The following is a 144,179-nucleotide window of genomic DNA, read 5'->3' on the forward strand; positions in this document are numbered from 1 at the left end:
ATTGTAGTATGATCTATTTTCTTTGCTCATTGATATCCCAAGTACTTGTAGGTTTCATATTCATCCATCAGTTACATTGTATCCTGTTGCTCTGTTTTATATTTTACTAGCTCTATTGTACCTTTCTTTATGTTTTATGTTTGATTATTATCTATTGCTTATTTATTTTTAGACCACAAGACCATAAGGTATAGGGGCAGAAGTAGATCATTCAACCCATCGAGCCTGCTCCACCATTCAATCATGGGCTGATCCAATTCTTCCAGTCATCCCTGCTCCCCTGCCTTCTCCCGATACCCTTTGATGCCCTGGCTAATCAAGAACCTATCTATCTCTGCCTTAAATACACCCAATTTCTTGGCCTCCACAGCCGCTCGTGGCAGCAAATTCCGCAGGTTTACCACCCTCTAACTAAAATAATTTCTCTGCATCTCATTTTGTATTTGCATAGTTTGTCTGTCTTGTTTGGACCATGATATAGGCACCAGGCCAGATTGAAAAGGTCAGGGTGTTGGGGTCCAAGGCGAGGGATGGGCCAGTTCAGCTTGCTGCTCTACTCTGCACTGAACTAAAGGTCTGTGGAGAGACTCTCTTTGTGTACTTCAGTTCAGAACACTATTTGCTTGTGTTCATTGTTTGCATGACTTGTTTCTTTCCTTTCTGCACATAGGTTTTTGACGATTTTCTTTTTTAAAAATCGGTTCTTTTGGGATTCTTTGATTTGTGACTGCCTGTAAGGAGACAAGCCTCAAGGCTGTATTATGTATACACACTTTGATAATAGATGTCCTTTGGAACTTTGAATCACCTGTAGATGCACAGTGGAGAGTATCCTGACTGGTTGCATGATGGCCTTGTCTGGAAACACCAACGCCCAGGAATGAAAACGATTACAGAAGGTGATGGTTACACCCGAGTCCATCGTGGGTAAAGCACTCTCCACCATTCAGTACATCTACACGGAGCACTGTCACAAGAAAGGAGCATCCATCATGAGGGACACCCACCGTCCAGACCATGCTCTCTTTCACTGCTGACATTAGGAAGGAGGCACAGGAGCCTTAGGTCCCACCCCACCAGGACAGGAGTAATTATTACCCTTCAACAATCAGGCTCCTGAACCAACATGGATAACTTCACTCACTTCAAAACTGAACTGATTCCACAACCTATGGACTCACTTTCAAGAACTCTACACCTCATGTTCTCAGTATTATTTATTTACTTATTATTGTTATTACACAGTTTGTCTTCTTTAGTGCATTGTCAGTTTTTGTGTGTAGATTTTCATTGATTCTATTGTATTTCTTTGTTCTCTTATGAATGCCTGCAAGTAAATGAATCCCAGTAGTATAAGGTGAGATATATTTACTTTGATAATGAAGTTACTTTGAACATCAAACTTTCAACTCATGTCTTTAGCTTTGGATAACTAGGGCAGGTTTTGCTGTATGAACCCATTAATATGAGCACTATTGCAACACTAATCCACTGAGCATGAATAGAGAATTTGTGCCTGTGTATGTGTGTGTGTATATATATACATACATACACACACGCATTTAACTTTATAATGTATTATAAGTAGTGCAAAATCTGCACTACTTGATGCTGGAGAGGCTAGTGCCCATGATGGAGCTGGCTGAGCTTTAAATATATAGAAATGAATCAGTGAACATGACCATGAAACTGTTGGATCATCATGAAAAATCCATATGGTGCCTATAGAGAATGTAAAATGTGGCTCTTATCCACTATAGATTATGAGTGGCTTCTCATATCAAATATAGTTGACACATACCTTCCTTCTGAACAAGTTGCATAGTTATAATTGTGACACAAAATTCAAGACAAAAGCCCGTCAACACCTTCTCAAGGTAAGTTAAATTAAAATTGCAAGCCAGGGATTGGTGAGGGGTGGTTCATATAGACCAAGTGAATAATGCCTGTGGATTGTAGCAAATCAGGGTTCATACAGAGACCTTGATTAAATTATATAGGGTCTCAATATCCTTTCTGAATTAAAGGTAGTGTCACGATGTACACAGACAATGTCAAAACCCAAGAGCAGAGGAAAGATAACCTCTGATGTAGAGGCAGATGACCAGAGTTTATTCATAAGAATTCCAACAGAACATTGGTGGCTCAGCCAATCGACACCGTGAGGTGTAACATTCCCAAAACTAGGACCCCAGAAATAGCACTAATCTGGCGTCTGCTTAAACAATACAGTAACACAGAATCCCTGATCCCATCAAAATAAACTTTACAAGTTCAAACAGAAAGCACAAGGAGACTACATTACAAAGAGCAAGTTGTTCGAGAAAAAGCATAAGCAACTCAAAACAATTAACGACTGGAGTTAAAAAACAACTAACCAATTCAGGTGCTCTAAAAATCTTGAAGCCCAATGCTGCCTGTCTCCCTGCAGAAGCCTGAAGATGTCATTAGAAGTAGTCACTTAGAATTTCTTTTATATTGTGTAATTGAGGTTTGGTTCATCAGTCTGATCGGGATGGAGCTTCTGAAGTGAATGGTTTTATTTTTGTTCCATGCCTTCTTGATTCATTTGCTTTTTCAGTTGTTAAATCCAGACATTCTGACCTCGTTTATCGTGTTCTGACAATGGCAGAGTCATTTCAAGTAGAGATGTCCTCAGAGGCATAACTAAAATGTCATCATGTACTTCTGACAAAAGATCTAATCAGAAAAAAGGCTTAAAGAGACAAAGAGGCCAACAGTTAAGAAGTATTTATTAATAACTCTATTTCTCATTGAATTCCCCACAGCTAATTATTTTTTTGTATTATCCAGAAAGCATTAAAATTTTGTATGGAGTATTATTTTAATGGTGGAATGGGGCTAACTCAGGCAGATTTTCGTAAAATGCAACAATCTTTAATCACTGGTTAGATTTATACATACTACTTATGTGCTCCAATAATTATTCACACTGCTAAATATAAACTGTTTTGCCGTATTCTGTGACTAATACCAAGCCTGCTAATTTTTTGTGTTAGGTAAGTTAATGCGTGTTCATGTGATTATAGAGGCACAGAACATCTCCCTTGAACCCACCCGCTCACCTTCAATGCATGCCCTCTGGTATTAGATATTTCAACTCCGGGAAACAGATATTCCCTGTCTACTCTGACTATGGCTCTCATAACCTTACAAACGTCTATCAGATCACCCCGTGGTTTTTGCCATTGCAGAGAAAACTACTGAAGTTTATCCAACCCCTCTAAACCAGGCAGCATCCTAGTAAACCTCTTCTGCATCCTCTCCAAAGTCTCAATACCCTTCTTATAATGGGGTGACCAGAACTGTACACAATGCTCCAGATGTGGCCAAATGAGAGTTTTATAAAGTTGCAACATAACCCCTTGACTTTTAAACTCATTGCCTTGACTAATAAGAGCAAGCCTTCCATAAGCCTTCTTGACCGCCTTATCAACCTGTGTAGCCACTTTCAAGGAGCTATGAACTTGATCCCAAGATCTCTCTGCTCAGCAACACTATTAAGGAAGTTGCCCTACAGGGTACTGCCTCCTTACGGTTGCCCTGCCAAGGTGCAACACCTCACATTTATCTGGGTTAAACAAAGGATAAAAGCACACCCAAAGGAAGTTTTGATGTCTTTCCTGTTTGGTGCCCGATTTCATTAATTGAACATGTTTAACAAAGTGAGGGACAAACTCAATTCAAGGGAATTTTGTAATTATTTTCTGTATATAAGGGTTTAATAGCAGAGGCATATTAAAACAATGTAGTTGGGAAGATGAATGAAATTTGAGGAGCATGTTTGTGAAATTCACAAGGTATTAAAGACAAATACCTGCATTCTCCAAAACAAATGAAGAGTGCTTCAGTATGTGCAGAGTGCAACTGATCTATATTGTGCTGTATTCTTTGCCAGTCTTTGACGCTATCCACAAGTCCATCAATCTTGTTATCATTCACAAACTTGCTAACCACCCATCTACATTATCATCCAAGTCATTCATATACATCACAAACAGCAGAGGTCCCAGCACTGATCCCTGAGGAACTCCACTAATTACAGACCTCCAGCTTGAATAAGTCCCTTCAACCACTACCCTCTATTTCTGAAGTTCTGAATCCAAATAGCCAATTTGCCATAGATCCCATGAATCTTAATCTTCTGGATTAGACTCCCGTGAGTGAAATACCTTACTAAAATCCATGTACACAACATCAACTGCTCTACCCTCATCAATCTCTCTCATCACCTTGTCAAAAAACTCAGTCAAGTTGATAAGACACAACTTGCCCCTCACAAAGCCATGTTGATTCTCCTTAATTAGGCCAGAGGTTTCCAAATGCTTATAAATGCTACCTGTAAGAATTTTCTCCAGCAATTTCCCTACAATTGACATGAAACTCCCCAGTCTATAGTTCCCAGGATTTTCCCTTGTTCCCCTCTTAAATAGAGGAACAACATTAGCCACTCGTCAGTCCTCCGGGACCTCCCCTGTGGCTAGGGAGGACACAAAGATAGTGTCAGGTTAACTGCTATGCACGCACCCATTTGTCTGATGTAAAGGAGACTAACTTCATAATTCATCCCATTTTAAGAGCTAGTTATTAAACAACTGCTCCAGCAGCCTTATCCACAGAAAAAAATGATCTCTAAGCAACAAGGATGAAGAGAAATCTTGAACGTTTTCCACTCCGTGATATAGTCATTTAGATTTATTAAATAATTTGAGTATTTTCAGACAAAATGTTTTTGTAACTAATTCAAAATGAACATTATACTCTTTTAACATCTTCCATGTCTAATTTCTGCGTTTTAAATCATCTATTATAGTATAATTTGTAAAAATATTAACCACAGTTGTTACAACAAGCCTAGTTTTATTTGCAGTTTTATTACTTGGATCTCTTGCATTTAGAGAACAAATCATCCATATTATAAAGTGCAGCATGTCTTTCTTTCCAGTGCTTCTGTCTGTAATAACAACCTGGGCCTTAATAATGCTTCTACTTTGCTGGTGACTTATTGTTCTTCCACGCTTCTCTGTCACTGAGAGGCACTCAACACCTCTCTCAAATGGGGCAAGAAATAATCCACAAGAGGAGCTCAGTGCATCAAGCAAACTCTGTTGGAGGAAAGGCATTGTCAATGTTCCAGGTGGAGATTTATTTATTCAGAGGTACAGCATGGAACAGGCCTTTCCAGCCCACCAAGCCATGTTGCCCAGCAACCCACCAGTTTAACAACACACACAAAATTACAGGAGGAACTCAGCAGGTCAGGCAGCATCTATGGAAATGAATGAACAGTCGGGCCGAGTCCCTTCTTCAGGACTGGAAAGGAAGGGGAGAAGATGCTTGAATAAAAAGGCGGGTTGGGGGGAGCAAAGAGGCTAGCTAGAAGGTGATAGGTGATAGCAGAGGAAGAGTTGGGGAGCATTACTGCGGAAGGCTTGGAACATGGACTGTTCTACATAGCCAATGAAGACGCAGGCATAGCTGAGGCCCATGCAGGTGCCCATGGCAACCCCTTGAGTCAGGAGAAAGTGTGAGGAGCTGAAGGAGAAATAGTTGAGGGTGAGGACCAGTTCTGGAAGATGGAGGAGGGTAACTTGTTGGTTCTTTTATTGAGGAAAATATGGAGAGCTTCAAAGGTTCAGTGGGGCAGGAACAGGCAGAGACAATGGACCTACCTGGACAGTCAGGTTTGTGGATCTTGGGTCGGAGGTAGGAGTGAGCAGTGCAGGGTAAGGGAACGATGGCAGTGTTTGGGATTTCTTCAGATTTGATGAGATCAGTGATGATGTTGGAGCTAGGTGGAGTGGGCTCCTCTTCGAGGCATAGGTATGAGAAGGTGCCTGAGAGATGCCGCCTGGCCTCAGTAAGGTAGAGGTCAGTCTTCCCACAGCAACAGCACCTCCTTTGTCTGTGGGTTTGATGGTAAGGTTGGGAATGATGCAGAGAAATTAGAGGGCACTGCATTCAGAGGGAGTGAGGTTCAAGGAGGAGGGAAGAGTGCTGAAATTGAGCCAGTTTATGTCTCACCAGCAATTAGAGATGAAAAGACTCAGGGCAGGCAGAGAATCAGTGCAGGGTGTCCAAGGAGAGGAGGAGGGTCATCGGTACGGGATGGGGAATTCTTGCCAAGGAAATGGGCTCAAAGATGGAGGCAATGGTAAAAGAGCTCAACATCGTAGCAGGCAGAGAACTCACTGAGGTGTGAGTGAAAGGGGACAAAGGTAAGAAGGCCCTTGCTGAGGACAGGACCTTCCACCTCAGAGAGGAGAAGGTTCATGGGAATGGTTAAGACATGGCAGGGATTAGAGCTGGGATCGGAGGGAGGAGGAGTGCTGGTGGCACCAGAGGAGAGCGGAGGGTTGGGGTGTTCAGGGAAGGTGGGGTGGGAGGAAGACGGAGGCTCTGAGGGCCCTAGAGTTGACGGTGGATCCTGAGAGATACAGGGTTGGAGAGTGGTGGTGGGGGAAGGGGATCCTGCGGGGCCCAGAGGCAGCGAGGAAAGTCTCGGCCTGAAGGTGCTGCCAGGCTGGATCTGGAGCTAGGGGCTGCACAACTTTCAGTCTGAAGGTGCCTGGAGTCATAGGAACCAGTGGAACCTGGTTTCTGGTTCTGCTCGGGGTTGTTGGAAACGTGCTTGGCGACAGTTGTATCACCAGTTTTGCAGTGTCCAGGGCTATTAGAACTTGGCTTGGTGTTGGTGAGATCCATAGTCTGGGGGCATGGGATTGAATTGAGGTCCAAGTGGGAAGCAGCAGTATGGGGGTTTCCAGGGCCATTGGAACCAGAGTTGGAGGTGGCAGGAGTCACCAATTTAACCCTAGCATAATCACAGAACAGTTTACAATGACTAATTAACCTACTAACTGGTACCTATTTGGACTGTGGGAGGAAACTGGAGCACCTGGAGGAAACCCAAGCAGTCACGGGGAGAACGTACAAACTTTTCTACAGAGGATGCCAGAATTGAGCTCCGAATTCCACCGTCCTGAGCTGTAATAGTGTTGCACTAACCGCTATGCTATCGTCAGATCCCACAGTCCTGATGCGGGGTTTTGACCTGAAGCTCTGACAGTTCCTTTCCTCTCACAAATAAGACAATAAGACTTGCCTTTGCAGATGAGCTTCAAAAATGCTGCTTGACCAGTTGAGTTCCTCTGCCAGATTCATGGAGATTCATGATAAAATGGTTCTCCGTTCAAGGCATTTTAAACAAAGGTCAAAGCTTGTTTTCATGCAGCAAACAACTCAATATAAATTAATGGGTGTAACTTTCTCGGTCATCAGACTTGAGTGCCTCTGATCTGGCCCTCAGCAGATTGAGGATCTCATGGTTCATCCAGGGCTTCTGACTGGGGAAGATTCTGAATGGTTTTGTGGAGACACGCTCATCTACAATTGTTTTTATAAAGTCCACGACAGCCATGATGTATACAGAGGTTATAATGACCACCAAGTTCAATATACTCCAGAATAAAGCAATCTGCTTGAATGGCCACCTGACTTTCAACGTAAATATTCACTTTCCACCACTCTGCCATTATTGATTAAGTGGACTCTGACAATTTACACTCATTCCTCAATCACACTTTACTTGCGTATGCACAAGGAGAACACACTGTTCCGAAGTTTGAACAAAGAAATGCATTTTTAATGCAGAATTGAATCAGAGTTACAGATAATGACCATCTCGGAATCTGAGTATTTGCAAAATCAATTGTCACTTATAATACAGGTGTTAAAAGTCAATAGAAACTGCAAGCTAGCAACCGATGATACATACTTTGAAGTTGGTAAGGTTACTCTCCCCTAGCTGGTGTGTGCCTTGCATCCTTTGATTACATCCTTATCTTGTCTCTGTAAACCCGGTATAGAAACATCAATGCCCTTGAATGGAAAATCCTACAAAAAGTAATGGATATGGCCCAGTACATCATGGGTAAAATCCTTCCCTACGCCTACACAGAGCGCTGTCGCAGGAAAGCAACATCCATCATCAAGGACCCCCACCACTCAGAACATGCTCCTTCTCACTGGTACCATCAAGAGGAAATTACGGGGGTCTTGCGACTCACATCACCAGGTTCAGGAAAAGTTACTACTCCTCAACCATCAGGCTTCTGAACCAAAGGGGTTAACCTCACTCAGCTTCACTTGCCCCATCATTAAAATGTTCCCACAGCCTATGGGCTCACTTTCAAGTTCTCTTCATCTCTTATTCTCATTATTCATTTATTTATTTTTCTTTTGTATTTGCAGTTTGGTGTCTTTTACACATTGGTTGTTTTTCTGCCCTGTTGAGTGCAGTCTCTTATTGATTCTGTTATGGTTCTTGGACTTACTGAGTATGCCTACAAAAAAACAAATCTCAGGGTTGTAGATGGTGACATATGTACTTGGATAATAAATTTATTTTGAGTTTTGTACTTTGAACTTTGAAATGGCTCCGCTCTCCTGCTGTGCAAAGGGATGCTATGATCTTCAAGGTCCTTTCTTGCCTGAGCTGACTGCACACTATCCTTGCCTGGACATTGTCCTAAACTTCACCTTGCTGCAACTTTTATAACTGTAGCTGCAATGTGTACCATTCACAAAATGAACTGTAATATCTTCTCAACTTTTCAGCAACACCTCCCAGAACTGTAACAACTACCACCTGCAACAACATAGGAATACCATTACTCACAAGCTCCTCTCCAGATCACACACCATCCTGGCCTGGAAGCATGCTGCCGCTGGCTGTAAATAGTGGAATCACTACACCTTCACCTTCACCAGCAATATTGGGGAGCGCTATCATCTCTTCAAATGTAGTTAAGAATGCCAGCATTGTGCACATCTCACAAATGATTGAAAGCAAAATAATGCTTGCATAAATCTCTGATATCATCAGATAATTATGACTGTAAGGCATTGTTTAAGAAATGCTCTAAAAGTAAACCAGGAAATTATAGGCTGGTGAGCCTGACATCAGTACGGAAAAACTATTGGAAGGTCTTGTGATGGACAGAATACACAGTATGTATTTGGATAGAGTGTGGCTTTGTGCATGGTAGGTCATGTTTAACTAATCTTATGGAGCTTTTTGAGGAAGTTACCAGGAAAGTTGATGAAAGCAAGACAGTGGATGTTGTCTACATGGACTTTAAGGTATTTGACAAGGTCCCGCATGGGAGGTTGGTCAGGAGGGTTGAGTTGCTTGACATTCAATATGAGGTTGTAAACTGGATTAGACATTGGCTCAGTGGGAGAAGCCAGAGAGTGGTAGTAGATGGTTGCCTCTCTGACTGGAGGCCTGTGACTAGTGGAGTGTCACAGGGATCGGTGCTGGGTCCATTGTTGTTTGTCATCTGTATCAATTATCTGGATGATCATGTGGTTAACTGGATCAGCAAATGTGCAAATGACACCAAGATTGTGGGGTGCAGTAGACAGCAAGGAAGGCAGTGAACTTGCAGTGGGATCTGGACCAGCTGGAAAAATGGCAGATGGAATTTAACGCAGGCAAGTGCAAGGTGTTGAACTTCAGTAGGACCAATCAGGTTAGGTCTCACACAATGAATGGTAAGGCTAAGGAGTCATGTTGAACAAAGGGATCTGAGAATACAAGTCCATAAGTCATTTAAAGTGGTGTCACAGCTAGATAGGGTCATAAAGTTTTTGACGCATTGGCCTTCATAAATCAAAAGTACTGAGTACAGGAGATGTGATGTTATGTTGAAGTTATATAAGACATTAGTGAGGCCTGATTTGGAGTATTGCGTGAAGTTTTGGTCACCTACCTACAGGCAAGATATAAACAAGGTTGAAAGAGTACAGAGAAAATTTACAAGTATGTTGCTGGGTCCGGAGGACCTGAGTTATAAGGAAAGATAGAATAGGTTAGGACTTTGTTCCTTGAAGAGTAGAAGATTGGGGGGAGATTTGATATAGGTATACAAAATTGAGGGCTATAGATAGAATAAATGCGAGCAGGCTTTTTCCACTGAGGTTGGGTGGGACTACGACCAGAGGTCATGGGTTAAGGTGAAAAGTTTAAGGGGAGTATGAGGGGAAACTTCTTCATACAGAGGGTTGTGAGAGTGTGGAATGAGCTGGCAACATAAGTGGTGTATCTGAGCACAATTTCAATGTTTAAGAGAAGTTTGGATAGGTACATGGATGGTAAGGATAAGGTCCAGATGCAGGTCGATAGGACTAGGCAGTTTAAAAGGTTCAACATGAACTAGATGGGCCGAAGTGCCTGTTTTTGTGCTGTACTTTCTATGACTCTATGGGTCATTTTAAATTATACTTGATTAGGCTGGGGTTAAATAGGTGGGTTGCTGGCTGGTGCAGCTCATCGGGCCGAGGGGTCTGTTCTACATTGTGTCTCTAAGTATAAATAAATAAATATTGATGGTGAGTCAAGCTTTTACTGACCACTTCGAAATCTGCCAGGCATTAACGCATCATCAATGTATCTTGTTGAAGTGATCGTCAGAAATTGACACAGTAAACTACTGTCCATGGAGGAGGTGAATTTCTGTTCCATCTGAGGGAGGTGTGTTGTAATTATATTAATGCTGCTTGAAGTCGAAGGACAACAAGCAGCAAAACAAACCAGAGCAGCCAATACTCTGAAGGTTTTGAATCTACACATGAAATTGGATTTTAAACATTTAAGGTTGAATAAATCTAATACACGAGTCAATTCATTGCATGCATTTTAGTTGTGTATTTTCAAACTAAGTTGTCCTTCAAGTAAATAAAATAAATTTTCTGTTGCCATGCCATACCTACATCATAGAGTCCTACATCATATTTCTAATAATTTGCTGTGATTCGTTTTACCAAACTTTTTTTTTCTTTGGCATTGTACAAGGTACCAGCTGTCAAACCCTGGGAGGATCTGCCATACGAAAGATCCTCCAAGGAACGTTCTGGATTGTGTCACCACAGCAACAGGGCTTCAGACAATCTACAAATCCAGGAACAAAGTACACCACTGCATAATATCTTGCAGCCTAAATCTGGTCACACACCATGGATAGGTTGAAGAAATAGCTGATTCTGGACTAGTAATGGGAGATATTTTTTCAATACCTTTATCATTTAAATCTCTACAGGTCTGAGGAACAACCAATCACTGGCTAGGCACCTTCCTACTATTCTATAATCCACAATATTTAGCTGGAAGGTGGTTAATCTGTGGAATTCTTTGCCACAGGCAGCCGTGGAGGTCAAGTCTTTATGTATGTTTAAGGCAGAAGTTGATATATTCTTGATTATTAGTCAGGGCATGAAAGGATATAGGGAGAAGGGAGGAGATTGGTGCTGAGAGGAAAACTGCACCAGCCATGATGAAAAGTTGGAGCAACACACATCAAAGTTGCTGGTGAACGCAGCAGGCCAGGCAGCATCTGTAGGAAGAGGTACAGTTGACGTTTCAGGCCGAGACCCTTCGTCAGGACTAACTGAAGGAAGAGTGAGTAAGGGATTTGAAAGTTGGAGGGGGATGGGGAGATCCAAAATGATAGGAGAAGACAGGAGGGGAAGGGATGGAGCCAAGAGCTGGACAGGTGATTGGCAAAAGGGATATGAGAGGATCATGGGACAGGAGGACCGGGAAGAAAGACAAGGGGGGGGGGGGGACCCAGAGGATGGGCAAGAGGTATATTCAGAGGGACAGAGAGAGAAAAAGGAGAGTGAGAGAAAGAATGTGTGTATAAAAATAAATAATGGATGGGGTACGAGGGGGAGGTGGGGCATTAGCAGAAGTTAGAGAAGTCAATGTTCATGCCATCGGGTTGGAGGCTACCCAGATGGAATATAAGGTGTTGTTCCTCCAACCTGAATATAACACCTTATATTCCGTCACACTCAGGTTGGAGGAACAACACCTTATATTCCGTCTGGGTAGCCTCCAACCTGATGGCATGATCATCGACTTCTCTAACTTCCGCTAATGCCCCACCTCCCCCTCGTACCTCATCTGTTACTTATTTTTATACACATATTCTTTCTCTCACTCTCCTTTTTCTCCCTCTGTCCCTCTGAATATACCCCTTGCCCATCCTCTGGGTTCCCCCCATCCCTTGTCTTTCTCCCTGGGCCTCCTGTCCCATGATCCTCTTGTATCCCTTTTGCCAATCACCTGTCCAGCTCTTGGCTCCATCCCTCCCCCTCCTGTCTTCTCCTACCATTTCAGATCTACCCCTCCCTCTCCCACTTTCAAATCTCTTACTAACTCTTCTTTCAGTTAGTCCTGATGAAGGGTCTCGGCCTGAAACTTTGACTGTACCTCTTCCTAGAGATGCTGCCTGGCCTGCTGCGTTCACCAGCAACTTTGATGTGAGTTGCTTGAATTTCCAGCATCTGCAGAATTCCTGTTGTTTGCGTATGAAAAGTTAGAGCAGACTTGAATGGCCATATGGTCTAATTCTGCTCCTATATCTTATGGTCTTGTAGTCTTGTGTTCTATGCCATGGTATTACCTGGTGTGGGGTTGGTCCCTGTATTAGTTCTCCCCCGATGAGAGGGTTCATCTCTATGTGACATATAATAATTTCAATAGCTTGGCAAACGCCTCGGTGTTGAGCTCAGTAAATCTACAAACGAAAACCTGCCTTCTCTGTGTAGATGCACAATTTTCAATTAATTCCTTCACTTTGTAGCTACAGAGAAAAGGAGCTAATATCAATGGCGATCAGCTTCAGGGCAATTTATCAAATTAATCCAAAGGAGAGGGACATATTCATACAGCATATTTTTATGACATAGCAAATATATTAACATATAATAATATCTTGATTAGATTTTTACCAAACAGTTAAACAATTTAAATACATCTCTAACCAAGTCATTGGGATTTGTGGGAAAATGTTATCCTTCCTATTTATACCTATGAAATGTTTGCCATTCATGAAGCTTGGCTAACTAGTTCTGTTTTCATTCTTTTTGCTGCTTCATGATAATGTTTCTGTTTTAGTCAGCTTTTATCTGAACTTGTGATTCAGCAGTTCTTGCAGGGTTATCATTCACAGGCCATCTTAATTTTCTTTGATGAATTGTGAAAAGATATCTTCTTGAACTTTAGTCTATGAAGTGAATGTTATTCTACAATACTGTTAAGGAGTTATCCTATGAAAGATAAAGTAATGGCAATATATTTTTGAGTTAGGATGGTGTTCTTGCTCACCATCTGTCATTCAATATGTTTGAGTTTGTGTGTGTGTGTGTGGGAGATGTCAAAGGAGCCTTGGCAAATTAATCACGGCATCTTGTAAATGGTGCAAATTTAGTCACAGTGGCAAATTAAAAATCTAGGCAGGGGTTTCCAACCTTTTTTATGCCATGAACCAATACCATTAAACAAGGGGTCTGTGGACCTCAGTTTGTGAACACCTGATTTAGGTAGGGTGATGGAGGGACCACAGATCAATCACGCACATTTGCCCGAAATGGTGATGGGATTTTGGAGTGCTGCAGATGCCAAAACATTCCATCATACTCCGGATGAGGTTTGGAGTTGGTGGAAAGTACTGGTTTATTGAAATATGCTCACAATGACATAATAAAATATTATTCTATATATTCATTGCAATGCATGTAATGATTGGATGTGATCCATTGTCATTTTCTAACGCTGGTCTCATCTATTGGGGAGATGGACATTAATTTCAATATTGCTCAGATTGAGGAAATCAGCGCCTTTTAGTGATCAGGTGCAACTGGAGACTTACAAAATTCAAACAGGATAAATCAGCGAGAACTATGGGGACAAGTAAAAGTGAATTGCAAGGATTTGGTAGCTGATTCTAGGTCTATTGTTGGCACTTCTCTAAATAATGTGTCCTAGTAGCTAAAGGTCTGCAAATGAACTGTTTCATCAGGATCACAGCCAGGTGAAACTCTTATCACATAGGTGATCTTGATGACTGGGCCCTTACTTTTAAAGTCATAATACAAGCATTGAAATATTTTAAAGCTGAGGTGAGTGAAAGAATGTCAGATCATGGGTGGTGCCAGTGATATATCTCCATCACCTGGGATGATTTACAAGAAATAAAGACAAAAATTCTTGCAACCAATGCAGATTTCATTAATGCCCTTTTACTCAATCAGAAAACATCATTGTCCTTTTCTGGAACTGCATCAAGCATTTAGAAAGTGCCACACACCATCAAAAATGTCTAAAGTACAATATTATATCTTACAGTGCAGTGAAATGATGTAGCTTACATAGAGTATAATTCTAGGGATATGAGTCAGAATATCAGTGAATCTCTTGGTACTAATGTTCTTCCAAAATTGCTCAACCTTCGGTATCAGTATTTTCATTTATCTCTATGAATATTCTTTCCTCATCCCCTATCCTTTAGCATCTCCTCTGCAATGAATCTTTTCCAGGTATGATGTTTGCTACTGATTCATCAACGTTTCTTACCCAAGAATTTTTAACATTAGCTGTCATCATGTGAACTTCACCTTGAGAAGTTGGTGGGGAGTCACCTTCTTGAATCACTGTAGCCAATGTGGTTAAGTTATTTGAATTACACATTGAGTGTCCACAAGCTATCTGATTTTAGAGAGCATCATGGCCTTCTCCCCTAGCTTTCCAGAAAGAAATCTCACATCAGGAACCAGAATTACATTTTCCTTGCTAGAATGAGGACATCAAAGAAAAGGATTGATCAACTACCAACATCAAACTATTGCTTTGCATAACATTCCAGTTTTTCAATATCCCATAGGTGTGAAAAGGGGTAGGGTGAGACAAACACATTTTACCTAATGTAGCTGGAATTTGATCTCAGCATCATTTGACCTTGCCCAATATGGTCTGCGCATCTTAAGAAGAGCCTTGTGATTTTCCTATCTTTAGTATGCCTATTCTACATTAGGTATAAGCAAATACTGACTAGTCTTACAACCTTTGCGATTGATCTAAGGCAACTAATACTACAGAAGATTCCCTTTGGCATCCTGGTGCACTGTAGTGTTGGATCACCATATCTTGTTGTCATACTATTGAACAGTTTCTTGTTGTTCCAAGCTTGTATTCAGAAGTAGGTGAGTAGAAGATGTCCTTCAACATTTGTCCTTTACTAATGAGAATCCATTTGCTTTTTAGTTACCATTACATAATTCCACTGACTCACCTAATACAGAGTTCAAAGACCACTGACCAACTTTGCATGGTCATGGGGTAATAATTACACGTAAATTTTGGCCATGCAATTGGACTTTTCACATTACAATGTTGACTATCGATGTTGAAAGGTCAGATCACATCACGCACAAAACCCCATCTCGTCCTTGATGAATAAGTTCCTCTTTCATCCTTTGTCCATTCATTTCTTAATCCATAACGACACACAAGACAGATTCGGTTTATGTGTAAAGAAGTGTGTCCAGTGTGTCATTGACAAGCAAAAGCATCATTGTACACTTTCAAGGTAGAGCTTATAAAAAGGGAGTGTGATACATTATATCCTTTGGGTAAGTTCTTTAGCAGTGGAGGATTTTGATGAAAGCTTTTCTGAACTCTATATTGAAAGTGGTGTAAATAATTGGGTTCACAGCACTATTGACGTAACCCAGCCAGGTGAAGGCACTGTACAAGGCTTGAGGGATGTTGCATTTTTTACAGTGCTTGTTAAGAATATGGGTAATGAAGAATGGCAGCCAACATATAATGAAGACCCCTAGAAACAAGAAAAGCAGAGATTAATATCCAGCATTCGAAGTACACCTGAAATCTGATAAGGAAGTTGGTTGGATTCCTACCTTTTCCTGCCCACCTTCCCTTCTGCCTCTCTGAAAAATCTCTTCAAAGTGAGTGGGAAGTGGAATGATTGAGAAGATTTTAAAATCCAACCAAAGCCAACTAAAAAAGCCATAATGCAAACACGCGGAAATCTGCAGATGCTGGAAGTTCAAGCAACACACACAAAATGCTGGTGGAATGCAGCAGGCCAGGCAGCATCCATAGGAAGAAGCACAGTCGACATTTCCGGCCGAGACCCTTCGTCAGGACTCCATCAGCAACCTTATCAGCTCTGGGGATCTCCCATCCACTGAGTCTCGACGAAGGGTCTCAGCCCGAAACGTCAACTGTGCTTCTTCCTATATGCCTGCTGCATTCCACCAGCATTTTGTGTAAAAAAAAAGCTATAAGATGGGAAAAGATGAAATATGAGGGCAAACTAGCCAATAATATAAAGCAGGATACCAAAAGTTTTTTTTTCCAGTTATATAAAGAGTAAAAGGGAAGTGAGAGTTGATATTGGACCACTGGAAAATGGTGCTGATGAGATAGCAATGGGGGGAAAAGAAATGTTGAAGGGTGTGAGGAAAGAGAAGTGAGTGCAGTTACTATTACAAAGGGAAAAGTGCTCAAAAAGCTGAAAAACATAAAGGGTACATAAGTCATCCGGACCAGATGAACTGCACCGGGGGGGGGGGGGGGGGGGAGGGTCTGAAAAAGGTAGCGAGAGATTGTAGCAGCATTCCACTATCTCTATCTGCGAATTAAATTTGCTGACGACCTTACATTGATTGGCCTAATCTCAAATAATGATGAGGCAGCCTACAGAGAAGAAGTCACCACCCTGACACAATGGTGTCAAGAAAACAACCTCTCCCCCAATGTCGCAAAAACAAAGGACTACAGGAGGAATGGAGACAGGCTAACTCCTGTTGACATCAATAGATCTGGAGTTGAGAGGGTGAACAGCTTTAAGTTCATTGGCATTCACATCAGCGAGGGTCTCATGGGGTCTGTACATACTGGGTGTGTGGTGAAGAAAGCACAACAGCACTTCTTTCAGCTCAGATGGTTGAAGAAATTTGGCATGAGTCCCCCAATCCTAAGGACTTTCTACAGGGGCATAACTGAGAGCATCCTGACTGGCTGCACCACTGCCTGGTATGGGAAATGTACTTCCCTCAGTTGCAGGACTCTGCAGAGAGTGGTGCGGACAGGCCAGCGCATCTGTAGTTATGAACTTCCTGCTGTTCAGGACATTTACAGAGACAGGTGCATAAAAAAGGGCCTGAAGGATCATTGGGGACCTGAGTCACCCCAACCACAAAATGTTCCAGCTGCTACCATCCGGGAAATGGTACAGCTGCATTAAAGCCAGGACCAACAGGCTCCAGGACAGCTTCTTTCATCAGGCCATCAGACTGATTAATTCATGCTGATACAATTGTATTTCTATGTTATATTGACTGTCCTGTCCTGTTGTACATACTATTTATTACAAATTACTATAAATTGCACATTTAGACAGAGACGTAACAAAGATTTTTGGTCCTTATGTATGTGAAGGATGTAAGAAATAAAGTCAATTCAATTCAATTAGAGATGATCTTTCAAAAATCATTGGACTCTGGCATGGTTCCAGAGGACTGGAAAATTGCAAATGTCACTCCACTCTTTAAGAAAGGAGGAAGGCAGCAGAAAGGAAATTATAGACCAGCTAGCCTGACCTCCATGGTTGGGAAGATGTTAGAGTGAATTGTTAAGGATGAGCTTGTGGAGTACCTGGAGACACAGGACAAGATAGTACAAAAAACAGCATGGTTTCTTTAAGGGAAAGTCTTCCCTGACAAGCCTGTTGGAATTCTTTGAGGATATTACACGTAGGATAGGTAAAGGGGATGTAGTGGATGTTGTATATTTGGACTTTCAGAAGGCTTTTGACAAGGTGTCACACATGAGGCTGCTAACTAAGTTAAGAGCCCATGGTATTTTTAGGAAAGTTACTGGCATGGTTAGAGCATTAGCTGATTGGTAGGAGGTAGTGAGTGGGAATAAAAAGATTCTTTTCTGGTTGGCTGCCGGTGACTAGTAGTGTTCAGCAGGGGTCGGTGTTGGGACCACTTCTTTTTATGCTGTATATCAATGATTTAGATGATGGAATAGATTGCTTTGTTGCCAAGTCTGCAGATGATACAAAGAGTGGTAGTGTTGAGGAAACAGGTAGGCTGCAAAAGAACTTAGACAGATTAGGAGAATGGGCAAGAGAGTGGCAAAAGAAAAACAATGTTGGAAAATGCATAGTCATACACTTTGGTAGTTGAAATAAATATTCAGACTATTTTCTAAAAGGAGAGAAAATCCAAACATCTGAGATGCAAAGGGACTTTGGAATCCTTGTGCAGAACAACCTAAAGGTTAACTTGCAGGTAGAGTCAGTGGTGAGGAAGACAAATGCAATGCTGGCATTCATTTCAAGGGGTCTAGAATACAAGAGCAGGGATGTGATGCTGAGGCTTTATAAGGCACTGGTGAGGCTTCACCTTGAGTATTGTGAACAGGTTTGGGCTCCTCATCTAAGAAAAGATGTGCTGGCATTAGAGTGGGTTCAGAGGAGGTTCACAAAGAATGATTCCTGGAATGAAAGGGTTATCATACAAGGAACATTTGATAACTCTGGGTCTGTACTCGCTGGAATTCAAAAGGATGAGGAGGGATCTCATTGAAACCTTTCGAATGTTGAAAGGATGAGACGGAGTAGATGTGGAAAGGATGTTTCCCATGGTGGGGGAGTCTAGGTCAAGAGGGCACAGCCTCGGGATAGCAGGGCGTCCATTTAAAACTGAGATGCAGAGAAATTACTTTAGCCAGAAGGTAGTGAATTTGTGGAACTTATTACCACAGGCAACTGTAGAGGTGAAGTCGTTGGGTATATTTACTGCAGAGCTTGATAGGTTCTTGATTGGACATGGCATCAAAGGTTACACGGAGAAGGCTGGGGAGTGGGGCTGAGGAGGTGAAAAGAGGATCAGCCATGATTGAATGGCCTAATTCTGCTCCTATGTCTTATGGTCTTATCAAGTAAGTCAAAGTCAGCATGGTTTCTGTAAAGGAAAACCTTGCCTGACAAATCTGATGGAGTTCTTCAAGGAAGTAATAAGCAGGTTGACAAAGGAGAGGTAGTGGTTGTCATTTACGTGGATTTTAAGAAGGCACTTGATAAGGTGCCACACACGAATGTGCTTAACAAGATAAAATCCTATGGCTTCACAGGAAAGATACTGACATTGATAGAAGAATGGCTGACGGGCAGAATGCAATGAGTGGGAATAAAAGGGGCATTTTCTGGTTCGCTGCCAGTGACTAGTGGTGTTCCTCGGGTCAGTATTGGGACCACTTCTTTTCAGTTTGTCAGTGATTTGGATAATGGAATTGATGACTTTGTGGCAAAGTTTGCTGATGATACAAAGATAGGTGGAGGGATAGGTAGTGCTGAGGAAGCAATGCGATTTCAGCAGAACTTAGACAAATTGGAAGAATGGGCAAAAAGTGGCAGATGGAATACAGTGTTGGGAAATGTACGATAATGCATTTTGGTAGAAGGAACAATAGTGCAGACTATTATCTAAATGGGGAGAAGGTTCAAACATCAGAGGTGCAGAGGGACTTAGGAGTCCTCGTGTGAGACTCCCAGAAGGTTAATTTACAGGTTGAGTCTGTGGTAAAGAAAGCAAATGCAATGCTGTCATTTATTTCAAAGGAATAGAATATAAAAGCAAGGAGATAATGCTGAGGCTTTATAAGACACTGGTCAGGCCGCACTTAGGGTATTGACAATGGTTTTGGATCCCATGTCTCAGAAAGGATGTATTGTCATTGGAGAGAGCCCAGAGGTGGTTCATGAGGATGTTCCCGGGAATGAGGAGTATTTGGCAGCTTTGGGCCTGTACTCATTGGAATTTAGAAGAACGTGGGGGAATCTCATTGAAACTTACCAAATGTTGAAAGAACTAGATAGCGTGAATATGAAGAGGATGTTTCCTGTGGTGGGGGTATTCAGAACTAAAGAGCACAGCCTCAGAATTGAGGGGTGACCTTTTAGAACAGAGGTAAAGAAGAATTTTTTTAGCCAGAGTAGTGAATCTGTGGAATGCTCTGCCACAGACTGCGGTGGAGGCCAAGTCCATCGGTATATTTAAGGCAGAAGTTGATAGTTTCCTGATTGGTCAGGTCACCAAAGGATATGGTGAGAAGGCAGGTGTATGGGGTTGAGTGGGATCCGGGATCAGCCATGATGGAACAGCAGAGCAGGCTTGATGGGCTGAATGACCTAGTTCTGCTCCTATGCCTTATGGTTTTAAAACTCTGCCTACTCTAATGTTACATACACCATATCCCTTTCACCCATCAGTCCTGAGTCATTGCATAACATCTTTCAAGTTTCTTCTGAATCTGAGGTGAGGCAATATGTCCAAATTGAAATATACTGTCAAGGCTGAAGTCTGCATCCTAGAGGTGCAATGCTTAAGCTTCACAACAGTGATGGGTAGGACCTGGAGTGGGGATCTAGTGGTGATGGTCAGACAGAACACCAGGTATAAACAGAAGTGATTCTACAGATGCTGGAAATCCAGAGTACTTATCTCCCTTGCTGGATGAACTCAGAAGGTCAGGCATCACCTATGGAGAGGAATAAATAGCTGATGTTTTGTGCCAAGATCCTTCATCAGGACTGGAAAGGAAGGGGAAGGAGGAAGGGTATCAGAGGGAGGTGATAAGCAGATGAGGAGAAGAGAGAGGGTTAAGAGAAATTACTGGAAGTTTGAGAAATCACTGTTCATTCTATCAGGTGGAGGCTACCCACACAGAATACAATGTGTTGCTTCTCCAACCTAAGAGTGACCTTACTGTGACCTCATTTTGGGCTCTTAATGAGTTTGGAACTCATAGCCACACAGCTTCAAGATCAATGACAACAAAAGTGTGATATGTACTGAGACATCCAAGGCCAGCGAGTACCAGTCAACCTGTTCACTAATACAAGCCTTATCTGAGGTGTTAAGGCATTAGTTAAGGGGCATCTGCCTTAGCTTGACTTTAGCTAGGGTATTGATCTTGAACTGGTATTTAGCTTGGTGATTCGTCTCACACTCCCCACCCTATCTGCTGATACTGCTTGAGCCCTCTATAGCATTTAGCCACTCCCCTGGATCTCAATCTCTGCCTTTTGCTTGCCATGTCTTCCCCCACCCAAACCCTTGATCATACCTTTGACCTCAGTCCCTTTTCCACAGCTATCCTTTTCTTTTAATCTTCAGATTAGATTAGCTTTATTTGTCAAACATACATCGAAATATACAGTGAAATGCATCATTTTGCATCAAGAATGTGCTGGGGACAGTCCACAAGTGTTTTACGCTTCCAGTGCCAACATAGCATGCCCACAACTTACTAACCCTAACTCGTAGATCTTTGGAATGTGAGATGAAAGCGGAGCACCAGGAGAAAATCCACGCAGTCACAAGGAAAATGAACCAACTCCTTATAGACGGTGGCAGGAATTGAACCTTGATCCTACAGCTGGCACTGTGAAGCATTACACTAACTGCTATGCTACGTGCCTTCATGGTCTAGGCCCAATCCTTCTTATGCCATCTCATGATGAATCCTCAGAGGAATGGCCTTTGTGTGTGATGGTGCTTAATATGCTTATTCTGTCATGCACGGTTCCTTGGGCCTTGGATGTGATAGAATATTGCTTCTGGAGGCTTCTTGCACAAAGCTGATAAGACCATCCCCACCACACCCCTCCTTCCAAATCCCATGACCTGCCATCCAGTTTGACACTGATCTAAGCACTGCCACACTTCTAGGCAACTATAGAAATTCCTCAAGAAGCATTAATAGTGTTGATACAGAAATATTAATCTATACAAACAAAGCACTCATCAAATAAGCAGGAAGAATATCAGAGGTTAGTCTAAAAAACTATAATGACATTGGGGTGGGAAGGACAGTTTGTGCCAAATATTTCTTTTTATGCCATTATGTCTTTCAATTTCTTAGCAAATACAAGATACTTATGTGACTTGGTTTGAACTTTAAGGGTGGTCACCCCTTATTTTAGATTTCTCACCTCACTTTCCAATTTCCTTGCAAATTCTCTTCTTTCTTTACCAATCAATCTCCAGAAAAAAAAAAGACATCCTCCACCAATAGCAAGGGAATCATCAAAGATTAGAGTTGAAACATATGCTGGATCAGTTTTAGTAGGCCCATGTTATCACTCGAGGGAAAATTCTTCAGCCATACATAAACATGATCCCTTTTTGCTTCAGTCCTAGGATCTTGTTAATTAGCAAGTTTATTTACAAATAAGCTAGTTGCAATAGTAACTAGTCAATAAAGATCCCTCAACTTCAACTTTCCACGAGAAAATGCAAGTCCCCATGACTCTCCTGCAGAGGTTAATTTTATCCCTTTCTTGTAATGGTCAAGATTGCAATGCTTCCCTTTGAGGTCTCCAATGAGGACCAAGTTTTAGGAAGCTTCCATATATTCTGCAACTATCAGCAATTAGTTGAAACTTTCCAACCTCATTTCTTGTCAGATTCAATCAATAATGAGGGACAGGTGACTGTGACCATAAGATATAGGAGCAGAATTAGGCTATTTGGCCCATCATGTCTATCCACCATTCCATCATGGCTGATTTATTATCTTTCTCAACCCCAGTCTCAAGCCTTCTCCCTGTAACCTCTGATGCTCTTATTAAACAGTAACCTACAGTGTCAACCTCCACTTTGAATATATCCAATGACTTGTCCTCCACAGCTGTCTGTGGCAATGAATTACACAGATTCACACCTTCTGGCTAAATAAATTCCTCTTCATCTCTGTTCTAAATGGATGCCCATCTATTCTGAGGCTGTGCGCTCTGGACCTAAACTTTCCCAGTACAGGAAACATTCTCTTCGCATCCACTCTATCTAGATCTTTCAATATCTAATAGGTTTTCAATGAAATTCCCCCTCCTCCTTCCACACTCCAGTGAGTATAGGCCCAGAGCTATCAGACACTCTACTTACATTAACCCTTTCATTCCTGGGATGATTCTCATGAACCTTCTCTGGGCCCTCTCCAATGCTAGCCCAATCTTTCTTAGATAAAGAGCCAAAAAATTCCAAGTGTGGTCTGACCAATGCCTTATAAAGCCTTCATATTACATCCTTGCTTTTATATTCCAGTCTTCTCAAAATGAATGCTAACATTGCATTTGTTTTCCTTACCACTGACTCAACCTGCAAGTTATATTTGAAGGAATCCAGCACTTGTAGTCCCAAGTCCCTATTCATTTCTGATTTTTGAATGTTCTCCCCTTTATTTCTTAAGTGCATGACCATAGACTTCACCACACTATATTCCATCTGTTACTTCTTTACACATTCACCCTAATGACAGGATGTTGATTACTCTCCGCATTGTGCCTCCACAACCAACATATGCTTCCTAGGGTTATTAGATTCCTTCTTCCCATGGTTAGCCATTCCAATTCAAAGATATTTGATTTGCAACTAGCTAGAATCAGAAATGAGAAAATGAACAAAGTCAAGGCAGTACTAACCGAGGACAATGGCCAGCATCTGAGTGGCCTTTTTCTCCTTTTGCTGGGAAAGCTTCCGCTTGCTTATGCTCTTGAGCGATGTTCCTGTTTTACCATTTGGCATTGACTGGATCTCAAAAGCTTTGGCCGCTTTGCTTATGTTTTTGGTGTGCCCATTCTTCTCCCCTTTCACCGGGCTGCCCACAGGGGTTGCTAGGCTAGAACTAGCACCCTGGTTGGAGGGAGTAGGCACAGCCAGCTGGTGGTTGGCGGCTGCCGTTTTGAGCTTGGGCTTCTCTAGTGGTGGGCTGGCAGAAGACATCATCTCCATCTCCAAGTCATCTTGGTGGTTGACAGCCTCCTGCACCAAGATCAAATGTCCCAAAACAAAACGAAATAAATACCCAAAGTGCATGCCAGGCCAGTGTAAACCAATAACTATTGAAATGTGCCCTGTAAGGGTACGAGTAATTTTGTCACCAGTTCCAGGAATATTACGACAGGAAGAGGCCATTCAGCCCCAGAGTTTGTTCTGTCATTAAATCCAATACCTCAGCTTTATTAACTGCTCTAGAATATCCCTTGATAACTTTGTCTATCGATTGACTACTTTCTGGTGGAACCAATTGTTTCAATGACCACAGCTAATAAGAAGAATATTCTGGATATACTTTGTTGAAGGTATCACATTTGATCTCCTTAAATGTCCAAGTTCCAATTTTAAGATTATATTCCATTGTTCTTGATCTCACCATTAAAGCATGTTGTTTAACCAGTCCATCAAATCATTTTAGCATTTATAATTCCACAATTAAGTCTCCAATTAAGTCTATACAAACTTAGTTTGTGCGCTCTGTTCTGACTATTTAACCATTAAATTGTTTAGAGCATTGGTTCCAATTTGATCAACCTGCCTTGTGTCTCCACAACTAACATATACTTCCTAGGGTTATTAGCATCATCTCTCACTGGTTGTCCAGAAGCCTTCTGTGAAATTGTTGCCCTACACTTCTGTTTGTCTTGGAGGAGAAAGGGAAAGCAGAGTGCTAAGACATATCTTTCCTCTAATCATTTTCTAGTTCCCCCAATATAGCACGTCATGATCCTAAACTGTTCTAATAAAAGATGAACAACATGAAACATTAAATTGGTTTCTGCCTTACTAAGTGTTTCCAGTATTTTCCATTTTTAATTCATATTTCCAGCAATTTTTTTCTTTTGTTTTCAATTGAAATGTTATATTTGAGTCATTCTCAAATAAGTAAATCTGTTTAACTTTCAATTCCACCAGCATCTTTAGAGTTGCTGTCCTCTTAAAGGAAATCAAATTTATTCTACTTAGCAAAATGTTCAGCACAAAATCCTCACGTTCCAGAATATGGCAGATAGAGCATAGAACAGCACAGCACTTCGCAGGCCCTTTGTTGTCCCAACCCTTTAATCCACTCCAAGATCAACCTAACCTTTCCCTCCCACATAGTCCTCAATGTTTCTTTCATCTATGTGCGTATCTAAGAGACTCTTAAATGTCCCTAATGTATCTGCCTGTAACAACACCCTGGACAGCATGTTCCACACACTTGCCACTCTCGGATTTTAAAAATATTCCTCTGACTTTCCCTCTATACTTTCTATACGTAAAGTTACGTCCCCCTGTATTAGTCATTTCAGCCTTGGGGAAAAATGTGTCTGACTGTCCACTTGATCTATGCTTCTTGTTATCTTGTACACCACTATATAGTCATCTCTCATCCTTCTCTCTCCAAAGAGGAAAGCCCTAGCTAGTTCATCCTATCTTCATAAGACATTCTTTTTATTCCAGGTATCATCCTGGTAAATCTCCTCTGCATCTTCTCTAAAGCTATACTTCCTATAATGAGGTTACCAGAACAGAACACAATATCTCAAGTGAGGTCTAACCAGAGTTTTATAGAGCTGCAACATTAGCTCATGACTCTTGAACAAATTCCCCGCCTGATGAAGGCCGATACACAATATACCTTCTTAACCACTGTATCAACTAGTGCTGCAACTTTTAGGGATCTATGGATGTGAAGCCCAATTTCCCTCTGTTCACCCACAATTTCTCAGGGAGGGACAGGATAGGATGAATTTGCTTCTCCTTAGAGAAGAGAGGGTAGAGAAAAGATTATGTGTTTAGCATAATGAGGACTTTTGCTGAGCTAACATTTTTCCATTGACATTAACCAGAAAATATGTTTAATAGTTTTTAGAGATGCTAGCAGTGAGAGAGAGACTTTTTTTTAATCCAACATACTATTTTGATCTGATTAGATGGCTAAAGGACAGCAGAAGTTGATCCAACATTCTATTGTAAAGGGAATTGGATTTCCCATTAAAATGGCAAATTTTGCAGGGCCTCAAACAAGAAGCAAGGTGGTAGGACTAAATAGATGGGTTCTTCTGAGGCACCACAGAACAATGGGAAAAATGGACTCCAAAAGCATCTGATTCTATGCACGTTTAACGAGGGAATCAACTGTAATATCAATGAGATGATCTGACAAGGCAACAGCACAATAGAAATAGGACATTTTCCCAAAGTAAGTTCGTTTGACAGGAAGGAGAATACTGGTTCAGATCATGTTTACCTCAGATTAACTCTTAGCCATAGTGGAGCAGGAATGCTAAAATGAGCAGATAGTCCCAGGAGTTGGTCTCTAGTTCTCAATATCGCAACACAAGTAGCAATATAGTTTCCAGCTGTTAACTGCTCAGGCGGCTTGGCATAACTATACTAAGTCATTAAGATGATTATATTATAGATACTCACCACTTTCTTTTTATTGGTGGGGAAGCTCCCATTTGATTTCACAATCACTGTACACAGCTTCACATCTTCTGGGTGGGTACATTTATCCTAAGCGCAAAAATGAAATGTTTATTCCACTTGGAAAGCCTCCCCATTTTGAATAATTTTCCAAATTGCCCATTATTTAAGCTGTAAGCCTAGTGGAGGTAATAAGGTATTAAAATAGAAAATTATTGCCCAAGAGATAGGAAGTTATATATATTTATTATTTTGGACTATAAGCCATCAAAATAAGTTATTTAGAGCATAACTTGGTCGTAGCAACGGATCAGAAGTTATTTTTGTGAAAATGTCTTAAAAATAGAATTAAAGTGAATCTCCAGATGATGCATTTTTATAAACTGTGGTTGTGGGAAGAATCCTGCCTGAGATATCTGAGGAATTCTCTCCTCTTCCAATTATTCAACAGGATTGATTTATTTGCAAATATATAATTGGAATATGAAGATGTCCTCTGTCTAAAATATGTTATCTCCAGCAGTGTAGCACTTCCTCAACATATTGTGTACAATTACATGGAGCAATGGTGCAGCTGGTGGATATGGAACCCCACAGCTCCATTGACTGGCTTTAATCTTGATCTGCATTGCTATCCATGTGGAGTTTGCATGTTCTCCCTGTGATCAGGTGGACTTCCTCTGGGTGCTTTGATTTCCTCCTACATCCCAAAAATGCATGGGATGGTCAAAGGACATGTATGAAGGGAGTTGAGAAAGCAGCAAGAATAAAATAGTTTAGGGAATGATGAGTGTAAAAACGGTGGTTGATGGTCAGCATTGATCTTGTGGGTTGAAGGGTCTGCTTCCTATAATTCCATAAGTCTCATACCTCCAAGCGGACCATAACTTTGTCATAGGGTTTGGAGGCTTGTGTGCCTCAATGACCTGGAGAGCTATGTTGGCTGGAGTCAGGGACCTTGTGCTTTGATCCTTGGTAGGGTCACCCATGCCACACAATTCAAAGGGTAGAGGCCAGATTAGGAGTGGTCCACTGGTTCTCCAGGCTCGGAGGTTCAGCTAACAATCCTGACTGGTCAAAAAACAATTGTTATAGAAACAGCAATTAAGAATCTTTCTATACAGTGTGACGGGGTCCTGAAATACCCCTGTGAACTGTGTTTTTGAAAAGAGAGAGAGAGGTGCCCAACACAAACACCTTGTTAAAAAGAGAGAGTTATTTAACTCTGACATCTTGTTTTTAAGAGAGAGAGAGAGACAGAGAGAGAGACAGACGGAGACAGACGGAGACTGCTCACAGTTTGTTTATACTTTCTCCAAAGACATCGCCTGCTTGTACATTCTTCCACAGACAGAGAAGGGAGGAGTTATTTGAGAGACAGTCGGTACTCAGTACGGTGAGATAAACAGAAGGTCAGATGATAGACCTGAGACACATGATTTTGGACACTGAATGAGCTTTGTTGTGCCCACCGAAAAAGTGGGTTTTGGAGGATCGATCAGTGGCTCTTGCAGTGTGAACAGGGCGTGACCAGTGGGGAGTTGTTTGTGTGTCCAACCCTCGCCTGGGTTGATAGCTCCACCACAGAAGAACGGTCCTGGTCACAGACGGTGACTTCTAAAGGATTTCGGAGAACAACGGGAAGATCGGTGGTGTCAGCTCACCTGAAGACTCAAATCTCTCCCTCTCTCTCTCTCCATCACTACTCAACTCAATACCATGAACTGAACTGAACTTTACTCATCATCGTAAGACTGTATCTGTTTACCCCTCGACTTGAAGAAGCTTGGTTTTCATATATTTCCACACTTACTGATATACTTATATATAATCATTGTTAACCTGTTTGATTTATCTGCATTTATTTTACTGTATTGCATAGTTACTAATAAATATTGTTAGTTAATAGCAATACCGGACTCCAAAGTGTTTTCATTTCTGCTGGATCTTTAACCCGTCACGGGGTATGTGACAACAGACAGAGATGGGGGACCTTCATTGCTGCACCAAACCCCAGTGGCATAACAGGCAGTAAATTTAAGTCTCATTACAAGACTTGAAATCGAAACTGTCACACTTGTAGCTCATATGCAAAAAATAATTGTATAAATGTGCAAAGGATGCCTTGCTTCCAACAGCTTACCTTCAACGGTGCCTGGATCTCTGACTCAAACCGACTGCTTCTCTTGGTGTTCACTCGCTTCCTCCGTTTCCGTAGCACTATGTAAATCTGCACATACACCAGCAGTGTGACGATGAAGGGAATGAAGAACGAGAAAATGGACGAGTAGACCACAAATTCAGGGTGGTGGATAAGGCAGGTGGCATCATTCATGGTGTCTGCAATTTAGACAGGTTTCAAGGATTATTCCACATTCACTGTCTCAATCTAGACCAATCAGACATAGTTCACAATGTGGAATCTAATAGGATTCTTAACTTAAGAAGAACATCTTTTCGTGGCTGGGCGTTCCATTGGCCTTGAAAAATAAATAATCTTTTTCTCTTTATTTTCCTGAGTTGGCCTGTTTTCAAAGTTTATGTATTTTCATTTAACTCATCCATAAGTTAGGTACCATCTATTCCTCCTTGCCTATCTCTATTTGTTATAGTAGTCATATGCTCTTTATATACGTCACTGCTGTGATGTAGGAAGGCCATCACTGAATTGTACAGAGCAAGCTCCCATAAAATAATTATTAGTGAACAAGTAATTGATTTTGTTTTTCTTGAGGGGTGAGTATTGACCAGGGCACCAGGCCCGTTCTTCCTGGAAACAAAAACATGTCTTATGAGGATAGGTTGAGCAAGCTTAGGCTTTTCTCAGCGGAGAAAAGGAGGATGAAAAATGACTTGATAGATTGTAAGACATATGTAAGAGCAGAATTAAGCTATTCAGCCCATCGTGTCTGTTCAACCGTTCCATTATGGCTAATTTATTATGCCTCTCGCCGCCATTCACCGGCCTACTCTGTCACCTTTGACACCTTTACTAATCAAGAATTTATCAATTTCTGCTTTAAATATACTCAATGACTTGGCCTCCACAGCTGTCTGTGATAATGAATTCCATTGATTCACTACCCTCTGGCTAAAGAAATTTCGCTCATCTCTGTACTGTGCTATAATGCTCTAGGCTCTATGTTTTATGATCTAAAATCAATTCACCTTTGCGGTAGTGCACCATTGAGCTGGATGCCAACTGCCGTAAAACAAGACGCAGACACAATTCACCTTCCACGTTCACCTAAGAGGACACTCATGAACATTTATATCAACTCAGGTTTAAGATGTGGACAAACATACAATACTTGTGACAGAGTAATTGCTCAGATACCTATTCCAGGCTAAATTTACATTAAGGTCTGTCCAGTGGGACACTTGATCCTATAAATGACACTGAGGCCCAAATGCAACCACTGAGCCACAACTTACGCAGAGTGCTGATTGGAAATAGCTTCATACTACCATGTAGCATGGTTAATTGATGCATCTTATGTCATTGGACTGGACCTCAGTGTCTATTCATAAAAGAAACAGCATAGAGGGTGGTTAGTGGAGCTGTGCCAGCCCAGGAAGAGCTACTTAAGCGGATGCCACTCATCTGCACCGAAGTCTGACTCACAGCTTTACAGTTTAAGATCACAAAACAATAAGATATAGGAGCAGAATTAGGCTGTTCATCCCTTTGAGTTTGCTCCACGATTCCATCATGGCAGATTTATTATCCTTCTCAAACCCATTTTTGTGCCATTTCCCCAAAATCTTTATTTAATGCCCTGATTAATCAAGAACATATCAATCTCCACCTTAAGTGCACCCAATGACCTGGCCTGCCCATCTATCAGTGGCAATGAATTCAACAGATTCACCACCCTCTGGGTAAAGAATTTTTTTCTCATCTCTGTTCTAAATGGATGTCCTTCTATTCTGAGGCTGTGCCCTCTGGTCCTAAACTACCCCCCCCCCTCCCCCCACTATAGGAAACATCCACTCTATCTAGGCTTTTCAGTATTGGATAGGTTTCAATGACATCCCTCATCATTCTTCTAAACTCCAGCAAGTACAGGCCCAGGGCCATTGAATGTTTCTCATATGTTAACCCTTTCATTCCTTAGATCATTCTCATGAACCTCCTCTGGATCTTCTCCAGCACATCCTTTCTTAGATAAGGGACCAAATTTGCTCTCAATACTCCTAGTGCAGTCTGACCAATGCCTTATAAAGTCTTAACATTACATTCTTGCTTTTGTATTCTAATCCTCTTGAAATGAATGCTAACATTGCATTTGCCTTCCTTACTACCAATTCAATATGCAAATTATCCCGCACAAGGACTCCCAAGTCCCTTGGCACCTCTGATTTTTGAATTACTGCCCCATTTAGAAAATAGTCCATGGCTTTATTCCCTCTACCAAAGTGAATGATCATACACTTCAACTGCCACTTCTTTTTGCATATTCTCCCAACCTAAATCCTTCTGCAGACACCCTGCTTCCTCAACACTACCCACACCTTCTCCTATCTTCATATCATTCGCAAACTTGGCCACAAAGCCATCAATTCCTTCATCCAAATCATGTACTGTGAAAAGAAGCAGTCCCAACACCGACTGCTGCGGCACACCACTAGTCACCGGCAGCCAACCAGAATAGGCCCTCTTTATTCTCGCTCTCTGCCTCCTGCCAGTCAGCCAATCTTTTATTCATGCTAGTATCTTTTCTGTAATACTATGGGCTCTTATCTTGTTATGCAGTCACATGTGTGGCACCTTGTCAAAGGCTTTCTGAAAATCCAAGTAAACAACATCTACTGACTCTCCTTTGTCTATCCTGCCTGTTTTTTCCTCAAAGAATTCCAACAGATGTGTCAGGCAAATTACCCCTTAAGGAAACCATGCTGATTCTGGCCTATTTTGTCATGTGCCTCCAAGTACCCCAAAACCTCATCCTTAATAAGAGACTCCAACATCTTTCCAACCACTAAGATCAGGCTAAATGGCATATAATTCCCTTCATTTTACCTTCCTCCCTCCCATCTTAAAGAACGGAGTGACATTTGCAATTTTCCAGTCCTCTGGAACCATTCCAGAATCTAGTGATTCTTGAAAGATCATTACCAATGCCTCCATAATCTCTTCAGCCACCACTTTCAGAAGCCTGGAGTGTACACCATCTGGTCTAGATGACTTATTTACCTTCAGGCTTTTCAGCTTCCCATCACCTTCTCCTTAGTAATAGCAATGACACTCACTTCTGCTCTCTGGCACTCTCACCTTTCTGGCATTTTGCTAGCCTCTCCCACAGTGAAGACTGATGCAAAATACTTAAGTTCCTCCGCCATTTCCTTGTCCCCCGTTACTACCTCTCCAGCATCATTTTCCAGCAGTCAGATATATATCCTTGTCTCTCTTTTACCCTTTATACATAGTATCTGAAAAAACTTTTGGTATCCTCCTTTGTATTATTGGCTAGATTATTTTTAAACTTCATTGTTTCTCTCTTTATGGCTCATTTAGTTGCCTTCTGTTGGCTTTTAAAATCTTTCCACTAATGTTTGCTATATCATATGCCCTCTTTTTTGCTTTCATGCTGTCTTTCATTTCCCTTGTCAGCCATAGTTGCCTCATCTTCCCTTTAGGATACTTCTTCATCTTTGGGATGTATCTTTCCTGTGCCTTCTGAATTGCCCCTGGAAACTCTAGCCATTGCTGTTCTACTTTCATCCCTGTTCATGTCCCCTTTCAATCAACTTTAGCTAGTTCCTCTCTCAATTCTTTGTAATTCCCTTTACTCCACTGTAATACTGATGCAATCAATTTTAGTGTTTCCTTCTCAAAATGCAGGGTGAACTCTATCATATTATGATCACTGTCTCCTAAGAGTTCCTTGATCTTGAGCTCGCTAAACAAATCTGGGTCATTGCATAACACCCAATCCAGAATTGCTGCTCCCCTCGTGGGTTCAAACATAAGCTGCTCTAAAAAGCCATCTTGTAGGCATTTTACAAATTCCCTCTCTTTGGATCCAGCACCCACCTGATTTTCCCAATTTACCTGCATATTGAAATCCCCAATGACTATTGCAGCATTGCCCTTTTTAACATGCCTTTTCTATCTCTCATTTTAATTTGTCACCCAGATCCCAGCTACTGTTTAGAGGCCTGTATATAACTGCCATCAGGGTCTTTTTACCGTTAACTTGACCCACAAGAGTTCTATATCTTCTGACCCTATGTCACCTCTTTCCAAGGATCCAATTTCATTTTTTTACCAACAAAGCCACCCCACCCTCTCTGCCTATCTGTCTGTTCTTTTGATACAATGTGTACCCTTGGATATTAAGTTCCCAACTATGATCTTCTATCAGCCATGACTCAGCAATACACCCATCATACCTGTCTATATCTAACTGCACAACATTATTGACCTTATTCTATATACTGTGTGCATTCAAATATAACACATTCAGTCCTGTAATTTAGCACCCTTTTCAAATCTAGCCCCTGTTATACTGATCCCATTGACTACAATTTTGACTTATCATCTGCCTGTCCTTCCTCAGTCTCATTACACACTACATTTAGTTGTATATCAACTGCCCCATCTTCAGCCCTATCACTATGGCTCCCATCCCCCTGTCAAACTAGTTTAAATTCTCCCCAACAGTTCTAACAAACCTGTCCACAAGGATATTGGTCCCTCTCAGGTTCAGGTGTAACTCATCCCTTTTGTACAGGTCATACCTTTCCCAGAAGAGATCCCAATGATACAGAAAACTGAAACCTTCCCCCTTGCACTAATTCTTCAGCCAGGCGTTCATCTGCCAGATTATCCTATTCTTACCTTCACTGGCACAGGCGGCAATCCAGAGATTCCAACCTGGAGGTCCTGCTTTTCAGCTTTCTACCTAACTCCCTATATTCTCTCTTCAGGACCTCCTCTCTTTTCCTACCTCTGCCATTGATACCATTGCTTTCAGCTGTCTACTCTCCTCCTTTAGAATGGTGTGGAGCCGATCTGAGACATCCTTGACCCTGGCACCTGGGAGGCAACATACTATCCGGGTGTCTCTATCACCTGGATAGTAGTGTTGAGGACATGGCAAAGGATATGAATCAGACAATGGAGATCATAATGGTGATCCTGCGCTTGGAACTGTTCTGGGTATTAGAGATTTATGGGACCAACTATTCATCATGAATGGAGCAAGTGAAAACTTCGGAATAAAAACAATGATTTATTGGGACCATATGTCTTTCTCTACTGATTTTTAAAACAAAACTTCATCTACCATTTACTATATTGCCTATCTGCCACAATTTTTGTCCAGTTTTGGTCGCCTCACTATTGGAAGGATGTGGAAGCATTGGAAAGGGTACAGAGGAGATTTACCAGGATGCTGCCTGGTTTAGAGAGTATACATTATGATCAGAGATTAAGGGAGCTAGGGCTTTACTCTTTGGAGAGAAGGAGGATGAGAGGAGACATGATAGAGGTGTACAAGATAATAAGAGGAATAGATAGAGTGGACAGCCAGTACCTCTTCCCCAGGGCACCACTGCTCAATATAAGAGGACATGGCTTTAAGGTAAGGGGTGGGAAGTTCAAGGGGGATATTAGAGGAAGGTTTTTTACTCAGAGAGTGGTTGGTGCGTGGAATATACCGCCTGAGTCAGAGGTGGAGGCAGATACACTAGTGAAGTTTAAGAGACTACTAGACAAGTATATGGAGGAATTTAAGGTGGGGGGTTATATGGGAGGCAGGGTTTGAGGGTCGGCACAACATTGTGGGTCGAAGGGCCTGTAATGTGCTGTACTGTTCTATGTTCTTGGGATATGGACATCGTTCCAAGGTTGATCCTTAATACTCTTCATTACTCACTCTTGGTAAAACAATAGTTGGTAAGACAAACATTTTTTGATGCTGGCAAATTTTAAAACAAATATTATTTCTTGAAGATGAACATCTAATTGTTATCATGGTGGGATTAAATAATGTTTCATAAAAATAAACAAAAGAGGCCGCTGGTGCTGATATCTGGAAGCAAAAATCAAACTGCTGGAGGAACTCAATGGGTCAGGCAGTATTTGTAGAGGTAAAGGGTTAGTTAATGATTTGGTTGAGAAAATAAGGGCAACTTATGTATCATCTACAAGTCCCTCTGATTTTTTCCAGGGTACATGGTTGACATTCCTACGGTCACATCAAATTGCATAGCATAATTCTAAACACTGAACGTTCACCTTAAATTGTTACTATCACCATATGAGAAGAAAATATGCATATTATAGCTACCTGTCTCATTCAGTCCAAATAGTAGTGGACAGGATATGGCAAAGGACAAAACCCAGACAATGGAGATCATAATGGTGACCCTTCGCTTGGAGCTATACCGGGTATTATAGAGCATCGGCATGGCAACAGCAGTGTATCTGAAATATAAGACAGGATGTGGAAAAGAAAATGACAAGAGGCAGTAAAGCTTTTCATCCAACTTTGAACTCTATTTTGCTTTGCAGTTTATAATGCTTAAATATTTGTTTGTATAAAATTTGCATTCCAATTGTACACCAGTTATTGAAGACAAGCAAAAGAAAAACATAAAACTGTTATACATTGGATATGTAAAATAAAAACAGTAAATTATAAGGATTCTCAGCAGAAACTGGACAGTTTTTGATAAAGGGACACTGACCTGAAAAAGTGATTCTATTTCTTTCTCCGCAGTTGCTGCCTGATCTGCTGAGTATTTCAATCACTTTCTGCTTTTTATTTGTACTGTATATCAATTGGAATAAATTTTCCTTCTCGCTCTTTCAACCATCAGAACAGGTCACCTACCTGTTTTGGAAGTGGTCAGATTTTATCAGAACGGAGATAGGGTCTGCTTGAGATCATGGCTGAAAGGCTTTCTAGTCAGTTTGGCTTTGAAACCTTTAATATTCTTGGCTGCCTTGAATTTCTCTTATTCACATCCAAGCACAAGCTTTCTGCAGAAGAGTGGTCTAGATTTGCTTTGTATGAAGTAGTACTTCCTGAAATCACCCTGGACACCAAGCTTCTGGTCTAATGTTTGAGTTATCTAACATATCAATACTTCTAATTATCTTAAACACCTTCTTTTGATCTATGGAATTGCATATTCCTGCCACATTCCAAAGATGCACAGGTTAGGCTTAGTAAGTTGTGGCTGTGCTACGTTGGTGCTTGGAGCATGATGACACTTGTGGGCTGCCCCCAGCACAATTGTTGGACTGTGTTGGTCATTGATGTAAACAACACATATAACTGTATTTTTCAATGTTTTGATGTACATGTGACAAATAAAGCTAAACTAACCTTTATCTTTAAGGGACACCAATTAATCTCCCAAGTTAGACTCCCATACTGTTATGCTAATGCAGGAATTTGTGGTAACACATGCAGTTTGCCCCCAACATATCCTTAGGTTGGTGTTAATTGTTAACACTTCAATGTACATGGGATAAATCAATGAATCTGAATCAAATTTTTCCTATTACACTTAACAGCTATGTAATTTCACTTGATCTATGAGATTCCATCATGGACCAGTTCTGCCACATCGCTGCTGCGGTGATGGAAGGGAGCTTTGCCCTATTGACTGTTATAAAGATGCATGTACCAGTCACTGATGATCCCACAGAATGAAAAATTGTATGAGTTTCATAAAGCATTGGTTGAAGTCACTGCTTGTTGAGGTTTCTAAAGTTAAGCATAAACATAGGTAGAACTTCTTTAATACAAATGTTCTCCTGATGCAGATTGTGATCATCCTTTCAACTCTCCGGTTTCTGTAACTCTTCATGTTTTGAAATGTGTGGCTGGTGACGGTGTCCGGTTTGGTCCACTAGCCATTCACTCTATTTATGTCTATTAGGGAAGCATGTGATCATTGAAGAGAACTAAATGCTCAAAACAAAACACCTGAACATCATTAAAAATAGGTAAAATGAGAAAGGTGATTCTGGACTTTAGGACAGGGCAGATTGACCACTTCTCACTGCACATAAACGGCTCCTTCATAGAGAGAGTTTGGAGCACCAAGTTTTTAGGAATGCACGTAAATGGTGGCCGCTGAACACCACCATGTTAGTCAAGAAAGCAAGGCATCTTCTCCATTTCCTGAGGAGATTGAAGTATATGGGGCTCCCCCTCCCCCTCATTCTAATCAATTTTTTTAGGAGCACCACTGAGTGCATCCTGACCAGCTACATCACTGCCTGGTATGGGAATTGCAAGGCATCTGACCGCAAGACCCAACAAAAGGCTGTTGAGGGGATCATCAGGGTCTCTCTTCCACCCATTAGTGATACTTATCAGGAGCTCTAATTATGCAGGGCCCTTAGCATTGTCAATGATCACTCCCAACCATCCCAAAATCTCTTTGCCCGCCCCCCCCCCCCACCTTACTATCAGGCAGGAGGTAACATTAGGGCAAGGGCTAACAACAGGAATTCTGCAGATGCTGGAAATTCAAGCAACACACATCAAAGTTGCTGGTGAATGCAGCAGGCCAGGCAGCATCTCTAGGAAGAGGTACAGTCGACGTTTCAGGCCGAGACCCTTCGTCAGGACTAACTGAAGGAAGAGTTAGTAAGAGATTTGAAAGTGGGAGGGGGAGGGGGAGATCCAAAATGGTAGGAGAAGACAGGAGGGGGAGGGATGGAGCCAAGAGCTGGACAGGTGATTGGCAAAAAGGATATGAGAGGATCATGGGACAGGAGGTCCGGGAAGAAAGACAGGGGGAGGGGGGAACCCAGAGGATGGGCAAGGGGTATAGTCAGAGAGACAGAGGGAGGAAAAGGAGAGAGAGAGAAAGAATGTGTGTATAAAAATAAATAACAGATGGGGTACAAGGGGGAGGTGGGGCATTAGCGGAAGTTAGGGCAAGGGCTGTTAGAATTGGAAATAGCTTCTTCCCCTGGGCCTTGAAACTACTGAACTCCCAGCCACTGCCCAGGTCTCATCACTTATGAAGTGCCAGTAGTGTTATACTGTTTAACTTGTGTCGTAAATGCATCTTGTGTTAAGTGTCAATCATCTGGAATATATTTTATTATTTGTTAATTTATTTATGGTAATATTACTTTGTGTTGTGTCTGAGTTGTATGTACTGTGTTGTGCACCTTAGTCAGGAGGAATGTTGTTTTCACTTGGCAGTTGAATGACAATGAACTTGAACTTAAACTTAATGAAGCTCACTACATTCACCATTTGTACAGTTTAAGAATTCTTAAAACTTGGAGATTAATGAAGGATTAATTTGGAGGTTAAAAATTACATAGCTGTTAAATCTAATAGATTAAATGAGAGAGACTAACTGCTGTCTTCACTTTTAAAGATAAAGATTAGACTAGCTTTATTTGCTACATGGAAAAATCAAGACATACAATGATTGATGTAACCCTAACATGGTTCTTCCTCAAAGTTTTAATGCAGCTGAAAACTCACAACCAAGTTTCCTTTCATTGCAAAAAAAAAAGCTCCAATTTATTTTGGGTATATTTTCATCAGACAGCTCAGGGTTATCAGCAGAATGACATTATTTTGGTCTAATTCCCTCTCTTTTAGAAGAATTCACACAATTGAGTGTAAACCATCAGTATCCTTGGTTGCATGTAGTAAGTTTGGCATATAGTAGCTTACGTTTGGTGGATTCTGCTTCTGAAATTCATTTCACTAAAGGTAATAGAACAGAATTTTGAAGTGAAATTCAATGTGTAAATGTTGCTCTATTTCATGTTCATATCTGACCAAGGGAAAAGTATTTCGCCTCCATCCCATACGACCATTTGTCAAATACACATAGAAACTTTATAAAGCACTGGTGAGGCCTCACTTGGAGTAATGGGAGAAATTTTGGGCCCCTTATCCAAGAAAGGATGTGCTGACAATGGAGAAGGTTCAAGGGAGGTTCATGAAAATGATTCTGGGATTGTCATATGGGGAACGTTTGATGGTTCTGGGCCTCTACTCACTGGAATTCAGAAGAATGAGGGGTGACTTTATCGAATGGTGAAAGGCCTCAATAGAGTGGATGTGGAGAGGATGTTTCCTATGGCGGGGGAGTCTAAGATCAGAGGACACAGCCTCAGACTAGAGGGATATCCTTTTACAATGGAGGTGAGGAGGAATTTATTTAGTCAGAGGATGGTGAACCTGTGGAATTTGTTGCCACAGGCAGCTGTGGAGGCCAAGCCATTGGGTATATTTAAGGCAGACATTGAGAGATTCTTGATTAGTCAGGGTATGAAGGGATATGGGATTGAGAAGGAAAATGGATCAGCCATGATGAAATGGCAGAGCAGACTCGATGGGACAAATGGCTTAATTCTGCTCCTATGAAAACATTGAAACATACAGTGAAATGCATTGTTTGTGTCAACGATCAGCACAGTCTGTGAATGTGCTGGGGGCAGCCTGCAAGTGTCACCATGCTTCTGGCACTGGCATAGCATGCTCACCACTTACTAAGCCTGACCCGAGCCTCTTTGCAATGTGGGAGGAAACCCATGTAGTCACAGGGAGAACGTACAAACTCCTTGCAGACAGAGGCAGGTAATGAGCCCTGATTTACAGGCGGCACTATAAAGCATTACACTAATTGCTATGCTACCATGTCGCCCTTAGTGAATCCAGTTTGGCTCCAATACACTTTACCAATAAGTCCCTTTAAAAATGACACATCAACCCACAGCAATTCATCAACCACTATCAGTGGCTGAAGAATATCAACTGCTCATTATCAACTGCTCATGATCAACTAAGCATAGGCAATAAATATTGGTCGTGCCATTAATACCGAGATCTTGAGAATTGACTAAAAGGATACGATCCCAGGTACCGTGGCACTGTCACACAGTTACAACTGCAGCTGTAGACTTTTACCACTAGATGGGCCTGATACATTGCTGGAAGCTTCAGCTGTCAATCTGTGCATCTACAACCGTAGACATACATGGTAAATACATACGTTACCTGTCAATGCTGATGGCACAAAGGTTAAGGATACTCGCTGTGCACATCATGACATCAAGCGTCACGAAGATGTTACAGTGGATCCTGCTGAATCTCCATTCTCCTACCACCTTGGTAAATAGAGAGCTCAGTGTGAATGTAACAGTCACTACATTACAAGTTAAAAATAATTTAAATAGCAGTCCAGTTGAGGTGCAGTTTATGTTTTCATATAAGTGAATACAATACCCATTTCAGCCTCATTAATGCACTTCAGAAACCCCATGGTGCAAATGGTGGTCTTTGTTTTTCCCATGCTACTGAGGATCATTTTGGAAAAAGCAGAGGAACTTCTCCAGAATACCACAATAAGTGGAGAATAGTCGCATATAAATTATGCGCATCCAAATTATATTGTTTGATTGACAGGGAAATCAACCAATCATCTTCACTCTGGCTGGCAATGTTACTGAATGGAAATACCCCTTGCCTTTCAAAAGGCACCATGGATTTTTCAGCTGCTTGAACTAGAATGCATTCATCTCAGGTTTAGGCCCCACAAGATTATATTGGAGCATAGTTTTTGAGATCAAGCGAAAGAAGGGGGTTTTGAACTCACAACCTTCTGTCCCAGCAGTGTGAGTGTTGTCACTAAGATGTGGCTGACAGCCTGAGTCACAACTACCAATTGCTGATTCTCAACACTGATGTGTCAAAATTGAGCAAAGGTGTCAATAAATTGTGAGCTGAAAAAACCTCTGCAATTATCTCAAAACCTCTCTACAAAAAGGCCTTTGTTTCTTAGTGCCTATAAAAGTGTTTTCATGTTATATTGTTTTACAACATTGAATCTCAATGGATTTAATTTGTTTTTTTCTGATGCTGAACAACTGAAATTTTTTCTGATCTGTTTTCACTTTGACACAAAAGAGTCTTTTTCTGTTGATCGGTGTCAAAAGAAGCCAAATTAAATCCACTCTGATTCAGTGTTGTAAAACAATAAAACATGAGCACTTCCGAGGGGTTGAAGACTTCTTATAGGCACTGTATATAGTGCCTTTGATGAGAACGTCTCAGTGAACTTCACAGCCAGTGAAGCAAGGCATGATCCTGATGTAATAGTTTCAGCAACCGGTTTAAATTCAGTTAAGTTTCACCAGCAATAATAAAATAGCAATCACATTATTCTTTTTTTTAGTGAAGTTGGTGGAAGGAAAAAGATTGGCCAGTTCAACTGAAATAACCTGTTTTGCTGTTACATAACCTTTATGCAAAGTTTTACCATAGGGCCCCTTCTCTAACTACTACAGCAGAAGGAGACTGGATTTAATGCCTGATCTAAATGACAGCACTTCTAACAGAATGCCGCTCCCACAAGAGTATTTTGGAGAAAAAGCATAGATCCTGGGATCAAGGGTCTGGACAGGGTTTTGAACTTACAACCTTCTGTCCCAGTGATGTGAGTGCTGCCACTAAGACGTGGCTGACAGCCTGAGTTACAGCTACCATTTGCTGATTCTCAGCACTGACATGACACCGTTGAGCAAAGGTGTTAATAAACTCAAAGCTAAAAAACTGTACAAGACAGAATACCCTTTCCTCAGCTGAAACATTTTAGTGATAACTATGGGGTGACAAATTGTGTTTGAACATTGTCTTTTCAGCTGAAAGATTTAATGATTGTCAAGAGGTCTTGCATGAAGCCTGATGCATTCATCATTCTTTCATGTTTTATGCCATTTAGGTTTCTGTCTGTCATTGAAAGCAGGTTATGGTTGAGGCCCTGGTACACCTGGCTGAAGATTAATCACCCTGGAGGTCATTTTCACTTTAAATAATGGTTAGACAGGCAATAATAGATTAGTTGCCTATTATAGAACATAGAACATTGCACAGTGCAGCACAGTACAGGGCCTCTGGCCCATGATCTTGTACTTCTAACCTACTCTAAGATCAATCTAACCCTTCCCTCCTATATAGCCCTCAATTTTTCTTTCCTTCTTTTACATTCTTCCAGATCTCTATTTTGACTTAACTTGCTTATTCAACTCCAGCTGAAGACCTAGTCAGTCCAAGAACAGTTCTTTTTGATGAATGGCTTCATCCAGCCTTTTTAAAAAAAATTAATTCAGAATTAGAGTTAAATTTACAACGTCACGTACCCAACCCCACGAAATCCAGCTGGGAACATGAGCTCTAGATATTTCCTGCAAGTTCTGTTCCTACTGATATGTTGATGCTCCGATCACAAATTTCTATCATTTTAAATGAAGTGGTGTGTCATTCAATTATTCTTTGAACATTATTGAGGCTGTATGATCAAGTTGTATAACTGCTTTATCTATGAATCCGAGAGATTCTGCAGATGCCAGAAATCCAGAGGAACACACACAAAATGCTGGGTGGCCTCAGCAATCCAGTCAGCAGCTATGGCAGGCATTCCCAGCCTGGGTTCCATGGACCCTTTGCTTAATGGTATTGGTCCATGGCATAAAAAAGATTGAGAACCCCTGATCTATGGAGAGGAATGTATAGCTAAGTAGCGAAACATTTTGGCATGAACATTGAATTCTCCAACTTCTGGTAATTCCCTCCCCCTCCCTTCCCCCATCCCAGTTTCACTCTGCCCCCTCCTCCAGCTGCCTATCACCTCCCTCGTGGTTCTGCCTCCTTCTATTACCCACTGTGCTTTCCCCTATTCCTTCTTCACCTTTCCTGCCTACCCCCTCCCTGCTTCCCCTCCCCCACCCCTTGATCTTTCCCCTTACTTGTTTTCCACCTGGAACCTACCAGCCTTCTCCTTCCCACCCTCCCCCCACCTTCTTTATAGGACCCCTGCCCCCTCCCTCTTCAGTCCTGACGAAGGGCCTCGGCCCGAAACATTGACTGTCCATTTCCACGGATGCTGCCCGACCTGCTGAGTTCCTCCAGTGTGTTGTGCGTGTTGGAATGTACAGCTGATGTTTCGGGCCAAGACCCATCATCAGGATGATGAAGGGCTTTGATGAAGGGTCTCGGCTTGAAACATTGACTGTTTTTTCCTCTCCATTGATACTGCCTGACCTGCTGAGTTCCTCCAGCATTTTGCATTAATTAGTCAATGGTATCTTTGAAATTGAGAGATTTTATGGGCTCAGAATAGCTGCATCAGAGGTTTGATGCACCTTGAGGTGTTTCGGTTATACAATAAGGTATTGCATACACTCACTGGCCACTTTATTAGATACCTCCTCTATGGTTTTCTGCTGCTGTAGTCCATCCACTTCAAGGTTTGATATGCTGCACATTCAGAGATGCTTTTCTGCACACCACTGTTGTAACATCTGGTCATTTGAGTTACGGACGCCTTCCTGTCAGCTTGAACCAGTCTGACCATTCTCCTCTGACCTCTCTCATTAACAAGGCCTTTTCATCCACAGAACTGCCGCATTTTTGCCCAGAGAACTGCCGCTCACTGGATGTTTTTTTTTTGTTTTTTGCATCATTCTTTGTAAACTCTCTAGATAATGCTGTGTGTGAAAATCCTAGGAGATCTGCAGTTTCTGAGATACTCAAACCACCCCATCTGGCACCAACAATCATTCCATAGTCTAAGTCATTTAGATCACATTTCTTCCCAATTCTGATGCTTGGTCTGAACAACAACTGAACCTCTTGACCATGCCTGCAGGTTTTTATGCATTAGAGTTACTGTGGCATGATTGTCAGATATTTGCAATAATGAATAGGTGTACCAGTGTACCTAATAAAGTGGCCACAGAGTGCAAATGCCAATAATCTGTTCTGTCTAATGCTTCTTGCAGCTGCTCCCATGATGTCAATATGAAAGAGGCTCGGGATGCCCACTGTGACCTTGAGTTTTGACTTGCTCCAGAGCTGGAGCTGAACTAACAATCCTTAGGAGTACATACTACAAGTTGGATGGATCCCTCAGTAATAATCACAGTTTGGGAAGATACAATACAGAAAGCACACAGAAGTTATATTTCTTTTCAGTATGTACTAAGATGTTCGCAGTACAAAATAAGCACTATAGTACCTGTCTACTGAACTTTGCAGAGCATAATTAATTATTTTGGGGTGACTATGTTTCACCTATTTTCAAAGATAAATATCCCTTACTTTGATGACAATTAAATCTGGAGATAAAGGGAAATACTGATTTGGATAAATGATTATGCATGAAAGGTTTTTGTTTTTTGATTAAGCATTGGGATACCTGATGTTATATTAGTTGAATTTAAATGAACAATTTTCACAACAATTTTGATGGTTACAATAGGAAAAGCCAGCCTGTGCTGCTTTGAAGCTATTCTGCATCCTGTTGTCAGTCTGCAAGGGCAAAAATAATTCTGTCTAATTGGATGATTTATGTTGATTGTATTGCAGGATTTACAGTCCTGATAGCTCCTCTAAATAAATGGGTCTGTATATTTGTGTACCATTTTACTCTTAAATGTCTTATGAACATAGGTTGAGTGAGCTAGGGCTTTTCTCATTGGAACAAAGGAGAATGAGAGATGACTTGATAGAAATGCACAAGATGATAAGAGGCATAGATCGGATGGACAACCAGAGAACTTTACCCAGGGGTGGAAATAGCTAAAGTAAGGGGGCATAATGTGAGGCCTCAATAGAGTGCATGTGGAGAGGATATTTCCTATGGTGGGGGAGTCTAAGACCAGAGGACTCAGCTTTAGAATAGGGGGACGTCCATTTAGAACGGAGGTGAGGAGGAATTTCTTTAGCCAGAGAGTGGTGAATCTGTGGAATTCATTGCCACAGGTGGCTGTAGAGGCCAAGTCATTGGGTATATTTAAGGCAGAGGTTGATAGATTCTTGATTAGTCAGGGCATCAAGGGATACGGTGGGGGGGCGGGAAGGCAGGAGATTGGGGATGAGAGGGAAAGTGGATCAGCCATGATGAAATGGTGGAGTAGACTCGATGGGCCAAGTAGCCTAATTCTGCTCCTATATCTTATGGTCTTACGGTCTTATAAATTTAAAGTGTTGGGAGGAAATATAGGGGGGCAGGGTATGTCAGAAGCAGGTATTTTACATAGATAGTGGTGGGTGCATGGGATGCCCTGCCAGGGCTGGTGGTAGAGGTAGGTACATTAGGGACATTTAAGAGGCTCTTAGACAGTGCTTGGATGAAAATAAAATGGAGGGCTATGTGCAAGGGAAGGATTAGATTGATCTTAGAGAAGGTTAAAAGGTCCACACAACTTCATGGCCAAAGGGCCTGTACTGTGCTGTATTGTTCTATGTTCTAATGCTGAACTCCTTCTCAATGACATAATTCTGTCACACTTGAAGGTTTGTAGCTCTTTGTCAATGACTGAATTTCCGTATATGCTGTAAATTGAGATTTGACAGGACATGAATGATTCAATACAATAGCATTTAGAACCACAGAACCATTGAGAGAAGCAGCATGGAAATAGACCCTTCAACATCGACCATTGCCTATCAGAGCTGGTTTTATAATTCCAATGCCATTTGGCCTATAACCTTCAAATCTTTTCCTATCCATGTGACTGTTTAAGAATTGTGCTGTACTTTCCTGAGCTGAGCTATGATTTTGCTTCCCTCTTCCATTTAGATAACTACATGGCTTCATCGACACCTTGGCCTCACCCTGTCATAAATATTTCCTTTGTGCCCACCCTTCCTACAGCTTAAAAATAACGTCTTTGTTTTCCGGTTCACATTAATGGTCTTTGGCCTAAGTATTAATAGAATTTCTCTGACCTGCCTAGTGTTTCCATCATCTTACTTCAAATTTGTGGATTTTTAAAAATTGATTTTCAAAATCAGCTTTGCCCTCTATTACCTTTCTCCCTCAAGCTTTCTTTTAAACATATCATGTTCTAAACTTTTCTCTAAGGTCCATAATATCTTCTGTTTATTGAGTCTAATTTTGGACTCAGCTGCAAAAGGGGCCCAGCTTTCATACTGCCATTCCATCTCATAATGTTAAATTCCTGTTAGATCACTCCTTGGTCTTCCTTGCTCTGTGCAAGAGTGTCAATCTATTTAGTCTTTCCAGATAATGATTATTTCTCAGCTCTGTCATCAGGCTTTCGTACTTGTCCCAAACTCTTACTGCCTTTCTGCAAACCACACATTGCATAATTAATGATCAAGATATTCAAAACTAAAATATGGTGGAAATCTGAAATAAAACAGAAAGTTAACATTCATTGTTGAATTCATTAGGATTTCACATTTCCAGTATTGAGCTTTATTCATTTATACTTATTGAGATACGGTGCAGCCCTTCGACCCATGCCGTCCAGCATTCCCCTGATTTAATCCTAGCCTAATCACGGGACAATTGACAATGACCAATTAACCTACTAACTGGTACATCTTTGGACTGTGGGAGGACACCCACGTCTTCCACAGGATGGACATACAAACTCCTTGCAGATGACATTGGAATTGAACTCCGATGCCCTGAGCTGTAATATCATCATGCTTACCGCTACGCTATTGGCCATTTCAGTTTTCATGTTCTTGCTCTAGACCAGGGGTTCCCAACCTTTTTTATGTCATGGACCAATGCCATTAAGCAAGGGGTCCATGGACTGTAGGTTGGGAACTCCTGCTCCAGATACACCTTACATTATTCCAAACACGAGGAAATCTGCAGATGCTGGAAATCCAAAGCAACACACAAAAAGTGCTGGAGGAACTCAGCAGGTCAGGCAACATCTATGGAAATGAATAAACAGTTGACGCTTTGGGCCAAGACTCTTCATCAGGACTGGAAAGGAAAAGCAGAAGTTAGTATAAGGTGGGGGGAGGGGAGGAAGAAGTACAAGGTGGTAGGTTGATAGGTAAAACCAGGATGGGGGGAGGTGTTCAACTAAAGAGCTGGGAAGTTGATTGGTGAAAGAGATAAAGGGCTGGAGAAGGGGGAACCTGATAGGAGAGACGGAAGACCATGGAAGAAAGGGAAGGGGGGGGAGGAGCACTGGGGGAGGCCACGGGCAGGGAAAGAGATAAGGTGAGGGAGGGAAATAGGAATGTGGAATGATGAAAGGGGAGGGGGGAATTACTGGAAGTTCGAGAAACGGATGTTCAATGCCATCCAGGTTGGAGGCCACCCAGATGGAATACAAGGTGTTCATTATTCACATTACATTAATCACTTACCTATACCAGCCTCTTTCAGCTGCTTCGACTGCCATGTCATTCATTCTCTCCTGCCTTCCAATCAATCAGAATTCTTTTCTTCTCTCTGTTCCTTATTCTCAGCTCAGGAGAATGTGTTTTTTTAACTCAGAATCATTAAATCTGTTTCTTTTTCCACAAATGCTGCCTGACCAACTATTCACTGCTTCTTCAATCTGCACTCGGATAATCTTCCACTGTATTATTCCGATCACACTCAATAGCTTTCTGACCCTTTCCTTAGGGAGTTTTGTCCGAATGTAAAATGCAATAGGATTAACTAATTCAGCAGACATTAAGGATTGAGCCTAGAATCTCTGGCCTTTAAAGCTCATTACCATGGTCTCTTCCTTGTCTTACAGGGTCTGATTATACCTAGTTTGGTCATAGCATGTAGGAGCCTTCAGGCCTGATAGCAGGAGAGAAAATAGAGGAGCATTGCATTCTGCAATATTACTCTTTAGAAGTGAAGAAGGGCAATTTTGTCAGTTGCTTAAGTTTTTCAGTACTCTGGGGGTTAATGCTTGCACAGAAGCCGCATCGGGTACATTCTGTCTTGGTGCCACACTCAAAGAAATATCTAAGCAGAAAGAATGACTAAACAAAATGTCAAAGTAAAAGCAGAAAAAATAATACACGAGTAAGGTCTAGGATTGGTGAATTTTATGCCCCAACTATTAATTGGGTGATTAATTTGATTACAGATGATGAGAAAATGGAGCACGATGATTTGTTAAAAGCCAGGTAACCTTGTCTGAATCTCCTTTTTAGTGAAACACAGATGAAACCATTAGCGGTTGATTAAACTGTCAGATGTAAATCTGCTTTAAATTTTCCCAAGGGAGAACACGGGAGGGTCTATCGCTCATTCAGGAGGCAGCAAGATAACGGCTTACATCCTGCTGGGAGAAGTATGAAGTGAGTGTAAATTTGAATCTATTCCTTTTGTCATTTGTCTTTGTTCCTTCTAGGATCTGAGTAATAATTCAGAATGCAAATATGCTAACACGTTTTCTTCTCTTGCATTGGTGTAACTATCACAGCGATCCTTTCACAGCCTTGTCAACTGAGAAGGAAGTGGCCTGTTTTCTTTGAAGATGCATCTTAGTTTTGAAGCAATTTAAAACTACAGCACAAACATGGAGAAAAATAAATTGAATGGCTGAAATCATTTGAAAAGGAAAGAAGCCATTTTGCTTCCAACTGGTGGGTTTAATCGAAACCTGTTAAACCCACTCAGAGTATTCAGTGGATGGGCTAATTTTGATCATTTGATAACATTTAACCCAGTGGCAGTGAGGAGCTGTGCACAGAACAGTACAGTACATTCCCTTATCTGAGTGTGTAATTGAATTGTAGAATCCAGTGCTGGCAGTTGATGGGAACGTGAGGGATAGCATATAAAAGTAGCTACAAATTATGTGCTGGGGCAGAGGAGCTGTGTAGGACATATAGGGTAAGAAAAGTTGGATCAAGAGGACATGAAACTAGCAAGATCATTATCTGAAAATGCCAGTGAGTCTTGAAGGATTTAAGATCAAGAGGTGGAACATCAAGGGTAGTCAGTAATGGGTCTTGCCAGTGAAACCCATATCCCAGAAAACGTATCCATAAAATTGATTGAAAAGTGAGACACTGTTCTTTGTGTCTTGAACCACACACATTGAGGCTCACCACATTCTTCCCTCTCCAACATCAACTGCACATAGACAAGCTCATCGAAGACCAAGCTAACAATCCCCAGCCAGCACAGCATTACTTCTAGATCTATAAACTGACATCTTTGCCAAGTCTAGGAACAGAGTGTTGGGAATTTTCAACATAATAGCTAATCTAGAGGGCTTAATTTTGAGATGATTGAAGGAAAATTATCATGGGGGGAAATCAGAGATATATATCTTTTTAAAACACACAGAGTGGTGATTGCATGGAATGCCTTGCCAGGATTGGTGGTAGAGGCAAATATAGAGATAGAGGGACATTTAAAAGACTCTTAGATAGGTACATATAGTAGATGATAGAAAAATTGAGTGCTATGCGGGAGAGAAGGGTTAGAATTGTCTCAGGGCGTCTTATAATGTTGGCAAAACACCATGGATTGAAGGGAATGTACTGTACTGTTCTATGCACAGCTCGATGTTCTACAACTCATCTCCTCACTGCCACTGAACTGAATTGAATTGATTTGAATGCTTATGTGAGTTGCTGTTCCTGGACTACAGTTCAGCATTGAACACCATAGTTCTATCCAGGCGCGACAAGAAGCTCAGAGGCCTTGGCCTTGACCCCGCCTTGTGCAGCTGGATCCTGGACTTCCTGTCAGATCACTGGCAGATGGTAAGAGTGGGCTCCCTCATCTCCACCCCTCTGACTCTCAATACAGGGCTGTGTACTGAGTCCCCTCCTTTACTCACTTTATATCCATGACTGTGTTGCCACCCACAGCTGTAATCTGCAAATTAAATTTGCTGATGACATTGATTGGCCTTATCTCAAACAATAATGAGGTGGCCTACAGGGAAGAAATCATCTCTCTGACACAATGGTGTCAAGAAAACAACCTCTCTCTCAATGTCGCAAAACAAGGGAGCTGGTTGTGGATTACAGGAGGAATGGAGATGGCTAACCCCTATTGATATCAATGGATCTGGGGTTGAGATGGTGAACAGCTTCAAGTTCCTGGGCATCCACACCACAGAGGACCTCACGTGGTCTGTATACACTAGCTGTGTGTACAACAGCGCCTCTTTCACCTCAGAAGATTGAGGAAGTTTGGTATGGGCCCCCATATCCCAAGAACTTTCTACAGGGACACAATTGAGAGCATCCTGACTGGCTGCATCACTGCCTGGTATGGGAACTGTACCTCCATCAATCACAGGACTCTGCAGAGAGTGGTGCAGACAGCCCAGTGCATCTGTAGATGTGAACTTTCCATGATTCAGAACATTTACAAGGACTGGTGTGTAAAAAGGGTCTGTAGGATCATTGGGGACCTTAGTCACCCCAACCGCAATCTACTCCAGCTGCTACCATCTGGGAAACGGTACCGCAGCATAAAAGCCAGGACCAACAGCTTCTTCCACCAGGCCATCAGACTGATTAACTCACACTGATTTGAGTGTACTCTATGTTACATTGACTGTTCTATTTATTATAAATTACTTTGCACATTTAGACGGAGACATAACGTAAAGATTTTTACTCAGGTATGTGAAGGATGTAAGAAATAAAGTCAATTCAATTCACTAGGGTCAATTTACTGTAGCCATTTAGCCAAATACCCCACACATATTTGTAAAGTGGGTGGAACCAGGACCACCAGGAGAAAGTCCATGCAGTCACTGGCAGAAAGTGTGAACTCCACATAATCAGCACGGGTAGTTGGCATTCAACCTGGCTCTCTGAAGCATTGAGGCAGCAACTCGACTAGTGGAGCTACTGCTGTCCAACACACCATCCCTTTTGTTGTTTCCTCCCTCCCCCTTTCTCTGCTTAGATCTTGTTTCGTCTCTAATTTTCCCGAATTTGATAAACAGCTATCAATCCAAGATATTACCTTTGTTTCTCTCTCACTTATGATGTCACCTTCCATGATCTTTTCTTTCTCCTGCAGGGTTAGATTGACCTTAGAATAGGTTAAAAGGTTAGTACAACATTGTGGGCCGAAGAGCCTGTACTGTGCTGTAAAGTTCGATGTTATGGAGGGTCTAATGGGCACATGAGCTGACACTTAATTTTATGTTTTAGTTTGGTTCCACATCATTAATGAAATAAAGTGGTATATACAATTGAAAAGCACTTGTGTTGTTGTTTTGGGTCCCAATCATTCTCATTCCATTTCATTCAATGTAATGAAAATTACAAAAGCTCCATGTTGAACAGAAGATCTCCCCAGATCTGGAATTTATGTTGCTAGCTATTACTGCCTTTTACTTGGATCACCCCAATGGAAAAAAAACACACTTCAAGAAGAAATTCTTCTAATATTCAAAATCCTGCCTTCTCTAGTCTCTCTCTCTCTTCATGTCTCAATGTCCTCTTCTACAATATTTGTCATTGAAAAACTGGTTCATGAAACAGGAGTTAGAAGTTTATAAACTGACTGACGGCAGACACTAGCCGGACATGCCAGCAGCCTCCATGGTATAAAGTACAGTGATCAGTATCGTCAATAAGTTAGATTAACTGATGTAATATGTCTGTTTGTTTGACGACATGACAATAAATCATAGAATCTAGTCATCAAACTTATGGGTTGATTCAGTTTGTGGCAGGCATTAGTAAGCTTTTTTTTAAACCTAGTTTTTTGATATGCTTAATATCAAGAGATGCATCAGTTTAAATCATACTCTTTATGTCAGATCTTAAGATTTTGTCAACAGAATAATCTCCCAGTGCTCTGGGTTAATCGTGTGGAGAATGCAAATGGACATCCCACCATGAGAACTTCAGTGGAAGAATAAAGGGAAAGAATGAATGAACTTCTACTATCCAGGGCAAATCTCTATTCCCCACAAACACAACTTCTCAATTCTTCTATTTGTTTAATTTGAGCTTTAGTTAGGTTTTAAAATTATCATCCTTGTTTTCAAAGCCTTCTATGGGCTTAGCTCTTCCTGTGCCTCTCACTGTCCCTAGCTCTAACAAGTACTGAAATCCTTCAATTCTGGCTTTGTTTACATCTCTATTTTCCATTTTCTATTTATAAATGTTTCTGCCTTGGGATTCACTTCCTTTTTTGACAGTCCTTCCAGTCCACCTCTGAATACGTTTCTGGCCACCATCTCTGTGAGTTCTTCAAAGTCCAAGTTTTGTTCAATAATGTCCTTATGAAATAACTGGAGTATTTCACTTTCCAAAAAATAGTGTACAAATCTTGTTATTGTTGTTAAAAGCTTTATAGCAACCTTCAGCAAAAACTTCCTTCTTACCTATGTAAAGTGCCATCAGCACTAAGCACAGAGGGAAACATTGTAAATTGTCCCACGGTTAGGGTAGGGTTGATTGGGTTTATCGGGGATTGCTGGGGCGTTGTGGCTCGAAGGGCTGGAAGGGCTTACTACGTGCTGTTTCTCTAAATAAATACATTTGCCTCGAATGCTTCAGCTAACTCACAGAAAGTTCTTTGGTACTGAGCTCTTTGCTTCATTTGTGGTTTTCTTGGCGGTAACCTTGAAAATTTTTCAGTCAATAGCAAATGTTTACTCTTGTGAATCCACTTTCACTACAGAGCAGTTAAGATTCCAACAACTCTCTGCTGACATTGTTACAATGTACAATTTGCTGTAGTCCCTGGCTGACTTTCAGCAACTTTGTAAATTAGAATGTAATGTCATTCTTAAGAGTTTCATTACACCAAACAGCACGGTGAATTGAAAATTTATTCTCGAGACTAAACCTTGATCACTAACAAGAATGTCCTTTCTTTCTAACTGTGTACTTTTTAAATGTTACTAGAGAGATCATATCCTAAGGTGGTTATTAAATTGAAAAAGGAGTTGTCATTGTATCTCATCTGTGAGGTTTAGATGCGACTACTGTGGAAACGAGAGGTACTGAACTAAATTCTTAATAAATTTATGAAACATAGAACATTGAACAGTACAGGCCCATTTGGCCCACAATGTTGTGCTGAGCTTTTAACCTAAAATGAATCCAACACTCCCCTCCTGCATATCCTTACATTTTTTTCTTTCATCAGTCCTATCTAAGAGTCTCTTAAATATTCCTAATGTATCTGCATTGGCCACCATTCCTGGCAGTGCGTTCCACACACCCATCACTCTCTGTGTTTTTTTTTAAAAAAAACATACTTCTAACGTCTTCCTATACTTTCCTCCAATCTTTAAGATTATAGCCTCTCATATTAGCCATTTCTACCCTGGGTAAAAAGGTGCTAATTCTCCATTCTCCCATTTATCAATGCCTTTTATCATTTTATGCACCTTTATTAAGTCAATTTCCATTCTCCTTCACTCTAAGGAAAAATATCCTAGCTCGCACAACCATTTCTCATAAGCCATGGTCTCTAGTCCAGGCAGCACCCTGGTAAATCTTCTCTGCATTCTCTCTAAAGCTTCCAATCTTTCCTATAATGATGTTACCAGAACTGAGCACAATATTCTAAGTGTGGTCTATTCAGGGTTTTATAGAGCTACAAGTTTCTCCATCTAATTGTCTGCTTTTATGGTCAGTTCAAGTGTTAGCACCTAAGGAAACAAAGTTATCTTTATAGATCTTGTTTTTGATCAAGAACTTGTAGCTTTCTTCACATCAGAAAGTGGACAATACGCTGAAGTGCAGGCCATTTAGCCCAACTAGTTTTGTGCTGGTTTTTATTTGCTTGTTCCACCTCTCTTCATCTCATCTAGTCAATGTAACCCTTAAATTTCTTTCTTCATCTTTGAAAACATTCTTCTAAAACTGAACACCTAAAGTTCACATGGGAGGTGAAGGAAATCAGAATTCACAAAGATAATAGAGGTTTAGGGAAAGAGAATGCACATTTTGAATTTGAGAGTTTTTTGCTGGGGGTTGCTTAGTTCTGAAAGGGTGATGATGAAATAAATGCCTGTTAAGAAATAACTCAATAAGGAAATAATTCCATACTTGGATAGGAGGGGTTTTAAAGGTTGCAGTAAAAATGCAATGCAGTTGTGTTTGGGTACAACTTCCAAATGACATTGTTAGGTACAATCAAACTCATGACCTTTTTCTGCATGTTTTATTTTATAAAGAGGATAATCCATTTGGAAAATTAATCAGTCTATCATTGCTTGAGGAAGTTAAGAAATGTTCCATTTATTTTAAAGTATTTCAATGGTCCTTCAGAACCAGAAGGTTTTGGTAATGTTAGCATGAATTCCTCTTTGAAGTACTGGCAGAGAGTTTCTAGAAATGACTTTATATCAATTGGCATTATTTAAAGCAAGAAATAGAGGATTGTCTTTCAAAAGATTATCTTCAAGAGCTGGACTCTATTTGAACTACACTTCAGCTGTCTTCTGGGAGTGCAATATGGAAAATGGCTATATTGCTGAAGGATCCAAGTTAAAAAATCACAACACACTTCTGATTGGTGCTTTGGAGATTAGTGATTCAGGTTTGCATGAAAACTAGGTCGTATCTTTTGCTATGGTAGATCAATAACTATGGTACAGTAGAATTCACTGTCCCTAATGCCCAAGTAATACTGAGTGAAATATAAATAAAACGAGGGAAAAGCTTCTCTTGAATAATCATCAAAACTGTCATGTATAATTTGAGGTTGTGAACACATACATGCATTTGCATCTTAATGTTGAAATAGATTGTATCATGACATTATTTGGTCTCCTTCCTTCACAGGTTTGCTAGCATTGTCTCTCAACAGCTTTTGTCCGGTATTAAGAACGCTCTGTCCTTATGACTTGAGGTGTTGTGACCTGTGGGGTTAAAAATTGCGCAATTGACTTAAACGAGGGAAATCAGTGTTCTTGACCTAGTGTTTTATCTCTGTACAGATTTCAGATTGATCCTTCAATATCCTGTGAGCAAGTCTCCAGATCAGAATTCCACCATAACTGAGTTTCCCACATAGCTCCATACCAAAACCAACATCTTAGTTTTTTTACAATCAGCGGTGATGGGTAGGTAGTACACACAATGTCTGCTAGTAGTTATTATGTGCTATCCATTGTTCCCTCTAAGCTGCGTGGGTGTTATTAGCCCTGTGGGCCTCGGCGGCTTGCCATAGAGCATTCGGTTTCTAGGTTTCTCGAGCACCTCTATTTACTAATTGTTGTCTTAACAAGAGTCATTAAGCACTTGTGCTTTGTGTTTAATCTTGTCAAGTTAACTGTGACTGGCATGGGTTTTCTGCATCCTATGATTGCTGAATTCGGACTCTTGACTAGCTCTGATGGTGGAGTCCCTGTTTTTGCAGAGAATTATTCGCCTTGCTTGACTGTGCCTCTAATGCTCTGTTGGTACCTCTACGTCTAACCTCTTGTTTCCATCTCTTCATGGGGAGTCTGGCATTCTTCTGCTCCTTGGCTGAGCCATTGCCATCACTTACCGTGAAAGAGCCTGCTGTTCCTTCGCACCTGGGTCCAGTTGTGCCAGCGATCTCTGTGACAGAAGGAATCTGCCACAACAATGGACCCACCAGAAGTACAACAGAGGCTTGGACATCAGTCAGCTGGAGGCAAGGATGCTCTCTTTACTCAGTTCAAGTTCCAAGTGTTCCCGAAGTCTACATTCTGAGTGTTCCTGAGTCTCCGTTCCGGGTGTACTTTATGAACTTCTCCAGTCTATGTTCAAGATTTTTTTCTAGGGTTCTCTGGGTTGACAAGGCTTGTAAGTTCTTCCAAATTCTGCAATGCCTCTGAGTTATTTTCAATGTTTTCAAGCTATGTGCGTAGTTTCTGAGCTATATGAGCAATGCTTCCTTGCTACATGCGCAATGTTTCCAAGCTGTATGCACAAAGTTTCCAAGCAATGCGCAAAATTTTTGAGTTATGCGTGCAAAGTGTCCGAGCTATATGCCCAAAGTTTCCGAGCATTATGCGCGTGTTTCAGTTATATACGCAATATTTCTGAGCTATATGCACCAAGTTTCCGAGTTATATGTGCAAAGTTTCTGAGCCATATGCGCAAAGTTTCTGAGCCATATGCACAATGTTTCAAAGCTATATGCACAAAGTTTCCATGCTATACGCGCTAAATTTCTGAATTATATGCACAATGTTTCTGAACTACATGCGTAAAGTTTCCAAGCTATATGCAAAATGTTTTTGAGCTATATGCCCAATGTTTCCAAGCTATATGCGCAGTGTTTCAGAGTTATATCCGCAATGTTTCTGCGCAATATGCGCAGTGCTTCCATGCTATGGAGGCAAAGTTTCTGTGCTATATGCATCAAGTTTCCAAGCTATATGCGCAAATGTTTTCGGGTGATATGTGTAAATGTTTTTGAATGATGTGAGCAAATGGTTCCGAGTCATATGTGCAAAATTTCTGAGTTCTATGCGCAAAATTTTTGTGCTATATGCACAATATTTCTGAACTATATGCACAAGATTTCCAAGCTATATGCACAATGTATCTGATCTATATGTGCAAAGTTTCTGAGCTATATGCGCAGTTTCCGAGCTATATGCACAATATTTCTGAACTATATGCGCAAGGTTGCTGAGTTATGTGCAAATGTTTTCAAGTGACGTGCGCAAATATTTCCGAACTATACGTGCAAACTTTTCCGAGCTACATGCCAATGTTTCCAAGCTATATGTGCAAAGTTTCCGAGTGATATGCGCAAAGTTTCCGAGTTATATGCACAAAGTTTCCGAGCTATATGCACAAAGTTTCCAAGTTATATGCGCAAAGTTTCTGAGTTATGTGCAAATGATTTCGAGAGATAAGCACAAGTGTTTCCAAGCTATATGAGCAAATATTTCTGAGCTACATGCCAATGATTCGAAGCTATATGCGCAAAGTTTCTGAGCTATATGCACAAAGTTTCCGAGTTATATGCACAACATTTCTAAGCTATATGTGCAAAGTACCCGAGTTATATGCACAAAATTTCCGAGCTATACGCGGAAAGTTTCTGAGTTATATGTGCAAATGTTTTTGAGTGATATGTGCAAAAGTTTCTGAGTAATGTACAGAATGTATCTGAGCTACATGTGCAAAGTTTCTGAGTTGTATGCGCAAATTTTCCAAACTATATGTGCAAAGTTTCTGAACTATATGCGCAAAGTTTCTGAATTTTATGCGCAGTTTCTGAGTTATATCTGCAGATGTTTTTGAGTGGTATGTGCAGTGATTCTGAGCTACATGCGCAAAGTCTCCGAGCTATATGCGCAATGTTCCCAAGCTATATGTGCAGTGCTTCTGAGCTATATGCAATGCAGTATTTCCAAGTTATATGCGCAATGCTCCAAGTTATATTTGCAAATATTTCTGAGTTATATGCACAAATGCTCCCGAGTTATATGTTCTGTTTCAAATTTTCCAATCTATCTGAAGAGCATCAGGTCTATTCCAGGTTTTCCAGCCCTGTCTTGAATTCCTCAGGGCTCCTTGGGCTATCAGGTGCCAGCCTTAGGGAGGGAGGTACTGTTATGAGCCCTGTGGGCCTCTGTAGCGAGCCGTAGAGCATTGGGCTACTAAGTTTCTCAAGCACTTGTGTTTAGTAATTGTTGTCTGAACTAGGGTCGTTAAGCCCTGGTGCTTTCTGTTTAATCTTGTCAAGTTAATTGTGACTGGCACGGGTTTTCTGCACCCTATGATTATTGAATTTGGACTCTTGACTAGTTCTGATGGTGGAGTCCTTGTTGTTGTGAAGAATGATTTATCTTGCAGTGTTGCTCGGTCATGCCTCCGAAGCTATATTGGCATCTGTATGTATAACCATCTCTACATGGGGAGTCTGCTGTCCCTCCACACCTGGGTCCAGTCCTGCCAGCGACCTCCATGACAGTGAGTGCGTGGCTGCACAGTAACTGAAATGCTTGCATGCACATAGCCTTTGCTGCCATGCAGCTGGAATTTTCTTTTCTATAATGTTAATATAATTTTGAAATTACACTATTATAATTTTGAAATCTATGTTAATATAATTAGCATCATAGAGTCATGGAGAAGTACAACACAGAAACAGTCCCTTTGGCCTATCTAGTCCATGCTGAAACCATTTAAACTGCCTACTCCCATCGACCTGCACTGGGACCACAGCCTTCCATACCCCTACTATGCATGTGCCTATCCAAGCTTCTCTTAAATGTTGAAATTGAGTCTGCATGGACCACTTCTGCTGGCAGCTCATTCTACACTCTCAGGAGCCTCTGAGTGAAGATGTTTTCCCTCATGTTTCCCTTAAACTTCTCACCTTTCACCCTTAAGCCATGACCACTGGTTGCAGCCCCACAACCTCAGTGGAAAAGCCTGCTTGTATTTACCCTATCTCTACCCCTCATAATTTTATACACCTCCATCAAATCTCCTCTCAGTATTCTACATTCTAAGGAATAAAGTCCTAAACTATTCAATCTTTCCTTATAACTCAGGTCCTCCAGACCCGGCAACAACCTTGTAAATTTTCTCTGTACTCTTTCAGCCTTGTTTACATCAGGAAATTTTTACGCAGCCTGAAAACTGTGGCACTTTAAAAGATGTTTTTTGTCATACACACATCCAACTGCACACAATACTCCAAATCAGGCTTCACCAACGTCTTATACAACTTCAACATAACATGTCTATCCAAATACTTACATATCTGGTCTCTTACAATACTTTCCAATAACTTTCCCACAATTGATGTCAGACTCACCGGCCTATAATTTCCTGTTTTCTGAAATTGTGAAATATCCTGTAACTAATTATGTGTTAGTGAATATAATCCATAAATAATAAATGTACCAAAATCTTTACTTTGAAACATTTTAGAGCTTCAACATATTTACATTATCAGTATTTCACATTACAACACTGTTACAACTTGTAACAACAAACACAGAATGGATGTCAGTAGCTCATTGTTAATAAACCACCGACAATGCTGAATGCCAACACCGTCTAGTCAAAACATTTTACTTTTGCCATTGTGCCTGTCAGTTGTTTTGACTACCTGACGTCGTCTATCTGAGCTGTGGTCTGTATTTGTTGGATGTGTGTATGACAAAAAACATCTTTTAGAGTGCCGCACAGTTTTCAGGCTGTGTAAAAATTTCCTGCTCAGAGCAATGGTTGGTTCATGTAGCTGTAAAAAAAAAAATTAGAGGTAATGTTGCTTATGACCCAATGAACCTATCCATTTGTTGCAACTTCATTGAAGAACTTTATCTCCTGCACTCCTGTTTAAACAAGGTTCTGTTTAAGGTAGAAAATGTGCACCTTACCTCCAGGTAAACTACCCATGGCATTACCAAGGTGGCTACAAGAAGGTCTGCCACTGCTAAGCTGACAATGAGATAGTTGGTAGTAGTCTGTAGGGCTTTCTCTCTGGATACAGCAATGCATACCAGCACATTGCCAAATACAATCACAAAGATGAGAAGAGTCAGGAGCATGGCATAGTAGTTATACTGGTACTTCCTCTCTGTCTTTGTGCCTTTGATTGTTTCTGTCCAGTTTCCATCATAAGTCTCATTGAACATAACCACGTCAAAGGGATCCATGGGTGATGAGTAGGTCCACCCTGTTGCCTGTAATGGAGATGGGAGAGTCAGTCAGTGTAACCTGGACAATGAATACAAGACAATCAACTAAAGGTGGAGCAATGTGATAGAAACCTTCAGAACTGTTACATTGCTGTTTGAGAGGAGCTGGTCCATTTTCGGAGTATAGTGTGTGGCGAGCTGAAAAATAATATGTTTCAAGAACAATGAATTGATTTTCTTGTTTCTCTTTCTCTCTTCCTCCAACCAAACAAGAATGATAAATGCACATTGGAAACAAGAGAAAATCTGCAGATGCTGGAAATCCAAGCAACACGCACACACAAAATGCTGGGGGAACTCAGCAGGCCAGGAAGTACAGTCGACGTTTCAGGCCAAGACCCAATGGTATTTTTTTCTATAGATGCTGCCTGACCTGCTGAGCTCCTCCAGCATTTTGTGTGTGTTAAGTGCACAGTGGAGCTGTTATTGGTATCTGTGGTGAATAACAATTGCATACAGTGGTACAGATATCTTGCTTACATCAGTGTGCCCATACAGTCTTGAGGCATTAATATTATTGACCAGTTCTATAGCATTATGGAAATATTGGGGTAATGAGGAAGTCAAAGCAATTAGTAAGATTTAGTATAAAATAAATTAATGGCATTGAAAATATGTTTTTGTCTGTTTGGAATGAAGGAGAATGAGAGAGGTGATTTGATGGAGGTGTATAAGATGTTGCCAGGGGTGGTGGTTGAGGCAGATATATTACGGACATTTACAAGACTCTTAGATAGGCAGATATATGAAAGAAAAGCAGAGGGCTATGTGAGAGGAAAGAGTTAGATTGATCTCGGAGTTCTTAAAAGGTCGACGTAACGTTGTGGGCCGAAGGGCCTGCAGTGTGCTGTAATGTTCTAAGTTCTATAAATCAGCAAGACTGCATGATATTCTGCAGTAATATTTTGAAGCAGATAACAATGGTGCCAGTGGATGAACTGGTTGTCATCTGTCTAATTCAAAAATTCTAGACTGTTTCCTACAGGTTGGAATGCATCAGATACAAATCCACTGTTCAAAAATGGAACAAGAGAGGAATAGGGGACGATAAGGTAGCCAGACATCAGCAGAGTGGATAATGCCAACATCAATTATTACTTGTCACTGGGAACCACAAAAAAAATAATAAAGTTGGGATGAATCAGCTTAGATTTATGAAAGGAAAATAATATTTGACTAATCTATTAGTTTATCCGGAGGTTGTATTTTGCACTTTAAGGATAATATTTACTTTTAAGTTACTTTTGTTTGCTGCCCGCCGTATGTCACCCTGTCTCATCTGCACTATGTTGGGAACCTTGTGTGTGTGGTACTTGTTTACTTTTTAATTGTTTGCAGGATTTGTTCTTTTTTGCGCTTTAGGTGTTCTCATGGTCTTTATTGTGTCGGTTTTTATCCCCATTAATTCTATTGAGTTTCTTTGTTTTGCGGCTGCCTGCAAGAAGGTGGATCTCAAGGATGTATATGGTGTACGTACTTTGATAATAAATGTACTTTGAACTTTGAATATGGTATACTTGGACTTTTAGAAGGCTTTTGGTCAAGATGCCAAACAAGACATTATTAAACGAAGTTAGACTGGACAGTGGACTATCATCGTGTGGATACAGATGGGTCAATGGAGAGAGAGTAGGAATAAATGCACCATCTGTTCACAATCTATATCAATGAGTTGGATGATGGGATTAAGTGTATTACAAACGCAAGAGATTCTGCAGATGCTGGAAATTCAGTAACACACACAGACTGCTGGAGGAACTCAGCAGGTCAGGCAGCATCTAAGGAGAGGAATAAACATTCAACATGTTGGGGAGAGACCCTTCATCAGGACTGGAAATGGAGGGGGTTGAAACCAAGTGCATTATACTCAAGTTTTCAGATGGTACGCCTTGCAGTCTGAACTGGACAGAGAAGATTCAGGGGAATATAGACCAGTTAAATGAGTGGACCAGGGATGGTAGATAGAAAATAATTCAGAGAAATATCAGGTTAGCTGCTGATAGAATAGAAAGATAGATTTTATTTTGTAAATGATGACAAGTTGAAAGGTGTTTGTATTTGGAAGAAGCTGAATGTCTTTGTGTATCTTAAGGTTATTATAAATGGTATACATACTTTGATAGTAAATTTACTTTGAACTTTGAATCACTGTTCCACGACCAATCAGGAAAGCATGTGGTATGTTGGTCATTATTGCAAGAGGATTTGAGTACAAGAATACACATGTCCTGCTTCAGCTACTAAGATTCTGCTATATGTCTGGAATATTTTGTACTGCTCTGGGCTCTCTTTGTTGTTGTTCCTCTCTGCGCCTTGTGGCACATCGGGCGGCAACCTTTGCCGTCTCCTTAGCATTGGTCTGGTTCTTATGAGGCTGAGTTGTTAGCTCAACGCTCAACCCAGCATGGATGGAAAGCATGCAAGGAGCCGGCTGGTTCCAAACCCAGGACCACTTGCCTCGAAGTCCAGTGCAGACGCAACCACACCACCAGCTGGCACTCTGGACTTCCTACCTAACAAAATATGCACTTGTAATAGAGGGAGTACAGAATAGGTTCACTGGATTGATTCCTGGGAAAGTAAGATCTTTGACTGGAAGGAAGATTAAGGAGGCTAGATCTGTACTCTCACAACTTGAAGAGGATGGTCTTATTGAAATGTATGTAATCCCTATGGGACCTGACATGGTAATTGCAGTTTACTGAGGCTGGGTGCTGAACCAGTGGTCCTGATTGCAAAGTAAGCAATTGGTCATTCAGGACTGAATTGAGAAGAATTTTTTTTTCACCCTGAAGCGACTTTGAAATTCTACACCATGAAAGTGATAGAAACACTACAGCATAGAAGCAGGCTCTTTGGCCCATCTAGTCCATGCTGAACTGTTAATCTTCCTAATCCCATTCACCTGCACGATAGCCCTCCATATCCCTCCATCCATGTAACTATCCAAACTTCTTTTCAATGTTGAAACCAACCCCGCAGCCACCACTTCCACTGCCAGGTCGTTCCACACTCTCACCACCCTTCTGAGTGAGATATTCTCCCACAGGTTACCCTTAAATATTTCACCTTTCATCCTTAACCCATGACCGCTAGTTCTAGTCTCGCCCAAGCTCTGTGGAAAAAGCCTGCTTGTATTTACCCCTTATAATTTTGTATAGTTCTATCAAATCTCCCCATTCTCCTACACTCCAGGGAATAAAGTCTGAACCTGTTCAACCTTTCCCTGTAAATCAGGTTCTCAACAGCCTTGTAAACTTTCTCTGCACTCTTTCAGTCTTATTGATATGACAGTGAATTGATAGACTTTTAGATATTAAGAAGAGATATGAGGTTAGTGCTGGAAAGTGACTCGAAGGTAAAAGAACAACCAATTTATTGAATGGTAGCACAAAGTGCTGAATAGTCTATTCCGAGTTTTATTCCTTACACTTTTATATCCCTATCTAGAAGAATAGAGCCATCAAGCCTGGCTTGCCATTGTTAAGAATATGGTTTACCAGGGTATGAATAGAGATGAGAGAGAAGCAAGTATCGAATTCACTGAACTCATTCAGAGGTGGGCACATCTATCAGAAACTGCTGCGTTTTTCCAGAGAAAAAAATATCCAACTTCCATCTGTCGAGTTTGGTTCGGTATGCACTGTATATTCATCCTGCCATATGTCGAAAGATTGGAGCGACTGGGCTTGTATACTCTGGAATTTAGAAGGTTGAGAGTGGATCTTATTGAAACATATAAGATTATTAAGGGATTGGACACGCGGGAGGCAGGAAGCATGTTCCCGCTGATGGGTGAGTCCAGAACCAGAGGCCATAGTTTAAGAATTAGGGGTAGGCCATTTAGAATGGAGTTGGGGAAAAACTTTTTCACCCAGAGAGTGGTGGATATATGGAATGCTCTGCCCCAGAAGGCTGTGGAGGCCAAGTCTCTGGATGCTTTCAAGAAAGAGCTGGATAGAGCTCTTAAAGATAGCGGAATCAAAGGTTATGGGGATAAGGCAGGAATTGGATACTGATTGTCGATGATCAGCCATGATCACAGTGAATGGTGGTGCTGGCTCAAAGGGCCGAATGGCCTGCTCCTCCACCTATTGTCTATTGTCTACTATCTATTGTCTGTTGTTTATTTCCCTCATTTCTTAAACATGAGAGTTTCGGCAGATGCTTAAAATCAAAGCAACACACGGTAACACACAGTAAACACGAGATTCTACTGATGCTGGAAATCCAGAACAACACTTAGAAAATGCACAGTCTGGCTAATGTCACCAAAGTAGACATTCTGGCTGATATTTCTCTTTGTCGGATCCAAGGCTAAATCTAGCATCCTATCTGCTGCTGGTTTCAGCTTCTTGCTCTGGGGAAGAGACAATTATTCTTTATTGACTTTGAAGTGAACTTAGACACTTTTGCGTTTGTGTTAGACTGCTCTGGATTGCTTGATCCTGTTATTCTATACTTTATTCATGGGGGGGCAAGGGGCACTGTTGGGATATCTCCGAAAGGCAGACCTTAATTGATGGAGGTGACATTCATTCTGGGTTGTTTCATTGTACTAAAAAACTGAAATTAAGGTAATTAATGCAAAGTGATGCATTCATTAAACAGTAACAGGAATGACATAGAATATTGTGAGCTTCAGAGACTTATGAGCCCCATTCTGAATAATTACTTAGAGGTTTCAAAACATATGAGGCTTTGGCTGTGGAAAAGCAATGCAACCTGTACAATCCTTCCAGCTGGACTCTACTTTCTTCAAACAGCCTATTTAGCAAGTACAAACCAAGCTGATATTGAATAGGAATTATCAAAAGTGATTGCAGTTCATATATTAGAAAATAAAATAATTTCAATAAGATATACATGTATTGAGAGGAAACATTTCTCTTTCAGTTGCCATACACCACAAGAAAATTGCAACAGTGATTACAGACTCAAGAAAGTATTATATCTTCAGAGGAGGGTTTCCTCTGCCAAGCTGCTATGTGAGTCCAGATGTCACAAGGAGAAGACATTTGCCAGTGTTCTGTCATTGCCCCTTGTTGTTTTGCTTTCTTTATTAATTATTAGTTAGGAACACAGAGCCACAGACTCTGAGACATTGTGTCAATTTCTTGAGTTGATGAAATTGCTCTCCATTTGCACTTGCAACAGTTCATTTAAGACCTTAAGGGAAAAGAATATGAAGATGTCACAATGTGAGAAGTCATATTTGTCTCCTTAGAAGCAGCTCTGCTGTAAGGCGGCAGCAGTGGCCAATGGGCACCAGTAAGTCCTTTGGAAAATCCTTTGTAACAAATCAGGATTTAGGACATGGGGGCCATTTCTTTTCATTGGTTGAACCTGTAGTGTGTTTTTAATCAAAGATATTCTCCGCCACAGCTTAGCACATATTATGAATAGAGAGATTCCAATGATGTAAGAACTACAACTTAGTTTAGAGTTGTCTCTAGCTCAATGGTATCTCCTTTGCGTTGGGTACCTGTTTCAAAATTTTGTGGCTTCTAGTGCTTTGGGATGTCATGTAAAGTACAGTATAAACCCATGGAATTACTGAACTGGGACTTTGTATCTGTTCTTGATGATCTATCTGGATCTCAGTTCATATGACACACAATACTGAGCAAACTGGACAACTGTTATAATAGTAGAACTTAATTCAATGAGAAAGTTGATTGACTGGTTGTCCAGGTCAGCGAATTCAGCATATGGTGTTTTTGATTTTGCAATCTTGCAATCTTGCAAGTTTAATGAGCCGAAAATTGGAAATGCTGCCTTCTGGCACGTTCACACGTGTGCATGAGTTTACAAAGTCAACACACCACAGAGCCAAACTTTGCACTGGGAATTGAGGCTCCGAACATTTAAGCAATGACTTCTTGCGCATACAATTTGAGTTTTAAGCTACCATTCAAATGTTTTTATTTCCAGTCAGAAAGAAATAACCATTTTCTCCATTCAAAGACTTGAACAAAGAAGGTGTGTTTAAAAAGTACATTATCTAAGTTTTCTTTGTCTTACCTTATTTAATGTGGTTAAATTTGTGCATTGTACTTTAATTTCTCACAATAACCAAAGCCTCATAGTATGGACAATCACATAGAAGGCCAGTTCAAGACTAGAATGTTTAGACATAAGAAATACAGCAGGAGCCCCAACATTCAGTAAGATCACTGTTGATGAAACCAATACCCCACAATTTCTCCCTAATATCCTAAGACCTATTCATCTTTGCATTGCGTATACTTGATGGCTGAGCCACCAAAACTCTCTGGTACAGCTTAAAGCAATTTTACCATTTTTAAGTTATTGATTGAATGCTATGATAATTGAAATATAAAAAATAAAATCCAAGAACCCAGGTAAATTTTCAGAAAGTAAATAATATCATTAAGCCTCCGCCATCTCGCATGCGCCAGGTAAAGTGAGTAATGGTGATATTGAGTCATGATTATAGAAAGATACAGCTTAGAAACAGATCCTTTGGGCCCTTGCCACCATCAATCATCCATTCACACTCCTCCTACATTCATCTTATTTTTTGTCATCAGCTCCCCACAGCTTCTATCACCCACTTACACATTCACCTAGACAACTTACAGTTGACAATCAACCAACCAATTTGCGCATCTTTGGAATGTGGGAGTAAACTAGAGAGGATGTGAAAACTCCGCTCAATCATCATCTGAGGTCAGGATTGGACGTGAACGTCTAGCATTGCGGAGCAACGTCTACTAGGTGTGTTATGGTGCTGTCCTCTGACATTAAGGTTAAAACCACATTTTGTTCACTGATATACTTTCAAGATTCAAGGTTGTTTAATGTTATTTCCAGTACAGAAAAGTAAAGGAGAATAAAATATTTGTTACTCTGAATCCAATGCAGCACAAATAACACAATCAGATAAAGAGCACAGTAATAATAAAACTGCTTCCTTAAGGTTGTTATAGTCAGGGGTTTAATGGGAACAAGCCCCCACTACCTATTAAATGCTTCCAGTGGCATGTGACTCAAATAGCTTCTGATAACCAAGTCCAACCCCTGGCTTTCACGTGTGGCTTAGCTATTAAGCATGGCAGAACAATTTCTACTGACAAGAGAAGTGGCAAAGGCGGGCTATTGGCACCTTAAAACCAGTCGCTTCGGGCAGATGGGGCTCATCAGCCGTGGTTGGCAGCTCATCTAGGAAAGGAAAACTCTGATCTCAAACCCACTATACCCACTCATGGGGAAGGCTTTGGAAGTAAACCCTGAGGGAAAATTTGGGAGCTGGAGCTGGAGTCCCTAAGTCAATCCTACATTGAGTTCATCGCCGACTGGCAACTCCTGTGACATTACTGGTGCCAAACTATATTGGTCTCTGCTATTCCTTTGGATTCATCAGTTGCATGGAGAAGGGGAGCCTGCTGCATGGGTAACAGCTTGCTCTCTCTATCTTTTTGTTTCGAGGAGGAGAAGATGGCGACGCGACACAGCTTGCAGCAGCCATTCCCAGGGAGATGTCTGTTATTTGTCAAGTTGGGTGCCGTGCACAGTTCTGATTTGATGGAGACAGACATGAGAGCACAGAGGAACATCTGGTGAAACTTCTGAAATGCCTGCTTCGCTGCCGCTGCTACTGTGTGATCCAGAATCTCCAGAGGGGAAGGCCCCAAGTCCTCAGCTTTGCTTGTTGCTCAGCGGCCGGGGCGAAGTCGAAAGCGCTCAGCAGAGGATGGTGCTCGGTGTCAGAGGGCTGGTCCGAGGCTCGAAGGTTTTTGGACCGACTCAAAGTCGGTTGCGGTCAGGTGCTTCCAATGCATCGGCAAGTTCGTGGCGCTTGGAGGTTCATGGCAGGGAGAGTTTCTCCCTTCTGCTGTCTGCATGAGATGATGGGGCTATCAGGACTTGAGACTTTCTTCACCGAGTCCATGGTCTGCTCTTTATCAAATTACGGTATTGCTTTACACTGTTGTAACTATATGTTACAATTATGCGGTTTTGTCAGTTTTAGTCTTGGTTTGTCCTGTTTCTGTGATATCTTTCTGGAGGAACATTGTATCATTTTTTTAATGCATGCATTTCTAAATAACAATAAACGAGGACTGAGTGTCCTCATAATCTAATCTAATAATCTAATACAGTCCTGGTTTGTGTATTGTGTAGTCAGCATGGTCAACCGTGACCAGTGGAGTGCCTCCATTATAAAACACAATAAATATACAGTAGTGCTAGAAAGTTTGTGAACCCTGTAGATTTTTCTCTATTTCTGCATAAATATAACCTAAAAGGTGATCAGATCTTCCCATAAATCCTAAAACTAGATAAAGTCCTAAATCTAGATTAAATAAATAACACAAAAAGATTATACTTGTTCATTTATTTATTGAGAAAAATTACCTCTGGCTGTCCATTCGATCTGTGCCTCTGATAATCTTATACATCTCAATCAAGTCATGATGGTATTGTGTTTGTATCTTTCCAAAGTATCTTTCCTCATCATGGGAGGTGACTCATTTTCCCCTTGAAGCCTAGTTCGGTGGTACAGGCAGATACATTCAGGACATTTTAGAGACTCTTAAATAGGCACATGTGTTATGTACCCCCTAGGGGTCATATTTTTTATGGACTATACCTTTAAAAAGAGAGAGAGGTGTCCAACACAAACACCGTGTGTGTGTGTGAGATTTTCTCTCTCTGTAGCATGTTTACACTTTGCAAGGACACTGGCAGCCTCTAAGTTCTTACAGAGAGAGAAGGGAGGAGCTACTTGATGGACAGCTGGTGTTCAGCATGGTGAGATAAATAGAAGGTCAGATGATAGGCTCACGGACACATGGTTTTGGACACTGGATGAGATTGGTGTGCCCACAGAAGGGTGGGTTTTAGGAAGATCGATCAGGAGAATCGATCAGTGGCTCTCGCAGTGTGGAAAAGGTGTGACCGGTGGGGAGTTATCTATGTGTCCAACCCTCGCCTGGGGTTGACAACTTTACCACAGAAGATGGTCTCCTTATTTTGTGGTCACGTTTGGTGACTTTAAAGGAAGAGAGGAGAGGAAGGTTCGAAACAGAAGAAACCTGGTGACAAAGAGGTCACTGTTTGGACTCCTCTGTAGCCCGTAAGGGTGAGTTTGAGTTCCATTCGAATACGAAGGTGTGACTGTCATGTAGTTAATCCACAGGAGTGGGTTCTCTGGTGAGGGGAGTACCTTTGTGAATACTACTTGTGTGTTACCCTTGTTTGGGTGTGGTAGTTCACTGAAGAAAGTCACCCCTGTGCAAATCACCATTGGAGTTATTTCATATGTTGTGGAACTGGATAAGTGGCTATCACAGTTGTGTGTTTGGAGTACCCATGTGTGGAAACTACCTGTGAGTGATAATCCTTGCCTGGGTTGGTAGTTTTACCACTTGAAGAGGGTCCCCTTAGTGATAATCCATGCGTGGATTCTGTTGGAGTATCCTGTGGCCACCACTTTGGGATGACCTGTAGCTGAATTCGGGTGTGGTACCACTTGTGTTGAAGGAATATTCGTTGACGATCACTGTTGGTGATATTTCATGTGTGGAGTGGAACAACTTCGGAGATAAAACCTACCACTATTGTTATTTTGTATTGCTGTCGTGGAATCTGTGGGATATCGACATAATTGCCTTCTCTCGACATTTACCCTGGATTACAAATATCTCTCTCTCTCTCCATCACTACTCGACTCAATACCACGAACTGAACTGAACTTTACCCATCATCGTAAGACTGTATCTATTTACCCCTAGGCTTGAAGAAGCTTGGTTTCTATATTTACACACACACACACACACTCTGCTAACCTGTTTAATAAATCTGAATTTATATGACTGTATTGCATAGTTACTATTAAATAGTATTAGTGAATAGCAATACTAGACTCAAGTGTTTTCTATTTCTGTTGGTTCTTTAACCCGTCACGGGGTACGTGACACAGGGATGATAGAAAAATGGAGAGCTATGTGAGAGGGAAGAGTTAGATTGATCTCACAGTAGGTGAAAAGTTCAGCACAATATCATAGGCTGAAGAGCCTGCACTCAGCTGTAACGTTCTAAGTTCTAAAATTGCACACTATTCCAGGTGCCGTGAGGGAAATATAAATTAAATTAGGAGACAATATCATGTGATCAACCCCATGAATCAAAATGATGGCATTGCAAGATTCACGAGGAACTGCATGCTTCACATTGAGGCTGGTAAGAAATGACTGCTGTGAATTCACATATCAAGGATGTTTCATTTAACAGCTTTAAAGGGAATTCCATAGATATCTCTTCTGTAAAACATGCCCTGCATTCCCAAGTCCTTTCATCCCTCATGAGAATCACAAACGTGTTTAACAGCACTTTAAAATTTGGCATACAATCTGCAGATTCTAACATGGGAAATTATTTTTGCTCGCTCGTACTTTTATGCGAGCAGTTATTGAAGCCAAAAGGGAAAACACTTGTAACACCCTGGGAGAGGTTTCACTGCTAATGTAATGGTTTTTTACACACTTTAGATGGTTTTATTGTACAGATCCTCAACCTATTCAGTGTCCCAGTTTAAGAGATCAAGGTACAAATGTAGGAATTAAATAAAAATAAATGATTAAAACCTAAATGGTGTCTTTGAACCCATTTTGCTTTTCCCACAATTAAAATGAATTAGCAAGATAGTGTGAAATTACAATTGAAGGCTAGATCAATGAAGGCAACATTATCCATACAATATTCTCCCTCCCCCCCCATGCCCTGCTTGGTATTGGTGAATTTATACAAATCTTTACCTTACTTCAAGTGATAATATAGCCAACTGCAATTACATCTAATTAGCTACTCATAGTCAAAAATGACGTTGTTTTAGTAGAGACAAATTGTCTTTGCTTATTTTATGAAGCTAGAGCATAAAAAAGATTAAGATAAAGGTAAAAAAAAATCAGCTTTATTTTTCACATGTACATTGATACATCGAAACACAGAGTGAAATTTGTTGTTTTGTGTCAACAACCAACACAGTCTAAGGATGTGCTGGGGCCAGCCTGCACGTGTCACCACACTTCCAGCGTCAACATAGAATGGCTACAATTCACTAACCGTAACCTGTATGCCTTTGAAACATGGAAGGAAACCGCAGCACCTGGAGGAAACCCACATGGTCAAGGGAATGACATACAAACTCCTTACAGAGAGCAGTGGTAATCAAACCCCAATCGGAGATCGCTGGCATTGTATAGAGATTGCACTATCTGCTACACAACCTATCCACCCAATTGTCAGGTTATAACTATTTTAGGATCATAGTACACAATTCTGCAAGCTTTGCAGGCATTTACAGCTGCAAGTTGCCCTTGTGGCATTATTTATCATGTTAGGGAAAGCTTGCCGTTTCACACCTTCAGAATAGGAATCTTTTAACAAAACCAGTCAATCTTCAGCAGCAAGATTTAAATACCCCTTGGGGTATGTCCCAGCTTGGTGTGGGGAACTCAGTTTAGATAAATCCGCTTTAAATTAATTACTGACTTAAGTTCCTTCAGACTCTACACGTCACACATCTCCAGCTCACTTGTTTGAACCCCAAAAAATAACCACTTCAAACTTGGAGGTAAACATACAGCCCAAATCACCAACCATCTCTCCAAGTCAATGATCGAAGACCAAACACTCTCTTGGGCTTTGATTCATCATACCGTATTTTTGCCCAGGATCTAATCCATGCTTGAATCGTAAACTAGATTTCTCATCCTTTATCCTCTTAACTCAACTCTGCTAGTAGAGTTCTCTGATAATTTCCTTTGCACTCACTGATTCATGGGAGGCCAGTTCACCCAAGTTGTCCATGACGACCAAGATGCCCATTTAAACGAATCCCATTTGTTTGTGTTTGGCCCATCGCTCTCTAAATCGTCAACCCATGTACCTATCCAAGTGCATTTTAAACAATATTATTGTATCTGTCTCAAACACTTCCTCTGGCAGCTTGTTCCATATGCGTGTCTGTGTGAAGAGGTTGCCCTAGTTAGTAACACCTCACACATTGAATACTACTGAATTTTAAGCACCAGACCTCTGATTAAAACATGGTCGATAATGAAGGATTGGCAAGTCACTGTGATCAATGAATTTCTATGTTTGTGTCTATGATCCTCCTAGGTAATCTCCAAGCCTAATCAAAATCATGAGGATTAAGGAATGAACAAAAAGAAATGTGCAACATTTCTCTGTCCTCTTTAGCAAAAACTAATGATCTTAATCCGATGCTATGGTCATAATAAGTAATGAGCACTGATAGCGATGATTCTGTCACAAGAACCTTTGATTTGTTTGAACATTAACTAACCAGCAAAGAGCAACAACCTCATTAATAAAATTTACCAAATTATTCAGCATTTGTTGTGGTTTGATCACATTCTTTCTCCCAGACTGCTTTTATAATTTATCAACTGGCTGTTGTTTTCAATGAAGGAATTACTCAATATCAAATGTGGTGCCAAACACCTTAAGAAGATGTTAATTGTGCTGTGTTTGATTTTAATTCAAATTGAGAATCCAAGGTGAAGGGTTATATATGGTCTATACTGAACAACTCCAGTCAATTAATAACCCTGACCTTATCTCTACCCATGATCTCGCCCCAGGACTTGATCAGACAACACTATCTCTAAGCCAGGTTTCTTTCTTGTGATTCCTTCATCCAGGTTTGCTCGTGATTTCCCTTGTAAAAGTGTAATATTGATTTATTTAGAGATACAGCACAGTAACAGGCCCTTAGCCCACGGGCATGTGCTGCTTAATTATATCCATTTGACTGATTAACCTACTGACAGGAAGCCCACACGGTCACAGGGAGAACGTACAAACTCCTTACAGACAGTGGCAGGAATTGAAGCCCGGTTGCTGGCACTGTAATGCATTACGCTAACTGTTACGCTACTGTACCGCCTCCAATATGTGAATGAAAAATATAAAAGAACCAGTCAGTGACAACTTCACTAGGAGTGAAGGACTGAAGATAGCCATGCTCAAGAAGCAATGTTGACATGATGCTAATTGGTAAATTTGAGAATTTAGTTGATTAATTGTTGGAGTGTGGAGATAGCTCGACATAGTATTCCTGTTTAAAAAAAAAAATGACTTGCACTTATATTGTGCTTTTTAATGCAAAATACCACATGGGAAACGTTTCAAGACAAAGGTTAGGGTGACCCAACCAAGGAGAGGAAGGGGCAGATGAACAGAGCACATCTTAAAAGTAGAACAAGTTCTGAAGGAAACGAAATAAAATGACAGGGGAATTCTGAGGCACTCATCAGTTTAGCAAATTACCTGTTTTCCCCTCAATACTGCATGAGTAGGAGATGTTGGAGAGAGAGAATAGGGGAAAAGTACAGAACCTCACAATGGATGTGGGCTGAGGGTTTGGAGCCAGAGATTCAGCGATGTTTTGGAAACACATCCATTAGTGCAAACTACTTCAGATGCCACTACGTTGTGCCATTTGCCAGAATACTTTTCATGTTCTATTTTCAAAATCTTGACTATGTTTATTACTGTATTGTATATTAATACTGCAATTTTTATAAGTACCTCCAGGCTCAATTCCTCATGGATATCCACCAGATGCTGTCATCTGAGACTAATGATATAGTTTCCTCATGAACACATCCAGCCTTTTAATTAGCACAGACTGAAATTTGTATGTGAAGGTTAACCATCCTGTTATTTGGTTTTGCACAACTTAGCCACAATAGCTTTTACCAAAACCTTGATATAATAGCAATTAAAGGAGATATGACCATCTTCCATTATAGTTATCTACTACTGTCTAGTTATTATGAAACTTTGGCAATTTATTCTATTGGAGACTAGGTGTTTTTTTAGAACATGCTTCCAAAAGGAATATGTAATTTTTCAAGTCATACACTTCAAACTGCATATTTCAGTCCTTGCTCATGTCAGTCACGTTATCGGGGAACAACGTTTGTTTATGGTGGACCTTGTCTCACCAAAGATGAGAAGCAAAGTTAAGTATGTTTGGGACTGACAGACTCAGAAACTGATTAGTTGATTGGTTGATTGGACTTAAGAACAGCTGGAGTAAATATCTTGTTACTCTCTCCCTGTCATCCTCAACGCGGGTGCTCCCCAGGGCTGTGAGCTGAGCCCATTGCTGTACACTCTGCTCACATACGACTGCACGACCATTCAGCAGAGCAAGCACATCGTCAAGTTCAGTGATGACACGACATTATTCATCACCAACAACGATGAGATGGCCTACAGAGAGGAGGTGGAGGAGCTCGAGGCCTGATGCCAGGAGAATAACCTTTTCCTTAATATCAACAAGACAAACGAGATGGTTATGTTAGGAGAACTCGCACCACTCACTTCCTTTTTACATCAGTGGCACAGCAGTGGAAACTGTGAGCAGTTCCAAACTCCTGGGAGTGCACATCATACACAAACTCCTCATGGTCCCAGACACTTCCTTCACAGTTAGGAAAGCTCACCAATGTGTCTCCTTTCTGAGGAGGCTGTAGAGAGCTGGACCTTGCACATAAATACTCACATCTTTCTACAGATGAGCAGTCGAGAGTATCCTAACAAGCTGCATCACTGATTGGTTTGGAAACTACACTATGGCGGACAGGAAGGCTCGACAGCAGGTGGCCAAAGCTGCCCGATGCATCACCAGCACTAGCCCACCCAGCATCAAAGACATATATACAGAAAGGTGCTGGAAAAGGGCTAATAACATCATGAAGGATCGCACTCACCCTGCTCAGGGACTGTTTCCATCGGGGAGGAGGCTACGCAGCATCCACACCAGGAGTACCACCACTCAAGAACAGTTACATTCCATAAGCAGTAAGGCTGATCAACACCTCCAACCATTAACCACTCCCCTCTTCACCACTACTTCAGTATTTCTTGTCAGTCACCTTATGTACAGACACTCCTGTACCTATTGTCATTTTAAGGACATACAATTAATCTATGTATTTAAGCTATCTTATGTATTTATATTTATTGTGTTTTTTATTATTGGGGTGTATGGGGCATCCAGAGAGTGGTAGCACCTCTAGTGAAAGGACTTGTGTCCGTTCTGGGGCAGCTCATTCACCTTTGGTCCCCAGCAGACACCTCAGCTCTCACTTGCGTCTCCAAGTAGCTCTTTGCATGCGACAGCGGCCACTCCCTGGTACACAGCTTCAACAGGCAGGCTAAACCAGGTGAGGGTAGCCGATGGCCTCATAGGGACATGCCTGTCCCAGCACATGAAGACAGCTCCGGTGGAATGGGTGAATGAGATCCAATGGCCAGGAAGGTGGCTCTGCAACACTCCATGGAGAGCGAAGGGCATGACCAGGCACAGAAAACGCCGTGGTCATTCGCTGCAAACAAGAAAAAGCCCAGTTTCTGATGCTTGTTCGTACCACTGGACTCCACTTTAAAAACTCTCCTGCCCAGGTTTCCTGTCATCGTCGGACATGATGGACAACCACTGTTTTTTTTAATTGTTTTTGTTTTGTTTATATTATTGTGTTTTATTGTGCTGCATGTGATCCAGAGTAAGAATTATTTCATTCTCCTTTACACGTGCATAGGAAATAGCGTAAAATTACCTTGAATCTGATTTTGGCAGTTGCATTTTCTATTCATTTGCAGTATGTGGGTGTAGCGAGCAAGGCCAGTGTTTATAATCTGCCCCTAATTGCCAATTGAAGGGCAGGGTGATCTATCTTCTTGAACATTGCAGAATGTCTGATGAAGATTATTGGTAGAAAGTTCCAGCATTTTGACGCAGCTGTAATGAAGTGGGAGGTTTCATATAGAATTCTCATCTTGTTTCATGTACTAATATCAGGATTCACCAGCAGCTGGCTTCTTCAACCAATGACAATGCACCCATCTTGGCAGAAGCAAGCACAAATCCCACAGTGCACTGCCCCATAGACAAACTGTCAGTTACATTCAAAAGACCCGGTGCTGCATATCCGCTGCGAAGTAAAGTGTGCGGAGAAAGTTAAACCACAGGTGCAAACAGAAATCATTGAGAAAGCATTGGGATGCACAAAAACAGTGAATTCAAATATTGGCTAACTATACTTTCAACAGCAGTGCCAGCAAAAAAGCCATTTTCATGTTGGCACAAAGGCTCGATTGAAATCCATGAAGTGTAACATTCAATTTGAAAAACTAGTTCTTTCAAGATTCTGATTCTGGCACAAGTGAGCTTCCCAATGTACAGGGAAAGTACATTTCAAGGCAAGGATAAAACAAAAAATGCTGAAATAGATATGATCACCATCTACTCCAAGATAAGTGAGTGGTTCATGAGGTTGTTTATTTGTGGATATTCTTCTAATGGATGCAAAACCGTAAAGGTTTATTAGACCAAATAGCAGGGCTAATATATGAGAAAAATATTTGATTGATAAGACTTGTATTCCATGGAATTTAAAGCAATGAGAGGATTGTCATTAAAAACTCATGATATTCTAATAGGTCTTACTTATAGGGAGAATGACTCCAATGGGAGAATGAGTCCGGAACAAAGGGTCACAGCCTCAAGGTATGAGGTATGCCATTTAGAATCAAGATCAGGAGAAAAAGTTTCATTCAAATCAAAATGAAGCTGTGGAATTGCCTCACGTGGAGAACCAAGCTATTAACTATGCACAGGAAGGTCACAGGTATATGTCTTAATGGTAACAGGTTCAAGAAATATGGGTTGAAGGTAGAAACAGGGTACTGAATTATATGATCAGTCATAATTATATAGAATATGTTTCTAAATCTGTATGTTTACTATACAGTATAGAGATATGTTTTATTAATTTCTTTATGTGCAATATGTTGGTAAAAGCAGTTCTTTACTATTAATAACTCTACATTTTGTATTCTCCTAATAATCTTTATGTTCACTCTTTGTGAAGCTTGTAGTATTAAACTCTGGTGTTCGATACAGTGATGTATGTTCTTTCAATGTTGATTCCTGTCATTGCATTCAATAGACCATTGGATACACTGTAAATCTTTCTGTAAGTCTATTTAAGGATCTATTCTGTGAATGGCTTGATTTAGCTGAAGATACTATAAATCAATTCGTGGATTCTGTATTCATCGCACCGTAGCAAATGGGTTGCAAAGTCATTAACCAATTGCATCATGTTTCATTAACTTTTTAATGTATCATTCTTGTAATCAGAAAATCATGTATTATTTTATTTGTTTGTTTATATACTATGAATGTTGTCAGCAAAGCCATGAAGTATTGTCCATCCCAAATTACTCTTGAACTGAACAGACAATTTACCACTTTGGTGGTTGTGGGGTACACGTGGGCTAGACCAAGTAATGATGATGGATCTCCTTCACTGAAGAATATCAACAAACTCTCTGACAATCCAGAAGTTTCTTGGTTGTTCTTACTGAAACTACTAATTTTTATAGTGCTAGGTTTATCTAATTGCTTGCATTTAATCCCGTAACTACCATGGTGGGCTCCAAATGTTTCTCTGATTCAATAGTCTAGAATTGCTAGTCCAGTAAATTTAGATATCAACGGTGCTGTGGGAAGGATGAAAAGATGCAGTAAGACAAAACAATATAATTGTGATTTCGAAGAAGGGCTTTATTTTCTGATCAATTATAATATCATTTGATAAGTTACCACAAATTGATAATTATAAATTCATGGGCTGCGCAGATTAAGTTTAATAGAGAAAGAATATTTTCTATATTGGGGCACCATGGTACCCTAGTGGTTAGTGTGACGCTATTACAGCTCAGGGCATTGGAGTTCAGATTTCAATTCTGGCTCTATCCGTAGGGAGTTTGTACGTCCTCCCTGTGACCACGTGGGGTTTCTCAGTTCACTAGGTTAATTGGTTATTGTAACGTGTCCTATGATTAGGCTAGTGTTAAATAGCTTGTTTAAGGTTGCTGGGCGATGAGGCTTGTTGGGCTGGAAGAGCTTGTTCTGCATTGTATCTCTAAGTAAATAAATAAATACTTGTATTAATATTTACCTGCCATCTTTATATGTTACCTCCCAGCTCTCTTTTACATTGAACGTTATTTTGTTTTTGCAGGTTGTATTTTCCTATCCATGTCAGATGTTCATAGTAACCAGTACTTATACAAAGATTTATACAATACTGCCTTGCCTAATGAAACATATATTGGAAATTCTTAAGTGTGCCTCCAGAAGTTATGGTTTCTCAATGAGAGTGTAAAACTACCTCTATGATTGACACCTTGTGTAATGGTATTCCTTAAAACTGATTAAAGTGAAAACCTGGTACACCCTTCTGTGCTTTGGTTTCTCTAAACTTTGCTATTATTTACTGAGTTATTTTACATTAATATACAGCCCACATGGACTGCAAACCTACTCATTTCGTCCAGAACAAGAACAGGAGCTCTCCCTACCAAGTACCAATTTTCCAACGTCCATTAACAGAATTCTGTATTGTATCCAGAATCACACCATTCACCTTCTACTGAGCTCACTGGCTCCCAGTCCACCAATTAAAATACCTTTGCCATTTAAATCTCTACATGGTTTTAATATGTCCTAAGTCTGTAATATTTAGCAGATACTGGCCCCTTGAGAGCATACTAACATGCAATAATACCAATAAAAACATAGAAGGAGGCTGTTAAGTCCATTGAATTTCTGCCAGCTTCCAGCAAGGCAATTTCCTCAGCCCCATTCCTCCTCATTTTATTTCCCTGTAGCCGTACAGCTCACACATGCCCCTGCATTTGATCAGTAGCACATCAGAAACTTAGCAAAACATCTTCCGAAAGTGGGAGGAATATTAGACCACTCGGATGGATCACGCTATCCCAGGGAGAAAATGCAAACTTCAGGAAGACACCATTGATTGCACTCGATTCCCTGGACCTGCAAACTTCTTACCCCGATACTGCCTTCACTTCCCTAGACTACTAATTGCAGCAATTTCTTCCTTAAACTCATGGGTTCTCTTTAGTTAAACTTCTCCAACCAGGATTTGTTTGCCTGTCCTAACACCATTTTATCTGACTTGGTGTCAATTAGCTGTTTGATTCTTGAAACATCGTAGACCACTTTTTTTTAGTCATAGTCATACTTTATTGATCCCGGGGGAAATTGGTTTTCGTTACAGTTGCTCCATAAATAATTAAATAGTAATAAAACCATAAATAATTAAATAGTAATATGTAAACTATGCCGGGAAATAAGTCCAGGACCAGCCTATTCGCTTAGGGTGTCTGACCCTCCAAGGGAGGAGTTGTAAAGTTTGATGGCCACAGGCAGGAATGACTTCCTATGATGCTCTGTGCTGCATCTCTGTGTCTTCTTACAAGCAGTCAAAAATTATTGGTGAATTATATTCCTAACATATGCTTATGATTTTAAGGAATTTAAAAAAAACTTACGGTACTGGAAGTCCAAAACCATATCAAAAAATGTTGGAAATACTGAGCATGTCAGGCAGCATCTGTGGAGAGGAATCCTTTGTCAGATCTAAAGAGTACTTCTGCCATTTAAAAAAAACATTTATGAATTGCAGGGCTTATTTTCCTTATTATCCTGAGTCCTGATGAAGGGTCTTGGCCCAAAACATCAACAGTTTATTCCTCTCCATAGATGCTGCCTGTCCTACTGAGTTCCACCAACATTTTGTGTGAGTTGTTCAAGATTTCCTACATCTGCAGACTCTCGTGTGTGTGTGCGCGCGCGCGCGTTATTTTTCTTGCTTCTTTTCTGCAGCTTTGTGTCACTTGTAAGCTTTTGAATGTATTCCAACAGGTGAACCAATTATTCAAGTGCGGCATATGAGGCTATGATAGGTACAGTTTATAGGTTCCTCCTTTCTGACTGAAGGGACTTCAGGACCTGGAGCTTCATAGTGTGATGCCTGTACCAATAACTGAACTCATCCTTCTCTGAAACTTGGCACTAATTGCACCAATAATAAAGAGAGACGATGAATTACTGTTGAAGGAATTGATATACCTGGTGTGGGAGAGCAGAACGAGCTTGGGTTGGTATTGAGGGAGTATTATCTGCAGACAGTATATAATAGGCAAAAAGAAATTCAGTTTCCATTACTGTGGATTCCTTTGAGACCCTGTTCCGTTGCATTGAGCCTGTGCCACAACACAAAGCTCTCAGTGCTCTAACTGAACTGAATTAATTTACTGCAATCAAAATCCCTTTGCAATTGTTGGCTGCATTTACACAGACAAAACTCAATCTCCAGCTTTAAGTGTCACTTCGTGATTTATTTCGTTTCTCTGCTCCTGTTTTTCAGCTTGATGCTCTTTTTCAAAATGACGTTTGGTCTTTCATCTGGGCTTTCTATCTGTAGAAAAATATAAGAAGCAGTTCTTCCTAACAGCTTAATTCACCTATCCCACCCACCGTGCTCATGGACTGTTTGTCCCACTCCCATCAGGGAGGAGGTTATGCAGCATCCACGCCAGGACCACCGGACTCAAACACAGTCACTTTCCCCAAGCAGTGAGGCTGATCAACATCTCCCATCCACTAACTCTACCACTACTTTATTATTTCCTATCAGTTGCTTTATGGGCATACTATTAATCTATGTATATAAGCTAGCTTATATATTTATATTTACTGTGTTTTATTATTATTGTATGCTTTATCTTTTGTGGTTGTTTTGTGCAGCATGAGATCTGGAGTAACAGTTATTTCACTCTCCTTACACTTGTGTATAGGAAATGGCATTAAACAATCTTGAACCTTTAGATTGAATCTTGAAAGAATTCAGATGCCAGGACTAATCTGGGGCCACGTTGGAATCCATACTTCATCCCTTTGAGGGGAATTTTAATCATTTTAAATGAGGAATTTTATTTCCAGCTTGTTGCATAACAATAGTTCTGAAACTTCATGAAATTTCCATGGAATTTAATGCACATTAAAGTCTCTCAGACTTTAATGACAGCTCAGCATCACCCTAGGCACCGTTTAAGCCTTTATTGGTGTAATTTCCAAAACAATGCTCACGCAACAAAAAACAGCAAAGGGTTATTTAATGCTCTGGTAATTTGCTACTACATTGATGTTTTCTCTTGACAGGCAAGTAAAGAATGGCAGATAACTAAATGATACACTCGAAAAAATGCCTTAGAGGGAAAGGCAAGTTTGTACGCGTTGGTCTTTTGCTTCATGGTTCAGATATATATGATTATGACTCATTTTTATATTAATGCTGATAGCTGTACAAATTGGCCACATGTAAAGTTCACCTTGGTATTGAAATTAAAAGAATTGCATTATATTCAATTGCAGAGAAGCCAATATCATAATAATTGAGGAAAGGTTGAGCGAGCGAGAACTTTTCTCTTTGGAGAGAAGAAGGCTGAGAGATTACTTGATAGACATGCACAAGATGATACGAGGCATAGACAGAGTAGACAGGCAAAGCCTCCCAAGCTGCAAATGGCTATTACAAGGGGCCATAGCTTTAAGATGTTCAGAGGAAAGTATAGGGGTGGGATATCAGAGGTAGATTTTTTTTTTACACAGAGAATGATGAGCGTGTGGAATGTTTTGCCAAGGGTGGTGATAGAGACAGATACATTAGGAATAATTAAGAGACTCTCAGACACATATAAACTCTTAGACCAATTAGGCACATAGAAAAAAGGAGGGCTATGTGGGAGGAAAGGGTGACATTGATCTTGGAGTAGGTTGAAAGGTCGGCACAACATTGTGGGCTGAAGGGCCTGTACTGTGCTGTACTTGTTAGACCTGCACATGCAGGCTCCTCCCAGACTCCAACCAGCTAACAGGATTCACCTGCCACTCGTTCACAATGCATCACCTGCAGCCTATTTAAACCCAGCTGTCATCCACAGTCTTTGTTCACCCATCAAACCAGCCAGCCTCAATCAGTTGCTCTGAGCCTTCAAACCTTGTTCTGTTAAGTACCTGTTCTCTGCTGTTTTGTGGTCCCCTTGTGGCTTGCTATTTTGCAGTTTATTAGTAAAGTGATTGCTTGCAACTAAGTCATCTCCACTGCTTTGTGTTTGGGTCAAGCCTCCTCTACATTTCCTGACAATATTGGTCTATGTTGTATGGATTAAAAAGGGATTCAAGATAGGGTGCCATGGTGGTATAGCAGTTAACGTGTAACTATTACAGATCGGGGCATTGGAGTTTGGAGTTCAACTTTTATGTCCTTCCTGTATGTACATGAGTTCCCCTTGGATGCTCTTGTTTCCTCCCAGAGTCTAAGACATTCTCATGTCTGCTGCTGTTAACTGGTCATTGTGAATCGTCCTGTGATTAGGCTAGGATTAAATCAGTGGATTGCTGGGTAGTGTGGCTCACAGAGCTGGAAAGGCCTATTCCGCACTGTATCTCAATAAAAAGATAAATAAAAGATTCAAGATTATATAATATCATTTCCAATACACAGCTGTAAAGGAGAATAAAATAACTGTTAAACCAGATCTGATGCAGCACAAAAACACAATAAGGTACACAATAATAATAATCATACAACACAATAAATATAAATACTTAAGATAACATATACATTGATTGTTATGTCCATAAAGTGATGCTAGACACAGGAGTGTCTGTACATAAAGTGAGCCTGACAGAAAATGATAAAGTAGTGGTGGTTGGGGGTGTGGGGGGGTTAATGGGTGGAGGTATTGATCAGCCTTGCTGCTTGTGGAAAGTAATTGATTTTTGGGTCTAGTGGTCCTGGTGTGGATGCTACGTAGCCTCATCTCTGATGGGAGTGGGACAAACAGTCCATGAGCAGGGTGAGTTGGATCCTTCATGACACCTTTCTGTATATATGTCCTTGATGGCAGGTAGGCTGTGCCAGTGATGCGTTGGGCAGTTTTGACTACCCATTGTGGAGCCTTCCTGTCCGCTGCAGTGCAGTGATGCAGCATGTCAGGATGCTCTCTACTGTACATCTGCAGAATGATGTGAGTGTAGGTGTGCATAGTCCAGCTCTCTTCATCCTCCTCAGAAAGGAGGCATTGGTGAGCTTTCTTGATTGTGTAGAATGTTCTGGGATGCTGAGGGGTTGTGCGAGATGTCCGCTCCCAGGAGTTTGAAGTTTTAGAGAATATCAAATGTAAAAACTGCCACAAGTTGAAGGTTGGCCTCTGTGCACAACATGCACAAAATGCTGGAGGAACTCAACAAGTCAGGCAGCATCTATAGAGGGAAATAAACAGTCGACATTTCGGGCCAAGAATGGGCTCGATGCAAAGCATTCCCCTCCATAGATGCTGCCTGGCCTACCGAGTTCCTCCAGCATTTTGTGTGGGTTGCTCACTATTTCTGCATCTGTAGAATCTCTCATGCCTCTGTATGTACAACTGTTTCTAGACTTAATTTCTCTTTAAGCTTGCTGATTCATTGCAGGTTCTAGTTCTGAAGCCTATAGGCTGTGTACGAAGCCTCAGCAAGATAGCCAGTCTTCGAAATGCGGCAAAAAGGAAAGCCTACATTCATATTATAGCCATCACTTCATGGTCAATGGAGTCATTTTGAACAAGGATGTCAAAATTAAAGTCAAAGTAAAATCTGTCAACACGTAGAGTTTAGACAATAACATTTATTGCCAATATACAACAATATCCTAGTTTGATATTCATTTCCTTACAGGCACTTTGAGAAAAATAAAAGAAATACAATAGAATTTATGAAAATCTATACATAAACAAAGATTGACAGACAACCAATGTACAAAAGAAGATAAATTGTTCAAATAAAATAATTCTGAGAACATGACTTATAAAGAGTCCTTGAAAGTGAGTTTGTAGGATCTGTTCAGGGTTGTAATGCGTGAAGTTATCCACACTGGTTCGAGAGTCTGATGGCTGTAGGGTAATAACTGTTCCTGAATATGGTGATGTGGGACCTAAGGCTCCTGTACCTGCTGCCCAGTGGTAGCAGTGAGAAGAGAGCACAGCCTGGATGGTGGGGATCTGTGATGATGGATGCTGCTTTCTTGTGGCAGTGATCCTTGTAAATGTGCTCAATGGATGTGCAAAGGAATTTAAATTTAACTGCTTTTGGGAAACGATTTCAAAACAAGCAAATTGCCCAAGAAATTGGGTTCTGAAGTGTCTTTGCTTGAGGGTTGCTGTGATACATTTTCAGTGTTACATGGAGTGGAAAGCGTGGCAGATCATTCCCGGCTCACTACCAGATGTGAGATTGGACTGGCCACTTCTGCATGATGCCTTCCTGGAGTTATACACACATCAAGCTACACAATAATTCGCATAACATATGTTTCTGCCTTTACAAATATAAACTGGAACAGAAAACTCCATACTGAACGTGTGGAAGAATATCGATAGAACTAAGGACAGGTCTTAGGCACAATAGGTACTACAGATGCTAGAAATCTAGACCAACACACACAAAATGTTGGAGGAATTCAGCAGGTCAGGCAGCATCTATGGAGGGCTCTTTCCAGACTCTTCTAATTTGAGACAATGACAAGTCTCTTACCCCAACCCTGGTACGTGGCTTGTTGACATGGTACTGTATATCCCTTTGAGTGAAGGTCAGGGTTGCCTTTCTCTCTTCATCTCCCCCATGCCAGCTAAGCTCTGTGTAACTCCATGGAGAACGTACCTCGAGGGCTCCCACCCTTCCCTGGTTCCTGTGGAATATTGGGAGGGTGCAGTCTCAGAATTTCCTTATGTATATTTATGTGTGTGTGCGCTCTTAATGTTCTTAGATATTGTTGAATGCTCCTATGTCATTGTTGACTCCACTATTTTTGAAGGGTAATCACTCTTCTGACGGAGAATAACTAGAAGCTTATTTGTACACAGCAAGATCCCACAAACAGAACTATTATAATAACCAGATAACTTTTTTTTGGCAATTTTGAATGGGAGATAAGTTTTGGCTAAGACATTGGGAAGAATTCTGCTACTTTTTGCCTCCACTTAAAAAGTCATAGAGCTGTACATACAACAGGCCCTGCAGCCCAACTCATCCATGCAGGTCAATTTACCACACCCCTGGTTCAGCTGTGAGAGAAGGGTAACCACCATTGCTTCATTGATCATAAACACAAGAGATTCTGCAGATGTTGGAAACCCAGAGTGACATGTACAAAATGCTGGAGGAACTCAGCAGGTCAGGCAGCATCTATGGAGGGGAATAAAGAGCCAATGTTTTAGGCTGAGACCCTTCATCAAGCCACATAGTTGCTTCATTCATCTTGTTATTTAACATCAATCCATTGAGTAGTGGGGGAATAAATAGCTTGTTATTTTGGACTCACCCTAATCTGTGAAATAACAACCTGAAGAAAACTCCCTTCAATTGAAAAACTGCCTCATTATCGTAAATAGGATCTGTAGAAGAAATCTGAAAGTTTAAAAGCCAAGGTAGGAGCATTGAAATTAAGCTGTACAATGTATTTCTACATTTTATTGTCCAGAACAAAATACAAAAGAAGATGAAGGCAATTCTGCTCACTCAGCTAACAGGTTCCTAGAACCAGCTTCTTTAACAAATTCTGAGAACTAATCTTTGAAATTGGCTCCCTGCAACCACAATTTATGATTGTTAATTAAACAAGCTGAACTAAAATAACAATTGATTTGAAAATTATTATGTTGGAAGTCCTTGGTCGTTGCAAACTAGTAAAAGAGCAGTATTAAAATGGTAACACTGCTTTTCCAAGCCTTGTTAGAGGCATTTAATTTTCAAGAGCTGCAGTATTTTGACTGCATGGAAGATATAAAGGTAAGAAAATAAGATGTAAAGTAAATAAATAAAGTATTAATTAGTAAATATGTTATAAAGGTGAGAGAAACAGTTTCATTGCTTGAGTGGCTAAGAATTAAATGCATGGTGCCTGGCCAGATCAGAAAACCAGACTACACCTTATTAAATTGTATATTCACTGATAAAAGGGTATGTTTTATCGTGAAGATGTTATGTATATAATGGTATTTTAGCAAATGTTGCTTATTTGAGATTTGTGCACGTCTACAAAATTCACTATCTGTTATGCTTGTTGTTTGTGGATCCATGTTGTATGTTTTCCCCTGCATTAAAACCCTCAACCAAATCCCATATTGTGATTCTCAGTTAAATGCTTGGAGCCAGCTGCTTTAGGTCAAACATAATGCCCATTAACCCTTTAGGAATAACATGCTCTTAAAAGGACCTTTGCTCTAGGTACAGAATATCTGAAGGAGGTTCTATCAGGAAAAAAAAAGCTGAGATTTTTTAGGCAAACCTTTCAAGCATTTTGTGGATAGCAAGGTTACAAGATGTACAGTCTTCAGGCCATGCTAATATTATTTTGAGACTATATGCTGGATCGTAGTACAGTATATGTGCTGTGTGTGACCATGTGAACTGTATTTTGTACACTGGCCCCAGGGGAAACCTGGTTTGTTTAGCCGTGTACATCTGTATGGTTGAATGACAATGAACTTGAACATAAGATTTTGATTTTGGCTAGCTATTAGGTCCCTAGACCCGAGCCAGTGGAAATTTTTCTTGGCCTCATCAGCACATACCGCTCAGTGGAAGGGTCAACTTGGCCATTGGCCATGCCTCATCCAATAGAAAGAGAGTGCTGGGCCTGGCTCATTGGTTGTCAGGCTGGCCACCTGTTTGATCTTTGGTGCAGCACCTCCCAGACACAGTGAGCTGGGTTTAAATCTGACCTCACATGCTGCCTGTGTGAAGTTTGCAAGTGCTCCCTCTGTCTGCATGAGCTTATCCCAGGCACTCCTTTTCCTCCCATAACGCACAAACAAACAAGGTTGCTAGGTACATCAACTGTAGCTCTTCCTACAGATGCTGCCTGGCCTGCTACGTTCACCAGCAACTTTTATGTGTGTTGCTTGAAATTCCAGCATCTGCAGATTTCCTCGTGTTTAGGTTGCTAGGTTAATTGACTATGACTGCTGTATGCTGTCCCCGGAATGAAGTTAAGAGGAGGGATTTGCTGGAGGTAAAATGATTGGAATTTGGGGGAATCTAAAGAATTATTATAGGATTAATGTAAAAATAACTGCTTGATGGTCAATGTGAATTCAATGTGCTGATGCTTTGGTGACTTGTCACTTGGAAATAACAGATGAAGCTTTTTCACAAAGCCATCTCAATTCAATGCACATACCAAGAAGTTGACAAAAGACATAACATTACAAGTGCTTTATAAGAGCACAGACTTTTAAACTTGTGACTCAGGATGAGAATATATAAGTCTTAACAGCCAAGCTATATTATTTCAAAGTGGCTGTCATATCTTCATGTATCTTCCTGAAGCTTCTCATTATAAGACTACCCATAGTTTAAAGTGCACAACAAACCTCTTATTAAAAAAATATACAGTTGTTTGTCTTTGGCAAATACAAGCACACTCATGGTACTGTATGTACACAGTTAAGAAAATATTAAGGTGAGCAAACATTCATGTGTACCTCATAGATCATAGAACAGTATAGCACAATACAGGTCCTTTGGCTCATGATGCTGTGCCAAACTTTTAACTGACTTGGTGATAAATCTAACCCTTCCCTCCGACACAGCCCTCCATTTTTCTACCATCCATGTGCCTATCTAAGAGTTTCTTCAATGCCCCTAAGTGTATATGCCCTACCACCACCCCTGGCAGGGCATTTCACACACTCCGCACTCTGTGTGGGTGAAAAAGAAAACCACCTTCTACTTTCCTGCATTCACTTCTAAAATTGTGCCCCTGGTATTAGCCATTTCCACCTTGAAAAAGCCTCTGCCTCTCTACGATCTATGCCTCTTATCATCTTGTACACCTCACTCAAGTTCCTGCTCATCCTCCTCCTCTCCAAAGAGAAAAGTGTTCTTCTCTTTCTAAATGCTAGATTTGACTTTTCTAATGCATTCCAGGTGAGGCTCCCTTGCTGTACTTATTGAACAATCTAACCATGGGGTATGCAAAATCAAACTGCTCATTGTCCATCTTGCGCCAGGACTCATTTCACCTTCTGTTAGCAGAGCTACGTTCTCTCCTGGCTAAACAATCTTTTGTGGTCTCAATCCTTCCTCTTTCCGTAACCTTCTCTACTTCTACTCTCCAATACAATTGCATTTGTTTGGTTCTCATCTGCACTACTACTTGCTAAAACCTTAAGCTCCAGAATTCTCCGTAAGACAAATAAAACAGAATTAAATCATTCAGCTCATTGAGTCTGCTCCACCATTCCGTCATGGCTGATTTATTGTCCCTCCCAACCCCATTCTCCCCATAACCTTTGACACCCCTACTAATCAAGAATCTATCAACCTCTGCATTAAACCTACTCAATGACCTGACCTCAACAATTGAATGAACTCCACATATTCACCTATGAATCGATGGAATGCTCTGCCACAGACTGTGGTGGAAGCCAAATCCATGGGTATATTTAAGGCAGAAGTTGATAGTTTTCAGATTGGTCAGGGCATCAAAGGATATGGTGAGAAGGCAGGTGTATGGGGTTGAGTACATTTGGGGATCAGCCATGATGAAATGACGGAGCAGGTTCGATGGGCTGAATGGCCTAATTCTGCTCCTATGTCTTATGGTCTAAAACTCCTCCTCATCTCTGTCCTTAAGGGACGTTCTTCTATTCTGCGGCTGTTGTGCAAATGTACTTGTAGTAACAAAACGGCAATTTTGTCTGTAACAAAATGGAAACTGTATTGTACCAGAGTACTTTGCTAATAGTGTTTGTGCAACATTATGCCAATGGGCCCTGAATATATGACAAACTGCCGAAAGACAAGCGGATTCAGTTGTTGGAAGAGTGCCAGCTACACTGGATAAGCAGCTGAACAGAATGCATCCTGTCTTTGAACAGACGTGGGTAGCCAGCACTCTTGTATAAAGGAGTGACTATGCTGTCTGTTTTTTCAAAACTGCCACTGGCTCTTGTGCAGTGCTAGTCTTCCCTTGCTGCAAGTAAAATAAGTGCGCTTATGATTGATCCACTCTGAGTTAATTGTTTGTTATAAGACACAGTGAAAAGGTGCTTAACACTGTGCTCTTAGGTCCTAGACTCCCAACTACAAGAAACATCCTCTCCAGTTCTCCTTCACTTTCCTCCTTTTGGATGCTGCTTAAATATGTCCCTTTGGCAAGTTTTGGATGTTTGCTTAATACTTCCTTTTTTAACTCAGTGTCAGTTTTTTTTTTAGTGTTCCTGTAAACATTGGGACATTCTTGTAATTTTCACAATTTATTAATAGAAGTTATTGCTGTGGATAATGATGCATGGTAGTTTTCATTTGAAAATACAACTCTCAAATCGGTCTCCTTTTGTTTTTGAAGATGGACTGTTGAAGAGGAATTTCACAAAGCATCAGAGCATCAAAATCTTTAGCAACAAACAACCTGCCTAAGGAACTCGGCAGGTGAGCAGTATCTGTAAAGGGAAATAAATTGTCAAATTTCAGGTTGAGACCCTGCATAAGGAATGGAACATAGAAATCTACAGCACATTACAGGCCCTTCAACCTACAAAGTTGTGCCGACCATGTAACCTACTCTAGAAACTGCCTAGAATTTCCCTAGTGTATAGCCCTCTACTTTTCTAGGCCCCATGTACCTATCTAAGAGGCCCTATTGTATCCGCTTCCACCACCGCTGCCAGCAGTGCATTCCACGCACCCACCACTCTCTGTGTGGGGAAAAAATTGCCCCTGACATCCCCTTGGTACCTATTTCCAACCACCTTAAAACTATGCCCCCTCGTGTTAGCTATTTCAGCCCTGGGGAAAAGCCTCTGGCTATCCACACGATCAATGCCTCATCATCTTATACACTTCTATCAGGTCACCTCTCATCCTCTGTCACTCCAAGGAGAAAAGGCCAAGTTCACTCAACCTATTCTCGTAAGGTACACCCTCCATTCCAGGCAACATCCTTGTTAATCTCCTCTACACCCTTTCTATGGTTTCCACATCCTTCCTGTAGTGAGGTGACCAGAACTGAACACATTACTCCAAGTGGGGTCTAACCAGGGTCCTATAAAGCTGTAACATTACCTCATGGCTCTTAAACTCAGTCACACGGTTGATGAAGGCCAACGTACCATTTGCCGCCTTAACCACAGAGTCAACCTGTGCAGCTGCTTTGAGCGTCCTATGTACTCGGACCCCAAGATCCCTCTGATCCTCTACACTGCCAAGAGTCTGACCATTAATATTATATTCTGTCTTCATATTTTGATCTATCAAAATGAACCACTTCACACTTATCTGTGTTGAAGTCCATCTGCCACTTCTCAGCTCAGTTCTGCATCCTATTGATGTCCTGCTGTAATCTCTGACAACCCTCCAGACTATCCACAACACCCCCAACCTTTGTGTCATCAGCAAATTTACTAACCCATCCCTCCACTTCCTCATCCAGGTCATTTATAAAAATCACAAAGAGTAGGGGTCCCAGAACAGATCCCTGCAGAACACCACTGGTCACCGACCTCCATGCAGAATACAAACCATCTACATTCACCCTTAGCCTTCTGTTGGCAAGCCAATTCTGGATCCACAAAGCAAGGTCTCCTTCGATCCCATTCCTTACTTTCTGAAGGAGCCTTGCATTGGGAACCTTATCAAGTGCTTTACTGAAATCCATATACATTACATTCACTGCTCTACTTTCATCAATGTGTTTAGTCACATCCTCAAAAAATCTGATCAGGCTCATAAGGCACGACCTGCCCTTGACAAAGCCATGCTGACTATCCCTAATCAGATTCTGTCTCTCCAAATGCTCATAAATCCTGCCTCTCAGGATCTTCTCCAACAACTTTTTTGCTCCAAAATTTAAAACAACGGATTTTAGATGTGGGTACCTCAAGTGCCGGGTTTTAGATGTTTCAGAAAGGACAGGGAGGGAGGCAAAAGAGGTGGGGGCGTGGCACTGTTGATCAGCGATAGTGTCATGGCTGCAGAAAAGGTGGACATCATGGAGGGATTGTCTATGGAGTCTCTGTGGGTGGAGGTTAGGAACAGGAAGGGGGTCAATAACTTTACTGGCTGTTTTTTATTGGCTGCCCAATAGTAACAGGGATATCCAGGAGCAGATAGGGAAACAGATCCAAGAAAGGTGTAATAATAACAGAGTTGTCGTGATGGGAGATTTTAATTTCCCAAACATTGATTGGCATCTCCCCAGAGCAAGGGGTTTAGATGGGGTGGAGTTTGTTAGGTGTGTTCAGGAAAGTTTCTTGACATAATATGTAGATAAGCCTACAAGAGGAGAGACTGTACTTGATCTGGTATTGGGAAATGAACCTGGTCAGGTGTCAGATCTCTCAGTGGGAGAGCATTTTGGAGATAGTGATCACAATTCTATCTCCTTTACAATAGTATTGGAGAGGGATAGGAACAGACGTTAAAAAAGCATTTAAATGGATTAAGGGGAATTATGAGGCTATCAGGCAGGAACTTGGAAGCTTAAATTGGGAACAGATGTTCTCAGGGAAAGTACGAAAAAAATGTGGCAAATGTTCAGGGGAAGTTTGTGTGGAGTGCTGCATGGGTATGTTCCAATGAGACAGGGAAGTTATGGTAGGGTACAGGAACTGTGGTGTACAAAGGCTGTAGTGCATCTGGTCAAGAAGAAGAGAAAATCTTACAAAAGGTTCAGAGAGCTAGGTACAGGTCGACCTTCACTAATCCGGCACCATTGGGTCCTGAGGAGTGCTGGATTAGTGAAAATGCCCAATTACAGAAGGATCACATTAAGCATAATCAGTGCTGGATTATTGAAGGAACTGGATTACAGGTAGTCGGATTAGCGAAGGTTGACTGTAATGTCAGAGATCTAGAAGATTATAAGGCTAGCAGGAAGGAGTTTAGGAAGGAAATTAGGAGAGCCAGAAGGGGCCATGAGAAGGCCTTGGCAGGCAGAATTAAGGAAAACCCCAAGGCATTCTACAAGTATGTGAAGAGCAAGAGGATAAGACATGAGAGATTAGGACCTATCAAGTATGACAGTGGGAAAGTGTGTATGGAACCGAAGGAAATTACAGAGGTACTTAATGAATACTTTGCTTCAGTATTCACTATGAAAAAGGATCTTGGTGATTGTAGTGATGACTTGCAACAGACTGAAAAGCTTGAGCATGTAGATATTAAGAAAGAGGATGTGCTGGAGCTTTTGGAAAGCATCAAGTTGGATAAGTCACCGGGACCAGATGAGATGCACCCCAGGCTACTACGGGAGGCGAGGGAGGAGATTGCTGAGCCTTTGGTGATGATCTTTGAATCATTATTGGGGACTGGAAAGGTTCCGGAGGATTGGAGGGTTGCAGATGTTGTTCCCTTATTCAAGAAAGGGAGTAAAGATAGCCCAGGAAATTATAAACCATTGAGTCTTACTTCAGTGGTTAGTAAGTTGATGGAGAAGATGCTGACAGGCAGGATTTATGAACCTTTGGAGAGGTATAATATGATTAGGAATAGTCAGCATGGCTTTGTCAAGGGAAGGTTGTGCCTTTCGAGCCTGATTGAATTTTTTGAGGATGTGACTAACCACATTGATGAAGGAAGAGCAGTAGATGTAGAGTATATGGATTTCAGCAAGGCGTTTGACAAGGTACCCCATGCAAGGCTTATTGAGAAAGTAAGGAGGCATGGGATCCAAGGGGACATTGCTTTGTGGATCCAGAACTGGCTTGCCCACAGAAGGCAAAGAGTGGTTGTAGACAGGTCATATTCTGCATGGAGGTCGGTGACCAGTGGTGTGCCTCAGGGATCTGTTCTGGGATCCCTCTCTTTGTGATTTTTATAAATGACCTGGATGAGGAAGTGGACGGATGGGTTAGTAAATTTGCTGATGACACAAAGGTTGGGGGTGTTGTGGATAGTGTGGAGTGCTGTCAGAGGTTACAACGGGACATCGATAGGATGCAAAACTGGGCTGAGAAGTGGCAGATAGAGTTCAACTGAAGTGTGAGGTGTTTCATTTTGGTAGGTCAAATATGATGGCAGAATATAGCATCAATGGTAAGACTCTTGGCAGAGTGGAGGATCAGAGGGATCTTGGGGTCCAAGTCCATCGGATACTCAAAGCTGCTACGCAGGTTGACTCTCTGGTTAAGAGGGCATACAGTGCATTGGCCTTCATCAATCATGGAATTGAGTTTAAGAGCTGAGAGGTAATGTTGCAGCTATATAGGACCCTGGTCAGACCCCACTCGGAGTACTGTGCTCAATTCTGGTTGCCTCACTATAGGAAGGATGTGGAAACCATAGAAAGGGTGCAGAGGAGACTTACAAGGATGTTGTCTGGATTGGGGAGCATACCATATGAGAATAGGTTGAGTGAACTCGGCCTTTTCTCCTTGGAGCGATGGAGGATGAGAGGTGATCTGATAGAGATAGAGATCTGATAAGATGATGAGAGGCATTGATGGCGTGGATAGTCAGAGGCTTTTCCTCAGGGCTGAAATGGCTTGCATGAGAGGGCATAGTTTTGAGGTGCTTGGAAGTAGGTACAGAAAAGATGTCAGGGGTAAGTTTTTTTACACAGAGAGTGGTGAATGCGTGGGCTTCCAGACCGTTTGGGCTGACCGGAAGTGCACTGAGAGCGGTAAGCGTAAAGGAGTTGCGGGCTTACTGTTCTGGTTAACAATGAATGGTGCAATCCGGGTCATATTACGATCGAGGAACGTGTTTGTAGACCGGATATTGAACTTTTTGCTGTTGGACTCCGGCCATATTCCACCGAGATACAACACTGGGCGGCACGGGAGGTCGTTACTGCCTGTGGCCATTGAACTTTGCAGCTCCTCCCGTGGAGGGTCAGCCACCCTGAGCCAATAGGCCGGTCCTGGACTTATTTCCATCTGGCATAGTTTGCATTTTGTTGTTTGATTGTTTGTGGTTTTTGTATTGCTATGTTTATGCTCTATTCTTGGTTGGTGCAGCTGTAACGAAACTCAGTTTCCCTCAGGATCAATAAAGCATGTCTATGTCTATGAATGGGCTGCCAGTGGTGGTGGTGAAGGTGGAAACGATAGGGTCTTTTAAGAGACTCCTGGATGGCTACATGGAGCTTAGGAAAATAGAGGGCTATGGGTAAAGCCTAGGTAGTTCTAAGGTAGGGACATGTTCAGCACAGCTTTGTGTATATATGTTTTCTATGTTTCTAACTTGCCCACCACTGAAGTCAGACTCACTGGTCTATAATTTCCTGGGTTATCTCTACTCCCATTCTTGAACAAGGGGAAAACATTTGCAACCCTCCAATCCTCCGGAATCTCTCCCATCCCAATTGATGACATAAAGATCATCATAAGAGGCCCAGCAATCTCCTCCCTTGCTCCCCACAGTAGCCAGGGGTATATCTCATCCGGTCCTGGTAAATGATCTAACTTAATGCTTTTCAAAAGCTCCAGCACATCCTCTTAATGTCTATATGCTCAAACATTTCAGTCCACTGTAAGTCATTCCCACAATTGCCAAGTTCCTTTACCCTGGTGAATACTGAAGCAAAGTATTCATTAAGTACCTCCACTATCTCCTTCGGCTCCATGCACATGTTTCCACTATTGCACCTGATTGGTCCTATTCTCACATGGCTCATCCTCTTGCTCTTCACATATTTATAGAATGCTATGGGGTTTTCCTTAATCTTGTTCACCAAGACCTCCTCATGGCCCCTTCTGGCTCTCCTTATTCCATTCTTAAGCTCCTTCCTAGCAACCTTTAATTTTCTAGAGCTCTAACAGTACCTAGTTTCATGAACCTTTTGTAAGCCTTTTTTTCTTCTTAACTAGATTTTCTACATCTTTTGTACCCCATGGTTCTTTAACCCTACTATCTTTTGCCTGCTTCAATGCAGAACTCCATGCAAATGTTCCCTGAACATTTCCCACATTTCTGCCATGCATTTCCCTGAGAACATCTGCTCCCAATTTATGCTTCCAAGTTCCTGCTTAATAGTATCATATTTCCCCCTACCCCAGTTAAACGTTTTCCCAAAATGTCTGCTCCTATCTCCCTCCTATGGTGAAGGAGATAAAGTTGTAGTCACTACCTCCAAAATGCTCTCCCATCAAGACATCTGACACCTGACCAGGTTCATTTCCCAAAACCAGATGAAGTACAGCCTTTTCTCTAGTTGGCTTTTCTACATATTGTGTCAGGAAACCTTCCTGAACACACCGAACAAACTCCAGCCCATCTAAACCCCTTGCTCTGGGGAGATGCTAATCAATATTAGGGAAGCTAAAATCTCCCATCACGACAACCCAATTATTATTGCACCAATCCAGAATCTGCCTCCCCATCTGCTCCTCAATATCCCTGTTACTATTGGGGAGGGGGTCTATAAAAACACCCAATAGAGTTATTGCCCCTTTTTTGTTTCTGACTTCCACCCACACTGACTCAGTAGACCATCGCTCCATGACTTCCTCCTTTTCTGCAGCCGTGACACTATGCCTAATTAGCAATGACATGCCCCTACCTCTTTTGCCTCCCTCTTTGTTCTTTTTGAAATATCTAAAGCCTGGCACACTCAGCAGCCATTCCTGCTCCTGAGACATCCAAGCCTCTGCAATAGCCACAACGTCATAGTTCCATGTATTGATCCATGGTCTAAGTTCATCCGCCTTGTTTATAATACTCCTTCAGAGTTCCTCTGACAGATTTCCTGTTACTCCACATTCCAGCATCCGCAGTCTCTTGTGTCTCCATCAATATTTTTGGCTGAGCTTAGATACTTTGTTTTAAGAACTACTTGTCCTGGACCAAAGTACTCACATCTTCCTCCTGGTTCCAAGGGATAGATAATATAACATAAATATCACAAATAATATTGTTCATTGAAATTGGATAATATAATAGCATGAATAATCTAGCTTTAAAACTGGAGTGGTTCAAGCAACTGCTGTAGTTTTGAACATCTGTTACTTCACCACCCGCTTCCTGACTAAAACCATGAGATTGCCTTAGGAAATCAAGTCCAAAGTAGTGCCCAATACATTGAAGTGAAGGCCTTTTGAAATTTCTAGTGAATTGAGCATTTTTAATATTTCTTCCATAAAACATTGTTTCATACATATTTAAAATCCCTGTGCCTCAATGATGAACTTTAACTTCATAATAATGTCAACAGCTGCATTATTAACTTAATCCAAACCAAATATCCTGATGATCTTTGTTGAATGAGAACGATCTTAGGGCAAATTTGCACTGTGAACTTGCTCATCCTTGTTAATGGACAATTTCAGAATATCTCCGAGCATTTACAATAAATTAAGACCTTTTTTTTTTATAAGTAAGTTGGGGTACAGCAATGTCCAAGTAAGATGCAGACACATAAAGTGCTGGAGGAACTCAACAGGTCAGGCAGCATCTATGGAGAGGAATAAAGAGTTGACGTTTCGGGCAGAGACCATTCATTAGGACAGCTGGAGACTTCAACCGTTTATTCCCCTCCACAGATGCTGCCTGATTTGCAGAGCTCCTCCAGCATTTTGTGTATGTTACTCTAGATTTTCAGCAACTACAGAATCTCCTGTGTTTACTAAATAAGATAAAGGTCACCAATTCCAAAAGTTGGATCTGGAATTATGGAAGCGTATTGAAATATGCACCACTATCAATTTGTACTTTTGGCATAGGTGACTGGGGATGATGTTAACAGAAGTGACGTGTTCTCTTTCAGTTACAGTACAGTGGAATATTTCAGTGCCCGGGAAAAGGCATCATTAAGCTGATGAAAGATCAGTGACCTAAAACATCAACTGTTTGCATCTCACTGCAGATGTTGTCTGACCTGCTGGGTATTTCCAGAATTTTCTACTTTGATTTTAGGCAGATGGCACCCTGTACAATAGAGCATTCAGCTTGCATTTTGTTCAATCCATTTCTTGGCTGTTGAAGTCTGTCCAGCATTGCTGTTTTAGTTCAAATATGAAACTGGCAATGCGTAGGAGCCTGGTTCTTATCCAAACTCAGGAATCATTGCGTTACAGGAGTTTGGGATCTGATGTTGAAGTTGGTGAGATCAAATTTGGAGTATTGTTTGCTTTTCTGGCCACCTACCACAAGATATAAATAAGATTGAAAGAGTGCAGAGAAAATTTACAAGGACGTTTCCAACACTTGAGGACCTGAGTTATAGGGAAAGTTTGAATGGGTTATGATTATTCGCTGGAGCGTAGGAGAATAAGGGGAGATTTGATAGAGGTATACAAAATTATGCGGGGTATAGACAGGGTAAATGCAAGCAGGCTTTTTCCTTGAGGTTGGGTAAGACTAGGACTAAAGGTCATGGGTTAAGGGTAAAAGGTGAAATGTTTAAAGGGAACCTGAGGGGAAACTTCTTCACTCTGAGGGTGGTGTGAGTGTGGAACGAACTGCCAGCTGAAGTGGTGGATGCAGGTTCAACTGTAGCACTTAAGAAAAATTTCGATATGTACATGAATGGGAGGGTATGGATGGCTATTGTCCAGGTATAGGTTGATGGTGCTAGGCAGAATAACAGTTTGGCATGGACTAGATGGGCTGAAAAGCCTGTTTATGTACTGTAACGGTATACAACTCAAAATTAGGATTTTGTAGTTTCCCGTCAGAAATCTGTGAGCTGACATCTATTGATAATGATTATGTAACTCTATGAAATAACACACTTTAATCCAGTGACATTAGTGTATTCTGTCAGAATAAAACCTGTCTCGTTTGATTATTGTGTTTTCTAGCTAAACTCCTGTTCTGGTTGGCTGTTTATTGGCAGTACTCGTAAAGACCAGATCAGTTTCAAGCCCACATTTCACTTCCACTTTCTCTTTCTAATATATGACAAAACGACACTCTTACTCTAGCATATAATTTACACCGAAAAAAAACTGACCGAGCTTTTCATGGTGACACCAGACAAAAACTTTATTCTTTTGAGGAAGTTGTGTACAAACTCTTGATTGATGATATCACTCGGCTTCAACATTCTCATCTAAAGAGCCAACATTACTAATGCCAACAAGTTTGAAGCTTGCGAAGTGAAAGTACAGCTGGGAGGGGGCCATTCAGCCCCTTAACAATGCTGTGATTATCCATTAAATCATGCTGCTCTGTATTTATCCACTGTTTTCTCCTCATTCCTCACAGTCTTGCCTAACAAACAGAAATCTATCAAACATTGATTCGATTCTTGCCTTTCAAAGAGAGAATTTCTGTATTTTTGTTACTCTTGTATTTTCTCTTAACAACTTGAGTTTAAGTTTAAATGTGAAAAACAGAAAAGATTAGTTTTATCGATCACATGTGCATCGTTTGCATCAACAACCAACACAGTCCGAGGATGTGCTGGGGCAGCCCGCAAATGTCGCTATGCTTCTCAGATCACTTTTCCGTAATGTTAATTCCAGCGTACAAACTGGTGATCAAGTGGATAAAACCAGCTCTAAAGGTGGTGAAAATCTGTCCTGAGGGTGCAATCTCTGCACTGCAGGACTGCTTTGATAATATGAACTGGAGAATGTTCAGGAAGGCTGCTACCTATGGCAACCACGTTAATATCATAGAACATGTGGATTCTGTGACCAGCTACATAGAGAAGTGAAATGAGGATGTTACCATCACAAAACACATCTGGGTGAGGGCAAATCAGAAGCCATGGCTTACTGCAGAGGTCCGTGCACGGTGGAGGGATCGTGTTGCTGCCTTAAAATCGGGGGATGCAACAGATCCCAGGGAAGCAAGAACTGTGCTTTTCTGCTCCATCAGGAAGTCGAAACCGGAGCATCCTCAGAGAATTTACAGCCACTTCTGTGATACCAGAGGCACGAGGAGCAGGTGGCAAGGAATTCAGAGGATTACAGACTAAAAGTCTACCCTGTGCATCAGTGACCAGGATGCTTCACTCCCAACAGGCTGAACATATTTTACACCCTGTTTGATGCACAGAAAAAAATGCTGGTGAGGAAAGCACCCCACCTCCCAGAGGAGCAGACACTCTTTCTGGCTGAAGCTGAGGTGAGGAAGGCCCTGGCCAGAGTCAACCCATGCAAAGCTGTGGGGCCCGATAATGTACCAAGTCGGATTCTGAAAGACTGCACAAATCAGCTGACGGATATATTCGACATCTCTCTGGAACAATCTGGTTTTCAAGATGGCGACCATCATTCCAGTGCCAAAGAAGGCAACAGTAATTACACAAAGAAGGGGGGGAAAAAAGCCAAAAAATGGAAGGCCCATCAAAATTCAGTTTGTAGCTTCACAACCTGGGCCTCTGCACCTCCTTCTGCAACTGGATCCTTGACTTCCACATCAGGAGACCACAGTCATCCATCTTTAAGCATGAAGGCATTTATCATTAAGGACCCCCAGCACCCAGGACGTGCCCTCTTCTCATTACTATCATCGGAGAGGAATTATAGGAGCCTGAAGATGCATGCTCAATATTTTAGGAACAGTTTTTCCCCTCCGTTATCAGACTTTGAATGAAAAATGAACCAACTAATGAACAATACCTCACATTTTTGCTCTCTCTCTGCATTACTTATTTAATTTAATTTTTATATATATTGATGTACTTTATAGTATTTTCATGCTGCTGCAAAACAACAATGTTCATGACGCATGTTCTTAAACGCATCACCCCATTTCACGTACATCTGCTCTCACTCCATCCTCCCGCCACCCCACTAGGAATAGGGTTCCCCTGGTCCTCACCTACCACCCCACCAGCCTCCGGGTCCAACATATTATTCTCCGTAACTTCCGCCACCTCCAACGGGATCCCACCACTAAGCACATCTTTCCCTCCTCCCCCCCCCCCCCCCCGCATTCCGCAGGGATCGCTCCCTACGCGACTCCTTTGTCCATTTGTCCCCCCCCCCCCCATCCCTCCCCACTGATCTCTCTCCTGGCACTTATCCTTGTAAGCGGAACAAGTGCTACACCTGCCCTTACACTTCCTCCCTTACTACCATTCAGGCCCCAAACAGTCCTTCCAGGTGAGGCGACACTTCACCTGTGAGTCGGCTGGGGTGATATACTGCATCCGGTGCTCCCGATGTGGCCTTTTATATATTGGCGAGACCCGACGCAGACTGGGAGATCGTTTTGCTGAACACCTACGCTCTGTCCGCCAGAGAAAGCAGGATCTCCCAGTGGCCACACATTTTAATTCCACATCCCATTCCCATTCTGACATGTCTATCCACGGTCTCCTCTACTGTAAAGATGAAGCCACACTCAGGTTGGAGGAACAACACCTTATATTCCGTCTGGGTAGCCTCCAACCTGATGGCATGAACATTGACTTCTCTAACTTCCGCTAAGGCCCCACCTCCCCCTCGTACCCCATCTGTTACTTATTTTTATGCACACATTCTTTCTCTCACTCTCCTTTTTCTCTCTCTGTCCCTCTGAATATACCTCTTGCCCATCCTCTGGGTTCCCCCCCCCACCTTGTCTTTCTTCCCGGACCTCCTGTCCCATGATCCTCTCCTATCCCCTTTTGCCAATCACCTGTCCAGCTCTTGGCTCCATCCCTCCCCCTCCTATCTTCTCCTATCATTTTGGATTTCCCCCTCCCGCTCCAACTTTCAAATCTCTTACTCACTCTTCCTTCAGTTAGTCCTGATGAAAGGTCTCGGCCTGAAACGTCGACTGTACCTCTTCCTAGAGATGCTGCCTGGCCTGCTGTGTTCACCAGCAACTTTGATGTGTGTTGCTTGAATTTCCAGCATCTGCAGAATTCCTGTTGTTTTGGAAATGACGTATGGCAGTGATAATAAACTTGAATGTAATTCTAATTCTTTTTGTTTTATATCCAGTTCTCAATCTCAGTCTACACATCTTGCATCCAACTCACCACTATTCACTTGACCTTTGTGCAAAGTACTTCTCAAAGTGTTGGCCTAATTTGGAAATAGAAAATTCTACCTTCCTAGCCCCAAGTCAACTCATTGCTGGTTTACTTGGTCACTGAAGTGTCAGCAAGCTGTCATTCTTAGTAAATTCAATTTTCTGATTGATTTCTTTTCCCAGTTGGAATCACACTTGTATTACTCAATGTCATTGCGCTGAAATAATCCTGCAATATGTATACATCCCACAAGAGGATAGCATTGGAGGAGTGGATTGGGATTGTAGTACTGAGAATGTTACAGAAATCAGAAGTGGGTTGACAGAGGAGGAATCTGAAATCTAAAATATGGTTAAAAGTTGAATTAAAATAGATGGCTAAGAAATCTTGCAGATGGGCAATAAAATTGGAGGGGAGCTATTTCTTCTGATCGTCCAAGAACAATTTGAAAGTACATCAGCAGACCATTTAGTACTCCCATTTCTCTTTTCCAAAACATTCCAAGGTACACCTGATGGGATTTTGAAGTGTGTATGTGTGTTTATAGAGGCAGGATTTATGGAGAGGAATAAAGATCCAATGTTTTGGGTCAAGACCCTTCACCAGGACTCTGGCAAAAACAGTAGCTCTTTATTCCCCTCAAAGGATGCTGCCTGACTTGCTGAGTTCCTCCAGCATTTTCTGTGTGTTACTCTGGATTTCCTGCATCTGAAGAATCTCTTGTATTAAGGAGTTAACCACATTCTTTACTGATCCTTGATAGTAAATCCTGGAATAACTTTAGGTAAAGTGATTCTGTGCCGGTGATGTAGTGGTATCAAGTGGTCCCGGGTTCTAATCTGGCCAGCTCCGTGTACACTTTACACACATGCTGGATTGAGCATCAAACTAGCAACTTGGCCTCATAAAACAGACAAACACTAAAGAAATAGCAAGGTTGCTGCCTGATGCACCAAACAAGAAGTGGGGAGGAACTCTGGGTTTCCAGCATCTGCCAAATTTCTTGTGCTTGAAATATTCAGTGGGTTTGTTAAGCATGATAATTCTTTCATAAATCTATGCTGACTTAGTTGATATTTTCTATATATCTTCTTATTACATCCTTTATAATGGACTCTAGCATTTTCCTAGCACTGAAGTTAAATAGAATAGTATGGCACAGTACAGGTCTTGCACCCCATGGTATTACACTGAGCCTTTAACATTCTCCAAAATCAACATAACCCTTTCCTCCAACATAGCCTTCCAATTTCATGTTACTCTGTGGTTCGCTAAAGTTTTGTCCAATTCCTGGTGTTTGGGGAGGGGTTGGTTTACATTCCCACTGTCCATGTTCAGGAACCCTTCCATAATCTTGAAAATTTTAGAAGATAATAACCAAAAGCATCCACTGCATTTGGGGTTTCTTGTATCGTACTCTGGGATTTATTAGCTTTCAGTCCTAATACTTCCTCCAGCAGTTCTTTTTTTTTAACTCTAATACTGATTTCTTTTAATTCCTCCTTTTCAATGTAGTCTCAGGTCCTTAACAATTCATATCTGGCAAATTTCTACAGATGTACCACGGAGAGCATTCTAACTGGTTGCGTCAGTGGTATGGAGGGGCCACTGAGCGGGGTCAGAAAAACTCAGTCAGCTCCATCATGAGCACTAGCCTCCCCAGACTGAGGACATCGTCAAAGGGCGATGTCTCAAAAAGGTAGCATTCATCATTAAGGATCCCATCACTCAAGATATGCCCTCTCCTTGTTATTACAATCAGAGGATGTACAGGAGCCTGTAAGCACACACTCAATGTTTTAGGAACAGCTTCTTCCCCTCCGCCATCGGATTTCTGAATGGACAATGAGCCAACCCATGAACACCACCTCATTATTTTTGCTCTCGTTTTGCACTCCTTAGTTAATTTAACTTTTTAATATATATTTCTTATTGTAATTTATATTTTTACTTTATTGCACTGTACTGATGCCAGAACCAATCTTATGATGTATGTCAGTGATAAACCTGATTCTGATTTAATGATGATCAGACTTGTTGGATCACAGAATAGTTCAGTTCAGTTCACATCTTGCCCTCAATACATTTTCAATTCAAATACCTTTGACTAACAAATGTTAAATTCAGTTTATGAACATCACCACATACCATACAATGCCACTTGTGTTCAACCCAAGTTGACTGAGGAAAAAGAATTTTACTTGGACTTGCCAGCTCTATAGGGTTAAGGTACAAATCTCCCTGCAGGCACAGTCAGGGAGGAATGATGGTTTGTAGACTGATAGTTACAGGAAGGGAAAGAAATGGCATGATAAACATGGATTATTTCAGCTGAAAAGCTCATTTTCACAAAAGGCTATCACTTGCTTTCCCTCTACATACAAATCCAATCTACCAACTCAGCCCAACCTACAACAGATCATTTCAGATATATTTCAAGTTCCAGTTCAAATTTATCGTCTTTCAACCATGTGCATGTATACAGCTAAATGAAACAAGATGCCAAACACAGTATCACATACAATCATTAATGGATCAAAAAATGTTCTGCAGATGTACAAGTTAACATAGTGCAAAAAGACATATAGTTAAATATACAACTGGTGCTGTCATAAGTAATGTGTACTGAGCGGATGCAGGGTGTTCAAAGGTTTCATAACCTTGGGGAGAAGCTGTTACCAGCCTTACAGCCCTTGTTCATATTCTGAGGTACCTTTTGTTTGATGGTAGGAGGTATATATTTATTATATATACTGGGGGGGGGGGGGGGGGGAAGCGAAGCAAACAAAGGAACAGGAAGCTGAGCTTTGTAATCCAGACTGATCTGCCTGATTCTCCCGTCCAAGAGTTAATAAATGATAATATAAGCTCCATTCACTTTTGTACAAGCCTAAACTAAAATGGTCTTTTCTTTCAATTGAACTACAATTTTCTGTCTCTCAGACTCCATTAAATTGCTTCAGAAATTGCATCCTCTGCTCTCGTGTTTTATTTTCCTGCGGTTTTCTTTCTGAATTGTAATTAAAGGAGGCAGACAATGAGTAATGGAAGATGACTGCATTGGTATTAAATAGCTAAAAGCTAATGATGATGATGATAATAATGAACTGTAGCTGTGATTTATAGGCATTTTTTACTTCAAGCGAGAAAACCCAAGAAGTCCCTCTCCAGAAATCTAGGTTGACGCACCAGTGCAGAACTTGAGGACTTCAGTTACTGCATTGGGGCCTTTGGGGTATGGTCTTTCAGATGAGATATTAAACCATCTATCCTCACAGATAAATGTAAAAGATGCCACAGTGGTTAGCACAACACTTTACAATACCAGCGATCCAGATTCAATTCCGTCGCTGCCTGCAAGGAGTCTGTATGTTCTTCCCATGACCGCCTGGATTTTCTCCCACGGCCCAAAGACGTACCAGTTGGTAGGTTAATTGGTCATTGTAAATTGTCCCGTGATTAGGCTAGGATTAAATCGGTGGTTCGCTGGGCGTTGTAGTTCGAAGGACCTGAAGGGCCTGTTCCTTGCTGTATCTCAATAATAAATAAATGCTGGTTGAATGAGCTGTCAAAGTGAAATTTGTAATAATGCTCTGAGGCATCTGACCACTATGCTTGACATCGTAGGGAATGCTGTAGTGGTTGCCTGTGGGAGAGGATCCATCAGGTAGAAAGCAGCCTTAGAAAAAAAATTACCATTACAATGACATAAAATTATTTTCACATATCTTCCTTAAAAATAGATAAGTTGTTCTTGCAAACAACAGGAATTCTGCAGATGCTGGAAATTCAAGCAACACACATAAAAGTTGCTGGTGAACGCAGCAGGCCAGGCAGCATCTCTAGGAAGAGGTACAGTCGACGTTTCGGGCCGAGACCCTTCATCAGGACTAACTGAAAGAAGAGCTAGTAAGAGATTACTACTAGTAAGAAATCTCTTACTAGCTCTTCCTTCAGTTAGTCCTGATGAAGGGTCTCGGCCCGAAACGTCGACTGTACCTCTTCCTAGAGATGCTGCCTGGCCTGTTGCGTTCACCAGCAACTTTAAGTTGTTTCTTGGACAGATGAATTATTCATCTGGATTACAAAGCCTGGCAAGCATTTTTTTTCCCATTATTTCCACTGCTTGATGTGTACTGAACACAATGCATTTCACAGATGCTGGGAACTCTGTTACTTCATGTATGTCTGGATACCTAGAGGTAGGAATATGAATTGGCAAAAGGTTCAGGATGGTTTCTGCCTGGTGGGGATGGGGCATTTCCATCTTCCTTCACCCTACCCGAGCCAGAATAATTCAGGGCTGGGTCGAGCTGAGCAGAGCTGTGAGCAGTGAGCAGACGCACTCTCTCACTAAGTCAGTGAAACTGGCTGGTGGATGCTCTTCCATCGCAACTGTGTCTGTGAGCCTCGTCCACACACAGTTTTTGTTAATTTTTGACTTATGAACAGCTTGGGTTGGAAACAGTTCTCAGGAACAGAACCCCGTTATAACCTGTAAATGAGCTGGCTTGAATGAGGGAATGGATTGAAGGAACCAAATTACCTACCCTGCTTCCACAGGAAATCAATCAAACTGAATTACAGAGTCAAAGGCAACACTGGCACCAGCCTACCTACCATCAAGGACATGTATATGGAAAGGTGCTGGAAAAAGAATAGTAATGTCATGAAGGATCCCACCAATCCTGCTCATGGACTGTTTGTCCACTCCCATCAGGGAGGAGTCTACGTAGTATCTATACCAGGAACACCAGACTCGAAGAGAGTTATTTTCCTCAGCAGTGAGACTGATCAACACCTGCATCCACTAACCCAGCCCTCCACAACCCCAGTCATCACTACTTTACCGTTTCCTGTCAGAGTCACCTAATGTATAGACACTGTTGTATGTACCTAGCGTCATTTTAAGTACATACAATCAATATATATACTCTATCTTATGTAGTTATATTTATTGTGTTTTTTATTATTATTGTGTTCTTTATCGTTTTTGTTTTTTGTGCTGCATCAAATCTGGAGCAACAATTATTTTGATTTTTACATTTGTGTACTGTAAATAATATTAAACAATCTTGAATTTATAAAGAAGGAGGTTACTTTCCACATTGTCTCCATGCCAGGTAAGAGGATAGCTATTTGTCCTTGTTCTGCTAAGTTCTGGAATGCAGCCAGCAAACTGAGATTTTGCATTGGGATTTGAGCTAAAAATAAGATACTCCCACTGGATCTTTTCCCAGGTACTTCAGAAGTCTCCTTGTAAAATTACAGTTATGGACATAAATTAAGTCTATAATCACCATGACAGGTGAATATTGGCACTAAGTCAGGAGTTGTTACATTATCTCAGCTTGAAATACAAAATATATATTTTATTACAGGTAATTCCTTTAAGGAAAGATATCAGTCTGTTGTCACGTAAGTGGGTGCTAAAGATTAGTGATGGTATGAAAAAAAAAGCTTCTTCAATTGAAGTCTCACTCTAATTTTTTATGAACAATTTAATTTCTCTCGTATGGTGAAGTTATTATTGAACATAAATGACTCTCCTGTGGTACTGCCTGTTGATGATAAAGAAATTGTTGATTAATTTAAACTAAATTTATAGTAAAGGCTATTTCAGATATAAGAGCTTTATACATACATGATTTTCACATTCTTAATTGCAGGTTTCTGACTACATTTAAGGATAATTGTACATGATTACTTTGATCAGAAATCTCAAACAGGGAGAAGTGCAGACAATTTAGTTAGATCGCAGCACATACAAAATGCTGGTGAAACTCAGCAGGCTAGGCAAGAATGTCAAGGCCAATAGGAAATAGTAAATTGGATCCAAAATTGTCTTTGTGTAGAAAGCAAAGGGTGAAGATTGCTGGATATTTTCTTTGTGAAGGAAGGTTGCTACCAGTGGGCTTCCTATGTTTAGTGCTTTAATAATACATATTATTTATGTATTACATATATGATTTTATCACATGTAACACATATGATGTAGAGAAACTCATGGGGTATGATTTAAAAAAAAAATGTTTGCAGGTGTGAGGTTGACTGTGATGAAGTGAACTTTCTCTGCAGACAAAGAAGAGGCAGATGGAATAATTAGTAAAATGTGAGATAACACATGAGGGAACTGCAATAAGGAAATGGAATACATAATAAACAAGAAGCCGCTGGCGGTGGGGAGGAATAAAGAAACTTAGTGTAGGTCTACAGATCCTTAAAAGTTAGGAAGACAGGTTAATGATGTGGTTAAATAATGTATGGACTACTTACAAAACAAAAATGAAAGACTGGAGATGCTGGGAATCAGCTACAAAAGTAGAAATGCTGGAAATATTCAACTAATTAGGCAGCATCTGTGGAGATGGAAACAGATTTAATGTTTGAGGTGGGTGACCTTCCATTGGACCGTTCTAATGGTCTTTATGGGTCAACTTGGATGCGGAGGCTTTAAATTAGACATGAAGGGTCATCACTCACACCTCAATATTTCCCCTTGGTTTGAGCCTGGAGCTGACTTCTGACTATATTTTATTACAATGGAAAGTAGTGCATCGCATCATACATATAGAGGAGAAGAAAGTGAGTTTTAAACATTCAATTATAGGAAAGTTCTAAGAGAGATATAAGCTAAACATAGGCAAATGGGACTAGCTCAGGTGGGCAACTTTTTCAGCATGGACAAGATGGGCCGAATGGCATGTTTTCATGCTGTATAACTTTATGACTCTGTCACCTACACTTAGCAGAACAAATGTTGCTGAATCATAAAATCCATTTCCGAAATCATTCCTGACAAATGCAGCACTGAAGCCACACAACACAGTAATGGTTTTCAGTAGAATTCCTTTGGACACACATCCTTTTGGATCTCAAATTTTTCACATTAAGAATCAATTTAAATGTTATGCTATAGTAATTTAGCCATTAAAGCTCTTAGAACATCAAAAGACTTTTAAAAGCATTTAAATATGTTTTGAAAGTTGTTAACTGAACTTCTAAAATAAAAATATAATACTGACCAAAGTTTGGATTTTGTCAGGACATCCAACCAAATCTCCACTGGAAATTCAACCAGGAGACCTTTTAGCGGGAAAAAAAAGAGTGTTTACTTGGCAATTCACTGACCTGAAGTAAGTCCTTGCAGGGAGGAAATGTACATGGGAATATGAATCAGTTTTAGCAGCTAATTGAGGAGCTGGTCCTGTCAAGAGTTCACCACTGAGATGCAGCTGTGGTTCTTTCAGCCTGGGAATGCAGGATTCAGCATGTGGTGAGAGTAATTCAGAAAAATGCGATTGAAATAACTTCCTAATGTTGTATCAAGAGAAATTTGTTGCAAAACAAAATAAAATATATCGAAAAGTTTGCCTTTTACTTGTTGATAATTTTGTAGGATGTCAAAAATGTCACCCTTAAAACACAAGGGGGCGCAGATAGCACACCTGATCGTATAGGTTGAGACATTGTTTACAAAAAGCTCCTTGAACTTGGAGTTAAATCAAAGGAGTCTGTCTTTTGCACATTGGTTGTTTGACAGTCTTTGTGTATAGTTTTTCATAGATTCTATTGTATTTCTTTGTTTTACTGTGAATGTCCACAAGAAAATGAATCTTGGAGTAGTATATGGTGACATATATGTACTTTGATAATAAATTTACTGTGAACTTTGAACTTTGCAGATTTAGTGTCCTCAGCTTGGTAAGAGATTGATTAACTACAATTAATAACTGAGTGAGTATTGCTAATGCAAAGCATGAAGGCATGCACCACAAAATAATTAGGTGCTGTTTTGTTTACCTGACTTCCCCATGTGATGTGTTCCTTTATCTTTATAAAGTATAATATATCACCTCACCAACTAATCCATGAAGTGACTGATCAACATCTTTTTCTGCTTTAGCAGCAAGTCTGTCACAGTTTCTTGAGTTCCTATTCTTCTGTTTTTACTCCTCCCTATCTATAGCCTTTTCAGCACTACCATCTGATATGATCATTGTTCTTTTCCAAATCTTATGGCAGGTCTAAAATCCATCAATCACTCTTCCATTATTGATCCTTTTCATGCGGGCCAAGCATTTTGAAACTCCCTTTCTCAACCTCTTCTTCGTTGATCATCAAAAAGGATTTACTGGACTCGAATCCATTGTAAGTCAATAAGCACAGGATGAGTAGCTAATGAATGGATAGACTGGCCTCAACAATCGATCGGTATTAATGACTGCCATTGTGCAAGCGTTTATGTAAAATAGCCAATTTACAGATTTCCAAATTGAACTTTACAAACAACTATTCAGTTTCTATTAATAATTAAGAGTAAAACATTATTTTAAAGAGTGAATGTAAGTAATTGAAATAATTATTAGTTAATTAATAATTGTTGTTAATTATTAGATTATTAGTAATGGAAATAAAAATAAATCTAAACCTTTCACAGTCCCTAGTTGGGATCAGGGCCATTTGTTTTTATTTTGTACAGGGATGCAACATGGTAACAGGCCCTAGCAGCCCACAAGCCCATGCTGTCCAATTACCCTCATGTGACCAATTAACCCACTTACCTGTACATCTGTGGAATGTGGGAGGAAACCAGAGCACCCAAAGGAAACTCACAGGGAGGACATGCAAACTCCTTACAGACAATGGTGGAAATTGCATACAGTTTGCTGGTGCTAATAGTGTTACACTAACCGCAACACTACCGAGCCCTCTCCCCAAGTATCTGCGTAAACTTCAAGACAAGCAGGAAAATAAACTTCGAATTTTGTGGTGGCCCAGAAAAGACTCTAAAGTGAAGAGTAGTGAACGGATCAGCAGCACTGTGTCTTACGGGTTGCTGAGCCATTTAGGTCATACAGATAACACATGAAGTGTCAATAATCTGAATGTGGATGGGGTGTCCTCAGCATTCAGTGTGCAAGAGAAGGTGTGGAAGCAAGCCACAGTTTCTGTTACTGTCTTCATCAAACTGGCTGTGAAATGAAGGGAAATCTTTATCCAGAGGGTGGTGAATCTGTGGAATTCATTGCCATAGGCTGCTGTCAAGGTCAAGTCATTGGGTATCTTTAAAGCGGAGGTTACTAGGTTCTTAATTAACACAGAGAACATAGAATAGTACAGCACAGTACAAGCCCTTCCGCCCACAATGTTGTGCCAACCCTCAAACCCTGCCTCCCATATAACCTCCCACCTTAAATTCCTCCATATACCTGTCCAGTAGTCTCTTAAACTTCACGAGTGTATCTGCCTCCACCACTGACTCAGGCAGTGCATTCCATGCACCAACCACTCTCTGAGTAAAAAACCTTCCTCTAATATCCCCCTTGAACTTCCCACCCTTTACCTTAAAGCCATGTCCTCTTGTATTGAGCAGTGGTGCCCTGGGGAAGAGGCAGTGACTGTCCACTCTATCTATTCCTCTTATTATCTTATACACCTCTATCATGTCTCCTCTCATCCTCCTTCTCTCCAAAGAGTAAAGCCCTAGCTCCCTTAATCTCAGTCATAATGCATACTTTCTAAACCAGGCAGCATACTGGTAAATCTCCTCTGTACCTTTCCAATGTTTCCACATCCTTCCTATAGTGAGGCGACCAGAACTGGACACAGTACTCCAAGTGTGGCCTAACCAGAGTTTTATAGAGCTGCATCAAAGGTTACAGGGAATTAGTAAGAGTATCAACGGTTACAGGGAAATGGAATGGGGTTTAGAGGGAAAATAAATAGGTCTTGATTGAATGATGGAGCAGACTTGATGAGCTTTATGGCTGAGTTCTGCTCTTTGTCTTATGGTCTTACGGTTAAGTCTTGCTACTTTTCCTGGAATGGAATAGTTTCCACCAGTCGCTGCAGGGTATTGTATATTAAGAGGGGAAAATGAGAAAGGCATAAGAAGCCAACGGGGTCACAGCAGAAGTTTAACCCCAGGATGTAAAGAAATGATTGGGGTTTCAACAGAATGGGTTCCACAACTTGAGTTAATATGGAGCTCAAAGTTGGTCACTGCATTATGCACTGTAATGGTAACATAAAATAAAACTTTAAAAAAAAAACAAAACTCACACGTTCAGGGTTCCATGCTGGTGCTCAATATTCCCCATGCATCTTTCCCTTCCCCTCTTCACCGTGGATGAATCTTCTATTGTGCTGTCAAATGTGTAACTGTTTATTAGACATATTATATTTATAGTAGATATTAAATATTTGGACAGCAAAAAAATCTCATCCTGTAATGTACACTGGACAAGCAGTCTAATAGTTCTGAAGCAGTGTAGGAGACAGGAGAGATGATACTTTGAACTTTATTGAAGGTCGTAATACAAAAGATAATAAGAAGAGATGCAGAAAGGGGACTTCAAAAATCCTGAAATGCCCTTGGATGAGATGTTAAACTAAATCCATTTTCTTCCTCAAATGGACGTAAACGATCTTTTGCACGATTTTCAGCGTATCAGCGAATACTAACAGGATAACCTAGCAAATACTGGCTCCTCATCTAACCAGGTTACCTTGTCATTGCTCTTGGTAGAATGCTATCCTTTAGTTCATCTTTGAAAAAGTAAAGCCCCACCTCGTGCACCTTCCCTCATAAAATGTGTGACTGTTAATACTGTAGCTGATATACCATCTACGTAAGTTAGACCTCGAAACAAATTCAGCACAGATATTTTAGATAAAAAGGTTGAAATAACTTGTCAAGCAACACAAAATAAATTGAACTGTTTAAAGAGAATTTTTAAATCTAATACTTGTTTGCTCCATTTACTTGTTATTCTTGTGGACTGGGCCATGTGTCCATTTGCCATAAATTCCATGTAGTTTGATATCTGGTTCTGTTGGAATCTAATGATTCATGCTTTTCTTCTAAAACTTCCCAACACAAATTAATTTTGGATGCATATGATTCTCAAAGCAAAAACAAACCTACTCCTGCACCTATTTTCTATGTTTCTATGGGAAAACCACATCCTGTTCTGATCCCCAAGGAAATTCAAATCTCCTAACACAGGATTCCACTCTAGACTCCGCAATCTTAAAATACTGTTCTGAGTACTCTGCAGGGAATCTAAATATTTCCTACATGAATCACTAAGATGATGTAAAATGCTACATTTAATGTCAGTGACATTGCTCAAACTTCAATGACCTTGGAAGCTGTGTAAGTTGCTTAATTACTTGCCTGTCTATCTGACCCATTAAGTTTATGAGTATCAACTCAGGGTCTCTTTAACTAAACAATTGACTCACATAGATGGCAATACATCTGTTCAATTACTGATTTTGCAAAATGCTCACACTTTTAAGCTTGAAGATCAAACACGTAAAGTCAGGGCCTCAGTGTTCCTTTAACTATATATGGAACAAAGCTAAGGAGGAGGAAATGTAATGCATTCAATATGGTGTAACTGGCTCTCTACCCCACAGCCAAGCAACACAGCTTCATTAGAGTACGTAAATAGGTAGGTAGATGGTGGTATACAGCTTCATAATCAGATGTGAACTATATATCCTGTGTATATTTCATGAGTGCACAGTAATATATTTTTAATATTTTGGTTAATAAAGACTCTATAATCTGTTTTGGTTGATGAACTGTGCCTTGGATTGTTAATTATCATAACACATTCACGAAGCTGTAGAATGTAACAACAGACTCCAACAGTCAAGCAACACACACATCAAAGTTGCTGGTGAACGCAGCAGGCCAGGCAGCATCTCTAGGAAGAGGTACAGTTGACGTTTCGGGCCAAGACCCTTCGTCAGGACTAACTGAAGGAAGAGATAGTAAGAGATTTGAAAGTGGGAGGGGGAGGGGGAGATCCAAAATGATAGGAGAAGACAGGAGGGAGAGGGATGGAGCCAAGAGCTGGAAAGTTGATCGGCAAAAGGGATACGAGGCTGGAGAAGGGAGAGGATCATGGAACGGGAGGCCTAGGGAGAAAGAAAGGTGGGGAGGGGAAGCCCAGAGGATGGGCAAGAAGTTATAGTAAGAGGGAGAAAAAAGAGAGAGAGAGAGAGAGAAAATAATAATAATAATAAATAAATAAGGACTTCTCTAACTTCCGTTAATGCCCCACCTCCCCTTCGTACCCCATTCCTTATTTATTTCTCTCTGTCCCTCTCACCTAGGGTATAAATATCATAAAAAATTAGTTCTCTGCAACAGCAGCACAGTACGTTATAAACATGATAAAATAAGTTGACATAATCTAAAATTAGCATAATTTATACACAACTTGCATGAAAATAGACGTAACTACATTAGTGCAAGTTGTAGTGTACGTTCAGGCTGTGAGAAAACAGCAAAGCAGCATAGAGAAAACAGTGTCAGGACAGAATATCTTACAAACAAAATGCTGAAAGAAATCAGTGGGTCAAGCAACATCTGTGGAAGGAAAAGTCAAATCCCTGCAACAAAGCATGGAACGTTGAAACAATTTGAGCAACATGTTTGCTACGTTCTTCAAGCAGGTTCTTTATTGCTTCATAGTCCAGCGTCTGCAGACTCTTGTGCCTCCATCTTTCATTGCGGGCTGTGTATGGACTATGGACTGTCGGAAGACAGCCCCTGTGCTCGAGCGATCTCGCTCTGTCTCTCACTCTCTCATGAGAGTGCCTATCCGAGACACCAAAGTGCAGGGATAGACTGGAGTTTCTGATGAACTCCAGATCAAAGGTCTTTTTGGGGGCTTTTGCTGTTGCTTGTATGGTGGGGGGGTGGTGTGGGAGGTTGGTGTTTCTGCTTGAGCAAGTGGGGGGAGGGGGTGGGGGCTTTGGGGTTCTGATATTACCATCATTCATTCATTGGCGTTTCTTCTTTCATGGACGTATACATTCTCTGATACTAAATCGAATCATTGCGTTGTCCTTTTGGTCAATAAACCATTCAGTCTAGAAGTTTCCTCTCACATGGAAGATATTGACAAGTCTGGCATTTAATTCTGATAGGAAATCAGGAATGAACAGCATAGTTTAGCACTGGAACAGTGGGTTAGCCAGATCTATAAAACAGGTATATTACCTTCGCTGAGGGACATTACAGAACCAATTAGGTTTCTAGAGCAATCTGTTGTTAATTTTTCATGGTTATTTCTCTCCAGATTTACCAAAATTACTGAAACATAGCTTCCTAATTTACATAGGGTAGGGGAGGGAGGGGAGGGAACATCGACTCAGACCATGAGAGGCCAGCGTTGGGCATTTTCATGCCTTACAAGGCGCAGATTGGAAGTCTGTGTGGGGCGCCACTCCTCGCACAGACTAGAGCAATGTGTGCTAAGTGCCTTGCTCAAGGACACAAACACGCTACCACAGCTGAGGCTCGAACTAGCGACCTTGAGATCACTGGATGAATGCCTTAACCACTTGGCCACGTGCCCAACATACGTGTTGTTGTGTTACGTAGGGCAGGATTTGAAATCAAGACCTGTAAAGTTGTAAAAATATAATCATTTGCACACTTAAGAGTTTGATGAGATGCAATGACTAAATTATTGGATATGTAACCTAGAAGCCTGAACTAACAATCCAGAGACCCAAGTTTGAATCCCATTGTGCAGCTGTGCCATTTAAATTCAGTAAATATGCCATTTGGGAGAAAAACATCAACAGCTACTCACTACTCTTAGTAATGATGACCGTAAAAACAATCAACGTGTCACTGGACCCCCTGCAGTTCGTGTACCATCTCAGCCATTCAACAAACGACGCCATTGCCATCACCCTCCACCTGCCCCTAACCCACCTGGACAAAAAAAGACACATACGTTCGAATGCTCTTTACAGACTTCAGTTCAGCATTCAACACAATCATTCCTCAGAAACTGATTCGAAAGCTGAGCCTACTGGGCCTGAACACCTCCCTCAGCAACTGGATCCTAGACTTCCTGACTGGGAGACTTCAGTCAGTCCGGATTGGAAGCAGCATCTCCAACACCATCACACTGAGCACGGGGGTCCTCCAGGTCTGTGTGCTCAGTCCACTGCTGTTCACTCTGCTGACCCACAACTGTGCTGCAACACACAGCTCGAACCACATCATCAAGTTCGCCGATGACACGTCCGTGGTGGGTCTCATCAGCAAGAATGATGAGTCAGCATACAGAGAGGAGGTGCAGTGGCTAACGGGCTGGTGCAGAGCCAACAACCTGTCTCTGAATGTGAAAACAAAACAAAAGAGATGGTTGTTGACTTCAGGAGGACACAGAACAACCACTCTCCACTGAACATCGACGACTCCTCTGTAGAGATCGTTAAAAGCACCAAATTTCTTGGTGTTCACCTGGCGGAGAATCTCACCTGGTCCCTCAACACCAGCTCCATAGCAAACAAAGCCCAGCAGTGTCTTTACTTTCTGCAAAGGCTGAGAAAAGTCCATTTCCCACCCCCATCCTCACCACATTCTACAGAGGATGTATCGAGAGCATCCTGAGCAGCTGCATCACTGCCTGGTTCGGAAATTGCACCATCTTGGATCGCAAGACCCTGCAGCGGATAGTGAGGTCAGCTGAGAAGACCATCGGGGTCTCTCTTCCCGCCATTACAGACATTTACACCACACGCTGCATCCGTAAAGCAAACAGCATTATGAAGAATCCCACACACCCCTCAAACAAACTCTTCTCCCTCCTGCCATCTGACAAAAGGCACCAAAGTATTCGGGCTCTCACGACCAGACTATGCAACAGTTTCTTACCCCAAGCCATCAGACTCCTCAATACCCAGAGTCTAGACTGACACCAACCTACTGCCCTCTACTGTTCCTATTGTCCTGTTTATTATTTATTGTAATGCCTGCACTGTTTTGTGTACTTTATGCAGTCCTGGATAGGTCTGTAGTCTAGTATAGTTTTGTGTTGTCTTACGTAGTTCAGTGTGTAGTTTTTCTATCGTTCATGTAGCACCATGGTCCTGAAAAATGTTGTCTTGTTTTTACTGTGTACTGTACCAGCAGTTATGGTCGAAATGAGAATAAAAAGTGACTTGACTTGACTTGACTTGTAAAAAAACATGTTGAATTAATTACAGTTCTCTATTGAAGGTTATCTGTCATCTTTGTTTTGTCTGACCTGTAAGTGATTCCAGACCCACCCCATGTGGTTGTCTCTATGAAACAGCCCAAGAGGCCACTACAGTGTATCAAAGGGAAATGGCAGTGGTAGTATATGCAAGTCTTGTTGATGTTCTCAGATTCCCCAAAAAAGAATAAATGAAATGTATTTACAGTATCGTGCTGTGTACAAGATGCTGCCTTTGCTTGCATGTGCAACTGAGCTTTAATGTAATTCATTATGTGTGAAGTATTCTTAGATTCAGAGGTGTCATAAAGGCAAGTTAATTGTTTAAACAGAAAATCTCCCAGGGAATCACTAGACCATTTTTGTGTTATAAATGTTCATAAAAAGCTAACAAACCAATCTGTCATTATTAGCCCTCAAATATGCATGGTTATTATTATTGCTTGTCCAAATAAAGCAGTTGATCATGTTGTTATGATCATGTGATAAGTTACCATGCTTGTTAGTGGGTTTTACAGCATTAAATATGGTGTATGGGGCGCATACTTCCTTCTGTTGCATTGTGAAATGACAGGAAAAGGCATTTCAACAGATTAAATTCTGAAGTACTCAACTCTTGATTAAAATGCTCCAGCTTCCAGCCCTGGGGTAACTTCAGATGGCTGAGCCTCATCTGTTCGGTGTTTGGTTACTCGATACAATACCACGTGGTGGCAGGACCTTGCATCTTGGGAAGGAAGGGCAACAGGAGAGCAGACAAATGCATCCTCTCTAGATGGTAGTAAAGTGCTGTCCCTAATTTACCATTTTCACTACAGACTGGGTTCTCTGTGTCTTGAGGGGAATTATCTTAAGGGCCAATGTGGAGACAGGAAGGAACTCAATTTAACAACAATCTCAATATTTTATGCTTATAATATTTATTGAAGACCTTTTTCTGTTTACTGAAGATCATTTCACAATAAAATACAGAAAATTACTACAACTTAATGTTTTCACCCCATGGAAACAAAATTAAGGAAAAAACTTAGTTCTAAAAATATGAAGGATTGATATGTATCAAAAGATCTGAAATGAATCCAACAGATTCGTCTTTGTAATACTGTTCTCATTTAATCATAGATAAAACTAACTTTCAATGCCATGATTAAGTTGTCTACATTTGGAAAGCATCAAAATCTCCATGAATATGTCACTCATATACTGCATCTTATGTTTATCCCTGAGGCTAAATGAGAAATTCAGGTCTAATATCATTTGTCTAGCAGCTCAGTTTCAGTCTCAGAACCATACATATGTAAGGGGAGTCATCATCTGAAGGCAGAGGCAGAGGCAGAATACCATAATATAGAGCAGAAATATCATTATAACATATATAACCACATCCCTAAATTATTGGGTATACTTAAAACCTATTAGAGCATAAAAATAAATATGACATCTCCCTTGGTAATTACAGTAGATGAAATGAGGAATAAGCAATACATCACTAACAAGAGAAAATCTGCAGAAGCTGGAAATTCAAAGCAACACACACAAAATGCTGGAAGAACTCAGCAGGCCGGGTAACATCTATGGAAAAGTGTTGATGGTCAACATTTTGGGCCAAGACCCTTCATCAGGACTACAGAGAAAGAGAAGTCAGAAAGAAAGCAAGAAGTTGGGGGAGGGGAGGAGTAAGTACAAGGTGATAGGTGATAGGTGAAACTGGGAGAGGGGGAGGAGGTGAAGTAAAGAGTTGGGAAGTTGATTGGTGAATGAGATAATGGGCTGGAGAAGGGAGAATCTGATAGGAAAGGACAGAAGATCATGGAAGAAAGGGAAGGGAAAGGAGCCCCAGAGGGAGGTGACGGGCAGGTAAGGAGATAAGGTAAGAGGGAAACAGGAACAGGAAATGGTGAAGGAGAGAAGGGGGTAGCAATTACTGGAAGTTAGAGAGATCAGTTCATGCCATCAGATTGGAGGCTACCCAGATGGATTATGAAGTGTTGAAATAGAGGAGACCATGAACAGACATGACGGAATAGGAATGGAACGTAGAATTGAAATGACTGGCCACTGGGAGATCCCACTTCTTCTAGCAGACAGAGCATAGGTGCTCAGTGAAGCAGTCTCCCAATTTACATCAGGTCTTATAAGCAGGAGGCCATACCTGGAGCACCAGATACAGTAGCTGACCCCAATAGACTCACAGGTGAAGGGCCACATCACCTGGAAGGACTATTTGGGGCCCTGAATAGTAGTGAGGGAAGAAGTCTAGGGCATTCTCACTTTCTTTACTCCTGAATATAGACTTTTCCCTTAACATTTTAATTGAAGAATTAAAAGCCAATCCAAATTGGTCCATTGTTCTATTGTTATTGATCTTTCTTTTAATTGAAAGCAGATATATTACTGGGGACTGTGCGGGAGAAGTTGAACACAACTGTGGAATGTCATTATGCATCCATAATTATAAAGTGAGAAAAGCGAATAACAGTGGATCCACATTTCATGTGATTGAGCCTACAAAGGCACGTTCCACAACCCTATAACAAAGAGTAAAACATCCTTTTTTTTATCAATTTCATATTTCAAAACAGCTTCTGAAGAATTTAGACAACCTTGCTTACTTTCTCTTGAAGCTGGAACTCAGTCTTAGTCACCAAAACAGAAACTCTCTACCAATGATATTCTCATCTGGTTGCAATGAAATAAACTCTTAGTTACCATTGTAGGAGTAGGTGTGGCTGAAATCTGACTGTTTTTGTCAGGAAATGGAGAAGAGGCTTGACCCAAAAGCAGAGCAGCAGAGACAATTCAGTGGTGAATGACAACTTTAATAATAGACCACAAAATAAAAAGCCACAAGGGGTCATAAAACAAGAGAGAACAGGAACTGAACACAACAAGCAACAAGGTAAACTTTAGGTAGAGAGAGTGAAAGCTAGAAGCAATTGGTTGAGCCTGGCTGATTAATGAGAGAACAAGGACTGTGGATGAGAACTGGGTTTAAGTAGGTTGCAGGTGATGTGTCTGGAGTAAACGGCAGGTGAATCCTGTTAGCTGGGTGCAGACTGGGAGGTATCAGTGGGTGCAGGCCTGACAGTACTGAAGGTTTTCAAACTGCATGTCACTTGAAGAACGTACTAAATCCAACTATTATCATTCATTGAACACAATATATTGATGCAAATAATGCATCCTACAAATGACCAACTATTCAAAATAGTTGATATTTAAATAAATATATAACACAAAGATAACTGAATTGTGCACAGATGTTGGAACAGTATAGCATAAAGTATTAACTTGCAATGTTTTTGTTTAAATATTTAATATTAAGGCATTCTCCAACAAATATTCTATGAATTAAGATGTTAATTTCACTAATTCTAACATTGTCTGCATTATCTTGAAAACTGTGTGCATGGGAATATCATTGTTCCTTTTGCACCACTGTTATTTTACTTAAATGAGCATATATTTCATATCAAAATGCCTGGAGAAGGTTTGTTATTGGGTCAAGACTACCCTATAATACCAGTCAGTTCTCCGTGTACCTACCAGCACTGGACACCCATCCCTCAGAGAGAAAAACTCGCTTGCCATTGCTAAACTAGGAACATCATGGGGTCTGATCTATGAAACTAGCTTGTATCCTAAGGAGTGAATCCAGCTCCTTAATGAATGCTGACTCTCCCGCGAGTACTATTGCATGCAGGTTATAACCTGTAGCGTATTCAACCTTCCAGGATAAAGACCTTTCATCTTAAAAGCGCAAATGCCGAATCTAGTAGATAAAGACCTAGAGTAATTATCTATTCACCCTTTAGCTATAAATATCTGAAGCAAAAAAAACAATCTCAATATATAACGATCCAGTGGCTGAAATGAAAGTGACAGACAAATCTCTCAGAGTGAAAAATCGCTATAAAGACATGGTAACACACAAAAAAATCTGTGTTACTCTGGATTTCCAGCATCTGCCGAATACCTTGCGTCTGTGCATAAGCACATTCAATATCCAGAATTGCAGAGATACTGTAATGAGTATTTATGTTATCATATGAAGAGTTTGTTTATGTGACTTACATCACAGCCCACTACAGTCTACATCCACTGCTCATTGTTTTTCACTTACTCAAACCATCTAACTACATACGTGTTAACTGAAAATAGAAAATGTGAGCACATTTCTCTTTGTGTGCGAAAGAGTGGTGGGTGTTACTTAGTGAATTTGCTACAATGTATCCGTAACTATTCGAGTATGAAAGAGAATGCTATCAGCCCAAAATCGGACGTTTGAGCGTACAATATAAGCCTGTAGCTTTAAAAGTCCGCTTTCATATTATTCCGCTTATGTGTATCTTTTTGTGCGTGACCAGCAGCATTAAACACATTGAGTGATATGATCATGCAAACAATTACTTACTTTTTAAAGACAGAATTAAAAATAAGTCTCTGTACTCTGGTACAGAATGAAACTTAAAACAGGAAAGTAAAAGTAACTAACCTTTACTTACTAAGGACGACAGGATTATTTCCCCTATGAGAAAACTTCACTGACGCCGCTCAGTATTTTACAGTACTTGTTTTTTCCCTTTGCATTTACAAGCAAAATGAAACGTTAATCCGTAATGCTGGCTGGATTAGAGGGAAGTTCAATAACGAGAGGTTGGACAAACTTGAGTTTTTATCGCAGAAGCGGTGGAGGCTGAGGGGGGAGATCTGATAGAGGTTTATAAGATTATGAGGAGCATAGATAGACAGTATCTTTTTTCCCCCAGGGTTGAAATGTCTAGTACCAGAGCGCATGCATTTAAGGTGAGAGGAGTTAAGTTTCTTCCACGGTGGTAGCAGAGACAAATATATTAGGGACTTTTAAGAGACGTTTAGTTAGGCATCTGAACGTGAGGGAAATGGGAGGATACGGACATTGTGTAGGCAGAGGGGATTAATTTAGTTGGCCATTTTATTACTAATTCATTTAGTTCAACACAACATTGTGGGCCGAAGATCCTGTTCCAATGTTGTACTGTCCCATGTTCTATGGTAAACCGTCCACGTCTCAGGGAACGATCATCAAAGCCATCCGATCCTGACAGCCGAAGCCCGAACGAAACTGTATTCACACTGCTTTTAATTCCCAACTGAAATCGAGCACCACGTTTCACACTGTGATTTAACCAGATCCTCGCGAAAGTGCCTCGGAGGCACTAAATCGTTTCAAATGTCCTTTATATGTAAGGACCATTCTTTTAAAAGTTATACCACGGGAATTACGTTCAGGATTTCCTATTAGACCCGACTTTGACACAACCTTAATTTGAAGGCAAATAAAAGTGAACAAATTAAATATACTCAATTTCTTTTCACTTTCCTGAAAGAAAACCCCTGCGCACATTCGAATCCATACATTTTGTATTGGTATCTTACCTTACCTAGCCATAGAATGTCCAATCCTCTACCGTGCTGGGTAAATCCAACCACAAATTTCAGCTAAATAAAAGAAGGGAAGGTAGGAAGGGCCAACCAACAAAACAAAAGTCCTGATTTGTGTCAATAATTGTGTGGACTGGAGAGAGTGAGACACTTTGCCATGGTTGGGTTACGTGGCAGCACACGGTAGCGCTGGCGGAGACTCCGTCCGACCTTCGCTGGGAATTTGTAGGAGTGGAGTAGATCAGCACCAACACTGTCGGACAGCTCCGAGTGTCTGGCGTCCGTGCGCAGGTGGGGCTGCCGTCATACGCATCAGCGCATCCAGGGAGGGAGGTTTCGAGCGAGTGTCTGCAAACCGCCACGAACGCGAAGAGATGCAGTTAACCCCAAACACTGTTGTCATTATCTCTGCAAAAGAAAACTCTGCCAATGTATTGGGAATATGAATTGCTGCATAGTCCCTGTTGTCAAGTGCGCTCTCTGCGCAAGCGAACCAATGCATCTCCCAGATTCACGTCCTCTTAGCCAGCATTAATACTTTACACTTAGTTCCTAATGAGTCCCGATGGCTCGACATAGACTAAACATAAAACACTTTGACTAAATATTGGTGGTTATTGGAGATAATGCTCTTCTCTGACACATTTCCACTGTAAATACTGATCTTAAAAAAATACGTAACTCCATTAGAACAAATAATTCTGCTGAACAGAATTCTCTTTATTCCTGCGTTCAATCCTCAAAGTAGTTTAAACAATAAATAACGATACAATTATTGAGGGAGTTGGTTTACCCTTAAGGGATAGCGAATTAGCCAGGGACATTCGCGATTTTACCAGATTATTCAGATGACATCCTCTCCTGCACTGTTTTGTGCACCGTTCATTCCATTAAAAAATTCAATTGCAGCGGAAAAAGAAACAGCTAGTGCTTCAGACAGATGCTGTCCGACCTGCTGAGTGTTTTCAGCAATTTGCTTCTGAAACATTCTTTCAAGATGTTTAATATCATACATAAAATGCTGCAGAATCTCAGCAGGTCAAATAGCATCCATGGAAATGAATAAACAGTCGACGTCTCGGGCCGGAACGTCAACTGTTTATTCTTCTTCATGGACGCTGCCTGACCTGCTGGGATCCTCCAGTATTTTGTGCACGTTTCTCTGGATTTCCAGCACCTGCAGAATCCCTTGTGTTTAATATCATGTTTATTCTGAACTATTTTATTTTAAAGGAATTTCACTGAAGTCCCCTTTTATGATTAGTCTGAACAGATGATTCATTTTAGGAAGTAAATGTGATAATCAAGATTTTTTTTAGCCACACACGTAAGACTTGTAAGAATGATTTACAATGAATTAAGATTGAAATCTTTGCTTTGCAATTTAAGCTCAAGGAACACTTAGGATTAAGAACATATGAGAGACACATTGAGAGATGCCGTGCTGGCCATTATTCGCTTAGAGTAATTACTGGTGCGTTTAATTTGCAAAGTTTAATTTTACGATCGTTCTTCTCCTTTGTGTTTATGACAAATGCTACTTCCTACCTAAGCAACAAAGAAGCCTTGTCTGAGCTTTAGGCCGCTAAAAAAGAAATAGGAAGGGTTGTCCATATTAAAGCTTTCACTTATGGGTATTAAGGTATGCAGGAAGAATTGCACTGTGAAGGTTACATTTTATATTTTTAAAAATCCTCCTTTGTACATTTTGGTTCTCCAAGCTGGTGGAGATCCAATGTACTTACTAAGTGCAGTGGCACTTTGGAGTGCATCTGACCACAAGGCCTTACAAAGGATGGCAAGACTGCTGAGAAGATCATCGAGGTCTCTCTTCCACCCATTAGAGATATTTACCTGGAGCGCTGTGTATACAGGGCCCCTAGCATTATCAGCGATCCTGTCCATCTGCCTAACAATCTCTTTGACCCTCCTCCCCACACTGCAGCATTAGGACATGAACTGTTAGGATAGGAAACAGTTCTTTCCCAGGTCTCATCAGGTACAAAGCGCTAGTAGCATTATATGATTTACTGTTTAACTTGTGACGTGAATACACCTTATGCTAAATGTCAATCTTCTGGAATATATTTTATTATTTGTTAACTTACTTGTGATAATATTGCTTTGTGTTGTGTGTGGGTTATGTGTGCTGTGATGAGCACCTTGGTCCAGAGGAACGTTGCTTTGTTTGATGGTATACATGTATAATGTGGAACGACAATAAACTTGAACTTGAATTTCCAATTCTGATGTGAGATTAGCTCCTTTTCTCTCACTACATATATTGCCTGGCCAAGAGTGTGCCCAAATGTTACCATCCCAACAATGTATCAGAAGAATCAGAATCCCTTTTTTCCACAGTTCAAATCTCAGTGTGGAGTGTGGTCAGAATTAACTGAACTAATTCAGATAAGTTGGAGAGGAGATTGATGTGGACAGAAATCTTTCCATCTCAGGGTGGGACTAAGAGTAGAACAGCTAATTGGATGAATCGCTTTCTGTAGAATATTTTCTCAGCACAATAATCCGCCATGGAGCTGATCTGAGCAAAAGCTGGAGAACCACAGCAAGCCAAATGAAACTAAGAGGACATGTTCCTCTTGTCAGTTCCTACCACCCTAAGATCCACTGTATCCAGGGCATCATTTTCTGCAACTTACACCATCTTCAGAAGGATCCTACTATAAATACATCTTTACCTCCCTACCCCGACTCCCTACTTTCTGCAGGGATCACACTCTCTGTGATTCCCTTGTTCATGCGTCCTCCCTACTGATCTCCCTCCTGGAATGCTACACTTGCCCATTGACCTCCTGCCTTACCTCCATTCAGAGCCCCATATAGTCCTTACAGGTGACACAACACTTCAGGTTTTGGGGTCATCTACTGTATCCAGTGCCCCCGATGCAACCTCCTCTATACCGGTGAGAATAGACGTAAATTGCTGGACCACCTTATTGAGCACCTTCACTCCATCTGCAACAAGCAGGATTTCCTGGTATCAGCCATGTTAATTCCCAACCCTATTCCCATTTGAGATGTTGGTCTATGACCCCCTCTACTGTCATGATCAGACCAATCTCAGGTTGGAGAAAAAACACCTCATATCTCATCTGTGTAGTCTCCAACCTGATGGCATAAACATCAGTTTCTCTAACTTCTGGTAAATTTTCCCCACCCCCTTCCCTCTTCTCCCCTCTTAGCTCTTCTCCTCATCCTCCTATCAACTCCCTCCACCTTCCCATTCTCCAATGATCTACTCTCCACTCCTATCAGATCCCTTCACACTCCATACCCCTCTCTCACCCACCAGGCTTCATCTATCACCTTCTAGCTTGCACTCCTTCCCCTCCCTCACCTTCTTAGTCTGCCTTGTTCAGTCCTGATGAAGGATCTCAGCCCAAAAAGCCCAAAAGGAATTCCTCCAGAATTTTGCGTGTGTAACTATTGCAATCTATTAAAGTGAAATGTAGGTGATTACCTCCTGTAAGATGGAGGCTCACTGTAGAGGCAATCTTATTCATCCATTTGCAATGAATATTATTGTTCAGCGCTGTTTTACTTTGTGTTTAAACATTGCAGTTATTTCAGTTATTGAATATTGCTAGCTAATGAAGATCAGAGGTTTGTATTGAGGGGTATCTTTTTACCTATTCATATGAATGAAAGAAGAAAAGTGAACTGATATGTAAAGTTGAATGTTGTATTCATACTTTTTTATGATATGGTGTAGACAGCCATTCTGTTCACTGAATCTATGTTGGATCTCAGATCAATCCCATCAATTCAATTTCTCCATTTGTTTGCAAGAAAACCTATTCACTCACATATGCCCATTAACACTCACTTGATTCTCCAACCAGACAATCACTGTAAGGGCAATATACAATAGCCAATTAAACTCAAAACCATTGCCCCTTTGAAAAGTGGTAGAAATCCCAAGGACCTGGAGGAAACCCATGTTGCTGTGGAGTGAACATGCATGCTCAATATATACATAAACCATGGTCAGGACTGAACCCAGGTGACAGGAGCAGTAAGACAACTACATGACCTCCAGTATTGTGGTGTTAAACATGATAATAGGCATTAGTAATAACATGAAAACTTTAGAAGGAAGCAAGGCTTGGGAAGATCACTGCCTCATCTTGAACTCTTGGAGAATGAATACTTGGATACCAATAGCTTGATAGACTGAATGACTTCCTCTCTTGCTCTCATAAATAATTCTTTAATATTCATTGAATGGTGAAAATGATTTTTCATTTTAGCACACTGAGGTTTTAAAGAGTGAACAGCAGAGTAAGATGGATACGATAAAAAGATTATTTCAAAAGAACAAATCTCAGGGTAGTGCTGCTAAGAGTTAGTTTGGGTTTCATTCTTAAGCCATAATTGAGAATGCATTCAGATAAGTGTCACGGGGAAGATCCTTAATTTCAAGGAATGTATATTAATTGACAATAGCATCTGGATATTGGATGTCTGAAATTAAAAAAATGATGGCATTGGAAATATTCAGTAAGTCAGGCTGTATCTATAGAGAAAGATAGTTTCCAAAGTGTTTCTTTAGTTAGTGAGCACACTGTATTTACATTCCAGAGAAAGACCTGATGTTATGTCTCCATTGATGGTACTTGGCAATTCCAGCATTCTGTGCCTTCCTCTGTGCAGCAGCTTGTATGGTAGAGATTAAAAATCGCTCAGGTAATACAACTTCTTCCATTACATTTTCTGTTCCTTCAGCTTTGTATCTGTCTGATTGGCAATATACGAAACTTCATGATTTACTTGTTGAAACCAGCAACTTTGATTCGAGAATGAAGAGAAAGGCTTAGTCACATCTACTGATCTAATACTGAAATAATTTATTCTTTTAAGAGTAACTCAGTGATTTTCATATGATTGGAATTTATATTCATTTTCAAGAGCTGAATATTTAAGGTTATTTTGTCACATGGGGGGTGCTGGTAGCGGACCCAAATGCAAGACACAGACACTGAAGTACAAGGAATAGGACTTGACTAGTGTAGGGACATGACAGGATACAGACAAGGAGCAGGGACAAGAACACATAATTGGGCTAGGACATGGACAAGACAGGGAACCTGGACAAGGAACTATGCACTAGGAGCCTGGGCTTGGGCTCTGAGCCAGAGACTGCACAAGGACCCAGAACCTGGGTCTTGCCTCGGGCTTGGGCCCCAGAACCAGGCAAGGACATGACATGACTACCGGTCAGGACATGGCTGTGGTCTAGAGGTTTGGGGCTGCAGGCTGGGTTCTTGGCTCTTGAAGTGTGGAGGCTTGGGTATGGACTCCGAACCAGAGACTGGGCAAGGACCCAGAACCTGGGATTTGACTTGGACTCGGACTCCAGAACTAGGAGAAGACAAGACGAGGCTACACGACAGAATGAGAGACTCCTGGGCAAGACAAGGGAACTCCAGTACAGGGTGAGGGAACTCCAGCACAGGATGGCGCACATGGATAGGAGGAGGGAACTTCAGTACAGGACGACACACATGGACAGGACAAGGACACAAAGCCTTGACTTAGTCTTGGGAGACAGGAACGCAGAACACAGAGCCTTGGTCTTGGGAGACAGGTACGCAGAACACAGAGCCTGGACCCCTCCTTGGGAACAGGACATAGGGTCGGGACTCATACATAGAACACTGAACATAAAGAGACAGATCCTAACACAAGGTGACGGCAAATGGCCGGGCCCACCTCGCAAAGGCGTGGACACAGAGACAGATCCCAACACTAGGTAGTGGCAAATGGCCAGACCTACCTAGCAAAGGTGTGGACACTGAGAGACAATTCCACACAACAAAAGACAGTTCCTTATCTTGACCTAACCAGGCTCCGGTCTTGCTCTGGCGGTAAAACTTCAGCGATACAGGCGGGGTATCCAGGCTAGGTGAGCAGGCAGAGAGTCAGGCGAGGTATCCAGGCAGAGAGTCAGGCAAGGGGGGGAAAGACAAGGAGGGAAACAGGACAGTCCAGCAGGGAATCCCTGGTTTGCAGAGGTACTTATGTCTCAGCCCCAAAACGAGAAACATATGCCCACAACAGAAACTGGGGAAAACCAGAAACCCTGGAACAATGAACCATGGACCAGATCGTGAACTGGAACGCAGACTTCACGGACCGGACTATGACATATTTGCTTTGTGTTTATCAAATTTTGAATCTCTAGAATTAAAAACAGTAACACAATTAGTTAATAGCTTATCATTTCCTTTCCATCCCTTTTCAGTTACACACTTCATGCGCTACATACAAATGAGACCCTACATTTATGATTGGGGAGTTATTTTGCTTAAAGGTGAGTTTTAAAATTCATTGATATTTGTGAAATCTGTGTAAAAACAGGCACAAAATGAATTGTGAAAAGCTAGCTTTTTGACCGATAAGTTTATCTTTTGTTATCAGCATTAAACACGCTAAAGAGTATCAACAATTAGTTTTACTCAGCTCCTCGTAGTTGGTTCCATTGACTTCAAAAGTAAGTAATGTACAGAGTTCTAATATGCATATTAAGATTTTGTAAATCATTGAATGAATGTCTGTTAGGTCAATGGCAACTTAACTCTTTCTGAAGCTCGCAACATGTAATGTCTGCTAATGTCTGTAGAATGTTTGTTGTTAGATGAATTCTTTCTTAAATCTGGCTTATTGGTTATATGTAAGCTTTAATGTACTTTCAAAGCCCAAGAAATGTAGCGTATCCAGACATGAGTGATGAAATAACAATGAGTATCCACTAAATTGTAAGTGTCTGTCTGGATTCGGACTATTTGCTTATATGTGTAAACTTTAATATATTTTGTAAACACAAAGAATGTTGCTTCTGGACATGAAGGAATAAGAACAAAAGATCAAAAAATGTGTCTGTCTCTTGATGACTGTGCTTGTGAAACTTGTGTAGATTATATATTGACCTGCTTTTTAAGATTTTATTCGGACTTCAGCCGGAGCTGGAAATTGTGATCAGTGCCTAGGACCCAGGGTGGTTTCATGAGCGAGTCAGAAATCGGAGTTCCTCGATAATAACAATCAAGTGATGACTAAGAATCCTGAGCTCAGAAACCTTTGTGACTTGTGTAGTGTTTTGTGTCCTTTATTGGTGTCATTTGTTTTATTATAATAAATTAGGCTTGAGTTACTTTGCTGTGCTTGTACACTTGTTGCCACATCTCCTGGACATTTGAATTGTTGGGTCTGATTAACCCAGCCCATTACAGGAACAGCATCCACCTTTGGCTTGTGTTTAGTCTAGCAATCTAAAGTAAATTTATTCTTCTAAGTATTCAGTATACTTTTCATCATTTTTTTTTCTAAATGGCACTCTCAGTCATTGGGGAAAGAGTAGAGGTTTTGTTTACAGTGTTTTCTACCGGCACTTGCTCAGTGTTAATCTACTCAGTGATGTTCCCTTGGGACAATGCCAGCAACACTTGGCTCCAGAGCCCACCATTGCCTTGATCCAAGTCTGGAGAAATTCTGGAGATGAGGTGAACTTGGCTGCTTCTGAAGAACATTTGATTAGTGTGACATCAAGGAACATGATAAAGTTAAAATCACTGGCCACAGCCTGGAGTTGTATACTGCATGAAGGAAGATAGTTGTGTTTGTTGGACATTACTCATCTCAGCCTGAATCTCGTGGCTGGTCTATCTCACAGCCATGTTCTACACTCATTTTTTAAAAATGTTTCCTGAATTATCTCCCATCAGGCTAGGAGTGGGGATAATTGGACAATTATCCATTCTCAACTCCTCATAAAATATACAGCCCTTGCACTAATTCTGGAAGACTTGGCAGCCTTTCACCATGGGACAATGTACCATGTTTCGTGTGTACATACCACTGTCAGGCAATGGCCCTCTCTAGTGAGTGAGAATCTAAATAGCTTCCCTCAGCATTCGATTACATTAACGTCACTGACTCCTCACCACTGACATAACGAGAAGTGGGAGGCATCTCCTAGGTTATATGCTTGTCAGTATAAGAGCATTATGCTGACACAGTAGCACAGCAGTAGCATAATCCTTTCCAGTGCCAGCTATTGGGGTTTATCTTCGTAGTCTATAACGACTTTGTACATTCTCCCTGTGACTGACACAAGTGCTCTCCGAGTACTCTGGTTTTCTCACCCATTCCAAAGAAATGCAGGTTAGCAAGATGTGGATGCTATGTTGTTGTGGGAAGCATGGCAACACTTGTGGGCTGCTCCCAGCACATCCACGGACTATGTTGGTCATTAACATAAAGTAAGCATTTCACTGTATGCTTCAATGTTTTGATCTACGTGTAATAAATAAAGCTAATCTTCCTCAGCATGTTGGAGGCTAAGTATCTTGTAGTGAGTGACTTCACTCCCGACCTCTCATAATTATTCCATCATTCATAAGGTAAAGATAAGAGTACACTCAGTGGGCAATTTAGTAGATACCTTCTGTACCTAACAACGTGGCCACTGAGTGTATGTTCATGGTCTTCTGCTGCTGTACCCATCCACTTCAAGATTCAACATTTGGAGATGCTCTTCTGTATACCACTTGGAACATGAGTTTTTGAGTTACTGTCACCTTCCTGTCAGTTTGAACCAGTCTGGCCATTCTCCTCTGTCCTCTCTCATTAAAAGGTGTTTTCACCCACAGAACTGCCACTCAATGGATGCATTTTCTTGCTTTTTTCACTGTTGTGCATGAAAATCCCAGGAGATCAGCAGTCTGTGGGAGCTTCTGAACAACAACTGAACATCTTGATCATGTCTGCATGCTTTTATACATGGATTTGCTGCCTCATGATGAACTGTTTGGATATTTGCATTAGCAAGCAGGAGTACCTAATAAAGTGGCCACTGAGTATATTTGACTTGATGACTTAATGAATAAATTTCAACCATGTTCAGAGGTCAGCAACAAAGCTGCCAGTGTTGGTGCACACTTACCACTCTAATCATTTGCTCCATCTATCACCAGTATGCAGTGGGTACCATCAACAAGATGCATTGCAGTAGCTTAGCAAAGCATTTTCAACAACATTTTTATGATCTACAAGAACAAGGTAGTTGGTAAAATGGGCAAAACAACAGCAGACAAAATTTAATCATAATACTTGTGACATCATGCACTTTGGGAGGGCCAGGGAGTATTGAGGAACAGAGACTCACAAGTCCAAGGATCCCTGAAGGTGGCAGTACAACAAAGTCTCTGAAGATAACAGAGACTGTTCCAAAAAATAAAACAAAAAAAAACCATCTAGTGAGTGGCAATTCTGTGGGTGAAAACACCTTGTTAATGAGAGAGGTCAGAGGAGAATGGCCAGACTGGTTCAAGCTGACAGGAAGGTGACAGTAACTCAAATAACCACACGTTACAACAGTGGTGTGCAGAAGAGCATCTCCGAATGCACAGCATGTTGAATCTTGAAGTGGATGGGCTACAGCAGCAGAAGACCATGAACACACACTCAGAAGCCACTTTATTAGGAACAGGAGGTATCTAATAAAGTGGCAACTCAATGTGTGTATATTCTCACAATATTTAAGAAGTATCTAATTGGGCATTTGAACGACGGAGGCACAGTAGGCTACAAGCCATGTGCATGTACAGGGGATTACTGTCGATGGGTATGGAGTCATAGGCCTGCTCTGTATGACAATATGAGAGCAATACGCTCCTTTTCAAATTCAAGTAGGCAGACAAAGCTAACATGGATTCCTGACACAGTAATCATGTTTAATCAATTTATTGAAGTTCTTTTAACAGAATAACATACTGTTAGGTATACTCAGCTCTCCGGAAGAGATTTGGAAATGTTATTAGAGAAAATAAAAGCTCATAATGTTGAATCCTGGGCTAACAGGAAGCTGAGTATAGGCATAAATTAGTTTTTTTCCCCAGTTGGCAGTATATAACAGGTGACGTGTCATAAGGATTGTTGCATGGGGTTTTAACATTTTAACTTACAAAATGAATTGAATGCAGAGACCAAATATATATACTGATGACACAATCATAGATAACAAAATAATTTGTGAAGAGAATATAAGGTGGATACAAAGAGATGGGTAGGTTGGATGAGTGGGCAAAGATCTAGCAAATGGGTTGTAATGGGGGGAAGTGTGAAATTATTTGTTTTTGGCTAGAAAAATACGAAGGATATTATCAAATATTGAGAGAATGCAGAGCTCTGAGATGCAGAGGTAGATTTGCAAAAGTATTCAGCTGCAGCAAATTATTCAGAAATCTAACAAAATGCTATTATGTAAAGTCAGGAAACGGAATCGAACAGTAGGGAAGTTATCCTACTGGAAATTAGAGCATTGTTGCGATTAAGTCACGAGTATCTGGTACAGCATTGGTCTCCTTACTTAAGGAAGAACCTGAATGAAGCAGTTCAGAACAGGTTTACTAGACTGACAATTGGGAATGGGTAGGTTGCTTTTTGAGGAAATATTGGGCAGGCTAGCCTTGTATCCATTAGAGTTTAGAAGAGGGAGAGAGAGCTTGAATGAAACATATAAGATTCTCAGAGGTGAAGGCAGGGTGTTTGTGAAGGGAATGATTGTTCCTGTGGAGAAATCCAGAACTAGGGTGTCAGTGCTTAAAAGTAAAGGAGACACATGAAACTACACACACTGGAATTTAGAGCAAAATAAAACTGCTGGAAAAACTCAGAAGGCCAAGGAATCAGAATCAGAATCAGAATCAGAATCAAGTTTATTATCACCGGCATGTGTCATGAAATTTGTTAATTTAGCAGGAGCTATTCAGTGTAATACATAATATAGAAGAAAGAATAATAATAAATAAATAAGTAAATCAATTACAGTATACATATATTGAATAGATTAAAAATCAGATATAATATATATTAAAAATTGAGGGATTCAAGGGTTCAAAGTCCATTTAGGAATCGGATGGCAGAGGGGCATCTCTGGAGGCAAAAGGATGTTTGACGTTTGGGTCCTGATGCAGGGTCTCTACCTAAAATATTGACTATCTCAGGCAGCATCTATGGAAAGGAATATACAGTCGATGTATTAGGCCGAGCCCCTTCATCAGGACAGTCTGAAATGTTGACTGCTTCTTCCTTTCCATAGATGCTGCCTAAGCTGCTGAGTTCCTCCACTGTTTTGTGTGTGATACTCTGGATTTTCAGCATCTGCAGAATCTCTTGTGTTTATGACATTGACAATCTCTTTGCCTCCACAGATACTGCCTGACCACCCAAGTTCCTCTGGAAGTTTAAATAAAAGTTTGCCTAAGTAAAATGGGGATGAGATGGAGTCTTGTCTGAGTGTCAGGGGCCTTTGGAACTTTCTTCTTCAGAGGCAGGTAGAAACGGTCCTGATGAATTTTTTCAGCTTGAAACACCAACTGTTTATTCCTTTCCATCGATGCTACCTGACCTGCTGATTTCCTTCAGCATTTTGTGTGTGTTACTGAAGTAGAAACAATATCTTGAACATTTTAAGGCACAGTAAGATAAAAAACCTTTCTAAATGGCCTGCTCATATTTCCTATTCATATGCTCGGAAATCATTCTATTTTAGAAATCCATGGTCACAAATACTGTAACAATTCAGAAAGGTTGCTCACTTCGATTTTCTAACCTTAAACCTTGCCTTTTTGAGGGCAAAAACTGTCGGCCTAGCAATGACGTCTGCACCGTTTTTTCTTTTCTTTATTAATCTTTTTATTGATTTAAAAGGAACATAAATACAAACAAGAGGAGAATTATCTCAAATATATATATATCAATAACAATACAAACCGAGATTGAAATAGACATTATCAAATTCATACATAGTGCTAAGCTAGCATATAATATATAATAAAAAAAGAAAGCAGCAATTCTTCTCTTATCAGTTAGTAAAGAGGAAAGAAAAAACTTTGAATTTTAAATGAAGAAAAAAAGCCCCACTACACTATAAAAAAAAGAAACAAAAAAAATGGACTGAGCAGTCCATTCTGAGGGTATGACCAAGAAAAAAAGAAAGACTTTCTGATCAAATCTAAACCTTCGAAAAAAAGAATTGAAAGAGTAGTCTGCACACTTTGAAAGAATATTAAAAACACTCAGCTCATTCATTCAATGACTAGCTCAGCCCTTAAGGGCTCAAAGTCTTTTTTTTGCCCAGATATCTAATTCCACTCCAACGTAGTATAAGAAATATACAGTATATGAACCAGAACTAGACTGCAAGCAGTAGACCATCGATTTCTCTGACTTCTGGTAATTTCTCTCCCTCCCCCTTCTCTCTTTTTCCATCCTCCTCTCTAGCTCCCCTCTTACCCTTCCCTTCTCTTCACCTACCTATCACCTTCCTCTGGTGCCCTTCCTCATTCCCTTTCTCCCATGGTACACACTGCTCTCCTATCAGATTCCTCCTTCTTCAGCTCTTTATCTTTTCCATTTACCACATCCCAGCTTCTCACTTCACACCCCTCACCCATCCACCCACCTTACCCCTCACCTGATTTCACATATGACTTGTCAGGTTGTACTCCTTCTCCTCCTCCTACCTTGTTCTGCGTTTTTCACCCTTCCTTTACAGTCCTGATGAAGCGTCTCAGCTTGAAACATCAACTATTTATTCCCTGACCTGCTGAGATCCTCCAGCATTTTGTATATCTTAATCTGGATTTTCAGCATCTACAGAATCACTTGTTTTAGAGGGTTGACCTAGTTTTTTTCATCCTTGATAGTAAATCCTGGAATAACTTTAGGTGAAGTGAGCTAGATTGTGATGGGAAAGCACGCTGGGAGATTTCCTAGCTGCCACTGATGTTATGTCAACAGCAGACAAGAGAAGAAAGGGAAAGAGTGGGAGGAATGAAATCTGACATTGAAAGGAGGACAATAAACAGCAAATATTATTATTATCTAGGAACACAATTAATTAATTCTCTTGCTGATCTAAAGATATTGTGTCTAATTGTAGCTTTTCTACAGTTATCACTGCTGATGAGGAATGACTGTCCATTTACTGGCAAATGTACTTAAATGAATCTCCATCGGGAATCTCAAGGTTCTATTATAATCTGTTTAAGGCTATTCTGCTCCACTGTACACCCAATGGCCACTTTATTAGGCACACCTGCTCATTAATGCAAATATCTAATCAGCCAATCATGTGGCAATGACTCAATGCATAAAGCATGCAGACATGGTCAAGAGGTTCAGTTGTTGTTCAGACCAGATATCAGAATGGGGAATAAATATGATCTAAGTGACTTTGACCATGGAATGATTTTGGTGCCAGATGGGGTGGTTTAAGTATCTCAGAAACTGCTGAGCTCCTGGGATTTTCACACACTTCAGTCTCTAGAGTTTACAGAGAAATGTGTGAAAGACAAAAAAAATCCAATGAGTGGCAGTTCTGTGAGTGAAAACATCTTGTTAATGAGAGAGGTCAGAGGAGAATGGCCAGACTGGTTCAAGATGTCAGGAAGGTGACAGTAGCTCAATTAAGAACGTGTTACAACAGGAGATGCCAAATACAGTGGCGACTGAGTGCATGTTACCATGGCTCTGCATAACTAGTGCATTTCATGGTGTTTCTTTGCGTTTTGTTTCAGTGATCTCTAAGAATCTCCATAGCTTTATTTACTGTGTTCTCCATGTTTTCTCAATGTCACTGACATTGGGATTCAGAAGTCTAAATTGCAGTTCATTCTAAATTACTGGTCTTTACCTAGAGATCTTTTGGTTATATGTACTTAATCTGGAGATGCTGTGACACAATCTGTTCCTTTCATTATTCATAAAATTCAAATACTTTTCTATACATTTGAGTTACTTTGTTTTATCTAATTAAGTTGTCAAGGCACTGCACACTGTCACAAATGTACCGGGGTAATGACATGACTCTGGAATCTGTTACAACTTCTACTAAAAATTCCGAATTGTTTATTAGACTGAATTGCTGTGTGATTTCTCTCTAATGATAATGCAGGTATGGTGGAAGGGTAACATAATATTTAGATTTCCTACTCTGAGGCAGGAATTAGTATGTGAGATGACTAGAGATATTTTGAGCTTCATAACCTATATTAATGACCTTGCCATCCAAAATGCCATTACCTTTTCAGTCAAACATTTTGTTCTTATTTACTTTTTTGATTTGATGCCAGAGAGTATATAAATTGTGAACACATGTTAGCTGAGTCACTTTGACCTAAGCATCGAATATTTCCATCATCTCTTGAAAGAGTGGGGAAAGCAGCCCTGGGAAAGAGGCATATTAAGTTAAAATACCTTTAATCATCTCATTTTTCTCCAAAAGCAAAATACAACAGCGCCAGAAGATCACCAATAAAACAGAAAATATTGGAAACCCTTAGTGGGCTATTCTGCATAAGTAGAGAGCATAAATCAGTAGACTGGCACAGTAGTGTACAGGTTAGTGCAATTGCTTTACAGCACCAATCAGGGTTTCATTCCCACCACTGTCTATAAGGAGTTTACATTTTCTTCCCGTGACCACATGGGTTTCCACCAGGTGCTCCAGTTTCCTCCCTCATTCCAACGGTTACAGCTGGCAAGTTGTGGGAATGCCATGTCTGCGCCAGAAGCATGGCAATACTTAAGGTCTGCCCCCAGCACAATCCTCACTGATTTGATTTGATGTAAACAATGCATTTCACTGTATGTTTTGATGTACATGTGACAAATAATGCTAATCTTTAAGAGAAATGGAAGTTGATATATTTGGTTCATGAAACACAATAGAATCCATGGAAACTACACACAAAGATGGACAAACAGCCGATGCGCATAAGAAGACAAGCTGTGAAAATCACGACTTTGTTTAAACGGTTCAAATGTTTGTCTCTTAAAGGAAAATTATAGGCTGCAGATTGCAGTAATAGTTCAGAAGAAGTATATCTAGAAGTTTTGTGAGCGGCCCACAAAACATTGCCAGCACCATCTCTGTAAGTATTCAGGAATTGGTTAATTATTGTAACATGTAGTCAGATACAGTGAAAGGCTTTTCTTTTTTTTGCATGCCTCCTAGACATATTTTAATGGAACACGAGGAAATCCGCAGATGCTGGAATTTCAAGCAACACTCATAAAAGTTGCTGGTGAATGCAGCAGGCCAGACAGCATCTATAGGAAGAGGTACAGTCGACGATTTGGGCTGAGACCCGTCAGTCAGTCCTGACGAAGGGTCTCGGCCCAAAACGTCGACTGTACCTCTTCCTATAGATGCTGCCTGGCCTGCTGCGTTCACCAGCAACTTTTATGTGTGATATTTTAATGGAGACAGTATGAGCCTTAGCTTATCTGTGACATTTGATTTAAATATGGTGACTTTCTTCTTTCTGTACTAATAGCTTATAACTAGATTCTTTGTATAATCTACTGGGGTTGCAAAAGTTTATTGCTTGCTATAAGTTGCTGTGAAATGGCAGCTTAGATGTGTAAGCAAATATCTTTGAAATGTGTGACAAAAGGTTGCAAATTTTACACTAGAGAATTATAATAATTACATCAACTTGCTGAAAAACAAAGAATAAAGGATTTTCTAAATTATTGGATGCTTAATTAGGCCAAACAGCCTTGTCCATTGTTGGCTCCTGTATTGACATTGAAGTGGGCAATATGCTAATAAAGCTATTTTAAGATGGTATATTAATATAACCTCTGGCCATGGACAAAAATGTTATGGAACTAAATTTATGATTGTTTACTAGAGAAAGGGATTTCTGTTGGATACATATTCCAGAATACCATTGAGCCATTTGCTCTGAACACTGAGTAAGCAAAGATACTTTTGTTAGTAATGTATATATCTAAAATTACATAGAACATTGCAGCACGGTACAGGCCCTTCAGCCCACTATGTTGTGCTAACCTTTTAATCAACTCCAAGATCAATCTAACCCTTCCCTCCCACATAACCATCCATTTTTCTATCATCCATGTAACTAAAGATTATTTAAACTTCTTTTACACCAGAGTTAAGCAACAGATCTAATAAATTAAAAAAAAAACTTTACTGAAGAAATTTTGATATGTTTGAATAAATGGGAAGGAATAAGATGAGTTTTGAAGAGGCTCTTCATCACCAGCCAAAGAAATATTGTCTTTAAGTTAAGTGTTGTCATTTGAAACACCAGTGTAACAAATCCCAAAATGTCTGATTCCTGGGCACTAGTTAAAGCATAAATATCAAGTAAAATACTCAGAGAAACTTGCTGATCTTTAGAATAATGTCATGGACATTTCTGTATATCTGAAGGGACAGGGGAGGCTTCAATTTAATTGCTCTTTCTACAGTTTCTTGAAGGAGATTTGAACTATTTGCTATCTGATTGTAGGGCAGAAGGGCTACCATTGAGTCATGACTAGCAAAATACCAACTGTCCCTACAATTTATTAGATCGCAAGCGAAAAGCTAATAAATCCCTAGGCACTAAAGCACTACATGCGTTTGGGATGAAAGTTGGTTTTGACTGGAGACATTAATGGAAAAGGCTGGTGTTTATTATCAGTGGTGAACTCCACTGCTAGTTGACAAGAAATGTAAGGATATTCCCTTCGGATCTGCAGTCAGGACAGCTATGTTGTTGGATTCGGGTGCAGAATTGTCATTTTCTTGCAGTTTAACTTTCTTATGCTCGCTTGTATTTTTGTATAATTGTTCAGTGGATTTTTCAGTAACTGCGGTACAGATGCCTCTGTATTTTTCTATAATATTTTGGTTTTAGTGGCAAGTGTTACATTACTTGAATATGGCTGTTTTATTGGTTAACTGTTCCGTCCTGATGTTGCTATGAAATATATATTTTTCAGGAGATCTACAATGTCTCATCCGAATAACCTTTTCTCAGATGCAAGGGTACCATTCTCAACCCTGCCTGCATACTTATCTGTAAAATCTGGGTCTGAATTTGTTTCTATTGGGTGAATACTTGAACACACATTCAAGTAAATCTCAATAAAGTATGGACATCCTTTAGCTCAGTGAAATACATTGATATCACCCCTACTGTTATGCTGCCTTGATTCAAATACTCACTAGGGAAGGGATCTGTAATTTTTATCATCTGTGCACTTGGTTTCACACCAGTTGATATTTTTACCACCTACACCATTGGGAAAATAATAGTTGCCTCTTGAATTTAATCTCATATGTTTGTGGATGTCACAGGTCATCTTACTTTATCCATGCAATGATTTTTAATCATCTCTATTAAAAACAAAGTAATGTGAATACAGTAAATTAAATGTCTGTTGTACACCTTTGCATAATCTTGTTCCTCTTCCACACCATCTTGCTACACATGGCCCAGAATTAAAGGGAAAGTCCAGGATGTTGAATTTAGCCTTTAATTGTATGTTTCTGATAATGTGGACCAAATACCAGTCCAAATTATTGGAAGTTTTGGTGGTCTGAACACAAAAGGCTTCCTGAAAATAACAAAATAAAACATATAGTCAGTAGCCATTTTATTAGGTACAATTGTACACCTGATTTCTAAAGGGGAAAAAGATTCTGTTAATCAATGCCTGTCATAATTTTATAAACTTAGAACATAGAACATAGAATAGTACAGCACAGTACAGGCCCTTTGGCCCACAATGTTGTGCCGACCCTTAAACCCTGCCTCCCATGTAACCCCCCACCTTAAATTCCTCCATATACCTGTCCAGTAGTCTCTTAAACTTCACTAGTGTATCTGCCTCCACCACTGACTCAGGCAGTGCATTCCACGCACCAACTATTCTCTGAGTAAAAAACCTTCATCTAATATCCCCCTTGAACTTCGCACCCGCTACCTTAAAGCCCTGTCCTCTTGTTTTCAGCAGTGGTGCCCTGGGGAAGAGGCGCTGGCTGTCCACTCTATCTATTCCTCTTAATATCTTGTATACCTCTATCATGTCTCCTCTCATCCTCCTTCTCTCCAGAGAGTAAAACCCTAGCTCCCTTAATCTCTGATCATAATGCATACTCTCTAAACCAGGCAGCATCTTGGTAAGTCTCCTCTGTACCCTTTCCAATGCTTCCACATCCTTCCTATAGTGAGGTGACCAGAACGGGACACAATACTTCAAATGTGGCCTCACCAGAATTTTATAGAGCTGCATCATTACCCCACAACTCTTAAACTCTATCCCTCCATTTATGAAAGCTAACACTCCATAAGCTTTCTTAACTACCCTATCTACCTGTGAGGCAACTTTCAGGGATCTGTGGACATGTACCCCCAGATCCCTCTGCTCCTCCACACTACCAAGTATCCTGCCATTTACTTTGTACTCTGCCTTGGAGTTTGTCCTTCCAAAGTGTACCACCTCACACTTCTCCGGGTTGAACTCCATCTGCCACTTCTCAGCCCACTTCTGCATCTTATCAATGTCTCTCTGCAATCTTTGACAATCCTCTACACTATCTACAACACCACCAACCTTTGTGTCATCTGCAAGCTTGCCAACCCACCATTCTACCCCCACATCCAGGTCGATAATAAAAATCACGAAAAGTAGAGGTCCCAGAACTGATCCTTGTGGGACACCACTAGTCACAACCCTCCAATCGGAATGTACTCCTTCCACCACCACCCTCTGCTTTCTGCAGGCAAGCCAATTCTGAATCCACCTGGCCAAACTTCCCTGGATCCCATGCCTTCTAACTTTCTGAATAAGCCTACTGTGTGGAACCTTGTCAAATGCCTTACTAAAATCCATGTAGATCACATCCACTGCACTACCCTCATCTATATGCCTGGTCACCTCCTCAAAGAACTCTATCAGGCTTGTTAGACACGATCTGCCCTTCACAAAGCCATGCTGACTGTCCCCGATCAGACCATGATTCTCTAAATACCCGGAGATCCTATCTCTAAGAATCTTTTCCAACAGCTTTCCCACCACAGACGTAAGGCTCACTGGTCTATAATTAACCGGGCTATCCCTACTACCTTTTTTGAACAAGGGGACAACATTCGCCTCCTTCAAATCCTCCGGTACCATTCCCATGGATAACGAGGACATGAAGATCCTAGCCAGAGGCTCAGCAATCTCTTCCCTTGTCTCGTGGAGTAGCCTGGGGAATATTTCGTCAGGCCCCGGGGCCTTATCTGTCCTAATGTATTTTAACAAATCCAACACCTCTTTTCCCTTAATATCAACATACTCCAGAACATCAACCTCACTCATATTGTCCTCACCATCATCGAGCTCCCTCTCATTGGTGAATACCATTGAGGACCTCACTCACTTCCACAGCCCCCAGGCACATCTTCCCACCTTTATCTCTAATTGGTCCTACCTTCACTCCTGTCATCATTTTGTTCTTCACATAATTGAAGAATGCCTTGGGGTTTTCCTTTACCCTACTCCCCAAGGCCTTCTCATGCCCCCTTCTTGCTATCCTCAGCCCCTTCTTAAGCTCCTTTCTTGCTTCCCTATATTCCTCAATAGACCCATCTGATCCTTGCTTCCTAAACCTCATGTATGCTGCCTTCTTCCACCTGACTAGATTTTCCACCTCACTTGTCACCCATGGTTCCTTCACCCTGCCATTCTTTATCTTCCTCACCGGGACAAATTTATCCCTAACATCCTGCAAGAGATCTCTAAACATCGACCACATGTCCATAGTACATTTCCCGGCAAAAACATCATCCCAATTCACACCCGCAAGTTCTCCTGTCAGTCTCTGACACTCCAGAGAAAACAACCCACATTTCTCCAAAATCTCCTTGGATTTCGTACCCTTTAATTGCACAGCATCCTGCTAAACCTCTTCATACCCTTTTCAAAGCCTGCATGTCTTGTAATGCAGAAATGCACTCAACACTGCATGAGTAGTCTATTTCTTAGAAGACTTCCAGAATTTTACAGGGAAGCACTCAAAATGAGACTTATTTGACATCTCCTACTTGAGTGAAGCTGTTTGCAGCATTTATGTGGAATCTGAAATAAAATTTTCACTTTGAAATCCATCCTTGCCAACTGTTATTCTTTTTCTGATCCCTGTTTTATCTGAAGATATACCTTTCTCTTAATTTTTTGTACTTTTAGTTATTTGTAACAACATCAACTCCATAACCTCAATAAATTTGTGAAATTTCTTTTCCTCTCAGTTGTTTTTCTGCTAACTTTCTGTTTCTTCTTGCAAATGTTGACCTTTCCTGGATGTTGACGGTTTCTGGTTACTTGCCACATTGACGCTGCGTGTGATTGCACTGAGGTACTGCAAGCTGACAGGCTAATTGACTACAGAGGGAGAGTGGAGGCCGAACTTGATCCAGTTGCCAGGCATTTTTTCATCAGCACATTCTAGGGGAGTTAAGTATAACGAGTTCATCGCCAATTTTCTTCCCTGTAGGCCAGCAATCAATTGGATTCACCTCTATTGCCATGACTGACAGAGAATAGAATTAGGGCATATTAGTAGCTTGCTCTGCAAGGTGCATAGATAAATATACCAAGCTATTTATGAAAATAACTCTACCATGGACAGTTCCAAGTCTGGCTGCGAAAGGAGGAGGGTTGGGTTTCACCCCATCCGTGAAAACCCAGAGCTACAGAAACTCCAACAAAAGCCCCAAAGACCTCATCCCTGGGAGTTGAAGGATACATCAAGAACATGGGCTACAACTGGGGACAACTTGAAAGACTAGCCCAGGATAGAGGACTCTGGTGAGCGGCTGTTGGTGGCTAATGCCCCAGATAGGGTTGCTGGATTAGATTGCTCAGGAAGTTTCAAATATTCATCGGTCATTGAGAAGTGATCTTATAAAGGTAATAAAATTTATGAAGGACATAGATAGGGTGAATGCACCCAGTCTTTTTGCCAGGTTTGGGGAATCAAATACCTTAAGGTAAGAGGGGAAAGATTTAAGGGGCAATATTTTTTACACAAAAGGTAGTATCTAAAAGGTGAACACGCTGCCAGAAGAAGTGGTTGAGGCCGGAACACTAACAACTTTTAAAAGACAGTTGGACAGGTACATGGATAAAACATGTTTTTGAAGGTAATGGGCCAAATGCTAGCAATAGATCTAGCTTGGAGGGGCACCTTAGTTTGCATGGGCGGGCTGGCCCATGTGGTCTGTTTCCATGCAGTGTAACTTTACGCTGATGTCGAGTATTTGAGAAGAACTAAAGTGTAGGAAAATGAGTTGAGGGTAGGAGTGGGTAGAAGTCTGTCTGGGGCTGGGACTGGGGTAGGGAGGGAAACTGGAATTTGGGAATACATTTGTCTACTTTTACATGGAGTCATCAGAGGCAGGATGAACCGAATGTTTTCCCTGTTCACCCCCAGAATAATTCATATGCAGCGTGTTCTACTTGTTCTCTGTTTTGCTCGCCTCTCTTTTATGATTCCAGAGACGCTGTCTGTCCTCTGATAATGCAGCCAAAACAGATACAATTCATGAATGAACCATGATGCTGAGTGGGAACTGCGTGCAGTTAATGGCCGAGTCTAACAGCAGGGGCACTACATTTTATCATCCAGTTACTGTGCTAATGCAACAACACACAGCAGCCAATATGGATGCAGTAAAATCTGTTAAGTACAAATGAAATCATACCTATCTGTGACATTAGGTTAGTGCAAAATGTCACCTTGGACTGTGGGATAAATTCTTCACTCTTCGTCATTGACACACATCTCTGCAACTTAAACAGCAGGCTCTAGACATTTTGAGTATCAGGTACACTTACAGTATCCTTGGATAATCTTGTTTAAGTGCTAAATGGTCTTTTGTGTTTACTTGAGAAGACAGACAGGCTTAATGTCTTCCTTGACAAATACAATATGCTCAGGGTATTTGTCTAAATGCTCAGACATACAGCATGTGACATCAGTCCATTATTAAAGTTGAGGGCAGAAGCAACTAAAGCTAAGTATTCTCTTCAACACCAACTGCATCTTTCTGCTTATTTCCTCATTGACGTAATTACATATTTTTTTCCAGTCAGCCACAAAAAATTGCTTGCCACCGGAGTTTGTGAGGATATGTCAAATGGTTGTTTGGCTAATTGTAATTTGGAAGAGTTTGTGGATCTCTGGCAATGTGCCCTCATCACCGTCTCTTTGTTTAAAGCACCTCAGACATCAGCAAAAGCTGGCTGGTACTAGTGAGGGAGATGCATGGATCATTTTAGTGGTCCTGCTGGCCACAATCCCAGTGATATCCAAGGCAACGTGCCTTCAGTTCAGAAGTGATATTTAATTCCTATTATTAATTCAGCATGGCTGGATAAGCAATCATCCATCTGGCAACTAACAAGTGCCTGAGAATTACTAGATTTCTCTTATGACGGTTATTCCCATTCAATGGGATTCAAACTCTTTTATGTTTTAACAATGGGTACTTTTGTTCTATCAGATGAGAATCTGTTGATTTCTTCTAAATGCACAATTCCTTGGAAGGGTGGAATACACAGGTACAGTCTGCATTCTCATCCTGGCATCAACTATTCTTAATTGTTTACCATAAACACAAGGGATTCTATTTATGCCCCTTCATAGATGTTGCCTGACCTGCTGAGATCCTCCAGCATTTTGTGTGTGTAAATTATTTTCCTTCTTGTTCACTTACCATTAATATGTCCCAGTTTATGTGGCGGGAGGGGATAGGTAGTTTTCATAGGGAGCAAAGACCTTGAGCTCCATTGAGATTATAAGACATAGGAGTGGAAATAGACCATTCAGCCCATTGAGTCTGCTCTGCCATTCTATCATTGTTGATTTACAGTGGCATACTAAAGTTTGGGCACCCCTGATCAAAGTTTCTGTTACTGTGAACAGCTAAGCGAGTAAAAGATGAACTGATTTCCAAAAGACACAAAGTTAGAGATGACATATTTCTTTAATATTTTAAGCAAGAAAACTTTCATTTCCAGCTTTTACAGTTTCAAAATGACAAAAAAGGAAAAGGGCCGGAAGCAAAAGTTTGGGCACCCTGTATGGTCAGTACTTGGTAACACCCTCTTTGGCAAGTATCACAGCTTGTAAATGCTTTTTGTAGCCAGCTAAGAGTCTTTCAATTCTTGTTTGGGGGATTTTCACCCATTCTTCCTTGCAAAAGACTTCCAGTTCTGTGAGATTCTTGGGCCGTCTTGCATGCACTGCTCTCTTAAGGTCTATTCCCTCTACCGGTGAAATGTTCCCCGTGCCACTGGCTGCAACACAAGCCCAAAGCATGATCGATCCCACCCCCGTGCTTAACAGTTGGAGAGGTGTTATTTTCTGCAATTTTGAACCCTTTTTTCTCCAAACAAACCTTTGTTCATTGCGGCCAAAAAGTTCTATTTTAGCTTCATCAGTCCACAGAACTTGTTTCCAAAGTGCATCAGGCTTGCTTAGATGTTCCTTTGAATCTTTTGAATAGGACTTCCTGGCCGCAATGAGCAAAGATATGTTTGGAGAAAAAAGGGTGCAGAATTTCATGAAAAGAACCCCTCTCCAACATTTCACTGGTAGAGGGAAGAATGAATTCAATTTAATACCAGCAAATTCTGGAAGCAAACATCACATCATCTGTAAAAAAGCTGAAGATGAAAAGAGGATGGCTTCTACAACAGGATAATGAATCTAAACACACCTCAAAATCCACAATGGACTACCTCAAGAGGCACGAGCTGAAGGTTTTGCCATGGCCCTCTCAGTCCCCCGACCTAAACATCATCGAGAATCTGTGGATAGACATCAAAAGAGTAGTGCATGCAAAACGACCCAAGAATCTCACAGAACTAGAAGCCTTTTGCAAGGAAGAATGGGCAAAAATCCCCCAAACAAGAATTGAAAGACTCTTAGCTGGCTACAGAAAGCGTTTACAAGCTGTGATACTTGCCAAAGAGGGTGTTACTAAGTACTGCCATGCAGGGTGCCCAAACTTTTGCTTCCGGCCCTTTTCCTTTTTTGTTATTTTTAAACTGTAAAAGAAGGAAATTAAAATGTTTTCTTGCTTAAAGTATTAAAGAAATGTGTCATCTTTAACTTTATGCCTTTTGGAAATCAGTTCATCTTTTACTTGCTTAGCTATTCACAGTAACAGAAATTTTGACCAGGGGTGCCCAAACTTTTGCATGCCACTGTATTTTCTCTCTAAGACCCATTTTCCTGCATTTCTCCATTTCTTCCTGTATCCTTTGATCCCCTTACTAATCAAGAAACCATCAACCTCCACTTTAAATATACCCAATGACTTGGCCGTCACAGCTGTCTGTGGCAATGAAATTCATAGATTCACCACCCTCTGGCTGAAGAAACACCCCCTCACCTCTGTTGTAAGTGGAGTCATTCTATTCTGAGACCATGCCCTCTGGCTCTAGACTCCCCCACAATAGGAAATAGCTTCTCCATATCCACTC

At 41.0% G+C, this 144,179-nt stretch overlaps 1 protein-coding gene across 5 annotated transcripts; it reads right to left on the reverse strand.

The window, feature by feature from the left end:
• Positions 1–2,661: 2,661 nt before the first annotated feature.
• Positions 2,662–120,031, reverse strand: LOC140212748 (D(2) dopamine receptor B-like). Of its 5 annotated transcripts, XM_072283907.1 has the most exons (9): positions 119,813–120,031; positions 106,395–106,455; positions 58,208–58,513; positions 39,159–39,268; positions 34,455–34,591; positions 28,301–28,497; positions 26,161–26,247; positions 23,388–23,727; positions 14,110–15,704 (listed from the first exon to the last, which is right to left on the reverse strand). In XM_072283907.1, the coding sequence occupies exons 3-9, from the start codon at positions 58,484–58,486 to the stop codon at positions 15,508–15,510; spliced, it is 1,347 nt and encodes a 448-aa protein (XP_072140008.1). In that variant the 5' UTR covers positions 58,487–58,513; positions 106,395–106,455; positions 119,813–120,031; the 3' UTR covers positions 14,110–15,507. The 5 variants fall into 5 exon arrangements, with proteins under 5 accessions (XP_072140010.1, XP_072140008.1, XP_072140006.1 ...); XM_072283909.1 differs by lacking the exons at positions 14,110–15,704; positions 106,395–106,455 and adding an exon at positions 2,662–2,716; XM_072283905.1 differs by lacking the exon at positions 106,395–106,455.
• Between the last annotated feature and the right edge of the window lie 24,148 nt (positions 120,032–144,179).

Source organism: Mobula birostris, chromosome 20, assembly GCF_030028105.1.
Source record: "Mobula birostris isolate sMobBir1 chromosome 20, sMobBir1.hap1, whole genome shotgun sequence".
NCBI classification, from domain to species: Eukaryota; Metazoa; Chordata; class Chondrichthyes; order Myliobatiformes; family Myliobatidae; genus Mobula; species Mobula birostris.

What these genes read in the sequence shown, in the direction of transcription:
- LOC140212748 (XM_072283905.1), bottom strand. Translation starts at nt 58,486, where the DNA reads ATGGATCCCTTTGACGTGGTTATGTTCAATGAGACTTATGATGGAAAC. An exon ending in CATGGGTAGTTTACCTGGAG is followed by an intron (nt 39,269 to 58,207) that starts GTAAGGTGCACA and finishes CTATTTACCAAG; the next exon opens with GTGGTAGGAGAATGGAGATT. An exon ending in TGTGCCATCAGCATTGACAG is followed by an intron (nt 34,592 to 39,158) that starts GTAACGTATGTA and finishes CTTATATTTCAG; the next exon opens with ATACACTGCTGTTGCCATGC.